At 44.7% G+C, this 144,179-nt stretch overlaps 3 protein-coding genes across 7 annotated transcripts in view; 1 reads left to right on the plus strand and 2 right to left on the minus strand.

Annotated features, from left to right (window-relative positions):
• Positions 1-14,072, minus strand: part of LOC121293375 (DENN domain-containing protein 5B) — a 297,453-nt gene extending 283,381 nt beyond the window's left edge. For all 4 annotated transcript variants that reach the window (XM_041216395.1, XM_041216394.1, XM_041216397.1 and 1 more), the window contains exon 1: positions 13,712-14,072. In XM_041216395.1, coding sequence (XP_041072329.1) covers positions 13,712-13,808 — 97 coding nt within the window. In that variant the 5' untranslated portion in view covers positions 13,809-14,072. The remainder of the gene's footprint in view (positions 1-13,711) is intronic.
• Positions 14,073-23,875: 9,803 nt separating this feature from the next.
• On the plus strand, positions 23,876-53,328 carry etfbkmt (electron transfer flavoprotein subunit beta lysine methyltransferase). The gene is made up of 3 exons (XM_041216114.1): positions 23,876-24,265; positions 39,473-39,603; positions 52,779-53,328. The coding sequence occupies exons 1-3, from the start codon at positions 23,991-23,993 to the stop codon at positions 53,120-53,122; spliced, it is 750 nt and encodes a 249-aa protein (XP_041072048.1). The 5' UTR covers positions 23,876-23,990; the 3' UTR covers positions 53,123-53,328.
• An 86-nt stretch (positions 53,329-53,414) lies between these two features.
• On the minus strand, positions 53,415-70,897 carry amn1 (antagonist of mitotic exit network 1 homolog (S. cerevisiae)). 2 transcript variants are annotated; one of them, XM_041216112.1, is made up of 7 exons: positions 70,808-70,897; positions 68,455-68,587; positions 67,510-67,651; positions 63,918-64,135; positions 55,540-55,596; positions 54,465-54,576; positions 53,415-53,759 (listed from the first exon to the last, which is right to left on the minus strand). In XM_041216112.1, the coding sequence occupies exons 1-7, from the start codon at positions 70,840-70,842 to the stop codon at positions 53,686-53,688; spliced, it is 771 nt and encodes a 256-aa protein (XP_041072046.1). In that variant the 5' UTR covers positions 70,843-70,897; the 3' UTR covers positions 53,415-53,685. The 2 variants fall into 2 exon arrangements, with proteins under 2 accessions (XP_041072046.1, XP_041072047.1); XM_041216113.1 differs by lacking the exon at positions 55,540-55,596.
• Positions 70,898-144,179: the final 73,282 nt, after the last annotated feature.

The following is a 144,179-nucleotide window of genomic DNA, read 5'->3' on the forward strand; positions in this document are numbered from 1 at the left end:
GAGCTGGCATTAGTCAGTGGCACCTGGTTAAGAAAAGCTATAGAATGAAGCACCATGTCTAAATACCTCTATTGTTATAAAAAAAATCCAAGCCAACAATTAGGGTATGTTACTAACCAGCATGAAGGACAATATGCTCCATGAAAGGATCAAAAGGCCTTTTTTTCATTCTTTCATGGGATGTCATCATCAATGACTGGTGAAACATTTATTGCCCATCCTTAATTGCCCTTGAGAAGATGGTGGTGAGCTGCCTTCTTGAACCGCTGGAGTCCCTATGGTGTTAGGGACAGTGCTGTTAAGAAGGGAGTTCCAGGATTTTGATCCAGATACAGTGAAGGAATGGTGATATATCTCCAAGTCAGGATGGTGTGGGGCTTGGAGGGGAACTTCCGGGTGGTGGTGTTCCCATGCATCTGCCACCCTTGTCCTTCTAGGTGGTAGAGATCGTGATTTTGGAAGGTGCTGTTGAAGGAGCCTTGGTTAGTCGCTACAGTGCATCTTGTAGATGGTACACACTGCTGCTACTGTGTGTCGGTGGTGGAGAGAGTGAATGTTTGTGGATGGGGTGCCAGTCAAGTGGGCTACTTTGCCCGGATGGTGTCGAGCTTCTTGAGTGTTGTTGGAGCTGCACTCATCCAGGCAAGTGGAGAGTATTCCATCAAAGCCGACTTGTGCCATGTACATGGTATATATGAGAACAGCAACATGCATTTATATAGTGCCGTTATCACAGTAAAGCATTCCAAGGTGTTTCACAGGAATGCTATTAGAAACAACTTGCCTCTAGGCCAAAGATAATGATATTAGGAGAGGGGACCAAAAATTTGATAGCAGAGGTAGGTTTTAGCATGTTAAACGGAGGACAATAATGGAGAGTCAGAGAGGTTAAGAGAGGGAATAGCAAAGTTGAGGGTCCAATGGCTGAAAGGAAGAGAGATGGGGACATAACCCATACCAAAAACTTTGGGGGTGAGGGGTGTGACAGTCCATTCACAGACCGCACCCCGCCCAACATGGTTACACCATCTGTCCTTCTGAATTAAAAGAGTAGAATACAGGCATAAATAGGAGACTGCCACTGAATGACCAGTGTCAGCCACTCTGTAGCAGTTGCTCTTGGCTATCTGGCAATAAAACCAAGATCATTCATGCACTTACTGACTTCAGGGGATAAGCTCTCTCCCTGTGACAGCATCATAGATAAAGAATCTTGCTTCAAAATAAAAATAACAAAACACATATCTGTGAACAAAGCTGCTCTACCTAAGCTCTACGAAGGGGTAGATAGCGGGTATTGAGTAGACATATCACAGCCTATACTGTGATAAGCCAATGCCACTAGGCAAATGCTTCAAAGCTGCATCCAACTTTCAAAAGGTTTCAGGTGAGACTGAGATTTATGGATTACAGAGCCTGATAGAATCAAGGCAATCCTAGTTTTTTTCCTCTGTTCTGCTTCCGAAATCCCAACAGATATGGAATATTCAAGAAAATCAAAACACGCCCCTTTTTTCTTAAGGGCCTTTTACAACATTAAAGGGGTAATATAAAAGCAAGTTGTTTTTTTCCCCTGTAGGAATTATTTATGGCTCACCATTCCAAAGTTAGGGATCCTGCAGCCATGAGACTGGTGGTCTCAACAGTCAGATTGATATGACTGAGACACTCCAGACATTCCGTCCAGCTCATGGACCATACATATGCTTTTCAAATAACAAACTAGACCTGTCTAAACTAACCCAAGTGTGAATGTCCAGCAGCTCCATAACAAGAGCTGGAAAATCACAGAGGGTCCTATGAAAACCACTGAACAAGCATCAAAATGGAGGCATATTGGAGACATAGTAGAAATACCGTGCATTTATATAGTGCCTTTCAGGACCTCAGAATGTCCCAAAGTGCTTTGCAGCCGACGAAGTATTTTAGAAGTGTTGACACTGTTGTAGTATAGGAAATGTCAATTTGCACACAGCAAGTTCCACAAGCAGCAGTGTGATAATAATCAAATAATATGTTTTAATGATGTTAGTTTAGGGATAAATATTGGCCAGGGTACCTGCAGAACCTCTCTGCTTGCCTTGGAAATAATGCCACAGAATCTTTTATATCCACCCGAGAGAACGTACGGGGGATCAGTTTAACATTTCATCTGAAGGACGGGACCTCAAACTGTGCAGCACACCCTTAGTACTACACTGGAGCCCAATGTTAGTTTCCATTGAACCTATTAGTCAACAAAAAGCAGATCCTTCATAGTGAAGTTGCTGTAAGCCTTTGCTTTATGGCAAGCTCTGTCACTTTCCCTCTTACATAAATAAAAGGGGGGAGGAGGGCAAACAGGGAACCCTGATTTAGCCATTACACTGATAAGGCCGAGTCAGCCATGATATATTACAGCCCCAAGTTGATAAAACACTAGTATGTCTGGGCAAAACTCACTTGCGCTACTTCAGCAAGCCCCCAGTAAGGATTTACTACCTAACAACCCTAGTTCACTGCTGAAGACTGACCTTTGAGCTCAGGTGGTGGTTTGAATACCATTTGGTCAGTGCAGGCAAACACACACACAGATGTTAGTTTGTGCAATGCGTCCATGTGTGTTACAGACATGACAGTTTTGAATGATCAGAAGCCCCAGTCTTAGCTTGAATGCCAGTGTTTGATAGATTGCTGGAGAGCCCTAGATTTCCACAGAGCTGCTGTCAAGCTCCATTCTTTAGTGAAACAACAGGAGGTGAAAGCTTATTGAGCAGCACTAAGCTATTCTCTGTTCTCTTGCCCTGCAGATGGACTGAAGTGTTTTGATACAAGCATTAATATTCAGTCAAACTCCCATGTATAAAATAGCATAAGTTAATTCTACATCCTAAAACAGTTTACAGGAACAGCTCCATGCATATAAAGCACAACAAATCACAACACACAGACCACATCCCATTCACCCCACTACATAGAATTACTGACTTGCATAAAAATACAATCCCTACAACAAAGTCACAAAGTTTATTTAGTGTATTGCTACTCACATGGTCTGGGAGGAAGAAAGATCAGGCTTAAATCTGCAAAGCACTTAATTTATCACTTCAGGTTAGCTCCAGCACCAATTGCTGACCTCTACATACCAGTGTTTCACCCAAGTTTTATACCGCTCAAACACCAGCCTGCATTAAATAAAATCGAACTCGTTATCTTTTCAAAACTCCCACTGTAAAGGAAATTGGACACTTAAGAGTTGAGGAATTCCTTTGCTATCTGGCATCCTTCTATGCTGTCTGGGTCTTTGATTGGGATGTGTTCCTTCCCATTGCAACCGACATTGAGAAAGACGTAATCTAGAAGTATACAGCTCCACATTTTAGTGCTCCGCACTTTAAGTGCAAAAAGAATTCTTTGATCTATATTTACATTTTACTGGGAGCTTAGTAACAAAGCTATAATCTCCTGTTCTCAGGTTTTTTAGTGCAGAGCAGAGTGCAGCCAACTTACTAATGAAACTTGGCATCACTGAATTGCGACACACTCATTCGACCTATCACCTCCAGCGATCATTAGCAAATACTGTGCATGTTTCTGTTTTTGCTCCTCATGCCTGTGCCAGCTCTTTGAAAGAGCTATCCAATTCGTCTCACCCCCTGCCCCTGCCCTTTCCCTATAACCCTGCAAACATTCCCCCTTCAAATATTTGTCTAGTTCCCTTTTGGAAATTGTTACTGAGTCTGCTTCTCCCACCCTTTCAGACAGTGCGTTCCAAGTCACAACAGCTCACCGCATAATTCCACATCCCCCCACCTCCACATGGAGCCTTTATTCCTATTACCAATTATTTAAATTTGCATCCATAATTAATGGCCCTTCTGCCACTGGAAATTGTTTAATTATTTTGTCAAAACCCTTCATGATTTGAAAATCTTTCCGTTGCCTTCCCTGCTTTAAGTAGAGAAACCCTAGCTTCACTAACTAGACTCTCCATATAAGTGAAGTCCCTCACCCTGGTACCATTCTAGGAAACCTCTTCTGCAACCTCCCTAAGGCCTTGCCCAGAATTAAACACAAAACTCCATCCGGGGCCTAACCAGTGTTGTATAAAGGGTTAGCATAACTTCTTTGCTTTTGTACTCTATGTCTCTATTTATAAAACCAAGGGTTCATATGCCTTTTTAATAGCTATCTAAACATGTCCTACCACATTCAAATATTTTTGTGCATTCATACCGCTGCACCACCCCCACCCCATTCTACCTCCCTCCCGCCAGGACATTCTGTTCCTGTACTCCTTTTTATGACACAAAGGTAGGTAGGAAAGTAAACTGTGAAGAGAACACAAGGACATAGACAAAGTGACATGGATAGGTTAAGTGAGTGGGCAAAGATTTGGCAAACAGAGTGTAACAGGGGCAAATGTGAAATTGTCCATTTTGGCAGGAAGAATAAAAAAGGGGCTTATTGCCTAAATGGTGAGAAATTGTAGAGCTCTGAGATTCAGAGGGATCTGGGTGTCCTAGTCTGTGAATCACAAAAGGTTAGTATGCAGGTACAGCAAGTAATTAGGAAAGCTAATTGAGTGTTATTGTTTATTGTGAAGGCAATTGAATACAAAAATAGGGCAGATATGCTCCAGTTGTACAGGACACTGGTGAGACCACATCTGGAATACTGTATACAGTACTGGTCTCCTTATTTAAGGAAGGATGTAAATGCGTTAGAGGCAGTTCAGAGAAGGTTTACTAAACTAATACCAGGAAGGGGAGGGTTGTTTTATGAGGAAAGATTGGACAGACTAAGCTTGTATCCACTGGAGTTTAGAAGAGTAAGAGGCAACTTGATTGAAACATATAAGATCCTGAGGAGACTTGACAGGGTGGATGTGGAGAATCTAGAACTAGTGGTCACTGTTTAAGACAGAGATGAGAAAAAATGTATTCTCTCAGAGGGTCACGAGTCTTCGGAACTCTCTTCCTCAATAGGCAGTGGAAGTAGAGTCTTTGAATGTTTTCAAGGCAGAACTAGATAGATTCTTAATAAATAGGAGGTTACAGTCAAATCTTATTGAATGGCGAAGCAGGCTTGAAGGGCCAAATGGCCTACTTCTGCTCCTAGCTTGTATGCTCATATTGTAATAGGTACTATTTAGTTTATATTGTCTCGCCTCAGCCTTCCTACCAAAATAAATCACAGTACGCTTCTCTGTGTTAATTTCAATGAGAGTGTGTCTTCCCGTTTCACCAGAAACAATGTTTCCCTGGAGTCTGTTACTATCCTCCTCACCATGTACCACATTTTCCAGCTCCATGTCTTTCTGCAAACTTTGAAACTATGCCCTGTGTACCCAGTCCAGGTTATTATCTCTTAGGGCTGAGATGAGGAGGAATTTCTTCACTCAGAGGGTGCTAAATCTTTGGAATATCTACCCCAGAGGACTGGAGAAGCTCAGTCATCGAGTATGTTTGTGTCAGAAATCAATAGTTTTCTAGATAGTAAAGACATCATCGGATATGGGAATAGTGTGGGAAAATGGCATTGAAGCAGATCGACTGTGATCTAGCCGATTGGAAGAGGGGCCAAATTGCCTACTCTTGCTCTTATTTCCTATGTTCCTATTCTATATCAAAAATGGCAGTAGTCCCAACACTAACCTCCTGTGAAACACCACTGTATACTTCCCTCTAGTCTGATAAAGAACTGTTCACCACTACTCTGCTCTCTGTCGCTTCGTCAGTTAGCTTCCGTGCAATCACTGGCCCTTTAATCCCTGCTGGATACCATCAACAGCCTCCCTCAGCTAATGAATCAGTGCTCCTCCATGTTGAACACCACTTAGAAGAGGATAGCAAGGGCACAGAACATACTCTGGGAGTAATGGACACGGAGTCCCCAACCAAGAGTGGCACAGTAGCACCTCAGAGAGTTAACACAAGGGATAAACTCATTCCATCTCATCTTCACCAATTTACCTATTGCATGTGCATCTGTCCATGACAGTATTGGTAGGAATGACCACTGTATAAGCCCTGTGGAGACAAGTCCCAACTTCCCACCAAGGGCATCATCCATCATGTTGTGTGATGCTAGCACTGAGGTGCTGTGGTCATTACCAGTAGCGGAATCTTATTCCACCACAATCTATAACTTCACAGTTCAGTATATTCCTCACTCTACCATTACCATCAAGCCAAGGGATTACCCTTGGTTCAGTGAAGAGCGGAGGACAGCATGCCAGGAGTTAGCACCTGGCATACCTGAACATTAGATGCCAAACTACAACACAGGACTATTTGCATGCTAAACAGTGAAAGCAGCATGCAATAAACAGAGCAATACAATCCCACAACCAAACAGACCAAGCAAAGCTCTGGCACATCCAATCATGAATCATGGTGGGCAATTAAAACAACTAACTGGAGGAGAAGGCTCCATGAAGGAGAAGGCTCCATGAGAATCCCCATTTCAATGATCAAGAAGCCCAGCACATCAGTGTAAAAGATAAGACTGAAGCATTTAAAACTGTCTCCAGCCAGGAGTACTGTGTGAATGATCCAGCTCAGCCTCGCCCTGAGGTCTCCATCCTCACAGATGCCAGTCTTTGACCTATTCGATTCACTCCACCTGATAAAGAAACACTGGAGCACACTGGACACCACAAAGGCAATGGGCCCCAACACTATCAATGGTTGAAGACACATACTCCAGAACTAGCCATGTCTCTAGCCGAGTTGTTCTGGTACGGCTTCCACACTGGCATCTACCCAATAATGTGAAAGATTGCCCAGCTATATCCTGTTGACAGAAAGGAGGACAAATCCTATCTGGCCAATTACCCACCTCCCCAACTTCAGTCTACTCTCAATCGTTAATAAACTAACAAAAGTTGCCATCAACAATGCTATCAAGCGGCACTTACACATCGATAACCTAATCACTGATGTTCGGTTTGGGATCCCCAAGCAGCTCAACACCATTTTCTCAAGGGCAATTAGAGATGGACAGTAATGCCAGCTGCAAGCATATACCTAAGGATTAATTTTTAAAAATCCAATTGTGGACTGCTAGAACCTGAGATTGTTTGACTGTCGAAAGTTCATGTGAATGTAATGCACAAGTTTGATAAAGCCGCCATTTAGCTTTACTGAAATTTCAGTGATAATTCAGTCACACAGGAGTTAAGTTCACCAGTGTGCATGAAATGTCTTGGGTCGCTGCTCCAGGACAGGGGCTGGAGACTCAAAGAATGATTCTGACATTCACTTTCCTAATATATAAAAAAATAAAGTTGCATTTATATAGCACCATGACTTCATAATGTTCCAAAGAGTTTTACAGTCAATTAATTGTTTTTGAAGTGTAGTCACTATTGTAATGTAGGAAACACAGCAGCCAATTTATGCACAGCAAGCTCCCACAAACAGGAGTGAGATAAACAACCAGATCACCTCTTTTAGGTGTTGGCTGAGGGATAAATTATTAGCCAGGACACTGAGAATAACACTGTTGAACTTCAACTAGTGCCATGGGATCTTTTATGTCAAACCTTTTTTTTTACTCTTCCACAGGATGTGGGTGTCACTGGCATTTGTTGCCCATCCCTAATTCCCTTGAACTGAGTGGATTACTAGGCCATTTCAGAGCCCAGTTAGGAGTCAACCACATTGCTGTGGATCTGGAGTCACATGTAGGCCAGACCAGGTAAGGATGGCAGATTTCCTTCCCTAAAGGACATTAGTAAGCCAGGTGGGTTTTTAACAATTGATGATGATAGTTTCATGGTCACCGTTATGGACACTAGCTTTATGTTCCAGATTTATTAATTGAATTTAAATTCCAGCAACTGTCGTGACGTGATTTGAACCCGTGTCCCCAGAACATGAGCCTGGATCTCCGGGTCACCAGTCCAGTGACATTACCACTATGCCACCATCTTCCCCTTGAGGGCCGACTCAACTGGCAGACAGGAGCCCCGGTTTAACATCTCATCCAAAGAAGCTGTACCTCCAACAGTGCAGCCCTCCCTTCGGGCTGCACTGTCGCACATGCCTAGATTTTGTGCTCAGGTCTCTGGAGTGGAAACTGAACCCCAACTTTCTGACTCAGGGACAGAAGTGCTACCAGCTGACATCCTGCCAGAATATTCAACAGTGAGCACAGTTCTGACAATACAACAGTAGAAACAATCTGTGCCCGAGTTAGAGGAAATCTGCAGCTGGCAGCATGCCAACCTTTTGTGATAGCCAGCAACTGATGGAATGGGGAAATAATAAATGCAGTCAACTGGGCAGGCTCAAGTCCCACATTCCCTGCTGACAATTATAAACTGCCTTTGATAGTGACTGTGGAGAAATCTCTGCCCCAGTCTGTATGACCAAAAAGGCCAAAGAAAGCATTGGCGGGAAAAGGAAATATAGAGAATGTGTTCGAAATGTTTTGAGTAATAAACATCATTTCACCACCAGTTGTGTTTTATTTAAACCCCTTCTTAACACAGGAGTAATGTACTGGAGCCGCAACACAATGTTGAGAGCAGAGACATTTCATTGCATCTCACCTAGTTCTGAATGGGAGGAGGGTGTGCTCATTCAGCCTCCTTTACCTGTTCTGCCATTCAATCAGCCAATCGAAGCTGAAGTGCATTTTAGCTCCACCTGCCCACTTTGGTTCTGCAACCCTCAATGCCCTCGCCTAACAAAAATCTCGGTTCTGAAATTTTCAATCGGTTCCCAGCCTCCACATCTTGTTAGGGAGGGGGATGAGAGCTGCAGCTTTCTCCTAGCATTTGAGTGGAAAAAGTGCTTCCTGAGTTGCTGCATCTGAACACCATTATCACAAAATTATTATTAAGTGGCCTGGCTTTAATTTGAAGATTATGACCCCTTGCTTTAGATTTCAGAGGAAACAATTTATTTTCCCTATTAAATCCATTTAATATTTTAAACACCTTGATTAGATCACCCCCTCAACTTTCTATCTAAACTCAAGGAAATACAAACCAAATTAATGTAACAATTCCTCATAATATAACCCTTAAAGCCTTTTAAGTTCACTTTGCTGGGAAAGTGCTCAGCGGGGGACTTAGTACTGCCCAATAAGGGATAGGCAACATACGTGGCATGAGGGCAAATGAGTCACACCCCCACCCAGAGTCACACACCCCAACCCCCACCCATCCACCCAACAACCAGCTTTGGTGAGAAATCTGTCCCAAACCTCTCAACCGCCTTCTCACTGTGGCAGTGGTGGAAGACTAGGACAAGGTTCACTGTTTGAGTTGTAGATGCAGTTGGCGCTGGGTTCACAACATTGGGAAATAAGAGCAAGCCCAGTCAAAAAAGACCAAAGCAGAAAGGTTATCAGGCAATGATGAATAAGACTCAGTGAAAACATGAAAGATAATCAGTTATGGAGTGTTTCAAGTTCCAGCGCAATTTGGAAGGATTCACAACGTCAATATTTGAAAGACAATACAACTGGGAGATTCCCACAAGCATGATTCCAGGTGTTGAGTGGCATACTCAGAATTTGTAAGCTTATTAATCCACCCCCTACATAGCTAACAGAAAAGATCAGTTAGACTCAGTATGAAACTGGAGAACAATTTAAAGATTTGTGATATGGTTGTTGTTTCTTTGAAAGGGGGGAGGTGGTGGGAGTATAAAAAGATCTGTTCCCTGGAGAATTGAGGTTATAAGCAAATCAAGTACCACCGTGCAAGTGTTTTGTATAGAAAAATGCAACAAATTTGCTTGTAAAAGGCGCCAAGTTTCACGTTACAAAAATAGCCCTGTCCAACACAAATCATATCCAGCCCCACCCCCAGTGCTAACCTACAAGAACCCCTTTGAAATCTAGCTCCTCTTCCTGGTGCACTCAGTAACAGCCCCTGCACATATTGCACACTAATCTAGCCCAAGGGTTATTGTGACAGTGAGACTGTGTGACATGACCAAAATACATTAGTCCCTAAAAGCAGCAGACAAGCAACATATACCAGTACCAATATATAATGTCTCTCATGACCTCAGCATATCCCAAAGTTCTTGACGGCCAATGAAATTTTTTTTCTGAACTTTAATGTAGGGAAAATGTTTGTGCACAACAGGATTGTCCAAACAGTAATGGGATAAGGACTAGCTAATCTGTTTTAGTGATGGTGTTTGAAAGAGAAATGTTTGCCAGGACCCTGAGGAGAATAACTGCTTCTGCTGAACGCATGTTAATACGCCTGAAACAAAAAATAGTTTCAATGAGTGAAAACTAAAAAGTCCTCACTCATCATTCACCAACTTGGACTTCAAACTAAGAGTAGACCTTAGTGGTTCTATTTAAGGCAATAAGCTATTTTCTGTTAATAAACAATTCCAACCTCCATTCTTTAAAACCCTGAAGGCTGCAACATCAACCCAACATCAGCATTCCCATTATTCATCACAGTCAACCGGCATTTAAATAACTAATTGTCCTACAAGCTGCACAATTCAGAGTTGTTGAATCTGAATACCATCAATCCAATAATCAGGACATAACAAAATTATTATTCAGCTCCAGAATGGGAGGAAATGGCATGCATTAGGCCAGAGGGTTGCAATGAAATTCCTCAGTTGCTTAACTTAACCACCTAGTGTTAATGATTTGAGCTATAAAATGCAAATACTTAATAGCCCTGGCAAGGCAGGCACTGCACGCCATCCATCACCAGAGGGATCCTTTATTAATTCAGATAATGTGCATCATTTTTGCACTGCAGGAGTGGTCTGCACCTCTAAGTAAACCCACTGTCATTTTGAACCATTATTGTGTAATTCTGCAGATTGCAGGTTGTTTCATCCAAGTGGTTGAGTTTGAGCTGAGACAGAGAAGAAGATATTCAGCTTGACATTCCAAGTTGGTTAGTTCAGCATCAATATCACATGGTTCAATGCAGCAACATTAAGGGAAAAGAGCATCCTGATATCACTGAAAATACAATGAACACTTATAACACAATCTCTGTATTTGTCAGGGTTTGAGGTAAAACTAAACAATCTAATTAGTTATAACCTGTAGTACACCAGATGATATAACTTAGGAGTTTGTTATTTGTACATCGCAGCTTATTTGCAACTGCTTAATACTGTTTTGTGAGAGTCAGAGCACTGAGAGCATTTTGAGACAATTTTCTCTCTTCCCCTTGGCATCGATGCTTGCTGCACTACAGCTCCACAGACTGATACCTCCTCTCCGATATCTTATCTTAGTACCTCAATCTTTTTGGCTAACACATGACTGCTGGCAATCCATTCAGTCATGAGGGACATTGCAACTTCACCCAATTCTATGCTCATCCTACATCCTTTAATCAGGCACTTTCCAGTAAGAATTGCCCAATAGCCATCAAGAGTGAAGCCCTGGCCAGTTACAATGCCACTCACTGCCACCTAGCCAACTTCTGCCAACTCTGCACAGGCCAGTCTAGGAGGTTGAAACAGAAATAGAAAAAGCTGGCTTGTTTTACAAAAAACTTTTTTTTTCTCTCTCCACAGATGCTGTCAGACCTGCTGAGTTATACCAGCATTTTCTATTTTTGTTTCAGATTTCCAGCATCCGCAATATTTTTGCTTTTATCTCAGGCTAGAAGGTTCCTAGTAACAGAGCTCACTCACTCACTGAATTGTTGGGGATCTGAGGTAATGTCATGTTTAAGTTTGGAGATGTGGGGCCAATCATTGCAACAGTGATTTAGTGTGACACAATGCAACGGGTATCCATTTCAATAACTCCAACCTTTCCGAAGCTTATTAGGAAATGACGAACAGGAGTAGGCCACTTAGCTCGAGTGTGTTGTGTGTTATAAATAAGTTAACTGTTACTGTATAATCCTTTCATTAACTGTGTCCTGTATAATCAAATTTAGAAGGGCTTGGTGAACATAGTAAAAAGAAAAAGACTTGCTTTGTGTGTACACTGCTTTGGGATCACAGGACGTTCCAAAGTGTTTTAAAGCCAACTTTTGAAGAGTAGTCAATGTTGTCATGTGGAAATGCAGCAGCCAATTTGCACACAGTAAGTTCCAACAAACAACAGTGAGATATTGGACCTGATGATCTAATTTAAGTGATGTTCATTAAGGAATAACTACCAGGCAAAACACTGGGGATAATTCCACTGCTATCTTTGAACTGTGCTATGCAATCTTGTACAATCACCCGAGACAGCAAATGAAGTCTCAGCTTAACACCTTGTCTAAAAGCTAGCACTTCCAATAGTGCAGCACTTCCCCAAGACTGCATTGTAGCGTACTCAGAGTCTCTGGAGTGAGATTTGGACCCACAACCTTCTGATGCAGAGGAGACATTGTCTCCAACTAAGCCAGGGTTTCATGATATTTTATTTTCAATATTTTCATTACCACATCTACCTGAACATTACACAAATCTGTTTTTTTAAAACGTTGAACCAAGACAAAACTACAGAGACAACATCATTTATTAAAGGCTTGAAATCCACTTGACCAAGGACACTCCCTCTCCCACCAAACCGTTCTAAACCCATCTCCCAACATAAACTATACAACATAAACCATAAACAAGTTTACTCAGCAAAGCATTTTACTTGTCAGAAAGTGCAGTTAAGTCCAACAGATGCCCCTGCTCCTTTCAATGGAAATGCAGTGCATTTCTGGACTGTTCAATCCGAGGGACCTTTCAGGATTTCTGCTTGTTTGAGCCTCACAGCAGATTTGGATTTATCTTAGGACGGAAAAGTAACTTGGCAGAAGCAGCCAGCCTGTTCCTATACTGCAGCTAATGCTGCAGGAACTACTGTTTTTATCCAATTAGGGCAATTCCTTAGTCATACATCAGCAAGGCTATCAACTTGTGCCTCTCAAGAAAAAAAAAATAGCTGAACTGAAGAATTCAATCCCTAAAACACGGGTGAAAATTCCATGCAATAAAACGAGAGTTGTTCAGTCACTGCTAACCAGTGGGCTTGAGAATGCATTCCCTGTGGAACCAACAACCAGTAAGAATGTCCTCTGCTCCCCGTGCATCCCTCACTCAATACCCTGACCTCAGCCAGAGCAAGACATACACACACATAGGTAACGGAGGGGGGGGTCATAAATCAGAGTCAAGAGGGGTTTGGATTCCTGATGGGAAATAATTCCACCCCCACCCCTCCCTCCCTCTATTGGTGGAAATCACACCACTGCAGTCAGTGAGGCAGGATGAGATTAGGACTCTATCACGATGCCCTCCTTGGTTAAACAGCCCAATGACCAACACCACCTCAAGCTCATGTATTCAGAGCAGCCACTTTGGAAAGGCTACCTAAAAGGAAGGTTGGCAATATATGTGAAACTGTACCCTAATGAAAGGTAACTGGGAAAGGAGAGAGAAGGGAGTGTTGGAGAAGATGGGAGAGCAGGGGGGTGGGGGGAAGGGGTTAAATGAATTGGGCCAACTGCAAGTAACCCAAATTAGACAGAAGCATAACACATATTTATCCAAGGGTGAATCATTCTGCCTGAATTCTACAACAGAAGGGTCAACACTGACACAAACAAACAGCTCTAAATTTAACCCCAACTCTACTTCAATTTACCATCACCCCTGTGAATGTTTACAATCATTGCAAGACCTCTCCCCCGGGCACATTACAGTCTAGCCCCCATTGGCACCGCTTGTGGAAGGCTAATCGCTCGCTTCCCTCCCCAGTCACAGCCACAGCCCCGCTCACTTACCCGAGAGCTCGTCAGGTTCCAGCCCGCTGTCCGTGTCGATACCGGCCAGCACGAAGTAGTCGGCGAAGCGGCAGGATCCCGAGCTGGAGCTGGTCATCTTGGCGGCGTTTCTGCTGCTGCTGCTGCTGGGCGCTGGGGGTGAGCTTCGCTCCGCTCATTCTCTCTCCGCCTTGCCCATGGCAGAAGCTCCCTCCTGGGGAAGGGGAAGCGAGCTCCAGTGCTTTTCTCTGCCCCTGGGCTGACTGTATCCTGACGGAGCTGCTCCGCCCGGTCCCTGTGTGCTCCTATCTGTTGCTGTAATGCTGCCTGAGCTCCACTCTCACTCTCCCGGCTTAGTCTGACTCTACACTGTATCCTCTCTCCCTCCCTCTCTGCTCGATAACCCCACACTGACGCACTGCGGGCGCCACTTTCAAACCAGCCTCTCTGCCTTTGTTTTTTTTTCCAAATTCACTGCGTATTAAAATATATTAGGTTTCAGCCGTGGCTCACCCTCACTTTGGGTTGCCAACTTTCCAGGATTGCCCTGGAGTCTACAGGAATTGAAGATGTGCTTCAGGGCACCCTGACCCCTGGAGAAAAATCATAGGGGATCTTAATTTTTCCAACATTTGTTTTGAACACATGTGTTTATTAGGGTATAATAATATTGGACTTGAGAATAAAACATGGTCGAGAAATTTCCAGTTGCATGGGCTGGTGAGGATAGACTGGGATGAAGACTGTCGTGTAATGAAAACCTTCAGGAATTCACCCAAGCGCAGAGCTGGCAATACTGTGTTCACCCCTGACTCAGATGGTCATGGGTTCGAGCCCCACTTCAGAGACTTAAGGCCAAAATCCAGACTGACATTCCAGGCATAATACTGTGACGGACTGCTGCATTGTCAGGGGCCAATATTTAACCCTCAACCAACATCAGAAAAGACATGGAACCATCTTATTATTGATTTGCTGTTTCTGAGGCCTTTCTGTGTGTAAATTGCCTTTTGCGATTTCAGATTTCCACTTCTTGCATTTTTTAATCTTTTACTTTGGGACTCATAGCTAATAGTATTCTCACTGCAATGGAAACTTGCGTTTATTTATTACCTTTAACAGAGAAAACCTCCTCAAAGAGAAATAAACAGGGGAATCTGAGGCAGATGGCAAAGGGTCAAAGAGGTTGGGGTTAGGGAGGAGGTGAAGTGGTGGAGGAGTTTAGGGAGGAAATTTCAGAGGATGGGGCCTAGGCAACTTGTGTCAAAGTCACCAATGGTGGGGCAAAGGGAAGGGAAGAGGGTGAAGTTGCTCATTGGAGGAATGGCAAACTCATGGGGGTATAGCTAATGAGAGCACAGAGATAGAGAGGGACAAGAAAGGATTTAAACACAAGGGTATAAAGGTTAACATTGGTGTGAAGTATTTTCACCTTTGCCTGGGCATTAAATCTGTTTAGAGTAAATTAAATTAAGTGTGAAGACCCATACTGACTTGAATGTGATGGAAAGCGAGACTCCCTTTTTTATGAGTCAGTTGCAGTCTGCTTTAAACTATTGTCATGGGTCAGATCATATTCTAACTCTGGACTGTGTATCAGCTGTGGATCAGTGGTAGCATTCTCACCTCAGAACCAGAGGTTGTGGGTTTGAATCTCACTACAAAGACAACCACATGTTCTAGGCTAACACTCCATTACTGTTTTGAGGAGGTCCTGCCTACCACCTCAGGTAGATTTAACAGACCCCATGATACTAGTTTTGGAGAACAGTAGTGGAGTTTCCCCAGTGTCCTAACAAATATTTATCCCTCAGCCAAACAGGTTATCTGGCCATTATCTCTGTTGTTTGTGGGAGCTTGCTGTCCACAAATTGGCTGCCACATTTCCAACAGTACAAGTGGCTATATTTCAAAAAGTGTTGGCTGCAAAGTGTTTTGGGACATACTGAGATTGTGGAAGATGCATTTTAAATGCAAGCTTTTCTTTCTTTATGATTCAACATCACTTTTTCAGTCCGTTTAATGTGTTATTCTCTTTAAAGCACATTGGACTAAGAGTGGATGGGTCTGTGACATTTATAGCTTCAAAAACGATGAACTGCCCGACCTGAATGTTCAGTGTGCCCTTGAGTACACTGAGCAAAACTTGTCCGGGCGTTTGGTATTTGTGAACCCTGTCCAGTGCTATTCTGTTTCTTCTTTTGTCTTTAACGAGTGTGACTAACTTATTCTTGTGACTCAGGTTCTTGCCTCGTGTATCACTCTGCTGAAAGATATTTGACTTGAGTTCATGTGTACCATTATGAGTGTCAAGTTTTGTAATCAGGCCTGCAACATGCAGTAAAAGAAAGAGCGAGATTAGCTTTTCAAAGGAATATTCCGATTGCAAATGGTTGCTGAAGTGTCAAAAACAGTGGGTCCCTTTGGCATGTAGAAGATTCAGATAACCACTAGATAGGAAACAGACATGTTTCAGCAACATTAAGCATAGACTAGATATTGGAGATATAACATGTTCAAGCACCAGCATATAATAAGAGGATCTTGCATTTGTATAGCACCTTTCACATTCTCAGGACATTCCAAATGATTCACAGTCAATGAAGTACTTGTGAAGTGTAGTCGCTGTGCTAATGTAGGCAGATACAGCACCGATTAATCAGCTAAATGACTGATTAATCTGTTTTTGGTGGTGTTAGTTAGGGGTCAATGTTGGACTAGCTATTCAGCCCCACTTCTCCAGTTGTGCCACAGGATTTTTTTTACCTCCCACTGAAAGCTAACAATAATATCAGCTATGGGGAATTGATTCTGGCCTTTTCCTACTCTCCCAAACTCCCAATATTGATTGCAAACATCCATTGTTGGGAAATGTCAAGCACTCCCCTGTTGAGAAGAAGGGAAAAATCACAGCAATAGACATCTGCAGAAGACTGTCCCTTTAAGAGGCAGGCCCTAATCCATCAATTATCTCACCGAGGCTGGTGAGTTGGATAGTTTAAGGAAAAGGAATTGGTGAAATATAAAATAATGTAGAATTATAAAGGAAATCTTATTCATATGTAATTAGTGTCTGAGAATGATATGGGCCATATCGTGGTGACAGGGGATTGAAGACATTACATTCCTCACACTCAGTTCTCAATACCCACAGCAGAGTATGTGCTGAGTTAGCTGGATGCACTCCTGGGTTGCGCAGGGTGGAGAAGAGTGGGAGTGGAGGGTGAATCAGAGAGGGTTCCATTCCAAATCACTGCCCAGTGACCAATGCTGGAAAGTATACATGTGGGATCCTTGGGAATCATCCTAAACTGTGGTGCCCCCTCTGGTTGATTAGCCTACTGATACTCACTTTGTTGAGCTCATAACTGAAGAATGGTTACTGGGGCAAGATATACAAGACCTGCCCTGTGGAATCATAGCCCTGCAAGTGCCAACATCTTTGAGAGAGAAGGAGTGGTCGAGCCGGTTTTAGGCACGCATGCCATGTCACTCCATGCAAAGGGTTTCCCAGCCTGCCAATAAGCATTGCATCTATAGACTTGACACTATTGGATGCTGCTGTTACTGAGAACAGATTGGTTTCTGCACAGTCTCAAAGCAAGAGATTTGTGGGATAAGTGAAACCTTAAACAACATGCATGCCAGCCATGGATCAGTTGGTATCTCGCTTCTGAGCTTGAAGGTCATGGGTTCATCACCGTGAAGCATAAAATCAAGCACAAAATCTGGGTTGACACTCCAGTGTAGTATGGAGAGAGTGCTGCGTTATTGGAGGTGCCATTTTTCGGATGAAACATTAAACCAAGACCATGTCTGCCCTGATTGGAAGAACAACCAATCTTTCAACCAAAATCATTAAAAACAGATTATCTAGCCATTGTCACATTGCTTTTGTGGGAGCTTGCTGGGCGCAAATTGGCTGTCATGTTTCCTACATCACAATGGTAACTACACTTCAAAAGTACAAAAGTCTCATTCAAATATGCAAAATTTGTACAGGGCTCGACAGGGTAGATGAAGGAAGCATGTTTCCCCCGATTGTGGGGTCTAGAACCAGGGGATACAGTTTCAGAATAAGGGGTGGGCCATTTAGGACTGAGATGAGGAGGAATTTCTTCACTCAGAGGGTGGTGAATCTTGGGAATTCTCTGCCCCAGAGGGTTGTGGAGGCTCAGTCACTGAGTATGTGCAAGACTGGGATCGATAGATTTCTACACAGTAAAAACATCAAAGGATAAGGGATAGTGCAGGAAAGTGGTGTTGAAATAGATCAGCCATGATTCCATTGAATGGTGGAGTGGGCTCACCATTCATTGGAGATGTTCCGAGATCAAGTGTTTGCAAGAAAGTACGGATGAGCTGGATTGCACATTTGCTTCGAAGCTCATGGCTTCTGTTGTACTGATTACCTCTGTATGTTGGGTCTCATAGTAAATCAATAAATTATAGAAACTTAAAAAATAGCACTATGTAAGTGCTAGTCTTATTTATAGCAGACTTAGGTACGGAAACAAGAGCAATTTTTTCATGCTTTTCTTGAGTTTGTGGGTATCCAACTCTTGAAATCTGTGCAAGCAAAACAGAAAATGCTGGAAATACACTGCAGTTTAGGCAGCATCCATGGAGACAGAAACAGGGTTAACATTTTTGATCACTGTCTCAAAACTCTGTTTCTCTCTCCACAGATGCTTCTGAGTATTGCCAGCATTTTCTGTTTTTATTTCAAATGTCCAGAATCCACAGTACTTGGTTTCTGTCTTAGTAACTGCAGCTTCAATACAGACTTGAGTGGATACCAGAAGGGCTGACACATTGCAAACACAGATCAGCAGGAGCCCATTCATATGTGTGTGTCAGCAGAGTGGCTTGGGCTAGCTGTGAGAGTGCGTGATATCAGATGTCACACAGGCACGAGTGTGACAGAGCGAAGCAAAAGGGCAAGGACTAGGTACCTGTGTGTAAGAGATCTAGGATCAGCAGCAGATGTGCGAGAGAGAACACCATCTCATACAAAAGAAAACTATTGTGGAGGGTGGCCTAAAAGTATTGATCTCACAAATTAAAGTGCAGTTGCATTGTTGATAGTTCTCTGAGGAAGGAAGGATGGGGAAGGATGGTTACACATACCCTGCAGCCCTAACAAACTGGCTGCTACACCCACCTAGCTGCACCATCAATGGATGACGCCATCACTCACCAGATGACCCAGATGTTCTTCCATCTGTTAAGTCATTGCGGATGGCTGGCAGATGAGGGACAGCAAAGCTGCGAGGCCAAGGAACAATATAAAAGCAACTTAAAATAGAGATTAAAAGGGCCCAGGATCAGATGTGAGAGAAACAGAGCCCAGAAGGGAAAGGGCCAGCTGTATGAGGGAGCAGAACATGGATCAGATGGCAGACAGAAAGGAAACATACATATGGACGAGAAAGGATATTTAGCCTATCTCAGCTCATTGAATCAAAAAGACACAACAGAGACGCCTCTCCAGCCAATTGATTATCAAATGATTCCCAAGCTTTCTCCTCTAATTCTCTATCTTGGAAGTCTTTTCTTTGTATTCATCGCTCTTTGGTACTCATGTCTCAGTTGGTAGCTCTCTCACCTCTGCATTCACACCCCACTCCAGAAACTTGAGTCATCCAGGCTACCATTGCAGGACATTATTGAGGGAGGAGCTCTCTTCCAAATGAGAAGTTAAACTGAGGCCCAATCTGCTCCCTCAGGTGAATGCAGAGGATACCATGGCACTATTTGAAGAAGAGCAGGGGAGTTCTCCGCAGTGTCTTGGCTAATATTTATATCTCAACCAACTTTTTAAAAAGAGATTATCTGGCCAATCTCATATTGCTCTTTGTGAGATCTTGCTTGTGTAATCATTTGCTACAACAATGACTGCAGGTCCAAAGTACTTCATTGGCTATAAAGATGCTTCAGGATGTCCTGAAATTGTGAAAAGCCTAGAGAAATGCAAATTCCTTCTCTTCTGGGAAGAGCCTGCTGACATCAGTCCTAAAATGTGCTTCTAGAGCACTAATTTGAACTTTGGTCCACTTCTCCTACTCATGAAATCTAATTTAAAGATTTGCCTTCTCATTTCCCCTGACTATCTTCCATATAGTCCTGTACCTCCACAAGATCAGCTCCCAGATTCCTTTATTCCAGGCTGAGTCCTGGTTTCTTCAGTTCTTCAATGTAATTCAGACCCTTGATTCACTCTCCTCCTGTGCAAGATAAAAACAATTCTCTCTCCCAACATCCCAGAGAGATATTCATTGTCCCTATGTTTAGTCACCCTTTTGGTCACAGTGAACAATGTCAATCTGCAATTGTAGATTTTGGAAAGGATGTAGTTTATCTCGCTCTTAGGTTCCAGCCCTCTCCTTTACATTTGCCCTCAGCAGCCTGCTCCTCATAAAGCCAAAACTTGACCTTTCTGTCCTTGCAAACTATCACCTCATCTCCAACCTCCCTCTCCTCTCCAAATCCTTGAATATGTTCTCACCTCTAAATCCATGCCCATCTTTTCCAGAACTTCACATTCGAAACCTTCCAATCAGGTTTCTGCCTCTGCCACAGTTTCGAAACAGCTCTTATTAAAGTCACAGATAACTTCCTATGTGACTTTGACAAAGGTAAAACATTTCTCCTTGTCCTTCACAACCTGTCTTCAGCTTTTGACACAGTTGAGCACACCATTCTCCTCCAACATCACTCTACTGTTGTCAATCTGGGACCGCACTTGCTTGTTAACCATTCTTATCTATCTAATCATAGCCAGAGAATCACAATGGCTTCTCTTCCCTACTCCCACACTGTTACCTCTGGTATCCCCCAATATCCTCAGACCCTTCCATTTCTCATTTATATACAGCCCTTTTCAACATTATCTGAAAACACATGTATGTTAACCACACCCAGATCCACTTCACCACAACCGATCTTGGGCCTGGAATTGAGGAATTCGAGAGCTGATCTTCTGAATATACAGGGTTATATGTAAGAAATCAAGTGAAATGAGATGATAAATCTTTAAATTGTCAGGCTGCTTGTTCAACATTCAGTACTGGAAGAGCAGAAATTTCCCCCAATTAAATATTGGGAAGACTGAAGCCATTACTTGTCTTCAGTCCCTGCTCTAAACTCCATTCCTTGGACACTGACAGCATCCTTCTGCCTGGCAACTGCCTAAGGTTGAACCAGGCTACGCACAACCTTGGTGTCATATTTTACAGGAGATGAGCTTCTGTCCAGATATCCCCACCATCATAAAGACTGCCTATCACTACCTCTGTAACATTGCCTGGCTCAGCTACTGAAACCCCTTTTGTTACTTCTTTCATGGGATCTGGGCATTGCTGGCAAGGCCAACATTGGTTGCCCACCCCTAATTGCCCTTGAACTAAGTGGCTTGCCAGGCTATTTCAGAAGGCAGTTAAGTTAAGGGTCAGCCACATTGCTGTGGGTCTGGAGTCACACATAGGCCAGACCAGGTAAGGACTGCAGATTTCCTTCCCTAAAGGATATTAGTGAACCAGGTGGGTTTTTACAACAATCAATGATAATTTCATGGTCACCATTATTGAGACTGGCTTTCAATACCAGATTTCTTCATTTATTTTAAATGCCAGCTGCCATAACAGAATTCAAACCCATTCCCCCCGAGCATTAGCCGGGGCTTTTGGATTACTAGTCCAGTGACATTACCACTCTGCCACCATCTCCTACCTCAGCCATAGCTTTATTTTCCCTAGATATGATTATTCCAGTGAACACATGGCTAGCCACAAACATCCTACCCTCCATAAACTTGAGATCATCTGCTGCCGATGTCCTATCTCATACCAGGTTCTGTTTATCCATCACTCCTCTGCTCGCTGACCTATGCTGGCTCCTGGTTAAGTAATGCCTCCATTTTAAAATTCTCATCCTTACTTCCAAATCCCTCCATAGCCTCACCCCTCTCTACCTCTGTAACCCTCACTGTCGCTGGGCCAAAATCCTGGAACCCCCTCCCTAACAGCACTGTGGGTGTACCTACACCACATGCACTGCAGCGGTTCAAGAAGGCAGCTCACCACCACCTTCTCAAGGGAAATTAAGGATGAGCAATAAATGCTGGCCCAGCCAGCGACACCCACATCCCAGGAATGAATAGATTAAAAAAGTGCCAGTGTATATCCCTCTGAGATACGTACTCCTCTACTCTGGCCTCTTGAGCACCCTCAATTTTCTCTGCCCTTCATAGCCGTGCCTTCAGCTGCCTAAGGCTGAAGCTCTGGAATTCCCTCCCTACAACCTCTCTGTCTCTATGCCTCTCTTTCATCCTTTTAGATGCCCCTACCCCCCCTTAATACAAACTATTTTCCCCAAGCTTTTGGTCACGTGCCTAATATCTCCATATGTAGTTCAGTGTCAAATTTTGTTCTACTGCATTCCTGTGGCATGCCTTTGGAGAATTTTATTACGCTGAGGGCGCTATACAAATATAACTTTGTGTTTTTGAGAAAACAGTTTGAGAGCGAGAAACATAAATCAGCACATCATTACACACTGTTCAAAACAGCTTGTGACCAAAGATCTGGAGGGGAGCGACCAATGGATTGGTTTTCACCCTGTCAGAAGTGCAGGACTCCCACATATGTTGGAACTACAGCTGCGATCAAGGTCGAGGATTGCTGTACACGTTGACATCAGGGGTGAGGGTTCAAGAAATGACTCCATTAAACTCTTGTAACTGATAACAGAGATTAACGTTGATTAAGTACAACCATTCCATTGGACCATTGGTATTTGAAAAGCAAGTTGCATCAGTCGTGTGTACCTCTGAGTACAAACCAGTCAAACCAAAATCATTTGCATGTAGCACAATTTATAAAAACAGCTGCACTAAAAAATCTACCAGGTAGTGTAAATGTTATTGAAAGGACAGTGCAGTGCACATTTTAACAGGAAACAAAACTACACCCTATTCATTGCCCATTACTTCTGCTGGTTATTTTTTTAATGTGCAAGTTGCAGGTGCAAGTTTCAGTTTACTTGTTGACCAGCTGTTCACTGAATGTGCTCCTTATTAATGTCAGATGTCCAGATATTCTTTGCCACGGCTTTTAATCCACCCTCCCACCTTCATCCTTTGCGCCCATTACCTATTAAGGCAATGGCTTCTTGCTAGAATCCAGTTTCTATAGCTGGTACTCTTCTGGTGACTTGACCAAGTGACCATTCTTCATGTTTGAGCGTGAGGGGATAGAAAGATTTGCATTTATACACAGGATGCCCCAAAGTGCTTTGCAGCCAAATCAGTACTTTTTGAACTGTAGTCGCTGGTGATATGTAAGAAAACATGGCCACCAATTTGTGCACAGCTAGATTGCACAAACAGTGATGTGATAATGGCCGTGTCACCTGTTTAGTGACAGTTGAATGATAGTCATTGGATTGTGCAGCTCCCCTTCTTCGTATAGTGTTGGGGGACCATTTACATCTACCTGAGAGGGCAGGAAGGGGCCCTGATCAGTTTAATGGTCTGTTCATCTGAAAGATTACACCCCCAGTAGCGCAGGACTCCTTCAATACTGCACTAGAGTGTTAACCTCAGACATGTGTTCAAAATCTCCATGGTGGCTTATGAACCCACAATCGCTGCCACAAGAGGTGAGAGCATTACCCACTGAGCCAGGGCTGACATCTATTTCACTAGTCTATTGCAGAATATCCTTGCTTCCCTCCCTTCCAGGACAAGGGTTAGGGTCTGGAATGCACTGCCTGAGAGTGTGGTGGAGGCAGGTTTAAACGAGACATTCAACAGGGAATGAGACTGTTACCTGGAAAGGAAAAATGTGCAAGGTTACAGGGAGAAGGCTGGAGAATGGCAGGAAGTGAATTGCTTTTCCGGAGTGCCACCACAGACAGTGATGGGCCAAATGACCTCCTCCTGTGCTGTAACAACCCTGTGATGTATGATACCTGAGTGCTGTCACTGGCAGATCAGTCTGAGGTGAGCAACAAGGTGCAAATTCTGGCGTATGAGCCCTGACAAAGTGTGTGCCAATTTAGAGGCAGAACCATTGTGTAGAGCACTGGCAGGCAGTGGGGAGAATAAATGTAGTTGGACATAGAAGTTGTGTACACATGGTTTATAGCTGCTCCATGCTCACAGGGAGGAACCAGTGTTTGTTGCTGAAGGGGGTTTCTCTGAAGTGTACAGGCTAAGGGAGGGAGGGAGAGAGAGGGGTATGTGCGGCCGGGCTCTGCCGTCTGTCTGAGTGGGGACACACAGCCTCCTGCAGCAGTTATGCTCCTTGCTAGGCTGGCCAGCCCTGCCGTGCGGAGCTGGCTCCCTCTCATTAACCTGCGCTTTTCCCAGCAGCTCACTGGAGGACCTTCGGCGCTCGACCTGAGGACGTTCGTCGCCTGCAACACGGAGCCGGTGAGAGAGCACCTAACCCCGGAGATCAGCCTGTGGCTCCTCACCCCGCGGTGCCGCTTCTGGAGCCAGCCAGCCGAACTGTGGCCCTTCAGCGATCCCTACTGGGCGATCTACTGGCCGGGAGGACAGGCACTGTCCAGGTACTGTTACCTCCACACTGCATGATCTGCTTGCATCTGTGTCGATATAACAATCATTACACTTCAGGTATAATTAATTCGCACCTTGGGACGTCCTGAGGATTCAAAATATGGAACATTTGAAGCCAAAATTCTCATAAGGTTCTGATCTTTCAATTGAAACTTTGGTCCAAGCCCTTACGAACTCATTTACCCAAATGCCCTCCCTTCCTCTCCTGAGTACAGTTACTTGGCAATTTTACTTTGCATGACAGCCCAGTGTTGAACAAGCTGTTCCTGCCCAACACAGCCCCACCCCACCCCAAATTACTTTATTTATAAAAAGCTGTAAAAGTATATTACATTACATAACAGTTCAGAACGTTGCATGAAGTGCAATACAGATCAGTTTCTATCAATATAGAACACACACTTGCTTACAGGTTATATTTAAATTGTGCTTTTATATTTCATTCTGCATGTCATTCTTTAGAGCATATATCCCGAGGGAGTTTACACAGGTTCCAGCCACTTCTGATGCCCAACACACATTCTTATCCCCAAAATATACTTTGTTATTATTCATCAAATTTGTGCAAGTACATTACAAGATATTTTGATTTGAAAATTACAGGAAGTGCAATAATATTCAACTTTTCTCCATACAGCATGTTCTACACTGCAGGCACCTCAATACAATTGTAATGTTCTCGATATTTACATTCATGTCAGGCTTACAGCCCCCAGGGCAAAACATTTCAAACTGAATATTACAAAAAGTGCAATATAATTCAACTTCAACTTTTCTCCATGCTGCACGTTCCACCGTGAGGTGCTTCAACACAATTTCAATAGTCTCCATATTCACAATATTAACACACATGGCACTTTCACAAATGGACCACTGGCTAACAGTCTTGAAGCTCCATCAATTTTCTCTCCTCTTAGGAAACAAGACAACTTTTAATTTCACCCTGACTCAGGTTAGGTAACTCAGCACCACCTTAGGATTGAATCCGAGTCACATTCTGTTTTACAATGCTAAGTGTGAAGCACCTAGGCACATTTTATTACCTTAAAGGCGCAGCATCAGTACAAGTGGCTGTTGGTGAAACTCTCCCATTCCTATGGTTCAGCAGGTTTATCAGCTGTTTTGAGCACCTACTTTTGACATCTTAAAGAACCAATAACATGGTGGAATCATGATAGACACCATTTTGATACAGTTACTGGTTGCCTGTGCATATAGGCTGCATCCAAAATATGAGTTCCCCTCAAGAAAAAAAATATTGTTAACTTATGTAGGTTCTGCACTCACAATTCAAACTGATTTTCCTGCTTTTAAGAAATGTGGCCCTCTACAGGTCAGTTTAATAAAAGGTTGCAAATGCCAGTAAAATTCATCACTTCCCCATTCCTTTCATGATAAAAATGAGGATTACTCCCTTTTTCCAGAAACCAAAATAAAATGAAATAATGCCGCTTTAAAATGTGGACAGCTATACATGTATTACTAATACTGAAACATCTGATGCTGAAATATTTAAGCTGTAGAACAATTTGCAGCTGTTATATTTGTATCTCGCCATTTTTCCAAGCCATTGTTTTGCAACTGTAAATCCAATTGGGCAAATGGTAGTGAAGGTGTCCACAGATTTGCTTGAGAAAGTGTAGTTGTGATCACGTGGGGTGGAGAGGTATTTTGAAAATGGGAATACCGGCAAAGTTGGAATGGTTTCCCAAAAACAGCCAAAGGTTCCTGATCTGAGGTGTGATCTTATGGTGGGCATAATATATTGTTGTATTATCTGTTAATACCTGTGACGAGCTAGGAACTAACTAGCTATGTGTAGGTGTTCCAGGGGCCCACATTCCATGGCTGCACTAGAGATTGATATGATGTGTAACAGAACCAGTTTAAACCAGTCCTTGTGTACGAGGCTGCATGGCAAGTTAAAGAGTTCTGATCGTTCCAAGCTTAAAGTTTCATTATTACCAACATCAGGGACCCAAAAGGCAACAAGAATATATGACAGTGGGATTGCTACAGCTGGATCCACACAGGGCAAGACTGGGTACTAAATATTGCTGGATAAGGAGTGTTCAGACGTAATTAGGAAGGAAAGAAAGAGGAGGGGTGGCTGTATTGATTAAGGAGAATATTACAGAGCTGGAGAGAGGGGATGCCCTAGAGAGTATATGCACCACACAAGTGCTAGGCAGTCACCATCTCCAACGAGAGAAAATCTAACCATCGTCCCTTGATATTCAATGGCATTACCATCACTGAACATCAACATCTTTGCAGTTACCATTGACCAGAAACTGCACTGGACTAGCCATATAAATACTGTGGCTACAAGAGCAGGTCAGAGGCTGAGAATTCTGAGGCAAGTAACTCACCTCCTGACTCTCCAAAGCCTGTCCACCATCTACAAGGCACAAGTCAGGAGTGTGATGGAATACTCCCCACTTGCCTGGATGAGTGCAGCTTTAACAATGCTCAAGAAGCTCAACACCATCCAGCCAAAGCAGCCCACTTGATTGGTACCTTATCCACCAACTTAAATGTTCAGTCCCTCTGCCACCAATGCATGCAGCAGTGTGTACCATCTATAAGATGAGCTGCAGCAACTCACCAAGGCTCTTTCAACAGCATCTTCAAAACCCGCGACCTCTATCACCTAGAAGGACAAGGGCAGCAGATGCATGGGAACACCACCTCCTTCAAATTCCATTCCAAGATGCTCACCATCCTGACTTGGAACTATATTACCATTCCTTCATTGTCACTGGGTCAACATCCTGGAATTTGTTTCCCCTATGGCTGTACTTGCACCACCTTCTCAAGTGCAATTAGGGATGGGCAACAACTGCTGGACCAGCCAGCAACACCCACATCCCATCAAAGAATAAAAAAAAAAGAGGGATCAAGGACAGAATCTATTTGGTTAGAGTTAAGAAACAGTATAGGTACCATTGCACTATTGGATCTATTCTATAGGCCACCAACTAGTAGCAAAGATATAGAGGAGCAAATTTTCAGTGAAATTACAGAAAGTTGCAATAACAATAGAATAGTGATAATGGGGAGTTTTAATTGTCCTAATATAAATTGGGATAGTAATAGTGTGAAGAGCAGCAAAGCCAGGACTCCCTAGATGACAGAGGAGACAGAGAGTAAGATGAAGCAGAAAATGGGGCCAGTATGACAGATGTCAGGTTGATAAAACAAATGAGAACCTGGTTGAATATAGAAAGTTCAGAGGGGAAGTGAGAAAGGAAATAAAATGGGCAAAGACAGAATATGAGAAGGAACTGGCAACTAGCCTGGAAGGAATTCCAGAAGTTTTCAAGAGGCTTTTAAATCGTAAAAAGGTTGTAAGAGGAGGGGTGGAGATGATTAGGGACCAAAAAGGGGATCCATGCATTGAGGCGGAAGACATGTCTGAGGTATCAAATAAGTACTTTGCAAATGTCTTTACCAAGGAAGAAGATGCTACCAACATCATAGTGAAAGAAGAGGTCGTTTTTTAAAAATTCATTTATGGGATGTGGGCATTGATGGCTAGGCTAGCATTTATTGCACATCCCTAATTGCTTTTGGGACGATGGTGGTGAGCTGCCTTCTTGAACTGCAGCAGTCCTTTTGGTGTAGGTACACCCACAGTGCTGTTAGGAAGGGAGTTCCAGGATTTTGACCCAGTGACAGTGAAGGAACGGCGATATATTTCCAAGTCAGGATAGTGAGTGGCTTGGAGGGGAACTTCCAGGTGGTGGTGTTCTCATGTGACTGCTGCCATTGTCCTTCTAGATGGTAGTGGTCATGGATTTGGTATGTGCTGTCAAAGGAGCCTTGGTGAATTCCTACAGTGCATCTTGTAGATGGTACAAACTGCTGCTACTGTGTGTCAGTGGTGGAGGGAGTGAATGTTTGTGGATGGGGTGCCAGTCAAGCGGGCTGCTTTGTCCTAGATGGTGTCCAGCTTCTTGAGTGTTGTGGGAGCTGCACTCATCCAGGCAAGTGGGGAGTGTTCCATCACACTCCTGACCTGTGCCTTGTAGATGGTGAACAGGCTTTGGGGACTCAGGAGGTGAGTCACTTGCCACAGGATTCCTAGCCTCTGACCTCCTCTTGTGGCCATAGTATTTAGAAGGCTCGCCCAGTTCAGTTTCTAGTCAATGGTAACCTCCAGGATGTTGATAGTGGGGGATTCAGTGATGGTAATGACATTCAATGTCAAGGGGTGATGGTTAGACTCTCTCTTGTTGGAGATGGTCATTGCCTGGCACTAATATGGCATGAATGATACTTGTCTCTTGTCAGCCCAAGCCTGGATATTGTCTAGGTCTTGCTGCATTTGGACATAGACTGCTTCAGTATCTGAGGAATCGCGAATGGTGCTGAACATTGTGCAATCATCAGCGAACATTCCCTCTTCTGAGCTTATGATGGAAGGAAGGTCATTGATGAAGCAGCTGAAGATGGTTGGGCCTAGGGCACTACCCTGAGGAACTCCTGCAGTGATGTCCTGGGATTGAGATGATTGGCCCCCATCAACCACAACCATCTTCCTTTGTGCTAGGTATGACTCCAACCTGCAGAGAATTGTCCCCCTGATTCCCATTGACTCCAGTTTTGCTAAGGCTCCTTGATGCCATACTTGGTCAAATGCTGCCTTGATGTCGAGGACAGTCACTCTCACCTCACCTCAGGAGTTCAGCTCTTTTGCCCATGTTTGGACCAAGTCTGTAATGAGGTCAGGAGTTCAATGGCCCTGGCGGAACCCAAACTAAGTGCCAGTGAGCAGGTTATTGCTAAGCAAGTGCCGCTTGATAGCACTGTTGATGATCCCTTCCATCACTTTATTGATGATTGAGAGTAGACTGATGGGGCAGGAATTGGCTGGGTTGGATTTGTCCTGCTTTTTGTGTACAGGGCGTACCTGGTCAATTTCCCATGGTACCGGGTAGATGCCAGTGTTGTAGCAGTATTGGAATAGCTTGGCTAGGAGCATGGCAAGTTCTGGAGCACAAGTCTTCAGTACTATTGCTGAAATATTGTCAGGATCCATAGCCTTTTAGTATCTAGTGCCTTCAGCCGTTTCTTCATATCACGTGGAGTGAATCGAATTAGCTGAAGACTGGCACCTGTGCTGGGGACATCCGCAGGAAGCCAAGATATATCATCCACTTGGCACTTCTAGCTGAAGATTGTTGCAAATGTTTCAGCCATGTCTTTTGCACTAATGTGCTGGGCTCCCTCATCATTGAGAATGAGGATATTTGTAGAGCCCACAGCGCCTCATGGATGCCCAGTCTTGAGTTGCTGGATCTGTTCAAAATCTGTGGCATGGTGGTAGTGCTACACAACACGATGGAGGGTATCCTCAATGTGAAGATGGGACTTTGCCTCCGCAAGGACTGTGTGGTGGTCACTCCTACTGACGCTGTCATGGACAGATGCATCTGCAGCAGGCAGGTTGCTGAGGATGAGGTCAAGTAAATTTTTCCCTCTTGCCGGTTCCCTCACCACCTGCCACAGACCCAGTTTAACAGCTATGTCATTTAGGACTCAGACAGCTTTGTCTGTAGTGGTGCTATCATGGTGATGGACATTGAAGACCCCACTGAGAGTACATTCTGCGCCCTTGTTCAACATGGAGGAGCACTGATTCATCAGCTGAGGGGGATGGGAGGGTGGGTACGTGGTAATCAGCAGGAGGTTTCCTGATGCCATAAGAGTTCATGTGGTCCAGCGTCGATGTTGAGGACTCCCAGGGCAACCCAGTCCTGACTGTATGCCACTGTGCCAGGTCTGTCCTGCCAGTGAGACAGGACATATGCAGGGTTGGTGATAGTGGTGCCTGGGACATTGTCTGTAAGATATGATTCTATGAGTATGACAATGTCAGGTTGTTGCTTGACTAGTCTGTGAGACAGCTCTCCCAATTTTGGACTTTGCAGGTTTGACAGGGCTGAGTTTGTCATCGTTGTTTCCAGTGGCTAGGTGAATGCCAGGTGGTCTGTCGGGTTTCATTCCTTATTGACTTTCTAGTGGTCTGATACAGCTGAGTGGCTTGCAAGGCTATTTCAGAGGGCAGTTAAGAGTTAACCACATTGCTGTGGGCCTGGAGTCACATGTAGACCAGGTAAGGACAGCAGATTTCCTTTTCTAAAGGACATTAGTGAACCAGATGGGTTTTTACGATAATTGACAATGGTTTTATGGTCATCATTAGACTTCTAATTCCAGATTTTCATTGTATTCAAATTTGGTGGGATTCGAACCCCTGGATTACTAGTCTAGTGACAATATCACTACACCACCGTTTCCCCCCTAGAGACACTGGATGAGCTACAAAATTGATAAAAGGGAGATATTAGAAAAGCTAGGTGTACTCAGAAGTTGATAAGTCACCAGGACCACATGGAATGCATCAAGCTTGCTGACAATGGAAAATTGCGGAGACGTTGGTCATAATCTTCCAGTCCGCCTTAGATACACGGGTATGTCAGAGGACTGGAGAATTGCAAATATTAAACCCTTGTTCAAAAAAGGGTGTAAGGATAAACCTAACAACTTCAGGCCTGTCAATTTAACTTCGGTGGTCAGAAAGCTTTTAGAAATGATAATCCGAGATAAAATTAACAGTCACCCGGGCAAATGCAGATTAATTAGGAGAACCAACATGGATCTGTCAAGGCAAATCCTCTCTAATTAAATTGATTGAGTTTTTTTGAAGGGGTAGTACGGAGGGTTGATGAAGGTAATGTGGTTATTGTGAGGTACCTGGACCTTGACAGGGCATTTGTTAAAAGTGTATAGAGTATAGGTATACAGTGGGGTCCCCCAGGGGTCAATACTACAACCACTGCTTTTCCTGATGTATATTAATGTCTTGACTTGGACATACAGAGCTCAGTTTCAAAATTTAAAATAACACAAAACTTGCAAGTATTGTGAACTGTGAGGAGGATAGTGATAGATTTCAAGGGAACATAGACAGGCTGGTGGAAGGGGCAGACACATGGCAGATGAAACTTAATGCAGAGAAGTATGAATTAATACATTTTGGTAGGAAGAATTAGAATAGACAATATAAAATCAAGGGTGCAGAACAGAGAGACCTGGGGGTATATGTGCATAAATCAGGTAATGTAGCAGGGCAGGTTGAGAAAGTGGTGACAAAGGCATACGTGATCTGGGCTTTATAAATAAAGCCATAGAGTACAAAAGCAAAGAAGTTATAATGAACCTTTATAAAACAGTGGTTTGGTCTCAATTGGAGCATTGTCTTCAATTCTGGGCCCTGCACTTTAGGAAGAATGCAAAGGCTTTAGAGAGGGTACAGGCAAAGTTTACAAGAATGGTTCAAGGGATTAATTATGTGGATAGATTGAAGAAGCTGGGGTTCTCCTTCTTAAAAAGTAGGTTGAAAGGAGATTTGATACAGGCATTTAAAACCATGAGGGGTCTGGACAGAGTAGACATAGAGAAACTACTCCCATTGGTAGAAGGGTCGAGGTGAATGGCTAAAGGACCAATGGCGAGATGAGGAAAACTATTTTTAGTTAGAATCTGGACTGTACTATCTGAGAGTGCAGTGGAGGCACTTTCAATTGGAACTTTGGAAAGAGAATTGGATAAGTACCTGAAGAGAACTAATTTGCAGAGCTGCGGAGAAAAGGCAGGGGACCAGCTGTGTTGCTCTTGAGAGGTTGTCATAGGCACAATGGGCTGAATGGCCTCCTCCCATGCTGTAAAATGATTATACCCTCAGGTCTATTTTCTTAACACAAGAAGCTCACAAGAATTCATGGTATCTGCACAATTTAATTCATTAATAATAGTGTCAAAAGACTGAAGCTGATAACACCACCGAGGTTTACTTTTCTCCCTCTGCTGTGGGACTGAGTTTGTTTAAATGTCAACTTTGGAAGCCACTTTTATTAAGCAGCTGAAACAAGTTCAACAATTACACCCTGAACATTGGAATTAGTATGTACTTTATATTACTTTAAATTAATTCCTTTGTCGCTTGACTTACCGTGTTTGATGTACTTATACAAAATAGATAAAAGTTACACTTAAGTCAACATCCTTTAAAGTCGCTAAATACTTTCTCATCAACACCTCACAAGCCTAAAAGGACAATGGCAGCTGGAGCATGGGGATACCATCATGTCGAGATTCCCTTCGAACACACATCATCCTAACTTGGACATATATGTGTTGTGTCATCTTGGCTGGGTCAAGATCCTGGCATTCCCTATCTAACACTGTATTTGGAGCATCTTCATCACAAAGACAGCAGCAGTTGAAGAAAAAGGTTCACATTCACCTTCTGAACATAAGAAGGGCTGGCCAATAAATGCTAGCCTTGTCAGCATATCCCTTAACCATATGTGTCACACTTTCTTTCTGTAGTATTAACCCTGTCAGACTTTATTGATAATATCCCATGATATTGGAAGACAGCATTTCTGAGCAATGCCATGGGACATCTGCTAGTACAAAGATAAATTCTAAGTATGCAGCATTCTGCTTTATTGAAATGCTAGTGACCATACTAGACAAACAACATTTAACTCAGTAGTAGAATTGTTATATTGGGCAATAGATTGCAAAGTAAACATGCCTGAAACACACTGCAACTTCTGAACAACATTGTTTTATTTAATCACTTAGCATTGATATCTCGCTACCTATTTTCAAAACTTACTCTTAGATTGTGCCTTTATTGCTCTCTTGAAACCCATCCATTTCCTGCTTGACCTGTCCTTGTAAAGCTTTGTGAGTGGTTATGTTTATGTCAAGAACACTTCATAACAGTAAAAATTGCAATGAGAAAATTAAGGAAGAATTGGATTTATATACCTTTCATGACCTCAGGATGTCCCAAAGCAGTACTTTTAAGGTGGAATCACTTTGAAGTTCCCACACAAAAATAAATAAATGGTCATCTGTTTTGAATTGATTGAGGAAAAAGGACTTGTAAAAGCTGCCATAAAAATACAACCCTGGATGTCCGAAAGCACTTTTACAACCAATGAAACATCTTTGAAGTGCAGTCGCTGTTGTCATGTAGGTAACAGAGCAGTCAATTTGCACAAAGCAAGGCCCCACAAACAAGGTTATGCTAATGACCAGAAAACCTGTTTTTGTGATGTTGATCGAGGGATAAGTGTTGGTCCAGGCACTGGAGATAACTCTCTACACGTCTTTGAAATAGTACCATGGGGTCTTTTACTTCCATCTGGGAGGGCAGAATGGACTTCGGTTTAACAATTCATGTGAAAAACAGCATCTCCACCAGTGCAGCACTCCCTCCGCACTGCACTGGAATGTCAGCCTTGACTTTATGCTCAGGTTCTGGACTAGGACTTGAACCTTCTGACTCAGATAAGAGTTCTACCAGCTGAGCTACAGCTGATACACAGAATAAATATTGACTTGGACACTGGAAGAACGCCTCTGGTCTTCTTAAGGATCTTTTAAAGTTCACCTGAGAGTTCTGACAGGGCTTAAGTTTAATGTGTGCTCCAAGTGCAGGACTCCATCAGTACCAGATAGCCCCGAGAGTGTCAGCATAGATTTAATGTTCAATTCTCAAAAACCAGCTTGAACCCACAACTTTCTCATTCAGAGGCAAGAATGCTACCACTTAGCCAAGGCCACAAGCGATCATACCATATGAACTGTCAAGAAAACAAGTAATTGTAATATTTTCTTCTGTTAATAACCCTGTCATATTTCTTATGTACTGCTGTTGGGGGGTGTAAATATGGTAATCGGAATAAGAGTCAGAGTGAATGCAAGAGTCTAAAACCAGCAGTAAGAAGTGGTTTTGATATGTTAATGATGAAGAGGAACTTCAATCAGAGTTTTACATAAAGCAATAACAGTAGTAGTTTTGAATTTAAGTTGTTTAGTTCATGGGGGTGTATGTAGGTTATAAAAAGGTGTAAGGAAATAAGGTAAAGATAGGCTAAGCTTATTTTTTTAAAAAACCTAGGAGCTAAAGTAAAGAAGATTCTACTCAAGTCTGGGAAGAAAGCATTTCTAAAGAGACTGGCTGACACAATGTTTAGATCTCCCAGAAGACAGTGTGAACAAGGCCAAACCTGAAGACCCAGTTGCTGTCAGCATCAGAGGACACTCCAAGGAAAGAAAGGCACTGTGTGAACATATGAACAAGGAGCAGGTGTAGGCCATTCAGCCCTCGAGCCTGCTCCATCATGTAATAAGGTCATGGCTGATCTGATAGTAACCTGAAATCTGCATTTCACCTACCCTCGATAACCTATCACCCCTTGCTTACCAAGAATCTAACCACCTCTGCCTTAAAAATATTCAAAGACTCTGCTTCCACCACCTTTTCAGGAAGAGAGTTCCAAAGACTCACGATTCTCTGTGCGAAAAAATTTCCACCTCATCTCTGTTTTTAACTGGGCGACCCCTTATTTTTAAACAGTGACACCTAGTTCTAGGCTCTACTACAAGAGAAAACATCCTCGCCACATCCACCCTGTCAAGACCCCTCAGGATCTTACATATTTCAATCAAATTGCCTCTTACTCCTCTAAACTCCAGCAGATACAAGGCTAGTCTGTCTAACCTTTCACCATAAGACAACCCACCCATTCCAGGTATTATTCTGGTAAACCTTCTCTGAATTGCTTCCAACACATTTACATCTTTCCTTAAATAAGGTGACCAATACTGTGCACAGTACTCCAGATGTGATCTCACTAGTGCCCTGTACAACTGAAGCATAACCTCCCTACTTTTGTATTCAATTCCCCTTGCAATAAATGATAACATTCTATTAGCTTTCCTAATTACTTGCATACAAGGCTTTTGTTATTCAAGCACTAGGACATCCAGATCCCTCTGCACCTCAGAGCTCTGCAATCTTACTGTTTAGATGACAAGCTTCCTTTTTATTCTTCCTGCCTATTTGGACAATTTCACATTTTCCCACATTGTACTCTGTCTGCCAAACTTGCGGAAGACACAAAAATGGGTGGGAAGGCAAGTGGTGAGGATGACACAAAGAGTCTACAGAGGGATATAGACAGGTTAAGTGAGTGGACAAAAACTTTTCAGATGGAATATAATGTGGGGAAATGTGAGGTTCTGCACTTTGGCAGGAAGAATAAAAGAGTTGAATATTATTTAAATGCAGAAAGCTGCAGCACAGAGGGATTTGGGATCCTCGTGCATGAATCTCAAAAAGCTAATATACAAATTCAGCAGGTAATAGGGAAAGCAAATGGAATGTTGGCCTTTATTTCAAAGGGAGTGGAATATAACAGTCGGGAAGTCTTGCTAAAACTATACAAGGCACTAGTTAGACCACACCTGGAATACTGTGAACAGTTTTGGTCCCCTTATCTAAGGAAAGATGTACTGCCATTGGAGGCAGTCCAGCAGATCACTAGGTTGATCCCAGGTATGGAAGGATTTTCTCATAAGGAGAGGTTGAGTAGGTTGGGCTAGTACTCATTGCAGTTTAGAAGAATGGGAGGCGACCTTATTCTTAGGGGGCTTGACAGGGTAGATGCTGAGAGGTTGTTTCCCCTTGTGGGGGAGTCTAGGACCAGAGGGCATAATCTCAGAGTAAAGGGTCGCCCATTTAAGACAGAGATGAGGAGGAATTTCTTCTCTCTCAGAGTAGTTAATCTGTGGAATTCTTTATCACAGAGGGCTGTAGAGGCTGGGTCGTTAAGTATATTCAAGGCTGAGATTGACAGATTTTTAATTAATGAGGGAATCAAAGGTTATGGGGAAAAGACAGGAAAGTGAAGTTGAGGATTATCAGATCTTCCATGATCTCATTGAACGGCAGAGCAGACTTGATGGCCGAATGGTCTACTTCCTGCTATGTCTTATGGTCTTATGGCCCACTCACTATATGTTTGTAGCCTCCTTATGTTCTCTTCACAATTTGCTTTCCTACCTATCTTTGTGTCATTAGCAAATTTGGCAACCATCCCATCAATCCCTTCGTCCAACCCATTTATATAAATTGTAAACAGTTGAGGTCCCAGCACTGATCCCTGTGACATGCCAATCAGTAATCTTGCCAACCTGAAAAAGGACCATTTATGCCTACTCTCTGCTTCCTGTTAGCCAGCCAACCTTCTATCCATGCCAATATGTTACCCCCTGTACCATGAGCTTTTATTTTCCACAAAACCTTTAATGTTGCACTTTATCAAATGCCTTCTGGAATTCTAAGTACAGTACATCCACTGGTTCCCTTTTATCCACAGCACATGTTACTTCCTCAAAGAACTCCAATAAGTTGGTTAAACATGATTTCCCTTTTACAAAACCATGTTGACTCTGCATGATGACCTTGAGCTTATCCAAGTAATAATAGCTTCTAACGTTTCCCTGTGACAGATGTTAAGCTCAGGCCTATAGTTTCCCACTTTCTTTCTCCCTGCCTTTTTGAATAATGGAGTTACATTTACTATCTTCCAATCTAATGGGACCTTCCCTGAATCTAAGGAGTTTTGGAAAATTAAAACCAATGCATCAACTATCTCACTAGACACTTCTTTTAAGACCCTAGGATGAAGTCCATCAGGACCCCGGCTCTTGTCAGCCCGCAGCTCCAACAGTTTACTTAGTACCACTTCTCTGATGACTGTAATTTTCCTGTCCTTCCCCATTTCCATTCCTGGTTTACAGCTGCTTCTGAGATGTTTTTTGTAACTTCTATAATGAAAACTGATTCAGAATACCTGTTCAATTCATTTGCCATCTCCTTGTTTTCTGTTATCAGTTCTCCAGACTCACTTTCTATAGGACCAAAGCTCACTTTGTTAACTCTTTTCTTTTTAAAATATTTATAAAAGCTCTTACTGTCTTTTTATATTTCTGGCTAGTTTTCTCCCTCCTTATTAGTCTTTTAATCATTCTTTGCTGTTCCATATATCCTGTCCAATCTTCTGGCCACCGATCTTTGAACAATTATATGCTTTTTCTTTAAATTTGATACTATCTTTAACCTTTCTAGTTAAACACGGATGGTGTGTCCGCCCTTGGACTTTTTCTTACTCATTGGAATGTATCTATTCTGCGCATTCTAAAATATTCCCTTATATATTAGCCACTGCATTTCTATTAGTCTATCCCTTAACCTAATTTGCCAATTCACTTTAAGCAGTTCAGCATTCATGCCCTCATAACTGCCCTTATTTAAGTTTAAAAACTTAGTCTCAGACCCACTCCCCTCTCCCTCAAACTGAATGTAAAATTCCATCATATTATGGTCGCTGCTACCTAGGGTCTCCTTCGCCATGAGATTATTAATTACTCCCATCTCATTGCACAATACGAGGTCTAGTATAGCTTGCTCTCTGATTGGCTCCAGAACATGCTGTTCTAAGAAACTATCCCAAAAACATTCAATGTACTCCTCATTAAGGCTATCTTTGCCCATCTGATTTTTCCAGTCTATATGTAAATTAAAATCTCCCATGAATATCGCCGTGCCTTTCTGACAAGCTCAAATGATTTTTTCCTTTATGCTCAAGCCTACCATGTGGTTACTGTTAGAGGGCCTGTATACAACTCCCATAAGTGACTTCTTGCCTTTATCATTTCTCATCTGTACCCAAACCATTTTCACATCCTGGTTTCCTGAACTTGATTTGTCCCTCTCTATTGTGCTAATACCATCATTAACGATCAGAGCCAGCCCTCCAGCTTTTCCTCTCATCCTGTCCTTCCTAATTATTCTGCACCCTTCAATATTCAGGTCCCAATCCATGTCCTCCTGCAGCCATGTCTCCAGAATGGCTATCAGATTGTATTATTTATTTCTATGTGCACCCTCAGGTCATCTGTCTTGTTTCAAATGCCACGTGCATTCAGACAGAGCTTTTAGTTTTATCCTTTTATTCTTTTTTATAATCTCTAGCCTGTTCTGTTGATTTACTGTTAGATTTGTACTCTCTATCCCTCCCTGTCATGGTCTGTTTCTCATTTCCCTTAATAATACCTTTTTCTTTTGTCTTGTCTTTGCTCTTTGGTTTACCACATCTTCCCAAATTTGATCCCTTGCCCCCAAAATTTAGTTTAAAACCCTGTCTACTTCCCTAGTTATGTGGCTCACAAGAACACTGGTCCCACCACAGTTTGAGTGTTGACCATCCCAATGGTACAGATCCCACTTTCCCCAGTACTGTTGCCAGTGCCCCATTATTCGGAACCCACTTCTCCATACCAGTCTTTGAGCCACACATTCATCTCCCTAATCTGATTTGTTCTATGTCAATTTGCACGATTCTGCTTCTTAATTTGGTGCCTAGGACCTCATACTGACTATGAAGATCCTCCTTCTTTGTCCTGCCTATGTCGTTGGTACCAACATGGACCACAATGACTGGATCCCCCCCCCCCCCCCCCACTCCCGTAAGTTCCTCTGCAGCCTCGAGCATATGTCCCACACCCTGGCACCAGGCAGGCAACATAGCCGCCTGGTCTCTTGCTCTTTGCTGCAGAAAATGGTGTCAGTTCCGCTGACTGTACTATCCCCTACTATCACTACATTTTTTTTGCCCCTCCCCCCCACTTGAATAGCTTCCTGTACCATGATACCAGGGCCAGCTAGCTCATCCAATCTCATCCAAACAAGCTGAAAAATCCTCAAACTTGTTGTAAAATTGCAGAGGCTCACACTCCTGCGGTCCTGCACTCTGAGTCCCCTTACCTGCCTCACCTCCAGTCACACTCTTCTGTCCCTGACCACTGACCAAATCAGAAGAAACCTGTTCTAAGAGGTGCGACTGCCTCCTGGTACAAAGCATCCAGGTAACTTTCTCCCTCCCTGATGCGTCACATGTCTGTAGTGCAGCCTCCAGCTCATAAACTCTGAGCCGAAGCTGCTGCAACTTCAAACACTTACTGCAGACATATTTTCCCTCGATCAAACGGGCATCCAGGAGTTCCCAGTAGACAGTGTTGACGTTGGATGAGGAAAGAGTCAAGCTCAATTGAATAACTTATCATTGCTCAAAGACATTAAGGATAGTAGGGAAAGGTCTCTTAGAGCCAGTGGCAGCTGTGGAAGACATGCCCTAAGAATGAATACGCCATTGGAAAAGGAGAGAAGGCAATGGGAGAAAATTGTCATGTGATGACATGGTCATGCAGAGATACTAGGAGCCCAAGCGTCCTAACTCTTTTGTTCTAAACATTGTTCTTAGATACCTCCTGGATAATCCTGCAGTCACAAAGGCAAAGAAGGTGTTGGACTTAGGAAGTGGCTGCGGTGCCTCTGCCATTGCAGCTTCTATGAGTGGAGCCACACACGTTCTTGCCAATGACATTGACCCAAGTAAGCAGAAATGAATGAATTGAAAAGAAACCAACTTGCAATTGTGTCTGTAGTCATAACTAAATCAGAAATGCAGTGTAAAGAAAGCCTTGGGTTCAATTCCAATGCTGGGTCAATTGAAAGTTTCAAAATTGAGATCGATAGATTTTTGTTCATTAAGGATATCAAGGGATTTGGAGAAAACGTGGGTAAATTGAATTGAGCTATAAATCAGCTATGAATGAAATGAAAGGCGGAGCAAGCTTGAGGAGCTGAACTCCTGTTCCTATATTCTGATGTTTTGTTAGGCATGGCTTTACAAATGCCAACTGCTCTCTACCTCACTATGATTCAGTCAAATCTTTACATGTGTACCCGGTCAGTGAGTGTTGGCAGATAATTTCACCATGATAGGCAGTACCTTCAAGCCTGATTCTACCCAGTGGTCAGTGGTCTGGTAATAAGGACCAGGAAGGGATCTTGGATGATATTTTTTACTCCCTTTCCCACGTTCAAGAGTGAAGTGGATAATTGCAGCACTTGAGCTGCTGTCACACCTGAAACTAGCTAATTTAGTAAGGATTGGAAACTGAACCCAAAATCTACTGGTCCCTATGGCTTAGTGCCACATGAAAGGACAAATTTAATCAGTGCTGAAGGCTTTCAAAATGACAGTGTTCAAACAAACTTATAGACTGCACTCACTCTCTTAACCTTGAGAAACAAAGTAAATGTGGGCGTAACACAGTAGGGAGTCGTTAGGAATAAAACAATTTCCTATTAATAGTAACAAGAGCAATACGAAAGCACAGTAGGAGCCTGAATTCTATAAGGCATGAAGCATTTAGATATGTGGAGTATGAGGCCATTTGGGAGCTGTAGGAATTTGAAACAGAAAAAAAAGACAATTACATTCTTGGCAGGAATCCAGGGACAATTTTCGCATAACTTAGATTCTTAACTCAGAAACAAAATAAGTCCCTGCTGTTTCATTCATTGGCTGACTGCAAGGCTCCTGTAATGTTTGGTACAGTAACTGTTTTGTGTTTTTGAAATGTCTGGACCAGTTATACAGGAATCTTAATATTGTCCAGTATTTGCCACAATGCTCTTACCCTACTCCCTATCATCAATAGTTGATAATTCCCCTCTGAAATAACACTAGTTTCTCTAAACCTTAAATTAATGGAGGGAGTTTTTCAGAAGCAGTATGGTGGGTGATTTATTTTTTGCTGGGATCACATACACATACACATCATCTCCTCCCATGCTATCTTATTTTGCAGGTCCACCCCATACCAGATTCTACAGCTGAAAAAATGGGTGAACAGCTCAATTCCTGATTACCACCCCATATTGCTCTGATCCGCTCTGAGACTCCACACACATTGCCAATGAACACTTACTGTCTGGGATTACAACAGTGTCCACTTAGGTGATGTACTGGAGGTGAAAAGGCCCTTTTTATATCTCACCAAATCAAACTTTGGTCAGTGTTGTCCTACATAACTGAGGAATTTATTGATGATCCTGTTGAGCTAAATTGAGCATGACCTTACTGCAAGTAAGGGAAACATTAATTACAGAGCAAGATGTTAAGTCCAAGGAGGTTAGATTATGCTTTCAGAATTAGATCCATAAGACATAGGAGCAGAAATTAGGGCATTCGGCCCATCGAGTCTGCTCCACCATTCAATCACGGCTGATAAGTTTCTCAACCCCATTCTCCAGCCTTCTCCCCGTAACCTTTGATGCCCTTACCAATCAAGAACCTATCTCGCTCTTAAATACACTCAATGACCGGGCCTCCACAGCCTTCTGTGGCAATGAATTCCATAGATTCACCACTCTCTGGCTAAAGAAGTTTCTCCTCATCTCTGTTTTAAAAGGTCTTCCCTTTACTCTGAGGCTGTGTCCTTGAGTCCTAGTCTCTCCTACTAATGGAAACATCTTCCCCACGTCCACTCTATCCAGGCCTTTTAGTATTCTGTAAGTTTCAATCAGATCCCCCCTCATCCTTCTAAACTCCATTGAGTATAGACCCAGAGTCCTCAAACGTTCCTCATATGTTAAGCCTTTCATTCCTGGGATCATTCCCGTGAACCTCCTCTGGACCCTCTCCAGGACCAGCACATCCTTCCTAAGATACGGGGCCCAAATTGCTCACAATATTCTAAATGTGGTCTGACCAGAGCCTTATAAAGCCTCAGCAGCACATCCCTGCTTTTATATTCTAGTCCTCTTGAAATAAATGCCAACATTGCATTTGTCTTCCTAACTACCGACTCAACCTGCAACTTAACCTTAAGAGAATCCTGGACTAGGACTCCCAAGTCCCTTTGCACTCCAGATTTCTGAATTCTCTCCCCATTTAGAAAATAGTCTATGCCTCTATTCTTCCTACCAAAGTGCATGACCTCACACTTCCCCACGTTGTATTCCATCTGCCACTTCTTTGCCCATTCTCCTAACCTGTCTAAATCCTTCTGCAGCCTCCCCGCCTCCTCAATACTACCTGTCCCTCCACCTATCTCTGTATCATCTGCAAACTTAGCCAGGATGCCCCCAGTTCCTTCATCTAGATCATTAATGTATAAAGTGAAAAGTTGTGGTCCCAACACTGACCCCTGCGGAACTCCACTAGTCACCAGCCGCCATCCTGAGAAGGACCCCCTTATCCCCACTCTCTGCCTCCTGCCAGACAGCCAATCTTCTATCCATGCTAGTACCTTGCCTCTAACACCATGGGCTCTTATCTTACTGAGCAGCCTCCTGTGAGGCACCTTGTCAAAGGCCTTCTGGAAGACAAAGTAGATAATATCCATTGGCTCTCCTTTGTCTAACCTACTTGTTACCTCCTCAAAGAATTCTAACAGATTTGTCAGGCATGACCTCCCCTTGATGAAACCGTGCTGACTTTGCCCTATTTTACCATGCACTTCCAAGTATTCTGAAATCTCATCCTTAATAATGGACTCTAAAATCTTACCAACGACCGAGGTCAGGCTAATCGGCCTGTAATTTCCCGTCTTTTGCCTCACTCCCTTCTTAAACAGGGGGGTTACATTAGCGATTTTCCAGTCCTCTGGGACCCTCCCTGGCTCCAGTGATTCCTGAAAGATCACCACTAACGCCTCCACTAACTCCAGCTATCTCCTTCAGAACTCTTGGGGTTTAATCCATCTGGTCCAGGTGATTTATCCACCTTCAGTTTTCCTAGCACCTTCTCCTTGGTAATGGCCACCATACTCACCTTTGTCCCCCCAACTCTCTTGAACTTTGGGGATGTCACTCGTGTCTTCTACTGTGAAGACTGACGCAAAGTACCTATTCAGTTCCTCCGCCATTTCTTTGTTCCCCACTACTACTTCTCCAGCGTCATTTTCCAGCGGCCCAATGTCCACTTTTGCCTCTCTCTTACCCTTTATATATCTAAAAAATCTCTTGCAATCTTCTTTTATATTACTAGTTAGTTTACCCTCATATTTAATCTTCTCCCTCCTTATTTCTTTTTTAGTTGTCCTCTGTTGGTCTTTGTAGGCTTCCCAATCCCCTGGTTTCCCACTGCTCTTTGCTGCATTGTATGCTTTCTCCTTAGCTTTTATGCTGTCCCTGAGTTTCCTTGTCAGCCATGGTTGCCTTGTCCTCCCTTTAGTATGCTTCTTCTTCCTAGGGATGAATTTTTGCTGTGTCTCCCAAATTACTCCTAGAAACTCCTGCCATTGCTGTTCCACTGTCTTTCCTGCTAGGCTCATCTCCCAGTCAATTCTGGCCAGCTCCTCCCTCATGCTTCTTGTAGTTGCCTTTATTCAACTGTAATACCGTTACATCTGATTCCAGTTTTTTCCTCTCAAATTGCAGGGTAAATTCTATCATATTATGGTCACTTCCTCCTAAGCTCCCTTATCAAATGTGCCTCATTACACATCACTAAATCTAGAATTGCCAGTTCCCTAGCGGGCTCCACCACAAGCTGCTCCAAAAAGCCATCTCGTAGACATTCCACAAATTCCTTTCCTTGGGATCCACTACCAACCTGATTTTCCCAGTCTACCTGCATATTGAAATCCCCCATGATCACTGTGACCTTGCCTTTCTTACACACCTTTTCTATCTCCTGGTGTATCTTGTGCCCCACATCCTGACTACTGTTCGGAGGCCTGTACATAACTCCCATTATGGTTTTTTTACCTTTGTCGTTCCTCAACTCTACCCACACAGATTCTACAACATCTGACCCTACACTATTTCTTGCTATCGATTTAATTTCATTTCTTACTAACAAAACAACCCCACCCCCTCTGCCAATCTATCTTTTCGATAGGATGTATATCCTTGGATATTTAGCTCCCAGTCCTGATCCCTTGCAGCCATGTCTCCGTGATGCCCACCACATCATACCTGCCAATTTCAATCTGCGCCACAAGCTCATTTACCTTATTTCATATACTGCGTGCATTCAGATACAACATCTTCAGTCCTGTATTTCCCGTCCCCTTTCTCATTGTCGTCCCTTTATCTGATGTGCTTGAAGTTGGATTCCTAGCCCTTTCCAAACACTCTGTCCTATTTTGTGTTTTGGAGACTTTAATAGCCTCTCCTGAGCTCTCCTTTCTTTTCAGTTTTTCCATAATTTTCCATGAAGTTGAATCCACCCCCCGACATGCTAACCTGCTGCTTTGTTTCCCAATAGTCATACTTCTTGGAGTTTTACCCTCCCGACCGTCCCCCCCCCCCCCCCCCCCCTCCCCCCCACTTTCTAGTTTAAAGTCCTGTTGACCATCCTATTTACCCTTTTCACTAGAACATTGGTCCCACATCAGTTCAGGTGGAGACTGTCCCAACGGTACAGATCCCTCCTGTTCTAATACTGATGACAATGCCCCACAAAATGGAACTCCTCTTTCCCTCACCACTCCTTTAGCCACGTGTTTACTTCCATTATTCTCGCGTCCCTATGCCAATTTGCATGTGGCTATGGTAGTAATTCGGAGATTATAACCCTTGAGGACTTGTTCTTTAATTTAGTTCCTAGTTCCTGATAATCCCCAAACAGGTCCTCTTTCCTAGTCTTACCTATGTTATTTGTCCCGACGTGGACCACAACAACTGGATCCTCCCCCTCCCTTTCCAATATTCTTTCAAGCCGGTCAGAGATGTCCCTCACCCTGGCACCGGGCAGGCAACATATCATGCGGGACTCTCGATCCTGCTTACAAAGGAAGCTATCAATTCCCCTAATTATAGAATCCCCTACAACTACCACTTGTCTTTTTGCTGCCCCCTCTTGAATGGCCTCCTGTGCCACGATGCCGTGGTCAGCTGGCTCATCCTCCCTACAGCCCTGTTCCTCATCCACACAGGGAGCAAGTACCTCGTACCCGTTGGACAAGGTCAAGAGCTGAGGCTCCTCTGTTCCTGAACACAGGATCCCTCTACCTGCCTCACTTGCAGTCACACCCTGCTGACCCTGACCACTGACCAGACTTGAGGTACTTAATCCACTGTGAGTGACCCGCCTCCTGAAACAAAGCATCCAGGTAACTCTCCCCCTCCCGGGTGTGCTGCAGCGTCCGGAGCTCGGACACCAGCTCATCAATTCTGAGCCAGAATTCCTCCAGCAGCCAACACTTGCTGCAGATGTGGTCACTGCAGCTCGCAATGGGATCTGCCAGCTCCCACATCATACAGCTACAGCACATCACCTGCCCAGCCATCTTGACTTAGTTAATTCATTTATTAATTTGCTTTGTAGTGGTTTTTTTTTTTCAAATTTGGTGCAGATTTCCTACCAACCAATCAGGTCACAGCTGTCCTGTGACGTCACTTTTTCAGTTCCACTCGGTCCTCCCATCACAGTTGCAAAACAGCAGTGGTCATCCAGAGTGTGGGTGTGCCATGCCTTGGAAGATCATTTACTCAAGGACTGAGGGCAAGAGTTGCAATCTTTGCCCACAATCTTCTTCCAGTATCTTCAGTATATCTGGTCTGACTGACTCCAGTTTTCGCACCGTGTTTGAGTTGCCCTTTTTCTTCAGCTGAGATTTTTTTTTCCAGTGTGGTTGACAGGGCCTTGACCATATCTATCCCATATCTTATGCTTCTGCTGTCAACCTCACGCTCTACTGACATGGACAGGTCACCCTTCCATCAGATGAGCTTCTGCATTTACCAATTTACCTTCCAAAGTTTCACCCACTACAATACAATCATACTGCCAAATATGCCTTTACCACGCCCTCCACCACCTTTTCTGCATCCCAGAGGTATCATCTCCTCTTGGATATCCTTATTATAAAACACATGAAAGACCTACACATAAGGAAGCATTTAAGCCATCTTAGCCTCTTGAACTCCACCTTTGCATCCACCAGCTTCTTAAATAATTCCAGGGTTTTCACTTCTATTATTGTGCCCAGAAGTCCAGTGTGTGTTCTTACTCTTGTTCTTCTGCCCCCTCTATTTCCAGCTACCCTTCTGTTGGCATTTTCCCATACAACTGTAGCAAATGTGACACCTGTTGATTTACCTCTTCCCACACTATTGTTCAGAGCCTCAAACAGTCCTCCTGTGAGAGACTAGAGTCTATTGTAATCACTGCTCACTGTGTAATGTTCTTTATATACGAAGTGAAGATTGGGTAATATTTTTCTAGTCCCCTCCAATGTGCCCACAGGAATGATTCTGACCTCCCTGTGGCCACCTGTTTAACTCTACTTCCCATTTTCTGCATTTGGTCTCCCACAAACTCACTGCAGCTTTCAGAAACAGGCTCTCATTTTTTTCTCCTGGGCACTCTGTAGCCTTCTGATCTTTAAATTGATTTTAGCAAACTTCGACTTTAGCTACCTCTCTCTTTTCTTAGAAACAAAGGTGTTGGGGATGTATTTGGCAGTCCTGCCAGTTTCTGGAAGGTGGAAGGGAGGCAGAGTGGCGTTTTAAGAGTATGGACCATATTGCAGAGGAGTTTCCTTTATGTGTGTTAGCGGACCAACCGTGTGTTTCCAACGCCCCTTTTCTTTTTAATTCAGAATTCTACCATCAAATGTTATTTTCTCTTTATTTCTATTTTGTCCTTGCCCTGATGAATGGCAATGCCTATCAGTCACAGGTTTCACTTCCTCCCAACTTTTCAGGATACTTGTTGACTGGCCATTTAGCCTATTAACTCTGTGACAGAAGTTAGCTCCCTTAGGTCATGAGCAGAATGTTGCCCTTGGCAGGTGGGCTCGGTGGGGAGCGGTTGGGAAACCGACCGCTGCCTGTGATCAGCACCGCACTACGATTTCACGCTGGCGGGCCAATTAAGGCCTGCCCAGCCTGAAACGTAAGCGGGCCGAGTGTGAACTTTGCACTCGTGCACGTGAGTGAACACTGCATAATCTCCCCCTGAGGCACGGAGCTGCCTCAGGGAGATGAAGAGATATAAAAAAATAAAGGAAATAAAAATGTCATAATGAGCAGGGACACGTTATTAATGAAAAATTGAAGTTTTTGTTTTATTTTTATTTGCTTTTGGAAACCTTGTCCCGCCCGTGGATGAGGTTTCCAAAATAATGCAAAGGCCGCTTGGCCTTTGCGCCTGCCCGCCAACTGTTAGGTTGGACAGGCAGTGAAAAATTTACGTTAATTGACTACTTAATGGCCTAAACAGGCCTTTTATTTGTCAGCAGGTGCGCTGCCAGCTGTGGTGTGCACCTGCCAACCAAACTATCGTGCGACTGCGCAGTGACGTCAGCACGCTCGGCCGACATCAACACGCATCATTTCACACCCGCCGAGCGAAAATTTCTGCCCACGTTCTTCTCTCACCCTCATCATCATATTTTGATTCGCTGAATCTTATTAAATTTACCAGTTTCCATTCTGACAGTGGATCTTGAACCTAAACATTGCTTGCGATTTTTTTTCTCTTTAGCTGTTGTTGGACCTTGTTGTCTGCTTTGAGCATTTTCTATTTTAACTTACAGTTTTCTTTTGTTTTACCATTGTGTGTCCACCTGTATAGTTACCCTATTATCAACAGGCAATTCATTAATCAAGTGCTGTCTCTTGTTCATCCTTAGACTCACTTTATTCACAATTCTGCTCATTCTTTCGGTGCATTGCAATACAAAAATGCTAAATTGAACAACTTACATTTTCTCTGAGCATTTCATTGGGAAATATCACAAAGTGAAAAATAATTCAGTGTCAACATTTCTCAGTACCCAACAGCTCAGAAGTAATTGTGACAGTTTTAGTTTATCTTACTGCAAACCATTTTGAAATAGTTGAAGTGGAAAATGGAAGCTGCTTTTTCTTACCAAACACAGAAACGTTTTATCTGCAGGAGTAGCCCAGGCTGCCTAATTAAGAACTTGGTCAAGGAGCTAATTGATTTGTACATGGTAAAGACGTTAGCAGACATTCGGAAACCAGAAGCTGGGAGCACAATGTTCATCAGCGTTCTATATTACAATTCTTATTACTGTGTCTTTACTTATGGATGACTGATTTCTGATTTATGAGCCATGTACTGGAAAATTCTCTCATAGTCCATGGATAATCTAATCTCTGTGATGTATTAAGATTCACTACATCCATATATAAATTTGCATGTGATAGGTCTACAAGGACACAACCCAATGGTATCCAGAAGTTGGTAATAACCAGGCTTTAAAAAAAATCTTTTACCCCTTGATTCCTTTTCTTGTTTTTATTTAGTGTTGATTCCCTATTTTGTATCATTCTGTGTATTAAGTAAATTGGACATAAATCTGACTAATAGTTTTAGCCTGTACCCATCGGTCTGATGAGACATTCCACATGATCCACAATAAACTGCAAAGTTTAGTCATGGTGTACTTCTTAGCTCTGGGCATGCAAACTAATTAATATACCCATATACGTACCATATAAAAATCAGTGTCTCTGTTTATAGAAACTTCATTTTCATGGCGAGAAAACATCCAAACTGTAATACTGATAACTAACTTTAATTAATCAAAGTGACTGCATGCAGCTGGCTTCAAGCAAACTGTTAAGTAACTGATGAATGCCAGCGTTCAGTGGTTGTGGGCACAAGTCAGGTCATGGATGACAGGTGCCAACTGGCCCATCACAATGAAAAGGCTTTTTAGCCAATGGAAATCAGCCATTTAATCTGCAGCAGAGGTTAAGCCAATCACTCTCAGAAATAATAGTTTAGGGTGACAGTAAATAAAAATGTCACTCCACATTCAGGCATAACAACCCGATGAAAAGCAGATTAAACAGGTTTGACTTTAAATTATGAACATTACAAAATGTAACAGAAAAGTGGGCAACCTGCCATACATCAATTAAACAAAATCTGCAATTTTTACCCAGCACAGAAACAGCTAGCATTCTTCTGGCAGAACGTTTTACCTTCTGAAGGATAAATAAACTTTTGCAGAACAGGAGATCAACCGAGGAAACAATTATTTGATGACCAAAGAATCTAGAAAAGTAGTTATTTGAACAGCCCAGTGAACAAGCTTAGTGACAAAGATGACACAAGAACAAAAAAAATAGGAGCAGGATTAGACTACATGGCCTGTCGAACCTGCTCCGCCATTTAATATGATGATGGCTGATCTTGTGCTTCAACTTCACTTCTCTGCCTGTTCCCCATATCCCTCGATTCCCTGAGACACCAAAAATCTGTCTATCCCAGCCTTAAGTGTATTCAATGATGGCGCATCCACAACCCTCTGGGATGGAGAATTCCAAAGGTTCACAACCCTTTGAGTGAATTATTTCCCCTCATTTCAGCCCTAAATGATTGACTCTTGTGATCACTCTAGGTAAGGGGCCAATGAAGGATGATCAGGAGTGTGTGTGACTGGTCCCTCTTGCTATATTTTGAGCTGCTGTTAAATACTGAGCACAGAATGAAGCCTAGCTCAAGGAATGAAACAAAGGACTTGCATTTATACAGTACCTTTCATGAGTCAGGACATGCTAAAGTGCTCTACAGCCAGAAGTACTATGTTAAAGTGTAGTCACTGGTGTTTTCTTTTAATTCATTCATGGGATGTGGGCGTCTAGGGACTTCCAGGATTTTGACCCAGTGGCAGTGAAGGAACAGAGATATATTTCCAAGTCAGGATAGTGAGTGTTCCCATGTGTCTGCTGCCCTTATCCTTCCAGATGCTAGTGGCCATGGGTTTGGAAGGTGCTGTCAAAGGCGGCTTGAGAGTTCTTGCAGTGCATCTTCTAGCTGGTACACACTGTTGCCACTGTGTGACAGTGGTGGAAGGAGTGAACGTTTGTGGATGGGGTGACAATCAAGCGGGCTGCTTTGTCCTGGATGGCGTTGGGTGTTGTTGGAGCTGTACTCATCCAGGCAAGTGTAATATGGTATAATATAGGAAAACACTGGAGCCAATTCACAGACAGCAGGCTCCCAAAACAGCAATGAGATAATGACCAGATAATCTGTTTTAGTGCTGTTGCTTGCAGGAGAAAATTTTGATCAGGACTCTGGGCAAAACTCCCCTGCTCTTCTTCAAATCTTTTATGTCCACTTGAGAGGGCAGACAGGACCTCAGTTTAACATCTGATCAAAGGCTCAACAGGAAGATCCATGTAAAACTGATTAAAGATAATGAGTAAATAAAAAGTGGTGAGGGTGGACAGCTGGGTTGGAGTGTGAAAACTAGAGCTCCCTTCCACCACCACCTTTACAGTGAAATGCAATTTCCATAGGTACCTCCTACAATGAGAAGTTACACTATTATACAGGCTGTGAACACAAGTGGTTTGATACAGGATTAAAAATTACCCCACCACATTATTTCACACCAAACTTTGCACAAGGTGCCCACAATGTCTTTGTCTTAATATTAGGCTGATGAGTGTAGTCTCGTTGAGCAGCATTTATGAGGACCCTTCCACAGAAGGCATAGCCCATCGACAGTCCCAGGTTGTTACAAAGAAGAAAACAATTTCAGCGGAAATATCAGCAGAATATCAACAGGCTGATTCGAGAACTTATTTCAAGCTTTTGAATAACAAAGTGAGGGATTGACAGCCAACTCTAATGAACAGTAGTGAATCATCATTCGACCCTGCACCACATAACATCTGATTACTCATCTCCCTGTTTAAAATGAAAATCAAATGACTAAGCATTGGAATGCTCTCAGTATTTTAAAAGCAGAGCCATGAACTGAATTGCAAAGAAGTTGGATTAAAATATCCCTTTGAGCAGGCGGTAACCTGCTATTTTAGTTTTAGTATTATTTTTGTAATTTCCTCCCCCCTCAGCCATTCTCGAAATGCTTTCAGTTGGTTATTTACCAGTGAAAATGTTCTGGCTTTTTTTTTACAAAAAACACAGCCAACGTTTTTATTCTTAACTTTGGCAAAGGACCCATACTGCAAGATTCATGGAGCATTTCTCCAAAAGTTAACAAAAATCTAGAACTCCTTCCCCCAAAAAGGCTGCAAATGCTGGGGCAGTTGAAATTTTCAAAACTGAGACTGATTTTTCTGGTTGGATAAGAGTATCATGGGACAGAGAATAAAGACAAGTAACAGCAAATGGAGTTAAGGCGTAGATCATCCATGATCTGACTGAATGGTGGAACAAGTTTGAAGGACTGAATGACCTTACTCACACTGTTGGAATCAGAGACAAGCGGCAAAGGAGGCTGGCATTCAGCCCATCATATTGTGCTGGCTCTTTAAATGAGCATTCATGCAGAGTCCCACATCCCCGCTTTTTGTCTGTAAACCTGTGATTCCTCATCAAGTACCTGTCTAACTCCCTTTTAAAATTATTTACTGATTCAACTTCCACCAACTTTTCAGGGAGAGTTCTAGATTTAGATAACTATGGAAAAAAATTCTTACCTCCCCCAGGCCTTTTTCAAATGATTTTGAATCCATGACCTCTAGTTATTGACTCAATCACCAAAGGGAATTGTTTTCCCCACTTTATCAAAACCTCATCATCTTAAGGGCCTCTATTAGGTCACTTCTTAACCTGCTCTGTTCCAAAGAGAACATCCCCTACCTTTCTAGCCTCTCCTATAACTGAAGTCCCTCATCCCGGGAACATCCTGGTTAACATCCCAAGTATCCTTCTAAGGTCTTCATATCTTTCATGAAGTGTGGTGCTCAGAATTGTCCACAGAACTCCAGCCGAGGCCTAACTAGTGATTTATAAAGTTCTGGCCTGATCTTTGCTTTTATATTCTATTTCTTTATTCATAAACCCAAGTAACCAATGTGCTTTTTTTAACCACCTAGAATGTGTACAGGTACCAAGATCTCTCTGCTCACTTATACTTTTCAGAATTGGCCATTTCTAGTATACTGCCATTCCATAGTAGTTCTCCCAAATTGCATCACTTAACACTTCTCCAATTTGGACCCCATCTGCTATGCTTCTGAATGTTTCACCATCCTATGGCATCCTGAAGCATATAACAATCCTCAACACTATCTACAACTTTGCCAAGTTTCATCCCATCTGCTTACTTTACAACGCTTCTTCCTGTATCCAGGTCTAGGTCGTTTATAAAAACTGCCAAGAATAATGGACTCAAAACTGGCCCTTTGAGAACACCACTGCAATCCACCTCCCAGTCTGAAAAGCATCCATCCAACACCAACCTTTGCTTCTGGCCACTGAGCTAATTTTTATCCATACTGCCTATAATTCCATGATTTTGCAATCTTCTCGATAAGCTGATGTGGCATTATATCAAATGCTTTCCAGAAGTCCATATACGCATCTACTTCACTATCTAGATCAACCTTCCCAAAGAATTCAATCAAGTTAATCAGACATGATTTACCTTTTAACGAATCCATCCTCCTTAATTAACCCAGGCCTTTCTAAATGAAAATTTATTCCAATAGTGAAACCGTAAAAGTGGAAGGTTTTAAAAGGCTCAAGAAGAGGAAAGGTAGAGCAAGGTTATGTTAAAGACAAGGAAAGTTTAGGAATAGCACATAAACCAAGATTAAAACAAGAAAGGCTGCAAATGGAACAATGAGCTTAGAAGTTGGTGAGGAATGATGAGATGATGGCTTTTTTTTGTATTCCATACAGAAGTGAGAGAAAATATTCAAAGAGCTGTCACAGATGTGGGAGCACATTCAAAACTGGGATAGAATTGGGCTTCATAGGAACATATTTTGATGGTTTGATTAACTGGTTTTATTTTGCTCTCCTACAGTTGCAGCAGTCTCCATAGGAATGAACTGCAAACTTAACAAAATACCCCCACTGCCAGTGGCAACGGAAAGTTTAATTGGAAAAATGGAAGAAAAATGGGATGTGATTCTTTTAGGTGACATGTTTTATGATGAAGAACTTGCTGCTGATCTTCACAATTGGCTGACAGAATACAAGAGGTTTCATGGATCAGAAATTCTGATTGGGGATCCTGGAAGAGCACAGTTCACAAGTTACAGAGCACAGAACTGGCTGCAGAAGATCATAGAGTATGAGCTTCCCGAAACTACCAAAAAGGAGAATTATGGACTGACTTCTACCACCGTATGGAGATTTTTGCCATAGGACACAACCGGCATATTACTGGACAGGAGTGGGAATTCTGGATGCCTTTAATCCACCAAAGACCTGGAATTGAAACTAGGACCTACAAGTCTAACATTTTGACATAGCTGTGGCTTACTCACATTGTATGTAGGACAGACCAGGTATGGTCTATCTTTCTTTCCTGATGTCAACCCACAAATTTACTGCAGTGGGATTTGAACTGCTTGTCCAGTACCATACCAACAACACTACAGTATCCTTCTAGCTCTTAAAAGAAAATTATCAGTTGAACCCAGCAGCAGACAAAAACTCATTTGTACCAATATTTATTTGTACATCACAGCAAAACATAATGGGGATGGCACTAATATATCATACATCACCATGTGCTACATTGCATATATACAAAACTTCTATAATGTACTCAATAATTAGATTGAATCAAAGTAAACATTTAATCGATAATTACCTGGTCACATATATTTCACTGCAGAATTCTCAGAACAGCTGTTGCTAATGTATGGAAATTACAGAACACTGGTTGTTAATTAACAAATATTAAATGGTGGAAAAAAGTAAATTCAGTAAACGGTCCACGTTACTTGTTTCATTTGGTTGGGGCAGGCTAACTGTTGCAGAGCTTCTCTTGAACGATCTAGAAGCAGAAATAAAACAGGACAAAACTGAAGAGAACATGTACCAGAGCTTTAATCCTTCTCTGAATTTTTTTCCTCCCTTGAAGACGCTAGGTCTTGACGATTCAACAGCTGCCAGTAAGCCCTTCAGTATCTCACATAGGGAACCATTATTCCCCGAGTCTTTGCTACAAGTGCTAACAGGTTCATTGGTCCTGGGAGGCATCAGTCGCACTCGATTATGTTCTTGCTTCAGGTGCAGAAAAATCAGTGAGGCCTTCCATTCTCTACTTCCACCTGATAACAATAGCTATAAAGCACGCTTATGTTTGAACATCATTAGAGAACAGGCAATGATTTCCCCATGGTAGATTATCCCTTCAGCATTTGCTAACACACGAGCAATCACTTGGGCAAGAGGGTGGGGGAGAATGGGGGGGCATTACTGCAGAGTCTGGTCCTGTGCTTACTCTGACCCCCATATATGTAATTTCTAGCAGAAATGCTGGATAGCAAATCAGGAGGAGGCACCCGAGATGCTCTGGCCTGCCAGCTCAGCACAGAACAGGGCCAAGCTGGAACCTTACTGCAAAGAACCTTACATGCAGCATAAGGCATGTCCCCACCAAGGCTTTCACCTCTTATTTCTTATTCGAGTTTGACTTTACAACAGCAGCAAAATTAAATGCACGAGAAAAGGATTGATCCTGCACACACTGACTCACCTGTGATAAGTGGGCAGCCATGAAAAAGTAGAATGAAGACGTGGGGGCAGAAAATGAGCACACTTTCCACTGCTTCATCAGTTAAGTTCACACAGCGATCCATATGAATCTCCTGAAGAAAAGGCATCTGTATGTTAAACTACTTTGTAAAGTTGAAGTCCTAATACAAAAAAAATGACCTGCATTCATCTAACACCTAGTCATTCCCTCAGCAACATCTCAAAGCACTTCACATAAATTTTGATGAGGTGCAATGGTTATTGTTATATTGACAAATGTAGCAGCTATTTTAGCACACAGCAAGATTTAGCAAACTGCAATGGGATATCAGATTGTGCTTTCTTTCTGCTGTAGTTGGGAGGAATGTTGCTGAGGAAAATGTCCTGTTTTACAAAGAGCGCCATGGGTATCCATGGTCCCCTCATCTGTCCAATTCAGGTGGCATAAACTGGAGAGAAGATCCAAAGGATGCTGTAATTGAGATTTGAAATATTGGAAGGTGTGTCGGATATGAATAAAGCTCCTACTCTCATCCCGAACTGGAAAATTTCATCAACTTTGCTACTAATTTCCACCTTTCCCTCCCCTTCATGCTCCATCTCTAACTCTTCCTTTCTCGACTTGTCTCCATTTTTGAGATAAGCTATTGACCAATATCCACTGAGTCCTCTGACTACCACAACCTAGACAGCACCTCCTCAACCTCTACCCAGGCTTCCTGTAAGGACTCTGCTCCATTCACCCGGCTTCTCTGGCTCTTTTGCATCTGTCCTAATGACACCACCTTCCATACCAGTCCTTGTGATACATTCTCCTTTTCTCAACCTCAGGATTGCCTGCTATCACGGTTGATGGCCCTCAACCATGTCTGCTCCATCTCCCTCACTTCTGCTCTCATTCCCTTCCTCCCAAAACCAACCTTACACCCCACCAGACACAACACAAGAATGTTGTACACATACTCTGTACAGTTTTTGAATCCATAGATGTCAATTATAGGAGAGAGATAGAGAATTCAGAATTCAACAAGGTTCAAACAAGGACTGGAGCTCATCAGTAGTCATGCAGAACTTACTTTTAATTTATGGGAACACACTCCGTTCACCAATCCAATAACGCCAGCATCAGAAACCTGACAAGGTTAAGAACAGCAACACTCATCAAAATGAGAAACATAGTTGAAAACTAACTGCTGCTAAAAACTGTTTATTCTCCCTCAAATTCCTTTAGGTGGACTATTTTTGATACACATTCCTGCATGGGCTACTATATATAGTTTATCAGACAGGTTCTAGGTGCTCTTACTCTCGATGTCCCTTTGTGGTGCGTGGAAATTACTGCATAAACCAACCTTTGATGTGGTTCTTAGTGACATCAAATGTGCATGGCCACTTTTTCTCTCCTCCCTGAATGTACAGAATCCTTATTGGGTACAGTTCCAGAGAGAGCAGTCACCATTCAGGACCTTAACTCAGTTTCCATTATTTATGAGTGAGCTTTGACATCTTAGAATTAGTAGAATTTTTGACCACAGTGTGACTGCAGCCATGTCCAATACTGATCTCACCTGATGTCCATCCACACAGGCCTTTACAGCAGGAATCTGTATACTTGATAACACGAAGTAAATTTGAAAAACAGGTACAGGATGTATGTTTGTTTTACAGCAGGAATCAATGGGTATGAATCAGGAGTGTATTTGTCTGATTTTTTTACTCCAAGGACCCTAGGGCCAATTGTAGTACCCATACCACTGCTCAACTCCTATCTGCTAATTCTGCACAGATTGAACCTGGGACCTCTGCTGGTTTAAAAACAGAAAATGGTAGGAATACTCAGCAGGTCAGACAGCATCTGTGGAGTTGATGACATTTCATCAGAACTCTGCTGGCTTATTTGGGTCAGCAGTTCCATTAATAAATTTGATGATACTGGCAGAGCCTGTGCCCCAATTTCAAACCCACACATCTACTGATATCAGACATCATGCATCCAGCACACAACATCCTGTTTGTCAAATTTACTTCAAATGGTATGATTTTGGCATGTACAAATAGTACTTAGGGCTGCCAACGCTGGCTTCACCATATCACTTCCTGCCCCCCAGTGGCTGGGGCTCCACACATCTGCCACTGATCACCCGAAAGGTTCATTCTCATAGGCAACTGGAAAGTGAACTGAATCTTTGCTGCCTGATCCTTGACTTCTTCCTTCCTCTGACAAAGAGTCTTATCAGACTTGAAACGTTAATTGTTTCTCACTCCACAGATTCTGTCAAACCTGCTGAGCTTTTCCAGCATTTTCTGTAATTTCATCTTTCTTCCTCCATCTCTGATATTTTTCCAACTAATAAACTAGAGTGTTTAAAAAAAAAGGGAAACAATTTTATTTCACTGCCCTATATTTCTCTTCTGGGTTTTTCCTTGTAGCAGTGTGCATGGGAGATTAATCTTTATGTCCTGGAGACTCCAGAAATGCTGGCAACCCTAGTGATTTGCCTTGCAGGTCTGTCAATGAAACTGGATCTCTCTCTCTTCCTTTGAGATGTCAGATTAAAGATATCATCTTCTAGAATACTTAAAAAGTGGACAGGTGCCATCCTGGCTTAATAGATCTAGGATGAGGCAGTTGATTCACTTTCTCTATTTGAAGGTGACTATGCGAGCTGTGACATTCCACACACTTGCTAATCCACGCCAATATACATCTTCAATGCCTGCAGCTTGGTGACATTTTACAAGCTGAGAATTCATTTTGTTTTGAAGTACAACAATTAAACACAACTCATTCCCAAATTATTTCCATGCATGACAATGACTTTGCCATTAGATATGTCAATAGTAACTTCTCTGAATTTGGGTCCTTATACTAAATGTTGGGTTGGAGTGGGGAAAGAGAGTGGATCTCAGTCCATTTACAAGTTCTTGTTTATGAATATCAGGTCAGAACAGGATCAAGCTCAGCTGTGATACTATATCCATTGACACAAACCATCTAGCCTCATACATGGATAAGGGCCAAGTACCAGAGCCATGGAACCAACAGTCAGCAACATTGAGAGAGAAACACAAAACAATATTAAAAACACACTTTGAGCAATAAGTTGCGGTTAGTAATGTTATTTCTATCACTTACTGATACTCCTCCAAAACTGGATAAAATTAGCAAAGCTAAAAGCGAAGGTAGACTTGTGATAGATTGTCAGTCTCACAGACACAGTTCTCTTATATAAAACTTTTAAATTACTACTCTGTTTGAAGAAGATTTTGTAAGTTGATCAGATCTCTATTAAGGAGACCCATCGTGCCAATTACCACGTCAGTTCTAGAGTCATTGTCAGGTTGGTGAGCATCTGTCCAGAAATGTGGGCAAGGGGTTAATAGCAGATAGCTACAGTCCAAGCTGCCTGGCAGCCCTCTATTTCAACACTTCCAAAAAACTTAAGTAAAGCAGCTTCCCCATTGTTCCTAGATCATGAACTTGGCAATAAAATGGGTGTCAGAGCACATAGCAGAACAGCTAGGTGAAAACAGAAAAGATAAAGTAAAATAAAGGTTCAGAAATTAGTCTCAAAGTGCTACCACAGATTTAAACGTATCCCAAGTGAGACTAAACAACTCTGCTGAGAACTGTGAATCAAATTCCAGATATTCTAGTCTGTACGATTTGAGACTAACAATTTATTCCTTAAAATAGATTGCCAGGCTGACATACTCCCAAGAGAGGAAAGTGCTGGGTTTCCTGAGACATCCTAACTTGTTTGATTGACTTCTACAAAGTTATTGTTTTGACAGCAAATTTTCATCTGATAATTGTCTTTTTTTTTGCTGGATTTATTTATTTATCTTGAAGCACTTCAGATTACTATTATTTAAAATGAGGTATATGTGTTTACATTCTAACAGGACTGATCAATATGTGTATCTGAATGAAAGCATCATACTACATGAGATCTTCCAGTGAAAACTCTGATTCTGGAGAAATTAAGGAAAATCTGTAAACCTGTCTGTAACTTTTTGCTCCAACTCTTCCTCATCTAAAAGCAACGATGTCAGTTTGAAGGTAAAAATGAACATGTGTAAAAGACGAACAGCAGCTGTTTTTGAAGCATTAGAATTAAGTTACTTGACTGTCACAACAAGAAGCTACTTTTATACAGCACCTATAAAATAAATTAAATGTTTCAATGTGCTTTACAGATGGACGTATGAAAAATAGATGCTGAGCCTGGAAAGGTGAGATTAACAGAAATCGTACAAGATAGAGATGGAGAGGCAGTATGATAATTAATTTTGACCTCTTCCCCCTCCCCCTACAATTATCCTCCACTCCTGAAGGTGCTGACCCATGCTTTAGTAAAGTTCCATTGGCATCAATCACCTAATAACTTAGCCCAGGGTGACCACTGTGAACTAATCAGGATAGGAAGGAAAAACAGAGAGGCTAATGAGGAAATAAAACTTTCGAGTCATGCTTTGCTCTTCAGCAAACAAGAATCAACACTAAACTTTCACTGATTCATTCAGTAATGATCAACCTGGTGGGCTAAAAGAAACTGACTGCAAGGTTATTTATCCAGAACAGTGACTAAGTACAAGCAGTACATCTTATTCTTGCTAAATTACACTTTATGCATAAAAATAAATCCATTTAATTTATAGAAATGACCTTTAGTGTCATTTGGTGAGTGAACTCTCCTAAATTATCCATTCATCTTCTTTGTCTTTAATGGAGGGTCAGGTTATGATTTTTATCCTTCTAAGGTGTTTTGCTGTTATGGTTTTTGAGGAATATCAGTTAATTATGTTCTGCAAGTGAACTTTATTGACCACACTATCAAATTAAATGGCTGCAGACTAACAAATTATTGTCAAGGGTTCTCAGCCGCTTCACTGGGTTACCACAGTGAGTGGCTGAACTATAACAAGCAGGGTTAAAAACAAAAAACTGCGGATGCTGGAAATCCAAAACAAAAACAGAAATACCTGGAAAAACTCAGCAGGTCTGGCAGCATCGGCGGAGAAGAACAAAGTTGACGTTTCGAGTCCTCATGACCCTTCAAAAGAACTAAGTAAAAATAGAAGAGGGGTGAAATATAAGCTGGTTTAAGGTGGGGGGGAGAAGTGAGGGGGGGTGGTTGTAGGGACAAACAAGCAGTGATAGGAGCAGATAACCAAAAGATGTCACAGACAAAAGAACAAAGAGGTGTTGAAGGTGGTGATATTATCTAAAAGAATGTGCTAATTAAGAATGGAAAGCAGGACACGCAAGGATCAGATAGCTCTAGTGGGGGTGGGGTGAAATAAGACTAAAAGGGCATAAAAGGTATAGATTTTAAAATAATGGAAATAGGTCAGAAAAGAAAAATCTATGTAAATTATTGAAAAAAACAAAAGGGAGGGGGAAGAAACGGAAAGAGGGTGGGGATGGAGGAGGGAGTTCAAGATCTAAAGTTGTTGAACTCAATATTCAGTCTGGAAGGCTGTAAAGTGCCTAGTCGGAAGATGAGGTGCTGTTCCTCCAGTTTGCATTATACAGCCTTCCGGACTGAATATTGAGTTCAACAACTTTAGATCTTGAACTCCCCCCTCCATCCCCACCCTCTTTTCGTTTCTTCCCCCTTCCTTTTGTTTTTTCCAATAATTTACATAGATATTTCTTTTCCCACCTATTTCCATTATTTTTAAAACTATACCTTTTATGCCCTTTTAGTCTTATTTCACCCCACCCCCACTAGAGCTATCTGTACATTGCGTGTCCTGCTATCCATTCTCAATTCTTTTAGATAATATCACCACCTTCAACACCTCTTTGTTCTTTTGTCTGTGACATCTTTTGGTTATCTGCTCCTATCACTGCTTGCTTGTCCCTACAGCCACACCCCCCCCCAACCAACATCTCCCCCCACCCTAAAGCAGCTTATATTTCACCCCTCTCCTATTTTTACTTATGTCTGTTGAAGGGTCATGAGGACTCGAAACGTCAACTTTGTTCTTCTCCACCAATGCTGCCAGACCTGCTGAGTTTTTCCAGGTATTTTTGTTTTTGTTTTATAATAAGCAGGGTCCCTGGCTCTGTGCTGAGCGTGCGGATCTTAGCTTTAGTGCTAGAAAAGTGCGACAGTGTGTCCAAGTTAAGGAGGGGACCAACTGCCCAAGCATCTCCTATTGATTGCCATTCAGTGACCCTTGCTGGATATGTAGAGAATATTGGTTCATAGCAAGTTCAGGCTTTGCTCTGCTGTTCACCTGCCTTCCCTCATAGCTGATTAGCCAGCTGATACCCACTGTCAAGGATCACACATAAACATTGGTAATCAAGACAAAGTATTTGAGGCACCCAATATCCCAACAAGATGAGGGAAATCAGCAAACTGTTGTACATTTTAACTGTGGAACAAATAAGTAAACAAATTTAATAATTTAATTTTGGACAATTGCCCCCTGCAGCTTAGTGTATAACTGCATTACTAAGGAAACGTTGTAGACCCCATGTTCAGTTCTCGAGATAGCCGAGTCCAGATGAGACATGACAATATGCTTTGCTAGCCCTGGATTGGAGAACAGCCATGTTCCCTGATGGCCATCCCCTTATTCCTGTGTGTAAGGTCCTCATATGGGCAGAATCAGGCACAGTTGCAATGGCTGCACAGCTGAATTGCCTGCTGCCAAATGCTGTCCCAATGATACCTGTTCCAGCTGTTGACCATTTGCCTTCACCTCTGCTTTCCATTATTTCTTCCAATCTTCATAACTTGTCTTTTTTACATTAATTTTCATTCTGTAAGCTTTCATCACCTCATTCATTCTATTTATTAGTATCTGTAGACCATCTGCTGTGCTAGCCACTAGGGCCTGGTCATCTGTAAATGTCACTATCTTCACCAAGTTAGCTCCACCTTTCTGTACTTCATCTAGTGCTTCTTTTAAAATGGTTTCTCTATAGATGTTAAAGAGCAATGGTGATAGTAGACATCTTACCCTGCACCCGATTAAACCAGGTTCAGTTCCACCAAACGTTACCCTTTTGTAGCAGTCCGTCTGTGCCATGCACAGAGCTACAACCATTGAGGAGCACAGGACTGAGGAGCACAGGACTGAGGAGCACAGGACTGAGGAGCACAGGACTGAGGAGCACAGGACTGAGGAGCACAGGACTGAGGAGCACAGGACTGAGGAGCACAGGACTGAGGAGCACAGGACTGAGGAGCACAGGACTGAGGAGCACAGGACTGAGGAGCACAGGACTGAGGAGCACAGGACTGAGGAGCACAGGACTGAGGAGCACAGGACTGAGGAGCACAGGACTGAGGAGCACAGGACTGAGGAGCACAGGACTGAGGAGCACAGGACTGAGGAGCACAGGACTGAGGAGCACAGGACTGAGGAGCACAGGACTGAGGAGCACAGGACTGAGGAGCACAGGACTGAGGAGCACAGGACTGAGGAGCACAGGACTGAGGAGCACAGGACTGAGGAGCACAGGACTGAGGAGCACAGGACTGAGGAGCACAGGACTGAGGAGCACAGGACTGAGGAGCACAGGACTGAGGAGCACAGGACTGAGGCCATTCAGCCCTTCGAGCCTGCTTCGCCATTCAAGATCATGGCTATCTGGTTGTGGTCTCAACTTCATTTTGCCGTCTGCCCACCATAACCCTTGACTCTCTTGTCTATCAAAAATCTGTTTAACTCTTCCTTGAATAATTCAATGACCCAGCCTCTACTGTTTTCTGGGGAAGAGAATTTCGCATACTAAAGACCCTTTGAGAGAAAAGATTTCTCTTCAGCTCAGTCTTAAACGGTAGACCTCTTATTCTTAAATTGTGTCCCCCTGCTCCGGTCTCTCCCACAAGTGAAAGTATCCTTCCGATATCTACTCTATCAAATTCCCTCAGGATCTTATATGTTTCATGAAGATTACCTCTCATTTTTCTAAACTACAATGGGTATAAGCCCAATCTGTCCAACCTTTCTTCATAAACCCCTCATCCCAGGAATGAGATGAGGGGCTTGCCTTTGTTTATCTTTCCTGTCAACGCAGATCACCTGAAGCACTTTCAACAGCTTTTACCAGTTCATCAGGTCAAAAACCTTTTCATAATCCACAAAGCAGATAAGCATAAACTTCTTGCCGGTATTCTACACTTCTTTCATTTAATGGTCTCAGTACTGCCTCTCTAGGTCCGCCACCCTTTCTAAAGCTGAACTGATCACAGCCAATGTAATGCCTCACTTTGGCTTCCAATCTATTTGTTAGGATCTTTAATATTACCTTGGATGATTGTGTAATCCAAGTTAAAGTGCGATGATCTTCACATTTCATGGTATTTGCCTTGCTCTCCAATAGAACCATTTTTCTCCTCAAAAAAGTCTTCTGGCTGTTGTTCCTTAGTATACATCTCTTTACACTTAATCCATTTTCTTGTTGCCTTCTCTCCAAGTTTTTTAAAATCATTTCTGCAGGGAATCCATCACATCCTTCTGCTTTCCCTGGCTTTATATATGGCTCAAAACATTTCACACTCTAGAAGATCAGTGTTAAATCATCCTGGAAAACGTTTTCATCTTTCTCTAGTTGTAGTTCTGCTGGTTTGCCATCTTTATCATATAGGTCATCTATTCTGATTTAAGTACCTGGGAAGCATCTTGTCAGAAGATGGTTACTGCCACAAAGAAATCAGAGCTAGAATAGCAATGGCAAAGAATGCATTCTCCAAACATAAAGAATCGCTCAGCATAGGAACGAGTAAGAAAAGAGTCATCAAGACTGTGATTTGGAATGTCTTGCTGTCCAGGACTGAAACACGGACCCTGAGAAAAGCGGACATCCAAAGATTGGAAAGATGTGAATTTTGGTTCTGGGAAAGATTGGAGTGGGTCACTTGGAGAGAACACAAGAGCAAGCAAGAAGTTCTCAGGATAGTGGAGGAGGAAAGATCGCTCGTGAAGATCATGAGAAAAAGGCAACAAGGTTTAATTGGCTATATTCTAAGCCATGAGAACTTGCTGAAAGAGGTGACTGAAGGAAGATTAGAGGGATGTAGACTAAGAGAGAAAGAGAATGATAATGCTAGACCATTTGAAATGAAAATGGGAGGTTCCTGTGAGCAACTCAAGAGGGAAGTGCAAGACAGTGCGGCGTTGAGAAATGAGCAGACGACCTGCCCTTAGGCAGATCAATATATATACATATATATATATAATGTTATATATATATATTACATATATATTATATATATATCATATACACACACACACATATATTTTCGTTCAGATTCAAAGAATGATCATTTGGACCCAAACAATATGGAACTAAACCAAAGCATCTCATCCACCAGATGGAAGGGGGAACAAAACAGAAGGAAGGTGGACAGAAAATACATGCATTTTTTGTGAAGTAATAACATAAATGTTACAAAAAATATAAAAAAAGCTCATAAAATGACTGTACCTTGGTAGCTGAAAAATCGACACTATACAAAAACTTGCAGTTCTTCCCCAGTGCTTGTAAACTGGCATCTGTAACACCTAAGCAGCCACTAATGTTCACTACTTGTAGCAATCTACATTGTTGTGCAAGGGCTACAATTCCTTCATCCGAAACATTCCGGCATCTTCTGAGACACACTTCCGACAAGTAGGGACAAGATGAAGCAATAACCTTTAACCCTGTAGAATGCCATACAATCAGAGGTTTGGATGTCACAATGGCATGACAATAACTCAGTGACAAGTCATTCATCATAAATTAACTATAACCTCTAATACTTCATGAAATGTCAAACCATAACAGTCTTTACATAAAGTCTGCTTTATCATTCATATGAAGGCTTCATTTTTGTCTGGTTATGACTTGGGAGAGGGTGAGGGGAAAGCAGGATTCCAGATGGGGCAGAACACAAGAGATCGGAGAAGTAGCCCATATGGCCTATCGAGCCTGCTCTGCCATTCAATATGATCATGGTTGATCTTTGGCCTCAACTCCACTTTTCCGCCCGCTCCCCAGCCTTAAATATATTCAACAATGGAGCACCCACAACTCTCTGGGGTAGAGAATTCCAAAGATTCACAACCCACTGAATGAAGAAAGTTCACCTCATCTCAGTCCTAACTGATCATCCCCTTTATTCTGAGACTGTGCCCCCATGTTTTAGATTCTCTATCCAGTGGAAACAACCTGTCAGCGTCAACTCTGTCAAGCCCCTTCAGAATCTTCAATGAGATCACCTCTCATTCTTCTAAACTCCAGAGAATATAGGCTCAATTTACTCAGCCTCTCAGCATAAGGACAAAGGTCCCTGGGATGAGACCGATCTAGTGAGCCATTGCAGTACCATCCTCAATGCAAGTATATCCTTCCTTAAATATGGAGACCAAAAGTGCACACAGTATTCCAACTGTAGCGAAACTTCTTTATTCTTGTACTCCAATTCCCTCACATAATGGGCAACATGCCATTTGCCATCTCAATTGCTTGCTGTATTCTTGCACATTAACTTTCTGAGCTCCTTGTACAAGCACATCCAAGTCTCTCTGAACAACATTTACAAGTTTCACGACTTTTAAAATCTATTCTGTTTTTCTATTCTTATGACCAAAGTGAATAATCTCACATTTCCCCACATTATACTCCAACTACCATCTTGTTCCCAATCACTTAAGCCATCTGTATCTCTTTGCAGCCTCTCTGTGTCCTCCTCACAACTTACTTTTCCACTGAGCTTCATATCATCAGCAAACTGAGATACATTACTCTCTGTCTCTTTGAGTCATTATCTAAGAAATATACTTGCCATAGAAGGAGTGCAGTGAAGGTTCACCAGACTCATTCCTGGGACGGCAGGATTGTAGTTTGAGGAGAGTTTGGGTCAACTCGGCCTGTATTCACTGGAGTTTAGAAGAATGAGAAAGGATCTCATTGAAACGTATAAAATTCTGACAGGGCTGGACAGACTGGACGCAGGGATGATGTTTCCTCTGGCTGGGATGGGGGATGCAGCAGTAGTGGGCGGAGAGCTCTGGAAGAAGGGGTTACAGTCTCAGGATACAGGGTGGGCCATTTAGGACTAAGATCAGGAGAAACTTCTTCACCCAGAGGGTGGTGAAACTGTGGAATTCTCCAGCACAGCTCCACAAATGACCTCATGTTCTTGTGAATAATCTGTGCCTCACTATGGGCCCATGAAGAACATAGAGGGTGACGCATGTTTAGAGGTGCACTATCACGTGTCATCTTTATTTTCACAGTTTCTAGCATGGTGAATCACAAGTCACTGAATATATTTAAGAAGGAAATTGATTCTTATACTCTAAAGGCGTCAAGGGGCATGGGGAGACAGCGGGAGTATGGCGTTGAGTTAGAGGATCGGCCATGATCATATGAATGGCAGAGCAGGGTCAAGGGGCTGAATGCCTACTCCTGCTCCTATTTTCTATGTTTCTATTAATACAGATTGTAAATAACTGAGGTTCCATTACTGATAGCCTGCCAACACTGAAATATCCCCACTTATGCCTACTCTGCTTCCTGCCCATTAACTAATTCTCTATCCATGAGCACTGTTGTGGATGGCGAATGGAGTGAATCAGGAGCCCAGGGGAGAAGAGCACAGGGCTCTGGGGGCCGGGGCAGCAAGAGAACAACCTGAAGCCCAGACAAAAAGTTAGGACACTGTCAGTATTCACTTTGTATTGGGAACTCCACCCACACCCCACTTTCTACTCAATAAAATTGATATAACAATCCATGACCATACACATTGCCCCATCAAGTCACTCTATCCCAGTTTGATCGAGTGATTAGCAACAGTGGAGGTGCTCCCAGTTTTAGGTCAGCCCGTGATATCATCCCTCTGTACATGTGCTGAGCCACCCAATGTTGTCAGTATGCTCGAAGGCTACAGCTCCACAAATGACCTCATGTTCTTGTGAACAATCTGTGCCTCACTATGGGCCCATGAAGAACATAGAGGGTGACGCATGTTTAGAGGTGCACTATCACATGTCATCTTTATTTTCACAGTTTCTAGCATGGTGAATCACATAATTCTTCTCCAAGGCCAACTCCATTATCCAGCCAAGTAGGAAGGCTATTGCTTTGTTCCACTAATACCTATCCAGTTTCAGCCAAATAATCTATTGCAATGGCTTCTCTTCCCATCCCCGTACCATTAAGCTTGTGGATCTATCCTTGGCACCAGGCTATTTCTCTTGGCCCTTGGCAATATTATCCAAAGACATGATGCCAGGTTCCACACGTAGACTAACGACATCCAGCACTACCTCACCACCATTCTGTACCCCTGCACTGCAATTGAGAGCAGTTTGTGGCGGGGTGGAGGGGGCTGAAGACAATGGCTCCATACTATAGATCACTGAGCATTCTTAAGGATCCACTATCAGAAGTGCATGAATCTAGAAGTGTCAGTCTGGAGCACAGTATGTCGATGGGCTATTTGTTAAACACATCCTCATTAGCTTTATCCTTGAATATTTTGATACATATGAGGGAAACTTAAAAGGAAGACAAGTATCTTGGCAATACTTTTTATTCAAATTGCTCCAAGTATTCTATATTCAAAAATACTTAAAATTATCATTGTGTACACCAGCTGGCATCATATTAGCTCAAGGTTGCTCTGAAACCATATTGTTCTTTGAATTTAATAGTCAGGTTTAAATTACTTCCTAGCGCTAACAGCAAGGAGCTGTCTACCAGTGAGGAACAGGCAACACACTTGAACATTACCAGAGTGCTGGGAGCCTTTTACAATTTATAACATTCACGCCACCAGATGATCTGTTCACAGGCTACTGTAAGCATTGGGGCATATGCAATCAGTCCATATATATAAATGTGATGATTTCATTTCCACGATAGGAAGTTACACGTGCACTATTTTGTTTTTCTTTCAGCTAACTTAATTGCTCCTTGAAAAAATTCTGGTCTTTCCAGAAGATGCTGAATGATCGAAACAAAATTAATTGCCCTATTTCATCCTCAATGGCCACTGCATTCAAGATGAGCTCAAGATCTAAAATACCTTCAGAGGTAATAGAAAGCTTGTAGTCGCTGGAATTCAAGTTGATTTCCCTGAGTTGGGTGCAAATCTGAAGCATGATTAACCCATGATCTGTAATGTCACAGGCGCTGAGATCCAATTTCTGGAGTCCTGGATGCAACACCTGCACATAAAGCACCTACTGTCAGTATACAAGTTAACACTACATTGGAATAGAAATGTCTATCTGGCAACTGAAACTATCCAACAAAAGATGTGCTCGAAGCTGCTCGAGGTTGGACTGCAGAATTCTTGTGGGTGATGCAGCGTAAGACGTTATTTAGGCAGAATTTCGGTGGTGCGAGATAATGTTCCCTCTAATGCTACAACCTGGAAGGTATCGCACAGATCTCTCACAAATTTGCTTGTTACAGATAGCAAGCGTGCACAGCTGCTAGAAGTAGCACACATTGAAACAAACAAGCCTCGCACAAAATAAAGATGTGAAGGAATACTAGTGCCAAACTTAGTTTGGACACTTGGAGTGGCGGCTGGTAGAGGATGAAATTGATTTCCCAAGGGAGGACAAAAATGATTGCTTCCCTCCTCATCGCTACAGATTGCTGGTGGGAAGTGTGCACACATGGATTTTGGGTGTGCACAAGATCAGGTTTTATTGTGATGCCACATTCACCAAACACTTGTACAGCTGTCAGCACCCATTGTCGCGGTTCATAACCAGTGAATGGCACCCAGGGAAACTATTTCCCTGAAAGGGTTTTGGTGACTCTAACAGACATGATGCTGGCATTAGCTTATTCATACTGGCTGGTTCTATTTAGTAATATGAAATCCTCCAATAGCAAAACTGTTATTAGAGGAAACTCTGTGCTAAAGCATGCATGGCAAGGGCAGTGGTAGCTGCTGCTGAGAATCGAATTCACTAAAAACTGCTCCCACATGATGTCAAGCATCTTTTCTGCTCACCTGATGCATGTTCTCGTCTGTAATAGTCCCATGAGCACTCATGATTTTGATTAATTTGTCTTTCAGGTTTGGTGGTAACGATTGTAGATCAGCAGCATACCGAGAAAGTGACTTTACTAGGGAGTAAATGCATCTAGAAAGGAAGGGAAACATCACCAGGCAAGATTATATCCAAAGAAAGCGGCATGACAAGGTGGGGGAAGGGGCATGGGGTGGACAAGGGGAGCCAACAGAGGAGAGGGGGGTGAAGGGGGAGCCTGGGGGTGGGGGGAGGAGGAGAGTTGGGGAGGAGGAGGGGTACTTGGGGGGGATGGGGAGTTAGATAAGAGTGGGGAGTTGGTGGAGGGGAGGGGGGTGTTGGGGGAAAAGGGGAGCTGGCAGAGAAGGGATATCTGGGGTGGGGGGGAGGAGGGAGTGGGGATATCTGAGGGGGATCTGAGGGTGGGGGAAGGAGGGGAGTGGGAGCACCTGGGGGAGGGAGAAGGAGGGGAGTGGGGGTATCTGGGATGGGGGAGGAGGGGAGTGGGTGTATCTGGGGGTGGAGAAGGGGAGTGGGGGTATCTGGGGGTGGGGGGTAACGGGGGGTGGGGGAGGGGAGTGGGGGGTAACTGGGGGTGGGGGTAACTGGGGGTGGGGGTAACTGGGGGTGGGGGTATCTGGGGGTGGGGGTATCTGGGGGTGGGGGGGAGGGGAGTGGGTGCATCTGGGGGGTGGGGAGTGGGTGTATCTGGGGGTAGGGGGGAGGAGAGTGGGTGTATCTGGGGGTGGGGAGTGGTGTATCTGGGGGTGGGGGGGAGGAGAGTGGGTGTAGCTGGGGGTGGGTGGGTGGGTGGGGAGTGGGGGTATCTGGGGGGGAGGGGAGTGGGTGTATCTGGGTGTGGGGAGTGGGTGTATCTGGGGGTGGGGGGAGGAGAGTGGGTGTATCTGGGGGTGGGGAGTGGGTGTATCTGGGGGGTGGGTGGGAGGGGAGTGGGTGTATCTGGGTGTGGGGAGTGGGTGTATCTGGGGGTGAGGGGGAGGGGAGTGGGTGTATCTGGGGGTGAGGGGGAGGGGAGTGGGTGTATCTGGGGGTGGGGGGAGGGGAGTGGGTGTATCTTGGGGTGGGGGGGAGGAGAGTGGGTGTATCTGGGGGTGGGGGGGGAGGAGAGTGGGTGTATCTGGGGGTGGGTGGGTGGGGAGTGGGTGTATCTGGGTGTGGGGAGTGGGTGTATCTGGGGGTGAGGGGGAGGGGAGTGGGTGTATCTGGGGGTGGGGGGAGGGGAGTGGGTGTATCTTGGGGTGGGGGGGAGGAGAGTGGGTGTATCTGGGGGTGGGGGGGGAGGAGAGTGGGTGTATCTGGGGGTGGGTGGGTGGGGAGTGGGTGTATCTGGGGGGGGAGGGGAGTGGGTGTATCTGGGGGTGGGGAGTGGTGTATCTGGGGGTGGGGGGGGAGGAGAGTGGGTGTATCTGGGGGTGGGTGGGTGGGGAGTGGGTGTATCTGGGGGGGAGGGGAGTGGGTGTATCTGGGGATGGGGAGTGGTGTATCTGGGGGTGGGGGGGAGGAGAGTGGGTGTATCTGGGGGTGGGGGGGGAGGAGAGTGGGTGTATCTGGGGGTGGGGGGGGAGGAGAGTGGGTGTATCTGGGGGTGGGGGGGGAGGAGAGTGGGTGTATCTGGGGGTGGGGGGGGAGGAGAGTGGGTGTATCTGGGGGTGGGGGGGGAGGAGAGTGGGTGTATCTGGGGGTGGGTGGGTGGGGAGTGGGTGTATCTGGGGATGGGGAGTGGTGTATCTGGGGGTGAGGGGGAGGGGAGTGGGTGTATCTGGGGGTGGGGGGGGAGGAGAGTGGGTGTATCTGGGGGTGGGTGGGTGGGGAGTGGGTGTATCTGGGGGTGGGGAGTGGTGTATCTGGGGGTGGGGGGGGAGGAGAGTGGGTGTATCTGGGGGTGGGGGGGGAGGAGAGTGGGTGTATCTGGGGGTGGGTGGGTGGGGAGAGTGGGTGTATCTGGGGGTGGGTGGGTGGGGAGTGGGTGTATCTGGGGGGGAGGGGAGTGGGTGTATCTGGGGGTGGGGAGTGGTGTATCTGGGGGTGGGGGGGGGAGGAGAGTGGGTGTATCTGGGGGTGGGGGGGGGAGGAGAGTGGGTGTATCTGGGGGTGGGGGGGGAGGAGAGTGGGTGTATCTGGGGGTGGGTGGGTGGGGAGTGGGTGTATCTGGGGGTGGGGGGGGAGGGGAGGTATCTGGGGGTGGGGGGGGTCAGTGGATGATGGAAAGGTTGCGGCTGTGCCTGGAGGGGTAGCGGACGGTGAATGGAGGAGAAGCGGGGCTAAGTGCTCGGGGACGGTGTGTACCGGGGCCGCGGGCTCTCGGTCACTTACAGATCGAGCAGCGAAAAGCGGAAAGCCGCATCCATCCCGCACCGACCGGTGGCTCAGTCACAATAACAAGTGGCACTGGGGCAGCATGGGAAATGTAGTCTGAGGGAGCATGGGGAATGTAGTCCGAGGGAGTATGGGAAATGTAGTCTAGGGAGGTTATGAGAAATGTAGTGCTAGGGATCATGGGAGCTGTATTACGGGTTATCATGGGAAATGTAGTTTGGGAATTATAGGAAATGTAGTGCCAGGGATCAAGGGAAATGTAAAACAAAACAGAATTACCTGGAAAAACTCAGCAGGTCTGGCAGCATCGGCGGAGAAGAACAAAGTTGACGTTTCGAGTCCTCATGACCCTTCAACAGAACTGAGTAAAATTAGGAGAGGGGTGAAATATAAGCTGGTTTAAGGTCGGCGGGGGGGGCGGGGGGCGGTGTTGGGGGAGAGAAGTGGGGAGGGGGGTGGTTGTAAGGACAAGCAAGCAGTGATAGGAGCAGATAATCAAAAGATGTCACAGACAGAAGAACAAAGGTGTTGAAGGTGGTGATATTAGCTAAACGAATGTACTAATTAAGAATGGATGGCAGGACGCACAAGGTACAGCTCTAGTGGGGGTGGGGTAAAATAAGACTAAAAGGGCATAAAAGGTATAGATTTAAAAATAATGGAAATAGGTGGGAAAAGAAAAATCTATATAAATTATTGGAAAAAACAAAAGGAAGGGGAAGAAACGGAAAACTCAGATGGCACCTCTGATAGTGCAGTACCTCCTCAGTACCGCACTGGAGTGTCAGCCCAATTTTGTGCTCAGGTCTCCAGAGCTCTGAAGAAGAGTCTTTCTGACTCGAAACATCAACTCTGTTTCTCTCTCCACAGATACTGTCAGACCTGCATTTTACCTTTTTGTTTCAGATTTCCAGCATCTGCAGTATTTTGCTTTTATTTTACGTCGTCTGGGGAAGTTATGGGCAATGTAGTCCCGAGCATCATGGACAATGTTTTTGAATCTTGGGATTTCTCTCCTTTGCTTGCTGCGACATGGCTTCTCTGTTAGTGGCCAAAACCTGCAGCCTGCAAAGTCAAAGGACCATTCCTTTAAATAGGCAAACTGTCTGGAGCATATGCTTCCTATCAACTCAACTCAGCCCTTGGGAATGTGCAGAGGATGCCTGTAGAGAAATGGATACCAGGGCTGTGTGAGTGCCACACCTTTCCATGCCACAGTTAAGGAAATGGGTTGGGTAGACAGATTTTCTGTCTTACCCAGGTCTTTTCCAGTGGGCACGGGCCGATTGTGAACCTCAAACCCAGTGCCCAATAGTCAGGGAGACCACATTTCAAGCCCCTCGCCGTTATAAAGTGACTTTCACATTTCAGGACTAGGTCCCACAAACAGCAATGTAAAACCGATCAGTTAACCTATTATAATGATGTTGGTTGAGAGATAAATATTGTCCAGAGTAACGAGAAAACTCTTCAGCTCTGAAGAAGTCATATGGCCTTGAAACATTAGCTGTTTCTCTCTCCACAGATGCTGCCAGACCAGCTGAGCTTTCTAGCATTTTCTGTTTTTAATTTCAGATTTCCAGCATCTGCAGTATTTTGCTTCCATATTACTGAGAGAATTCACTTACTTGTCTGCATTGTACAATAGGATCTTTACCTGAGAGGACAGGAACAGCTGTGGCATCCCCGACAGTGCAGCACCTCCTCAGTACCGCACTGAATTGTCAGCCTGGATTCTGTGCTCAAGCCTCCAGAGGTGAGGCTTGAGCCCACAGCCTTCTGAGTGAGACAGGAGTGGGACTGACTGAGCTGGGAGGCAGTTTCAAAAGATGACAGCTGAGGAGAGATTAAGGGATAGGGTGATTTGGCACTCAAATAGCCATAGCTTATTGTGGGGCTCGTAAATTATTCTGTGTCTGCCCATTCAGCTGCATGTCAAAGGCCCAGTGATCCTGTTGAAGGAAGAGCTGGGAGTTTTCTTAATGCCTAGCCAATACTCCTTCAAAACAATTTAATGGGTGATCCAACTGGTTGCATGAGTTTGTGTGCATATTGGCTGCCATTTTTGCCTCTGAAGTGACAGTGACTGCACTTGCTGGAATGAAAGTAATGTATAGCAACCATGAGGTCAATCTTAACAGGTCCATCAAGTACCCCATCCCCATCAAGTGTTCAATGCATGAAGTTACACCATTTAAAGGAGGAGGGGGAGCACACGCGTGGTGAGCATTGCTGGAATAAACACAGTTCTTTTCATATCTCATTTGAGGCTGCATTGTAATTGCAATTCTTTCTTCACTTCCCAGAAACTGAGCAACTTTTATTCCTCAAAAAAGTAAACACCTACTAAAGCAACTGTTAAGATTCCCAAGCTGACATTAATGTTCTGAGATAAAAGCAAAAAACTGTGGATGCTGGAAATCGAAAACAAAAAACAAAATACCTGGAAAAACTCAGCAGGTCTGACAGCATCTGCGGAGAGGAACACAGTTAAAGTGTTGAGTCCGTATGACTCTTCATCAGAACTAAGGAAAAATAGTAAAGGGGGAAATATAAGCTGGTTCAAGAGTGGGGGGTGGTGTTGGGACAAGAGAGCTGGATAGAGGGCCAGTGATAGGTGGAGATAACCAAAAGGTGTCACAGACAATAGGACAAAGAGATGTTGAAGGTGGTGATATTATCTAAGGAATGTGCTAATTAAGGGTAAAAAGCAGGATGAGCAAGGTACAGATAGCCCTAGTGGGAGATGGGGTGGGGTGAAGGAATCGAAATAGGCTAAAAGGTAGAGATAAAACAATGGATGGAAATACATTTAAAAATAATGGAAATCGGTGGGAAAAGAAAAATCTATGTAAATTATTGGAAAAAACAAAAAGGAGGGGGAAAATCAGAAAGTGGGTGGGGTTGGAGGAGAGAGTTCATGATCTAAAATTGTAGAACTCAATATTCAGTCCAGAAGGCTGTAAAGTGCCTAGTCAGAAGATGAGGTGTTGTTCCTCCAGTTTGCGTTGAGCTTCACTGGAACAATGCAGCAGGCCAAGGATGGACATGTGGGCATGAGAGCAGGGTGGTGTGTTGAAATGGCAAGCGACAGTGAGGTCTGGGTCATGCTTGCAGACAGACCGAAGGTGTTCTACAAAGCGGTCACCCAGTCTGCATCTGCTCTCTCCAATGTAGAGGAGACCGCATTGGGAGCAGCGGATGCAGTAGACTAAATTGAGGGAAGTGCAAGTGAAATGCTGCTTCACTTTAAAGGAGTTTTTGGGCCCTTGGATGGTGAGGAGAGGGGAAGTAAAGGGGCAGGTGTTGCACCTTCTGCGGTTGCATGGGAAGGTGCGGTGGGAGGGGGTTGAGGTGTTGGGGGTGATGGAGGAGTGGACCAGGGTGTCACAGAGGGAACAATCCCTGCAGAATGCCGCCAGGGTGGGGGTGAAGGGAAGATGTGTTTGGTGGTGGCATTTTTGCGGTGTTGGCAAGTTGGAAGTTTCTTGCTGGGGATGATGTCAATCTCCTCGCAGACCTTTTTGTTGGTGTGGAAGTCATTGCCAAGGCGGGTGTAGTATTTCTCAATGATCACCCGGGTGGCTTTCTTGACCATCTTAGTCCTGACACGACCCATCTTGGATTCCAGCCAAGAGAAGAGAGCAGTGGCTGCTGGGAGCGGCTCTATGCTGGAGTTGGCGGAAATGGCGGAGGATGATCCTTTGAATGCGGAGGCTGGTGGGGTGATAATTGAGGACAAGGGGGATCCTATCATGTTTCAGGGAGGGAGAGGAAGGCGTGAGGGCGGATGCACGGGAGATGGGCCGGACACGGTTGAGGGCCTTGTCAACCACCGTGGGTGGAAAACCTCGGTTAAGGAAGAAGGAAGACATGTCAGAGGAACTGTTTTTGAAAGTGGCATTATCAGAACAGATGCGACGGAGGCGAAGGAACTGAGAGAATGGGATGGAGTCCTTACAGGAAGCGGGGTGTGAGGAGCTGTAGTCGAGGTAGCTATGGGAGTCGGGAGGCTTGTAATGGATATTGGTGGACAGTCTGTCACCAGAAATTGAGACAGAGAGATCAAGGAAGGGAAGGGAAGTGTCAGTGATGGACCATGTGAAAAAGATGGAGGGGTGGAAAGAACATTTTCCAGGTCCAGACGAGAGCATGAAGCAGCACCGAAGCAATCATCTATGTATCGGACAAAGAGTTGTGGGAGGGGGCCGGAGTAGGACTGGAACAAGGATTGTTCCCCATAAAGAGACAGGCATAACTGGGGCCCATGCAGGTACCCATAGCCACACTTTTTATTTGGAGGAAGTGAGAGGAGTTTAAGGAGAAATTGTTCAGAGTGAGAACAAGTTCAGCCAGACGGAGGAGAGTGGTGGTGGATGGGGATTGTTCGGGCCTCTGTTCGAGGAAGAAGCAGAGAGCCCTCAGACCATCCTGGTGTGGGATGGAGGTGTAGAGGGATTGGACGTCCATAGTGAAGAGGAGGCGGTTGGGGCCAGGGAACTGGAAATTGTTGATGTGATGTAAGGTGTCAGAGGAATCACAGATGTGGCTGCGAAGGGACTGGACAAGGGGAGAGAGAATGGAGTCAAGATAGCAAGAAATGAGTTCCGTGGGGCAGGAACAGGCTGACATGATCGGTCTGCCGGGACAGTCCTGTTTGTGGATTTTGGGTAGGAGGTAGAAGTGGGCCGTCCGATGTTGGGAGCCTATCAGGTTGGAAGCTGTGGAAGGAAGATCTCCAAAGGAGGTGAGCTCAGTTACTGGAAACAATGGCTTGATGTTCAATAGTGGGGTCATGGTTCAGGTAGAGGTAAGAGGAAGTATCCACTTTCTGATTTTTCCCCCTCCTTTTTGTTTATTCCAATAATTTATATAGATTTTTCTTTTCTCACCTATTTCCATTATTTTTAAATGTATTTCCATCCATTGTTTTATCTCTGCCTTTTAGCCCTTTTCGATTCCTTCACCCCACCCCACCCCCACTAGGGCTATCTATACCTTGCTTGTCCAGCTTTCTACCCTTAATTAGCACATTCCTTAGATAATATCACCACCTTCAACACCTCTTTGTCCTTTTGTCTGTGACATCTTTTGATTATCTCCACCTGTCACTGGCCCTCTATCCAGCTCTTCTTGTCCCACACACCCCCCCTTAAATCAGCTTATATTTCACCTCTTTTCTACTTTTCCTTAGTTCCTTTGAAGAGTCATACGGACTCGAAACGTTAACTGTGTTCCTCTCCGCAGATGCTGCCAGACCTGCTGAGTTTTTGTATTTTTGTATTTTTGTTGTTAATCATGTTCTGATAGCTACAGTTTGTTTTTGTTCCAGTATGTCAGTATTAGTCCGTGCCATATGAATTTGCACTTAAAACATGAACAGAAAATGCTGGAAGTACTCAGCCAGCCTGGCCGCGTCTATGGAGATTTTCTGGACCTGCCGTGAGGGATGTGACAGCCCAGCCAATAATCCGTTGTCTTTTGGCGGGACCAGGCGATCCCGATAGCCGGCGGGGCTGGAAAATCCCGCCCAACGTTTCAGCTCAAGTGACCTGTTCTCAGAACTGGAAGTTAAAAGAGGAAAAACGTATTTTTAATACAAATATTTAAAACCTTGACTTTTCTTTAAATGACTGGAAAATTTGGGTGGAAGAGGACAAGAGATGGCAGTATTGTGCTGGTTTTGGGATTTGTTCCCCTACTCTCTCCAGTAGTAGAGTTTGAAGAGGTCGCTGCCCTTGATAAATAATGAAAGATAAACAGTGATCTTGGCCTCTAAAAAGTTTTTAATACTAACTGTGAAAACATGCACTTTCATTGTATTGAGGCTTTCAGAGTATCCCTGTTCTTAGTGAAATCCCAATCAAATAAATAAAAGTTACACCAATAACCTAGTGAGATCTAGAATATTTTCACATTGTCATAATGCTTCCTGATTTGAGGTGAAAACCTATTTCCCCCATGCTCTGCATCACCCCAATTTAACCTTATTTTCTGCTCTGCTAGAACAGAATGAAGGGACTGCAAGGTAGCGACTTCAATTTCCATGGGTAGCAAGAAGACAGAATCTGGTCCTGAGTGATTGCTTTTTACATGCATGCCAAGTTTCAGATGCATGGGAACACCACCATCTGCAAGTTCCCCTCCAAGCCACTCACCATCCTGACTTGGAAATATATCGCCGTTCCTTCACTGTTGCTGGGTCAAAATCCTGGAACTCCCTCCCTAACAGCACTGTGGGTGTACCTACACCACATGGACTGCAGTGGTTCAAGAAGGCAGCTCACCACCACCTTCTCAAGGGGGATTAGGGATGGGCAATAAATGCTGGCCTAACCAGCGACGCCCACATCCAATGAGCAAGCAAGTGCTACTGGGCTACTTAAGAATGGAGAGTGTCACATCCCAGAGCCAATCCTGATACCAGTGAATGTAGACTTTGGCTTTTTCCTGACAGCTTTCACCAGATAGCAGTCGGGAATTTTTCCAGCTTTCTTGGCCCAATATAATGTGTTCAATTTTAGTGACTCCAATTGCAGCCTCAAACGAGATATGAAAAGAACGGTGTTTATTCCGTCAATGCTCACCGTGTGCATTAAATGGTGCGACTTCATGCATTGCACACTTGATGGGGGTGGAGTACTTGATGGACCTGTTAAGATTGACCTTATCGTTGCAATGAACTTCATATTACAGTGAACAGAGTACAAACCTGATTTAAAATAGAGGGGTTTCTTTCAGAACGACACATGTCAAAACAGGTCTGAATTGCCAGGCCTAACCAACGACATTTTCAGGTAACTTTTGCATTTTATGCTGGATTTTCTGTTGAATTCAGTGTTACAAGCCATCCCACAAGTGAACCTTGTGCACCCTGCAATCTGGAGTGCATTGTATTATATACATAGGTAATACAGCACAGCAACAGACTATTGAGCCCCAGTCCATGCTAGTTGTTTATGCTCCACTTGAGTCTCCTTCTGTCTTTCCTCATCTAAATCTATCATTGTAACAATCTATTTCCTTCTCTCATATGTCAGTCTAGCCTCCTTTACACACATCTATACTATTCACTTTAACTAGCGACTTACACATTTTCACCAATCTTTGGGTAATAAAGTTTCTTCTGAATTCCCTATTGGATTTCTTGGTGACGATCTTAGATTGACAGCCTCTAGTTTTGCTCCTCCTCACAAGAGGAAACATTCTCTCTCTATCCACTCTATCAAAACCTTTCACAAATTTGAAGCCCTTTATTATGTCACCCCTCAGCCATTTTCATGAGGAAAAGAGACCCAGCCTGCCAACCCTTTCTGGTATCATTTTTGTATTTCTGTTATCATCTTTGTAAATCTTCTCTGCACCCTCTCTGGTGTCTATATCCTCTTTATAATATGGCGACCAGAACTGCACACAGTACTCTTAAGTGTGGTGTGACCAGGTTTTGATACTGGTTGAATATAGCTTTCCTAATTTTCAACAACAACCAAGGTTACAGGGATAAGGCAGGGAGTGGGACTACGTGGGATGTTCTTTCAGAGAGCCAGTGCAGACTCAATGGGCCGAATGGCCTCCTTCTGCACTGTAAAGGTTCTGGTAATCCTGTGAACCAATAGAATAGAATCGTTACAGCACAGAAGGACATTCAGCCCATTGTGTCTCTGCTGGCTCTCCCTCGCCCTCTCTCCCCTATCCCTGCACACTCCTTTACTGATATTTAGAAAATTTACAGCACAGAAGGAGGCCACTCTGCCCATTGTGGCTGAAAGAATGAACCACCCAGCCTAATCCACTTGCATTTCTACAGCTCCTTTAACATAATAAAACATTCTAAGGCACCTCACAGTAGCATTATTGGACAGGTGACTAATTGCTTGGTTCCCAATATCTAGTTCAATGGTAGCCTGACTCTTATCAGACATGCCACTACATGAATGCTCCTCTCAATATAATTAAGGCAGACTGAAGGAACAGTTTACTGTAAGGAGTCACAGCTTTTGCTTACTTCAAAAGGGAGAAAAATCAATGTCTACACACTAATACAAAACCAAAAGTACGCAGGGGCTGGAATCTGAACTTTAAAACAAGGGGAAATGTTGGAAATACTCAACAGATCAGGCAATATCTGTAGAGAGAGAAATAGTTAACATCTTTCATCAGAAATGGCAAAGGTTCGAGACACAATAAATTTTAAGCAAGTACAGAGGCCCGATTAAGTGGAAGGAGGTGGGAGTTGGCGTGAATACAAAGGAAGGGAAATAAACAAAAGGGAAGGAAGGTCTGTGATAGGGTGAAAAAAAAAAGGTGAGATTAAATGGCAAAAGGGATGATGGTGCAAACCAACCAGGAAAGGTAATAATGAGACAGGGAAAGAAACAAAAGAATGAGTCCAGAGAGGTGTAAATGGGATCAACAGACAGCTTTTCGCTGCTTTTGTGAATTCATACACCACGATTTACTGGAGAGAGGAGGAAAATGAACCATTCTGTGAATTGTCTCCCTTAAGGCTCTGTGCACACAATATACCTTCCAGATTTAATTACCCTAGAGGGGTCAGTTCACCAATTTGCGTGGAGACCTTGGCCATCTATGTTGACAGTCTAAGATGCTTATCGATGGTGTGACCATCGAGCAGATACTGACCTCCTGGGGCCTTCCCATTTTTCAATGTTTAAATCGCAGAAGTATGACCACCCTGGGATACCTTTAATGGCACAGGTTTAACCCTTTATAAGAAGAAAGCTGCATTCCTATAGAACCTTTCATTACCTCTGGTCTCAAAACTCTTTACAGCCAATGAGGTATTTTGGAAACAAAAACAAAAATACCTGGAAAAACTCAGCAGGTCTGACAACATCTGCGGAGAGGGATACAGTTGACATTTCGAGTCCGTATGACTCTTCATCAGAACTAAAAAATATAGAAATGAAATGAAATATAAGCTGGTAGAAGGGGGTGGGACAGGTAGAGCTCAATAGGGGGCCAGTGATAGGTGGAGGCCAAGAAGAGATTGCCAAAGATGTCATAGACAAAAGGACAAAGGGGTGTTGACGATGGTGATATTATCTAAAGGATGTGCTAATATAGTTAATGTTGTAATGTAGGAAATCTGGCAGCCAATTTGCTTCCACAAATAACATTGAAAAAAATGATCAGCTAATCTTTTTTTAAAGGAGTTCAGGGATAACTGTTCTCAAGAACACAAAAAATGGGAGCAAGAGTAGACCCTACGGCCCAATGAGCCTGCTCCACTATTCAATACGATCATGGGTGTCAGCTCCATGTTCCCACCCACTCCCCAAATCCCTTAATTCACTGAGAGACCAAAAATCTCTCTATCCTAGCCTTAAATGCATTCAACGATGGAGCATCCACAACCCTCTTGGGTAGATAATCCCAAAGATTCACAACCCTTTGAGTGAAGTAATTTCTCCTCATCTCAGTCCTAAATGATCAGCCCCTTATCCTGAGATGGTGCCCCCGTGTTTCAGATTCCCCAGCCAGGAAAACAATCTTTCAGTGTCCACCCGATCAAGCCCCATCAGAGTTTTGAATGTTTCAATGAGATCACCTCTCATTCTACTAAACGTCAGAGAATATAACCCCAATTTACCCAACCTCTCATCATAGGACATAGCCCCTCACCCTAGGGACCAATTTTGTGATTGTTGGGCAGGATTTCAGGGGAACTCTCCTGCTTGTCTTCAAATAACACTGAGGGATCTTTTACATCCACTCCGAGAGGACAGACTGGGCCTCAGTTTTAACGTCTTATATGAGAAATGGCACCTCCAACAGTGCAGCACTCCCTCAGTACTGCATCGGGGTGTCAGCCTGGATTGTGTGTTCAGTTCCCTGGAGTGGGGCTTGAACCCACATTTTTCTGACTCGGGGGAAGTATAGTACTGCTGAGGCAAGGCTGACATCTCCTAGCAGTACAGAATTATTATAAACCTTTTTTAAAAAAATTCAACAGAGGCAAAAATTCAATTTGCTAGTCTCTAATTGCCATTTTGTGTCTTTAACAAGAAGGCTTTTGACTTTCAGATCTCAGGCTACTGACACCAATCAATTTGGGATAATGACAACATCCATACAATCCCGCAGCACTGTTGGTTGAGTGAAAGATTTGTCTGGTGGCTGAGGGACCAATGCTGTCAATGTTGTATCGCCATTGGATGTTGCACATCAGTGGAGGTCTGGAAGGCAAACCTAGGTCTGCCTCAAGAAGTACAAACCCAAAAAGTGGAGATGAGATGGAGGTTGAGATCTGCAAGCCATCCAGAGAGATGTGCAAGATAATTAAGATAATAATATCCAGTGATTTCAATTATCCCAACATAGAGTGGGACAATTATCAAATGGTGGAGCAGGCTTGAGGGGCCAAATGGTTATTCCTGCTCCTCATTCATATGTATGTAATTCATTAAGTTCATATGGAATAAAGATAATACAGGTGGTTAAACACAAAAAGGAAACACAAAGTGGGAATCTAGAACTAGGCGGCAGTTTCAAAATAAGGGGTCTCCCATTTAAGACAGAAATGAGGAGAAATTTCTTCTCTCAGAGGGTCATTAGTCTTTGGAGTTCCCTTCCAAAGAGAACATTGAATGTATTCAAGGCTGAGTTTGATGGATTTTTGATCTACAAGGGAGTCATAAGTTATGGCGGCGGATGGGGGGTAGGGGGTGGGACGGGTAGGTAGGAAAAGCTAAGGCCACAATCAGATCGGCCATGATTTTATCGAATGGCAGACCAGGCTCGAGGGGCTGAATGGCCTACTCCTGCCTCCTATATCTTACGATCAACCAGACAGTGTCAGTTGAGTGGGCTATCTAAACATTTCTAAAATGTAAACCAAATGTCTTTAAAGCAACTTGGTTCTCATTCTCCTTCTCATGGTTTAGCAGGAAAAGATTCAGTTTCTTAAATCCTGATTCATTTCCATTTTCAGTGAAGTGACCTTCAGAATTTAAGCCATGACCACAACCCTACCACACAAGTGTCTTGCCTCCTTTTTGGATTTGACAATAATAACCTGTGGAAGCTCCTATTCCTCCTGACTACAGGCCTTTAAAACTGAAGCTTGACATCGGCTAATCCTGTCTGTCTGATTGTCTTTTTTTTTAACTTTCACTCTTTCCACCTCTGTAGTGTCCCACACTTGGGCCTTGGCCCACCAGCTGGGTCCCCCAGCAAAACAGCTGCTGGGATGCTGAGCACAAAGGACCATTAAAGTGAATGTAGCCACATTTGTAATTACGATTTGAACCTGCAGAGTTTTGAGGTCCTGGGTGTGGGGATGAGGGTGGGGGTGAGATGAGAGTTCAGCGTCTTGATTTCAGCATAGTGAGAACGCAGGAGGAGAGCACAGACAATGATGTAATTGGAGCCTCGGAGGAACAAGAGGATAGTGCAAAGAAGCAGTGACCTTAGTCCTATTAATAAACAAACAAGAAACATTGTACAGAGAGAGGAGCTGCATCTATTAAAAAGACTTTGCTTAGTGCTCGGATCTGCATTACATATTGTCAAATCAAGATATATGTGAATATGTTTTAGAATTTTTTTCTTCCTCATACTTCCCCTCCCCCTCCTAAACGTGCTGACTTCTTGTCAGGTTTAGTTTGCCGGCAAAGGGGGGAGATGGTGGTGTATGTCACTGGATGAGTAATCCAGAGGCCCAGGCTGGTTCTTGGGGGGACATGGGTTCAAATCCCACCATGGCAGCTGGTGGAATTTAAATTCAATTAATAAACCCTGAAATTAAAACTGTGAAGCTCATAGATTGCCATTAAAAACCCAACTGGCTTTTAATACTCTTTAGAGAAGGGAATCTGCTGTCCTTACTTGGTCTGGCCTACATGTGACTCCAGACTCACAGCAATGTGGTTGACTCTTAACTGCCCTCTGAAATGGCCAAGCAAGCCACTTGGTTCAAGGGCAATTAAGGAAGGGTAACAGATGCTGGCCTTGCCAGCAGTGCCCACATCCCATGAAAGAATGTGGGTGTCACTGAAAGAATAAACAAAACAGGAGTAGGCCCCTTAAACGTGCTCTGCCATTCAATTAGGTTACAACTGATCTGTCCCACTTTGGTTGATACCTTAACCTAAGAAAACCTATGAATCTCAGTTTTAAAATTTGCAATTTTTGTTCTATAAATACTGATGGCCGTCCAAAACATAGTCAAGTAACTGTTCTTCACATGTGACCCTCAAACTGGTGAGGGTCTTCTGGCCTTTCTCTTAACTATTTGAGATGGACAATTTTCATCATAGAGGCTTCTTAAGTGCTTCCGTTCACCTGGACGGTAGTGGGCATTGCAAGCCTGCCTTTCAGCCCACGAATCTCAGCGCAAACCCAAACCAGTTTCAGGTTCAAGTCTCATTTGAGTAGAAGCTGCCCAGGCTAACTGAGAGCTGATATCCTTTTGCAGGGTGTGGATGGCACTGACAAGGTCCATATTTGTTGCCCATTCCTAATTGCCCTAATTGAACCAAGCGGTTTGCTCAGCTATTTCAGAGGGCAGTTAAGAGTGAACCACATTGCTGTGGGTCTGGAGTCACATGTAGGCCAGACCAGGTAAGGATGATAGATTTCCTTCCCTAAGGGGACATTAGTGAACCAGATGGATTTTTACAACAATCAGTCATAGTTGTCGTGGTCACCATTACTGAGACTAGCTTTATATTCCAGATTTATTAATTGGATTTATATTCCACCAGCTGCCATGGTGGGATTTGAACCCCTATCCCCAGAGCATTAGCCTAGGCCTCTGGATTACTTGTCACCATGGAGCGTCGGAGTTGGGGGCTTGGGGGTTGTGGGGGGGAGGGCTGTGTGAAGTCTATGGAGCTGATGTGGCAGTTCACTTGGAGAAAGGGTCGATCATCAAGGGGCTGGTGGATGATGAGGCAAAGGGAGGTAGGATTTCTGTGGAAGCACAGGAAAAGTATTCATACAGTGAATTTTATGGATATATACTTTTATATGTGAGGGTATTAGAAGGGCTGTACACATTACTCACTCACTATTCCAGAACTGTTTTATCCAATTCAGGGTTGCCAGGAGGCAATGGGTGTGAGGCGAGATACACCCAGGACAGGACCCCAGTCCATCACAGGGCACACGCTCACACACAAACACATTGACACATGCACTAAGGGGCAATTTTAACCATCGCCTATCCACCTCACCAGCACATCTTTGGATGGTGAGAGAAAACCAGAGCACCCAGCAGAAACCCACGCCGACACAGGGAGAACATGCAAACTCCACGCAGACACAGGGGGAACATGCAAACTCCACACAGACACACGGAGAACATGTAAACTCCACACAGACATGGGGAGAACATGTAAATTCCACACAGACACGCGGAGAACATGTAAACTCCACACAGACATGGGGAGAACATGTAAACTCCGCACAGACATGCGGAGAACATGTAAACTCCACACAGACATGGGGAGAACATGTAAACTCCACACAGACACGGGGAGAACATGTAAACTCCACACAGACATGGAGAGAACATGTAAACTCCACACAGACATGGGGAGAACATGCAAACTCCACACAGAAACGGGGAGAACATGTAAACTCCACACAGACACGAGGAGAACATGTAAACTCCACACAGACAGACACCCGAGGTCAGGGTCAATCCCGGGTTCCTGGAGCCATGAGGCAGCAGCGCTAACCACTGCCCCGCTCTGTACACCATTACTGATAATTTTATTAGAAACGTTTAATGCACAATGTCGTTATCAGCCATCCAAGCAGAGAAGACATTCCTTTTCCTCCTTTATATTGCCTGTTTATCTATGAAGAAAGTTTCAGAGCAGCGGAGTCTCATACTCATCAATGTTGGCTGAAGAAAGTTGAAAGACTTAGGGCTGAATTTTCTGGTTGGTGGGGGTGCGGAGCGAGAGCCGCCCGCAATCAGGTCTGCGCCGCCATTTTACACGGCCAGGCCAATTAAGACCCGCCCAGTGTAATGTGCGATTCCCGAGGATAGCGGGAGTGGGCGGGCGGCAGTGGGAGTGCAGGGTCCAATGGTGACCCGGCGGCCTGTTTATATGAAGCGCCAGCAGCCTTTACAAGGGTGGGGGGGCAATGTGCCCCTCATTTTTCTGATAAGTGCCTTGCTGCCCTCCTCGAGGAGGTGGCAGCACAGCGGGAAGTGTTGGTTCCCCAGGAAGGAAGGAGGAGGGCCCCCCCCAACATGATGAAATGTGCCTGGGAGGAGGTGGCAGAGTTGGTGCTCCCATGGTGCGGTGCACCTGGATCCAGTGTCGCCAGCGCTTCAATGACCTGTTGTGCCCTGGCAGGGTGAGTACCATGTTGGCATTGATCACTTAACCCAGCAGGTCAGATTTCCCCCTACTGCACCATCCCCACCCCACCCGACCTCCACCCTCCCAAGTCTGGGTGTAGTGACTGCGTTGAATCATTGACCGTCTGTGTCCTTCACTGGGTGGGCCAGCAGATATTACCCATGCTGAGGTCACCCTGAGAGGGTGGTGAAGGGATGGGTTCTGCCCCCGCAGTATGTGGTACACTGAGACCCACATGACTGTTTTTGGGGGCAACCTGGAGGAGCTGCACGTAGACACAGAGCTGGAACTGCAAAACATGTCAAAGTCAGGGTGATGAGATGCTGGGAGGGGAGCTTCAATGTGGCATTGGCACCAATCGATCTGCTGTCCTCTGTGCTCCATGTGCTTGCGCCTCCTTGCTATGGAAGGTTAGACCGTGTGGTGCCAAATGTGATGTAGGTGGCATTTGGCCAAGGGGGTGGGGAGGTGGGGGACAGGCCTAGCAGCTTTGTGTGAGAGCTCGGCAGCAGCGGGGTGAAGAGGCACTGGAGCCCTGATATGTCCCACTCTGGTTGGGGTGGGCCGTCCGTGAAGTGAGTCCAGGTACAATTTGCACTAGTCAACGCTCTTCTCTGCTTTTCAGTAGAAGAATGCTCATATTGCCCCAGAGCGTGCGAGGACAGGTGGCGGCCAGGCGCAGATCACCATTCTTGGCCAGTTCGAGCAGGAGGTCCTGGATCTGGAGAGGTGCCATGTGCCCAGGTCCACCGGTGTCAGTGAGGCTGGGGTATCATGGCCAGGTATGTTTGCCCAGCACTGAGGTCAGCATTGTTCTCCCAACAGCCACAGAACTGCTAAATGTTAATTGATTTAATTTTGCAACATGGCTTGACCATTGCTTAAGGAAGGATGAGCACATAGTGATCCGGAGTACAGGGATACACATTGACCTTGTCTCCATATTAATTGATCCAATTTCCTTGTTCTTCCTTTCAGCATCATTGGAGCAGGGCTGGGAGGAGGAGCAGCAGAGACCCCCTCTCACACCTGAGGGGCCTGAAGTCTCACCAGTGTCACACCACTCTGCCAGGCAGGCACCAGGTGCAGATACTAGCCCCTCGGTGGGAATTAGAACATTGGCTAGTGTCCCGTGGCACAGCGGTGAGGGCACTTCACGGTCGTTGGAGGAGCTGGCAGAGACAGAGTGTGCCCATGGTGCCAGCAGTCAGAGGACTGCAGGGGACCAGGCAATGCTCAGTCGGTGCCTGATGATGTGCCTCTGGAGTCGTCTGTGATGCAGCAAACGCAGGAAATGTGGCCGGGTGTGCGGGAGCATCTGGGGGAGATACATGAGGCTATGCTTGGCTTGGTGTCCATGGTGGAGGAGTCTATACATCGCCGAAGCAATGAGCCACGTGTCCGAGCGCCATGCATCCTCCATGGAGAGAGTGGCGACTCTCGTGGAGAGGCTCCTCCAGGAGACCCATCAGGGCTTCCTGGGGATGCACTCTGACCAGCAAAACCTCACATCGGCATTGACCTCAGCTGGTCAGTGCCAGTGTGGGAGATGGTCTGGGTACCAAGTTTCCCAGCTCGGTGTCCATCCATCCACGGTGAGTAGGGAGGTCTGAAGCGACCTCACGTCGGCGCAGCAGCTGCCTGGCGTCTCTGTGGGCACCTCTCAGGGCGCTCCGGATGAGGGCGGCAGCTCCTCTGCACCTCTCCCAATGACCGTTGCACCCGGTGAGGCTGTGATGACTGGGCAGGTGCCAGCTGTGGAACGGGCAGTTCCCTCCCAGGCGGGGCCAGCACAGGCTCCACAGGCCAGAGGACGACTGCCAAGGTCATCGAGGCCAACAGGACAGCAGAGTCAGCAGCTGGCTCAGATACCACTCCCAGCGAGGGGGCAGCACCAAGACATAGCACCCGGAAATGTAAACATAAGCACCTTAGGCACACCACGGGTTTCTCACTGGTGTTGGCCCAAGATAAGGTCTTTATGATTTGTTTTGATTTGTAACTCTATTGTCTTTTTTTTAAAATAAGTTGGTTTGCTTGACATATTAAATTCAAACATGTCACCATGGCTGAGGGTGCCTCTTTTCTTCTGCATGTGTATGGTTTCCAAAACTGTAGTGAGTGCTTTGTGGGACATTCAGCTTTATTAACAAGTTCCTAACCTGGCAGATTTTGCACTTAGGTGTGGAGTACGGAGCCTGCAGCCCTGGCGTGTGTTGAAGGTCCATGTGTGATGTGCTAGCTGAAGGTTCCTTGGATTAGAGCGTCCCGGGTGTCCCTGCCTCCCTGGAGTATGCCCAGGTCAGCATCTACCCCCTCAGCATTTCCCTGTGCCTGCTCATCCTCGGACTCACTGCTGGACTCATCGTGTGAAGCCACAGCCACTGCGTCACCGAAAACGGAGTGAACACTCGGACCCAGGAGGTTTGTCTTGGAAGTCTTTATTAAATCGTGATATCACGGAGACCCCAGTCGCATACAATGGAGCGATCCGGCACTCTGAGAAGCATTAGAGTACACACATATTTATAGCAAAAATGTACGTGACAGAGATTCGGCATTTTCAATGGTTAGAGATTAGGTATTTTCAATGGTTAGAGATTAGGCAGTTTCAATGGTTAGAGATTAGGCAGTTTCAATGGTTGCTTAACCCTCACTAATTATTAACATGGTATGGTGACATATCTTGCGCATGCACACAATAGTTCTTTCTTAGTTTACAACCATATCTGACATAATGGAGCCCATTAGTTTGGGAAGGTAACTCATAGCGTGACTAGTTTATTAGTTTATGCGCTGGTTGTGTGACTGCTCAAGGACACTCTGTAGTAATTTAATTATACATGGATTTTATTCTTCCACACACTGCATCAACGTCTTCATCATCCACTGCATCCCCCTTTTCCAGCACAAGACTGTGGAGAGCGCAGCATGTAACCACTATCACTGAGACATGATCTGGGGTGTACTGGAGTGCGCCAGTCATCGAAAGCGCATCTTGACAAGACCGATGGCTCTCTCCACCACAGCCCTTGTGGAGCCATGGCTCCTATTGTACCGCTGCTCAGCTTCTGTTCTTGGATGGCGAAGAGGCATCATGAGCCACCTTCTGAGGGGATAGCCCTTGTCACCCAGCAGCCATCCATCCAGCCGGGCTGGAGCACTGAAGAGATCCGGCACCTGGGAGTGTCTGAGGATGTAGGTGTCGTGGGAGCTGCCTGGGTACCTTGCACAGACTTGTAGAATCAGCATCCTGTGATCACACACTATCTGCACGTTCATGGAGTGGAAGCCCTTCCTGTTGATGAAGGCACCGGGCTCACCTGCTGGCGCCTTGATGGCCACATGTGTACAGTCTATAGCACCCTGGACACGGGGGAAGCCAGCAATGGCCACGAAGCCTCTGGCTCGCTGTGTCTGGCTTGCCTGGTCCCAATGGAAGTGGATGAAGGTCAATGTATGCCTGAACAGAGCATCTGTGATCTGCTGGACACAAGTGTGAACAGCTGATTGGGAGACACCACAAAGATCACCCACCGAGCCCTGGAAGGAGCCAGAGGCATAGAAGTTGAGAGCAGCTGTGACCTTCAGGGCAACTGGAATGGGGTGTTCGCCCACACAGTTGGAGCGAATCTCAGACCCAATCATCTGACAGATATAATTGACCATCTCCCTTGAGAGGCGGAGCCTCCTTCGGCACTGCAACTCAGACATATTAAGGTAGCTGCTTCGCTGCCTGTAAACCCTGGCAGCAGGATAGTGGTGTCTTCTGTGGCCCCTTCCACCTTGGACAACCTCTTGGTGGAAAGACAAAATGGTGTTCTGAAAAATAAATTACCTAAATTATGTGAGGAAACCAATTTGAAATGGCCTGAAGCTCTACCCCCGGCGCTCACGACTAGGCACTCTCACCCTAACCATAGCCCCCTCTCTCTCCTTATGAAGTTGTAATGGGATGTCCTATGTGCCTCCCGGTGGCCCCACCTTTGTCTGCTAGGGATATGGACATCTATGCTGTGGATGAGGGAATGATTACCTACTGCAGAGCACTTACTAATTCTCTCAAAAGCTTGCAGACACAAGTAGTAGAAGCTCAAAAAAAGCCCACCATTGAAGACTGCCATCAAGATGACTAACCCCTAGGTTGGGTCACCAGTGTTAGGACCTTGCAGTTCAAGGACTCCTCAGTCCGCGGCAGCCCAGTTTGGGCTTCTGGGGTTCGTTGACCTGCGATCTGCCTTTGCCTGCCTGTGGCTGACTCTTAGGGTAAGTCATCTATTTAAGTGTTTAGGAGATTAGTTGTTGCAGTCCATGACCGCGTTAGCCAGAATATACTTAGGGTTGGAGCCACTGGAGTTTAGTTTTGGTGTGTACTCGGGGTTGGAGCCCCTGGAGTTTAGATTTAGTTTTGGTGTATACTCGGGGTTGGAGCCCCTGGAGTTTAGGTTGTTTTGGTGTATACTCGGGGTTGGAGCCCCTGGAGTTTAGATTTAGTTTTGGTGTATACTCGGGGTTGGTGCCCCTGGAGTTTAGATTTAGTTTTGGTGTATACTCGGGGTTGGAGCCCCTGGAGTTTAGATTTAGTTTTGGTGTATACTCGGGGTTGAAGCCCCTGGAGTTTAGATTTAGTTTTAGTGTATACTCGGGGTTGGTGCCCCTGGAGTTTAGATTTAGTTTTAGTGTATACTCGGGGTTGGAGCCGTTGGAGTTTAGATTTAGTTTTGGTGTGTACTCAGGGTTGAAGTCCCTGGAGTTTAGATTTAGTTTTAGTGTGTACTCGGGGTTGAAGCCCCTGGAGTTTAGATTTAGTTTTGGTGTGTACTCGGGGTTGAAGCCCCTGGAGTTTAGATTTAGTTATAGTGTATACTCGGGGTTGAAGCCCCTGGAGTTTAGATTTAGTTTTGGTGTATACTCGGGGTTGGAGCCCCTGGAGTTTAGATTTAGTTTTGGTGTGTACTCGGGGTTGAAGCCCCTGGAGTTTAGATTTAGTTATAGTGTATACTCGGGGTTGAAGCCCCTGGAGTTTAGATTTAGTTATAGTGTATACTTGGGGTTGAAGCCCCTGGAGTTTAGATTTAGTTTTGGTGTGTACTCGGGGTTGAAGCCCCTGGAGTTTAGATTTAGTTTTAGTGTATACTCGGGGTTGAAGCCCCTGGAGTTTAGATTTAGTTTTAGTGTGTACTCGGGGTTGAAGCCCCTGGAGTTTAGATTTAGTTTTGGTGTGTACTCGGGGTTGAAGCCCCTGGAGTTTAGATTTAGTTTTGGTGTGTACTCGGGGTTGAAGCCCCCGGAGTTTAGATTTAGTTTTGGTGTATACTCGGGGTTGAAACCCCTGGAGTTTAGATTTAGTTTTGGTGTATACTCGGGGTTGAAGCCCCTGGAATTTAGATTTAGTTATAGTGTATATTCAGAGTTGAAGCCCCTGGAGTTTAGATTTAGTTTTGGTGTATACTCGGGGTTGGAGCCGTTGGAGTTTAGATTTAGTTTTAGTGTGTACTCGGGGTTGAAGCCCCTGGAGTTTAGATTTAGTTTTGGTGTGTACTCGGGGTTGAAGTCCCTGGAGTTTAGATTTAGTTATAGTGTATACTCGGGGTTGAAGCCCCTGGAGTTTAGATTTAGTTATAGTGTATACTCAGGGTTGAAGCCCCTGGAGTTTAGATTTAGTTTTGGTGTGTACTCGGGGTTGAAGCCCCTGGAGTTTAGATTTAGTTTTGGTGTATACTCGGGGTTGGAGCCCCTGGAGTTTAGATTTAGTTTTGGTGTATACTCGGGGTTGGAGCCCCTGGAGTTTAGATTTAGTTTTGGTGTATACTCGGGGTTGGAGCCCCTGGAATTTAGATTTAGTTATAGTGTATATTCAGAGTTGAAGCCCCTGGAGTTTAGATTTAGTTTTGGTGTGTACTCGGGGTTGAAGCCCCTGGAGTTTAGATTTAGTTTTGGTGTGTACTCGGGGTTGGAGCCCCTGGAGTTTAGATTTAGTTTTGGTGTATACTCGGGGTTGAAGCCCCTGGAATTTAGATTTAGTTATAGTGTATATTCAGAGTTGAAGCCCCTGGAGTTTAGATTTAGTTTTGGTGTATACTCGGGGTTGGAGCCGTTGGAGTTTAGATTTAGTTTTAGTGTGTACTCGGGGTTGAAGCCCCTGGAGTTTAGATTTAGTTTTGGTGTGTACTCGGGGTTGAAGTCCCTGGAGTTTAGATTTAGTTATAGTGTATACTCGGGGTTGAAGCCCCTGGAGTTTAGATTTAGTTATAGTGTATACTCAGGGTTGAAGCCCCTGGAGTTTAGATTTAGTTTTGGTGTGTACTCGGGGTTGAAGCCCCTGGAGTTTAGATTTAGTTTTGGTGTATACTCGGGGTTGGAGCCCCTGGAGTTTAGATTTAGTTTTGGTGTATACTCGGGGTTGGAGCCCCTGGAGTTTAGATTTAGTTTTGGTGTGTACTCGGGGTTGGAGCCCCTGGAGTTTAGATTTAGTTATAGTGTATACTCGGGGTTGAAGCCCCTGGAGTTTAGATTTAGTTTTAGTGTGTACTCGGGGTTGAAGCCCCTGGAGTTTAGATTTAGTTTTGGTGTGTACTCGGGGTTGAAGCCCCTGGAGTTTAGATTTAGTTTTGGTGTGTACTCGGGGTTGAAGCCCCTGGAGTTTAGATTTAGTTTTGGTGTATACTCGGGGTTGAAGCCCCTGGAGTTTAGATTTAGTTTTGGTGTATACTCGGGGTTGAAGCCCCTGGAATTTAGATTTAGTTATAGTGTATATTCAGGGTTGAAGCCCCTGGAGTTTAGATTTAGTTTTGGTGTATACTTGGGGTTGGAGCCGTTGGAGTTTAGATTTAGTTTTAGTGTGTACTCGGGGTTGAAGCCCCTAGAGTTTAGATTTAGTTTTGGTGTGTACTCGGTGTTGAAGCCCCTGGAGTTTAGATTTAGTTTTGGTGTGTACTCGGGGTTGAAGCCCCTGGAGTTTAGATTTAGTTTTGGTGTATACTCAGGGTTGAAGCCCCTGGAGTTTAGACTTAGTTATAGTGTATACTCGGGGTTGAAGCCCCTGGAGTTTAGATTTAGTTATAGTGTATACTCAGGGTTGAAGCCCCTGGAGTTTAGATTTAGTTATAGTGTATACTCGGGGTTGAAGCCCCTGGAGTTTAGATTTAGTTTTGGTGTGTACTCGGGGTTGAAGCCACTGGAGTTTAGATTTAGTTTTGGTGTGTACTCGGGGTTGAAGCCCCTGGAGTTTAGATTTAGTTATAGTGTATACTCGGGGTTGAAGCCCCTGGAGTTTAGATTTAGTTTTGGTGTATACTCAGGGTTGAAGCCCCTGGAGTTTAGACTTAGTTATAGTGTATACTCGGGGTTGAAGCCCCTGGAGTTTAGATTTAGTTATAGTGTATACTCAGGGTTGAAGCCCCTGGAGTTTAGATTTAGTTATAGTGTATACTCAGGGTTGAAGCCCCTGGAGTTTAGATTTAGTTATAGTGTATACTCGGGGTTGAAGCCCCTGGAGTTTAGATTTAGTTTTGGTGTGTACTCGGGGTTGAAGCCCCTGGAGTTTAGATTTAGTTTTGGTGTGTACTCGGGGTTGAAGCCCCTGGAGTTTAGATTTAGTTTTGGTGTATACTCGGGGTTGAAGCCCCTGGAGTTTAGATTTAGTTTTGGTGTATACTCGGGGTTGAAGCCCCTGGAGTTTAGATTTAGTTTTGGTGTATACTCGGGGTTCAAGCCCCTGGAATTTAGATTTAGTTATAGTGTATATTCAGGGTTGAAGCCCCTGGAGTTTAGATTTAGTTTTGGTGTATACTCGGGGTTGGAGCCGTTGGAGTTTAGATTTAGTGTGTACTCGGGGTTGAAGCCCCTGGAGTTTAGATTTAGTTTTGGTGTATACTCGGGGTTGAAGCCCCTGGAGTTTAGATTTAGTTTTGGTGTATACTCGGGGTTGAAGCCCCTAGAGTTTAGATTTAGTTTTAGTGTGTACTCGGGGTTGAAGCCCCTGGAGTTTAGATTTAGTTTTGGTGTATACTCGGGGTTGAAGCCCCTGGAGTTTAGATTTAGTTTTGGTGTGTACTCGGGGTTGAAGCCCCTGGAGTTTAGATTTAGTTTTGGTGTATACTCGGGGTTGGAGCCGTTGGAGTTTAGATTTAGTTTTAGTGTGTACTCGGGGTTGAAGCCCCTGGAGTTTAGATTTAGTTTTGGTGTATACTCGGGGTTGAAGCCCCTGGAGTTTAGATTTAGTTTTGGTGTGTACTCAGGGTTCGAGCCCCTGGAGCTTAGATTTAGTTTTGGTGTATACTCGGGGTTGGAGCCCCTGGAGTTTAGATTTAGTTTTAGTGTATACTCGGGGTTGGAGCCCCTGGAGTTTAGATTTAGTTTTGGTGTATATTCAGGGTTGAAGCCCCTGGAGTTTAGATTTAGTTTTGGTGTATACTCGGGGTTGGAGCCCCTGGAGTTTAGATTTAGTTTTAGTGTGTACTCGGGGTTGGAGCTCCTGGAGTTTAGCTTTCGTTTTGGTGCGTACTCGGGGTTGAAGCCCCTGGAGTTGGTACTGAGTGTGGGGGAACGTGTTTGCGGCTCGGCGACCGGGTCCCCATGAGCATATGAGTGGATTGATTGGCGCAAGTACCTTAGTAGTAAATTGGGGGTCGAGGACCCGCCAAGGACTGGGCTTTTGTTTTTTTTAAACATATTAGATAGAAAATGGGTAATATGGCATCAAAGAAACCCCAGGTTCCCTCTTCAAGGGGAACCCCAAATGCTTATATGTATGTCCATGATGGACCTGAAAGTGTCCAATATGTTTCTGAATGGGTTAAGTGGACCCAAGGTAAGGGAGAGAGCTTCCCACCAGATGGAACTTTTAATCGGGATAGAATTGAGCGCTTAGCATCTGTTTTAAAGGAGGTTGAGAAGTCAGGTAAGAAGAACGCGGGTCAGCCTGCGTATGTCCAGTGGAAGGACGAAACGCAGAGGCCGGCTGATGAGTCAAGAAAAAGGAGCCAGGAATGTGAGAAAAAGTGCAAGTAAATTGATCGGAAAGAGAAATCCAGGATCCTGGTTGTGCAGCGAACCACGCAGCCCCCAGCGCTCTTGCCGTCCGATGATGAGCTCAGCGAACAGGACTGGCCTGTCTACCGGTCCCCTCCTCCTTATGATGATCCTGAACAAGCTCCACCCCCGGCTGCAGCTGCCCCGCCGGCTCCACCGCCACACGGGGGTGCGCCAGAACCTAATAGTACTACCGGTGTACGAACCTGCTCCCACTCCCAACGGAGACGCAACTCGGACCCTTCACCCTCAGGCGCCGTGACGCAGATGCCAATGAGAGCATACCCTAACCCTGCGGGAGGTCAGATGCAAGTTTACCGTCCATGGACACCTTCTGAGTTACGAGCAATTGTTGCATCCACCCCCAACCCTAAAGAGGGAGTTGAAAAGTTTAGACAGAAACTTGAGATTCTCTGTAAATGCCATAACCTTAATTGTAATGATATAGATATGGTTCTTGATACTTGTCTGGGTACCCAGCGTTGGCGACCAATTCGGGAAAATTGTGAGTGGCCACCACCTGGCCCTGACCCTCTTACTGCGGATCAGGAGACACAATTTTGGTAGCGCATTTGTGTGGCCGTGTGGAAGGCTTTACCTGATGTAGTTGATTGGCACAAAATCCATAATACAGTGCAAAAACCTGACGAGGATGTTTGTGATTATGTTGAACGATTCCGTACTGTGTTTTTAAAATGTTCTGGTGCTAATCCTCAGGATTCTGTTCCAGCTCTTGTTAATGCTCTTGCACAGGGATTGCAGCCTGATCTTAAGAAAGCCTTTATCATTACTTGCATTGGGTGAGAAGGTAAGGAAAATCTTCAAGAAATTATTAGCACCCTCCAACGTTGTGAGCGCCAATTGAACCGATGCCAGAAACCCCATAAGAAAGGGATAATGGTACCGGTGGTAGACGAAACAGCAGCACCAATAGCAGCGCCTCCAGTGGCGACGCCTCCACCCATCGCCACCTCCCCCTGCAGCTCCACTCACTGCGCCCACGCTGGCACCGGCCCCTGTATTTTACGCTGCCCCTCAATTAACTTCTCAGCCGCCCAACTTTTATAATTGCCAACCCCAACCTGTTATGTAGTCTTGGAATATGTGGCAGCCTAATTGGCACCAGAGTGCCCAGGGGAATCGACGGCCAGGGAGAGGGAGAGGCTGCCAGGTGGGACTAACAGGGGCCAGCCGCTTGACCTGTTTTAACTGTGGCCAGGAGGGTCATTGGGCCCGTACCTGCCCTCGGCCACCTGCAGTTCCACCACAGGCGGCACCTCAGCAGGTGCTGGCCCTGGCCCCTCAAACGATCCCCTACTCGGTAGCTAAGCCATTTGGGGATTTAACTCAAGAGAGTTGCCACACCCTTTTACCTCTCATTACTGTTGAGGAACCTATTATCCTTTTGTCTGTTAATGGCCGTCTCTTGAATTTCCTTATTGATACTGGAGTGACTTATTCTACCCTTCGGCCTGTCGAGGCTCCTGATGTCACTCCCTCTAGGGATTCCATTTCCGTTATTGGGGTCTCGGGACAACCGCTTTCACTGCCAATTTCCGAAGAAGTGCCCTTTGACCTGAACGGAAGAAAAGGATCCCATTGATTCCTCCTTGGGGCTGACGTCTCGGTCGATCTTTTGGGTCGTGATCTCCTCTGCAAACGTGGTTGCACTTTAGACTGTTCTAACAATTCTATCACTCTTCAAGTTCCCGAGTCTACTTATTCCACAGTCATCGGCCTTCTACAGGAAGAAACTTGGTATCATCCATACGTTTGGTGGTGGAATTTCGGACATTGTGATTTATCCGATGAACTCAAGACTGTGCTAAACAAAAACAGAATTACCTGGAAAAACTCAGCAGGTCTGGCAGCATCGGCGGAGAAGAGTTGACGTTTCGAGTCCTCATGACCCTTCGACAGAACTACTCCGGCTTCTGGCTGACCACTATGTTCCAGCCGTGATCACCATCCACCCGCCCCTACAACACTGGCTTTGGGATCTTCACTGCACGGCGCACTACTCTGCCTGCTCGGATCACCATGATGCCCATGAAGTAACAGGCCACCTGCGTGAGAAAGAGCTATGTTCTTTCTTTATCTTCCCTTTGTGTTGGACCTGAAGGAGTTGCTGGTTCTGTGTCCCTCTCTCCAGCTGCCCAACCGCTTTTTCATGTCTGGGATGTTGCGCCTCATGTTACCCTCTGTGTCTCCGTTGAATATCAGGCCAGGGACCTTGGTCCTATGGTGTACCACCTTCGGTGCACCGATCCCCAATCATCTGTGGAATTGATGGACAGTTCCCTGAATATCTATGATCAGGCTATCCAATGTTTTCCCTCTATGCCCCTTGAGTATCCTGCCTATTTTCAGCACCGTGCTCTAGGCAGTGTAACCACTGATTCCCCTGATGCCCTGATAACTATCCCCAATACCTTGTGGGCAAAGGGTTCTAATGATGTTGGTCGGGTATTATCAGTAGAACCTTTTCAGGTGCGTTTGGATCCCTCTACACCCCTCCCTCGGAAAGCTCAATACCCTCTCAATCCCGAAGCGACAGAAGGCATAAAGCCTGTCCTTCAAGACCTTTTAAACTCAGGTGTTGTTATTCCCACTGTTAGCCCCTGCAACACTCCTATACTCCCTGTGCGGAACCCAGGCAAGAATATCTGGCGCAAAACAAAAACAGAATTACCTGGAAAAACTCAGGTCTGGCAGCATCGGCGGAGAAGAAAAGAGTTCACGTTTCGAGTCCTCATGACCCTTCAACAGAACTGAGTGAATCTTAGAAAAGGGGTGAAATATAAGCTGGTTTAAGGTGTGGTGGAGGGGGGGTGGGTTGGGGGAGAGAAGTGGAGCGGGGGAGTGTGGTTGTAGGGACAAGCAAGCAGTGATAGGAGCAGATAATCAAAAGATGTCACAGACAAAAGAACACAGGTGTTGAAGGTGGTGATATTATCTAAACGAATGTGCTAATTCAGAATGGATGGCAAGACACTGAAGGTACAGCTCTAGTGGGGGTGGGGTGGAAAGGCTAGCAGGGTATAAAAGATTTAAAAATAATGGAAATAGGTGGGAAAAGAAAAATCTATATAAATTATTGGAAAAAACAAAAGGAAGGGGGAAGAAACAGAAAGGGGGTGGGGATGGAGGAGGGAGTTCAAGATCTAAAGTTGTTGAATTCAATATTCAGTCCGGAAGGCTGTAAAGTGACTAGTCGGAAGATGAGGTGCTGTTCCTCCAGTTTGCGTTGGGCTTCACTGGAACAATGCAGCAAGCCAAGGACAGACATGTGGGCAAGAGAGCAGGGTGGAGTGTTAAAATGGCAAGCGACAGGGAGGTTTGGGTCATTCTTGCGGACAGACCGCAGGTGTTCTGCAAAGCGGTTGCCCAGTTTACGTTTGGTCTCTCCAATGTAGAGGGACCACACGAATGCAGTAGACTAAGTTGGGGGAAATGCAAGTGAAATGCTGCTTCACTTGAAATGAGTGTTTGGGCCCTTGGATGGTGAGGAGAGAGGAAGTGAAGGGGCAGGTGTTGCATCTTTTGCGTGGGCATGGGAAGGTGCCATAGGTGGGGGTTGAGGAGTAGGGGATGATGGAGGAGTGGACCAGGATGTCCTGGAGGGAATGATCCCTACAGAATGCCGCTGGGGGGGGGGGGTGAAGGGAAGATGTGTTTGGTGGTGGCATCATGCTGGAGTTGGCGGAAATGGCGGAGGATGATCCTTTAGAATATCTGGCGGTTTGTCCAGGACTTGCAGGCAGTAAACGCTTGTGTGATTCTGGCCTATCCAGTAGTGGCCAACCCGGCTACCATACTTACCTGTGTTCCCCCAACTCCACTTATACTGTTGTTGACCTCTGTAGAGCCTTTTTCTTCATATCCATACACCCTGACTCTCAGTTTCTCTTCACCTTCACCTTTTATGGTACTCAGTATACATGGACTCGTTGCCCCAGGGGTATACAGAAAGCCCGACCATTTTCTCCCGTGCCCTGCAGGCTGATCTCACCAATGTCTCCTTCCCCAGGGACTCTACTCTCCTCCAGTACGTCGATGACTTGCTTCTCTGCTCTCTGTCTGAGCAGACTTGTCTCGACAACTCCCTCACTCTTTTGAAAGCCTTAGCCCGTAAAGGCCATAAGGCCTCTTGTGAGAAGTTACAGTTTTGCTGATCCCATGTTGAGTATTTGGACCATGTTCTTGACGGCCCCACTCGACTCCTATCCAAACTCCGTTTCGACAGTATAATCTCCCTTCCCTTCCCCTTTGCTAAAAAGGATCTGACTCATTTTCTCGGCATGACGGGGTATTGTAGGCAGTGGATCCCTAATTATACAGAACTCACTAGGCCCCTGCAGGATCTCGCCCTCCCTTCAGCTCCTGAAAACCTCGCTTGGGAATTGGCCTCCCAAGCTGCTTTCACCGCCCCCAAGACAGCTTTTATTTCTGCCCCTGCCCTGGGCCTTCCAGAATTTACTAAACCTTTCCATCTTTATGTTCACGAGCATTGCGGCTTTTCACAGTGGGGTACTTACCTAGTCCCATGGGGATGCCCAATGACCAGTTGCTTATTACAGTACTCACTTAGATCCTGTTGCACGCGGTTATCCCTCCTGTATTCGATCCATTGCGGCAACCTACCTTGTTGTAATCACCGCCCAGTCCCTTACCCTTGGGTACCCTGTTGTTCTACGTTCCCCATGTAGTCGTGGCTCTCCTTAACCGTTTGGCTGCCTAACACCTTACCGCTCTTCATGTCACCCGCTATGAGATAGCCCTTTTAGGGGATCCCTCTTTGACTGTTGTACGATGCACCACCCTCCCCACTACCCTGTTACCCATGGAGGAAGATAGCGAGTCTCATGATTGCTCCACTATTGTACAGCACTCCACTCTACCTCACCCAGATCTACAGGATCATCCTCTGTTAAATCCCAACTCATTCTTTTTGTCGACGGCTCCTCTACTTTATCATCAAGTGGCGATTTACTTACCTGCTACACTATTTGTGACTCTTACTCTGTTATTGAAGCATCACACCTCCCGCTGTCCTGCTCTGCCCAGGCTACTGAACTATTTGCCCTTTTACGAGCCTGCATATTTGCTGCCAAACAATCGGCTAATATCTATACTGACTCTCAATATGCTTTCGGTGTGATTTTGGACAGCTTTGGAAACTGCGAGGATTCCTCACATCAGCAGGAACTCCCATCCGCCATGGGCAGCTCATCGCTAATCTTTTAACGGCTATCCAGCTCCCCTCCTCCCTTGCTGTTATTAAATGCTCTGCCCATACACAGGGCAATGATTTTATTTCTCACAGTAATGATAGGGCTGACTGTGGGGCCGCAATCTCACTGGGTCTATGGTTCCTCTTTGTTATCAGGCTGCAACCCCCTTCTCTTGTAGCTAATCTGACTGATCTTGTTCAATTGCAGTCACAGGCATTTACCCGTGAACAAAACAATTGGACTCAAACATCATGCGCACAACGCTCTGACTGCCTTTGGATTTCTTCTGATGTCCGTGCAGTTGCCCCTGCTTCGTTCCTACCCTGGATTGCCCACATTACATTCATTTACCCTTGCGGACAAAGGGAGGATGAACAGGATGGCACAACAAATGTGGTTTGCGCCTGGGTTTGTCGCCATGGCAGCAAAAATAGCTTCACAACGTCCCAGGCAAGACACCCACAGTGACTGCTGGTACGGGACCCCAGCCATGGGGCCCGTTTGTACATCTACAAATGGACTTTATACAAATGCCCAAATGTATGGGATATAATTATGTTTTGGTTATAGTATGTTTGTTCTCGTGATGGGTGGGGGTGTATCCACCCGACAAAATGTTATTGTTGCAAAATTGTTGTTACATGAATACATACCCAGGTTTGGGATACCAGAGATTTTATCAAGTGATATTGGACCTCATTTTATGCTAAAGTGATAAAGGAACTGTCGAAGGCCTTACAATGCAACCATCACCCTTCCTGCCCATACCACCCTCAGTCGACTGGGGTGGTGGAAAGACAAAACGGTATTCTGAAATATTAACTAGCTAAGTTATGTGAAGAAACTGGTTTGAAATGGCCTGAAGCTCTACCCCTGGTGCTTATCACTATGCGCTCTCACCCTAACCGTACCACCTCCCTCTCTCCTTATGAAGTTGTAATGGGACGTCCTATGCGCTTCCCAGTGGCCCCACCTTTGTCTGCTAGAGAAATGGACATCCATGCTGTGGATGAGGGAATGATTACCTACTGTATAACACTTACTAATTCTCTCAAGAGCTTGCATACACAGGTGGTAGGAGCTCAGAAAAAGCCCACCATTGAAGACTGTCATCAATTCCAGCCCAGGGATCTGGTCCTGGTAAAGACCTTCAGGAGAAAGAACTGTTTGGAACCTCGATGGGAGAGACCTTTCCTAGTCCTGCTCACCACCCATGCGGCTGTGAAGGTTGAAGGACGACCTTTGTGGATCCACGCCTCGCACGTCAAGAGGACACTGACCTCAAACGGAAGTGCTTGTGCAGGAACTTTAACTGAGCCGTCAGATTGCTGACTCTGATTTCGATCCTGTCCTGCGTGGTCCTTGCGGGGTCATGGACTACCAATTCTGCGGTTCAACGAATGCAGGCCGTAGCCTCGCAAGTTAATCGGACTAAACGTTGGATTTGTACTCATTTGCCTGCTAACCCCTCCTCCTCCGAGATGCATTTTCTGGCTTTCCCCTCAGATTCCGCATGGTCCTTAGGTAATACATGGGCCCTCATCCATCAAGCGCCCATTTGGAGACGGGAGCCCAGCTTTGTGGTTGGTAAGGGGCTGGCCTGGCTATGCGTCAGGAGAAATTATACCAAGGGTAGTACTCAGGTGGGCGAGCTGCCATTGGGTTCCTGTGCCTACCTTGCTGATTATAATTACCGGGAGGGCCGATTCCGGTTCCACAACCAATCAGGCCCTATGACTACCTTTTGGGAGTGCAAGGCCAATGAGGTGATGTGCCTTTCGCAGGTCCCAAAATCTGAGGATAGACTCATATACTTTAATGGGGCTGGGTGTGGATTGCCAACAATCATACAATTTCACCTTGAACAATTCCACCTCCACTTGGACCTCTAATGGCTACTATACTGAAGAGTCCAGGCCTTGCAATTACAAAAATCAGTCCGGTTGCCCTGCCTTGCTGGCCCTGGGGGCACTGCAGCTCAGTCAGACCTGCCGCGTCCGCTGATATAACCAGACAAATTCTTCTTTCGTCTGGAAGTGGCTCAGCTTTTACCAAAATTCCACTCATTGGTACCCTACCCTTGTCCGCAATGGCTCATTCTGGCTTAGTGGAAACAGCATACAAAACCCTCCGTCAATTGGATGGGCACCTGCACCATTGACTATATTGGCCCTGAGGCCTTCGGGGGTCAAGAACCTTATTATTCACTCTCTCCACAACCATCTAGGGCCTGTGAAGCATCATAAACAATCAACCTGGAACCCACTTGTCACCCGCAACACCAGATTCTACCAATTTGTCCAGGTCCTCATCCCAGGTCTAGGGGTCTCAGAGCTGGAAAAGGCCATTATTAATATTTCCACTACAATGGAACTTATTGAGAATAAGACTGTTGATGCCATTCAGAGTCTGCAGTTGGAAACTAAGTCCCTTTCCAAGGCTGTCCTCCAGAACCGTATGGCCCTGGACTTCCTGCTAGCAGCGCAAGGCGGGGTCTGTGCAGCTATTAATGAGACATGTTGTTTCTATGTTAACATGGACCAGAGGATTGAGACTGATGTACATTTCATTCAGGACCAAGTGCGCCTCCTCCATGCAGTTGCCCAGGAAAAATCCTTTGACTGATGGGGGTGGCTCCCTAATATCGGTGGATGGTTTGGGGGCCTTTTCAAAACCCTGCTCAAATACCTTGTTATAGGTCTTGCCCTACTCATTGTTCTGTATGTTGTTATCTAGCTCGTCCTCTGTTGCATCCACTCTGTCTGCCGACTACAGAACCTCCAGAGTTCTGGTGGCAAGCCAGCTATCTATTCCCTCCCTCCCCTCAGGAATCAGGACCCCACTGAGGATGAAGCCCGATGGCTAGGATATATAGAATTTGGCTAAGGGTGGTGGGTTGTCCTTGTAGGACAAAATGGGTGAAGTGTGGTGGCCTATGCAACTGCAGGGAGCCCGTTTAGTGCTAAAAGGGTTAATGGAGAAGTTGAATTATATGCGTCGGCCTGAGAGAAAAATACTGCAGAATACTTGAGAACAATACCATCTTGTCTGACCACAGTTGTAGGATGAGCCCTGAGACATTCCATTTTGTTTTTTCTCAGGCCGAATGTAATCAAGATTGTGATAAGCAACTGCGTAAGTGCAACATCTGTAGTGCTGGGGATGAAAATTTGCTGAAATATGGATTGGTCAGTTAACTCATGCAAATAAGCGGATAGGTTTGTGCAAAATTTACTTATTGGCTGTAAAAAATGCTTTTAACAGGTCTGCGTGTATTCTACGAGACGGTACAGTAGCTCTCGTGTTGTCTCCCTTATGCACAAGTAATAAATGGGTTTCTAAGAACTAAGTGATGCCTTGGTGTGATTAATCCCTGACATGACCTTCAGGGCAACTGGAATGGGGTGTCCACCCACACAGTTAGCAGAGATCTCAGGGCCAATCATCTGACAGACGGAAGTGACTGTCTCCTTTGAGAAGCGGAGCCTCCTTCGGCACTGCACCTCAGTCATATTGAGGCAGCTGCTTCGCTGCCTGTAAACCCTGGCAACAGGATAGTGGTGTCTTCTGCCGCCCCTTCCGCCTTGGACTACCTCTTGGCCCTGTGCCCCTTGTGCCTGCACCTGGAGGCTGAATGTGCACTCCTGGCCTCCTCCTCCTTCTAGCGCTCCCTTCTGCCTCATAGGAGCTGCCACCAGTGGACAGTTCAGCTCCCCTTCCCAGGCTAAGGGAAGGCTTTCTGAAACGTGCAGGCCCAGAAAAGGTTCCTCAGTGCAGAGTGCTGACCTGAAGGTTAAGAGAAAAGGCAGCTGGAATGAGCTCTGAAGTGCTGCGGATCACACAGGCAAGTTTCAAAAACTTCCAAAAATAAATACTTCAGAGTGCACACTCGCGAGCCCGCTGAGTCCTCTTATCCTGCCCGTGGGTGAGGTTTATACAACAGCCTCCTACCCGCCTGCCTGTTGTGCCCGGGCGCTGACCTGAAGATCACAGGGACCCCGAAAAATCAGCGTCGATTGGTGGGTCGCGGGCCTTAAGTGGCCCGTTAATTACTGGCGGGAGCTGGAACATCATCGCGTGGCCACCCAGCCAAATATCGCACATGACATCAGGACGCTTGCCCAATGTCACCACATGTCATGTTACACGCGGGGTCCACCCCCGCACGCCAGAGGGAAAATTCTGCCCTTAACTTCATATCTCACTGTAAACACACCTCCGAGAAACTTGAACTGAATTTGGATGACCTGTCATTGACCACACTGCCCCCCTCAGCAACCCCTCTCCACTTGTATAGTCTTCTCTTCTGCCCAAGGTGCAAACTCTTATTGGGATTGTAAATCCGTGGGGACTGGTCACACCTGAATGTCTCACCCACTGACCGCTCTTCACTGACAGTGTCCAGCACAAATGTTCCCCTTAAAAAATAAGTTGTTGCGTGTACATGGCCAGTTTCTTTCAGTGTGCGGCCATGATAAATTTTTTTGCACAGCTTTGCCTGTGTGGTCGTTGTTTATCACAGACTGCTCAAGGCGGTAGCTCACCACCACCTTCTCAAGGGCAATTAGGGATGGGCAAGAAATCCTGGCCAAGCCAGTGATGCCCACATCCCATAAATGAAAAGAGGGACTTCCCAAAACCTTTCGACCTGTTGCATGGAGGTACTGACCGCACCCACCGACTGCACCCAGCTCCTCCCCACCCCAACCGACTGCGCCCAGCTCCTCCCCCCCCACAACCGACCGCGCCCAGCTCCTAACCCCACCCCCAACCGACCGCGCCCAGCTCCTCGCCCCCGACAGCGCCCAGCTCCCCCCCGACCATGCCCAGCTCCTCAATCCCCCCCCCACCGACCGCGCCCAGCTTCTTGCGTCCCCACCGCCACCGACAGCGCCCAGCTCCTCGCACCCCCACCGACAGTGCCCAGCTCCTCGCACCCCCACCGACAGCGCCCAGCTCCGTGCCCACTGAGTATATTCTCACATAGTGCTTACCCTTGCCCATGACCGGAGGGTGAGGAGAACATGGGAGGGTTGGTATCAATTCCAGTGACCAAATTTACAGTAATGAGTGTTTCTGGGCAACATATTACCAGATATTGGCTTCACGATTAGGTAGAGATAATGGTCTACGTTCATGGGGTGGTCATTGGACTTGACATGATCAATCAGCCAACGTTTGATTCTACTCTTACCCATCGAGTTACGGTCAGGACATCTCCAGTAATGACTTCTTTTCTCAACCCTGCACATTTACTTCTGGAGCCCCCAGAGCCTCTATCCTTGACCTCGCCTCATTCTCAGCTACATCATCTGGAGAGTGGGATTAGCTTTCATATGCAAGCTGACAACACCCGATTTCACCGTTCTGTCATCTCTTTGCATCCCTGTGTGCCCTCAGCCTGCTTAATAATCACTCTTGAATGAGCCACTAGTTAAGCATTGGAAAACCAAAGCCATTGTCTTCAGTCCTTATCACATACTCTACATCAACGCCAATGATTCCATCCCCTCCCCAGCCACTGTCTCAGGTTGAACCAGGCTACAGCAGCCTTTTCAAACCCAAGATGAGTTTATGCCCAAGGTAAAGAGTCTCAGTCTGAGCCATTCTCACAGCTTTCTGTGGTAAGACACCTCTACAAACTTCACACTTTAATACTCCTATGAAAAGGAGGGATAGACCATCATGAGTTAGGAAATGGGATGGCACTATCATCTGAACATAAAGCTATCCAGTTCCCACTGTATTAATGTGGAGCTGATGGAAAAGACTTTGAGGATTGGTTGTTCTGATATGAATGGAGGGAGTTACAAGGCTGTGTACAGGATGAATACAGGCTCTTTCAATCAGAGCCTGACAGGGTTGTGTAGACACGGTGCCTGTGATGCTCATTGGGCTGCAATAGAGGCTGTCGTTAGCAGAAGTCATGTGCGTGGCCACCATCTTAAAAGCTGGACCTTACAGTGTGCGTCAGGATCTGTTCCTGCAGTCAGACACACTCTCACCTTGCCGAATCCAGCAAGAAGCTTCAGCTTGTTTCACATGGTTTCCAGCAGTTAATGAAGTGGTGGCTAAGTTGAAACCTATTGGTTCATACCCTCTGCTTTGAATTCCTGTTGATGGAAGCTCTCCAAAGCAGTTATACAGTGTTTACCCACAAAAACAACAACTTGAGGTACCTGTGGACTTTAAGCCACACGACTCTGTCAAATGCTGCCTGCATGTTAAGGTGCAGCTAGCTACTCACCTCTCCTCTGGCATTCAGCTCATGTCCATATCAGATCAATATTATGGTGAGGTTTTGGGCCAAGTGGTTGTGACAGCACCGGAAATAAGTCTCGGTAAGCGGCGTATTGATTATAATATTGCCATCAACACATCATTGAGTAGTTACAGCGGAGGAGGAAGCAGTTTGGCCCATTAAGTCTCTGCTGGCTCTCTACAAGAGCTATCCAGTTAGTCCTGGCCCCTCATCCTTTCCCCATAGCCCTGCAAATGTTTGCCCTTAAAGTACTTATCCAATTCCCTTTTGAAGGCCACAGTTGAACCTGCTTCCAAAGTGGTTTCTGACCTAAACCCCTTCTAGGCCTATTTCAGATTGGGAGCATTTCTATAATAATTACTCTCACTCAAGTTTAAGCTAGCCAAATCTCAGAGACACTTGTTTGGGTCTGAAGAACTGATCTATCTCTTCCTTAAAGAAAGGAATCAGCAAAGAATATTAGGCCTTGGCTTCTGATGGAGTGGTGATTAAGTTGGATTGCCACTCCACTCAAAAGTTCTTACCTGAAAATCCAGCCAATTCCATATCGCCCGACCTTTCAACTCAGGCCAGGTGAGGTCTGGGCAGTGCAGCGTGTCCCTGAGACTGAGCCTCGAGGGCAGCTCAGTCAGATGTAAGGAGGCCGCGCCCTGTTTTTTTATGGCACTAGCTGCCGTAAACCAGGTAAGCTCGAAGGTCCAGCTAGGTTTAAAGGTCTTTGACAAGCTAAGTGTTTTAGTGGATAGGATTTGGTGATGGAGTGGGGGGGCGGGTGGTGTGGTCTGGTGGGGGTAGTCACGGGCTGGGGGAAGTCCCATTGGAGGAGCAGGGAAAAGTATAGCAGGGAGTTGTTGGTGGGGAGTCCCTTTGGGGTTGTGAGTGGAGTCCCATTGAGGGGAGGGGGAGGATGGGGGGTTTTGGTGTAGGTTTGTACAATAGCTACCCAGAAGCTAGAAGTGGTCTTAATTCGTCCAGCTTTTTTGAGTAACACAGTCAGAACCATCTGAAGATATTGACTTAAATCATGCTTTTTGGATGGTTCCCAGTGAAGGGTAATTGTCCAGGATAAGTTTGCACTTCCCAGGCGTTTGCTTTGCAATTCTTACCTGGGAGATTCCAGGAGTGGAGCAGGAGGGGTGGTTCCCCAGCGCATCTTTAGGGTACCCCCAGATACGACACCCTGGAGCTCAGAAGTTACACCCCAATATTTTCCTCCAGATAGCTGCCTCTAATAAGCATCAGCTCGATTATAAATGTCAAAATTACAAGGGTCCGGAGATCTCTCTTCAATAATATATCTCCCCACCTAAAAATGTGCAGAGAGGGTTCTTGGGAGCTGTTTACAGACTACTGCATGAGACGGTATATTTACTAACTTATTTAAAAATTTATTAAAGAACCAAATACGCAATATACTTTGTGGCTAAGTATATCGCAACATTAAAGATTATTAAAAAATTGAAAAACATAATCTTATTTCTAATATGGAATCCAAAAGTTCAACCTTTACAATGTTACAGCAAAACATCTTAGAAAATCCATCGAAATCTAGTGTTACCTGAAGTTCCTGAAGTAGCATGGTGTCTGACCAGCAAGATATCTCCACAATTGAGAATAAAAGTATCTGACTGTGCATTCGGCACCTTTACCATGAGAAACATTGGTGAGGATTTGGAAGTTTTCCAAGACTACACAATTTGCACACTGCAGGCAAAACTCATTCCTCTTAACATCTTGAATAAGCAACGTCAAGAGTGTTGTGTGAAAGTAAGCAGCATATTGACGTTTAGGAGTGTTATGCAACGATTGGAGGAGCAGGGGATGGTGAACATATTCAAAATTTCCGAGGCAGCTCCTTCTTCCGATGGCTTCTGCTGGAGATATTGCAGGCGCGTGCTGCACCATAGAGAATGGAATTTGTTGTTTTAGAGACTGCACTTTCTAGCCGTTTCCTCAGTGACCTGTAACCATCAACAGCAAATAGAATAAGATCTTATATGCAACAGTAGGATGCATCCACATTTTGCGAAGCTAGATCCCTCTACGTAACCAAGCATGACATGTACTATCCTCCCTTTCTCTGTAACCAGTAGTCCTACAACTCCTAATTAATTATTTATTATTCATTCATGGGATGTGGGCTTTGCTACCTAGGCCGGCATTTATTGCCTAGTTGCCCTTGAGAAGGTGGTGGTGAGCTGCCTTCTTGAACTGCTGCAGTCCATATGGTGTAGGTATACCCACAGTGCTGTTAGGGAGGGAGTTCCAGGGTTTTGACCCAGCAACAGTGAGGGAATGGCGATATATTTCCAAGTCAGGAAGTTGAGGGGAACTTCAAGGTGGTGGTGTTCCCATCTATCTGCTGCCCTTGTCCTTCTAGATGGTAGTGACCGTGGGTTTGGAAGGTGCTGCCGAAGGAGCCTTGGTGAGTTCCTGCAGTGCATCTTATAGATGGTACATACTGCTGCAACTGTGTCGGTGTTGGAGGGAGTGAATGTTTGTGGATGGGGTGCCAATCAACAGGCTGCTTTGTCCTGGATGGTGTGGCGCTTCTCGAGTGTTGTTGGAGCTGTACTCATCCAGGCAAGTGGGGAGTATTCCATCACACTCCTGGCTTCTGCCTTGTAGATGGTGGGCAGGCTTTGGGGAGTCAGGGGGTGAGTCACTCACCACAGGATTCCTAGCCTCTGACCTGCTCTTGTAGCCACGGTATTTATAGGGCTAGTCCAGTTCAGTTTCTGGTCAATGGCAACCCACAGGATGTTGATATTGGGGGATTCAGTGATGATAATTCAATTGAACGTCAAGGGATGATGGTTGGATTCTCTCTTGTTGGAGATGGTCATTGCCTGACACTTGTGGGGCGTGAATGTTACTTGCCACTTGTCAGCCCAAGCCTGGATATCGTCCAGGTCTTGCTGCATTTGGTCACTGACTGCTTAAGTATCTGAGGAGTCACGAATGGTGAACATTGCACAATCACCAGTGAACATCCCCACTTCTGACCTTATGATGGAAGGAAGGTCATCGATGAAGCAACTGAAGATGGTTGGGCAGAGGACAATACCCTAAGGAACGCCTGCAGTGATGGCCTGGAGCTGAGATGACTGATCTCCTACAACCATCTTCCTTTGTGCTAGGTATGACTCCAACCAGAGTTTTACCCATGATTCCCTTTGACTCTAGTTTTGCTAGGGCTCCTTGATGCCACACTCTTGTCAAATGTGGCCTTGTGTCAAAGGCAGTCACTCTCACCTCACCTTGGGAGTTCAGCTCTTTTGTCCATGTTTGAACCAGGGCTGTAATGAGGTCAGGAGCTGAGTGGCCCTGGCGCAACCCAAACTGGGCATCAGTGAGCAGGTTATTGCTAAGCAAGTGCCACTTGATAGCACTGTTGATGACCCCTTCCATTACTTTACTGAAGATGGAGAGTAGGCTGATGGGGCAGTAATTGGCTAGGTTGGATTTGTCCTGCTCTTTGTATATAGGACATACCTGGGTAATTTTCCACATAGCCGGGTAGATGCCAGTGTTGCAACTGTACTGAACAGTTTGGCTAGGGGTGCAGTAAATTCTGGAGCACAAGTCTTCAGTACTATTGCTGGATTTATTGTCAAGGCCTGTAGCCTTTGCAGTATCCAGTGCCTTCAGCCATTTCTTGATATCGTGGAGTTAATTGAATTGGCTAAAGGCTGGCACCTGTGATGCTGGGGGAACTCCAGAGGAGGCCAAGATGGATCATCAACTTGGCACTTGTGGCTCAAGATTGTAGCAAATGCTTCAGCCTTATCGTTTGCACTGATGTGCTGGGCTCCTCCATCACTGAGGATGGGAATATTTGTGGAGCCTCCTCATGACAGAATGTGGGAGGGCTGCAGAGCTGAGGTCTGATCTGTTGGTGTGAGATCGCTGAGCTCCATCTATCACTTGCTGCTTATGCTGTTTGACACGCAAGTAATCCTGTGCTGTAGCTTCACCAGCTTGATACCTCATTTTTAGGTATGCCTGGTGCTGCTCCTAGCATGCCCTCCTGCACTCTTCATTGAACTAGGGTTGATCTCCTGGCTTGATAGTAATGGTAGAGTGGGGTATATACTGGGCCATGAGGCTACAGATTGTGTGAGAGTACAATTCTGCTGCTGCTGATGGCCCACAGTGCCTCATGGATGCCCAGTCTTGAGTTGCTAGATCTGTTCAAAATCTAACCCATTTAGCACGTGGTAGTGCCACCCAACACAATGGAGGGTATCCTCAATGTGAAGGTGGGACTTTGTCTCCACAGTGACTGCGGTGGTCACTCCTACTGATCCTGACCATCATGGACAGATGTATCCGCAGCAGGCAGGCTAATGCGCTCCTCGAACACTGGCCTCTTGCACATTCCTGATTTCAATCACTTCATCAATGGCAGATATGCCTGCATCTGTCTAGGCCCAAGCTCTGGAATTCCCTCCCCAAACACTTCTACCTTTCTATACTCAATATGGTTTTATGTTCTACAGTGCAGAAAAGTATGAAGTGGTACATTTTGGCCAGAAGAATATGGAGGTCACACACTTCTTGGAAAATAGGTGTTCGAATGGGGTATAGCAACAGAGGGATCCCAGGGTACAGATACACAAATCGCAAAGTACTGGTGAAGTTTATAAACAAAGTGCTCAGATTCATTGCTTTTCTATTCAACCCCTTCAGAAGAGATGTGAAGATTAAATTTGGATAGAACCTTAGTTAAATCACACTTGGAATACTGCATACAGTTCTGCTTTCCATATTATAAAAAGGACATAGAGGCAAGAAAGAAGGTGCAAAAGGAAAAAAGGGCACAGAACAATACTAGATTTACCAGAGAGATTATAGCTAGCAGGAAAAATTGAATAACTTGGGGTTCTTTCCTCCAGAAGTCTTTAAGATTATTAAAAGATCTGATAGGTTAGTTGCAGATAAAGGTAGGTGGAAGACCAGAACTAACACTCAAATAAAAAAGTGACTAATGATTCTAATAAAGAATTCAGGATAAAATTGTTCATGCAAAAAATGGTTAGAATCTGGCACTCATTAGCACATAGGGCAGAATTCGCCCCCCCCCCGACCCCCCGAGTGGGCGCACAGAGGCACATCTCCAAATCGGCGCCTCCAACTGGGGGCGCACCACCATTTTATGTCGGTGGGCCAATTAAGGCCCGCCCAGCGTGACGTCTGCACAGAAGCTCTATGTACTCCCTGTGCAGGCGGGGGTTAGTCCCTAAACCTGAGAGTGCGTTCTTTCATGCATGCGCACAAAACAGCACACTCCCCGAGGCTAAGTGCTGCCTCAGGGAGATTGGCTCTACTGTAAAAAGTATTTTTTAAAAATTTCCCTGACATCCCCTCATGTGACACTGTCACATGAGTTAGGACATGTCCATAACTTTTAAAAACACTTTTATTACATTTTTTAAAACCTACATGAAACCTCGCTCCGCCCATGGATGAGGTTTGATGCTTTTTCTAATGTCCACCAGGGACCTGGCCTGCTTGCCGACCTTAAGGTCGAACAGGCGGGTCCATTAATTGCTTCAATGACTCTGTCAATGGCCAACTGAGGCCATTGACAGGTCGGCAGGCGCACAGCTGATTCTGCTCAGCCCTCGCCTACCTGAAAATTTAAATAGGGCGCGGTGACCTCGGGAGTTCTGTCTGACTTCATTCCGCGTCATTTTACGTGTCGGCAAGCAGCCCCCCCCCCCACCGCCAATGGGAAAATCCTAGCCATAGAGTAGTTGAGGTGAATAGCATTGGTACATTTAAGGGGAAGCTAGTGAGAAAGGAACAGAAGGATATGTTGATGGGGTTAGATAAAGGGTGGGAGGAAGCTAGCATGGAGCCTAAACACTGATATGAACCTGATGGGCAAAATGACCTTTTTCTATACAGTAACTATTACATAATCCTATGTCGACCTTTTAAGTTACATCTTAAGACCTATTCTTTTTGACCAATGCCCGATGTTGCTTGACCTGCTGATATTTCCAGCACTGTTTTTATTTCAGATTTCTAGCACCCAATATACTTTACTTGTCCTTGACCAAGCTTTCAGTTGCCTGTCCTATCTTTCTGGTTCAATGTCAAATTTAGTAAAACATTAACAGGAGTGTAATCAGACTATGTTAAAGGTGCAGGTTGCTGACTGTACTGCTCACTCTGATGCAGTGCTGAAGTCAAAACAAATACTTTAACTGGACATCTTAAAGATGTTATATAAATGCAAGTTGTTGCTCTTGCTAAGCCTGAGACATTGCTGAAGACAAAACAGACACTCAGCTGAAATGCTGGCTACAGCAGGCTCCATTTCACAAGGGGTTGGCATTAGAATCTCCATAGGTGAGCGTGGTGGTAATATTTTCAATGGCACTGTCCCAGTTTAGTTATTAAAACCAAAGGCAGTAAATGCCTCAAGGCCATACCAGGACTGCCCAGAGAAAACTGAGACCAGTAATGCCCCTGGTTCAATTCTTGGTGCAGATGTTTCCTAATTGACACACAAGACCAGAAAGATTGGCGCTCTTATGCTCCAAGCCAGCTGTGACAAAACTATTCAGCTGAAAATATTTGCTATCTGTAAAGGCTTACCAGCAAAGTTAAAGCCTATGGAATAAATGGGACAGTGGCAGCAAGGATACGAAGTTGGCTGAAGGACAGGAAACAGAATAGTGAATGAATGCTTTTTTGGACCGGAGGAAGGTTTGCAGTGGGGTCCCCCAGGGCTCGGTACTAGGACCACGGCTTTCCAACTCAGAGTTGGGTGTACAGGGCACAATTTCAACATCTGCAGATGACACAAAATGTGAAAGTATTGTGAACTGTGAGGAGGACAGGGATAGACTTCAAGAGGACATGGGCTGGTGCAATAGGTGGGCACACGGCAGATGAAATTTAATGCAGAGAAGAGCACAGTGATACATTTTGGAAGAATGAGGGCATTAGCAAAAATAAAGGGCACAGCTCTAAAAGGGATGCAGGAAGTGCAGAAATTGTTGAAGGTGGCAGGGCAGCTTGAGAAATTGGTTGAAAAAGCATAAGGGACTCTAGCTTTTATGAATAGCAGCATAGGGTACAAAAGCAAAGCAGTTATGTTGAACTTTTATAAAAGTCTGGTTTAGCCTCAACTGGAGTATTGGGTCCAATTTTGGGCCCTGCATTTTAGGAAGGGTGTGAAGACTTTATAGAGGGTGAAGAAAAGCTTTACAAGAATGTTTCCAGGGTATAGAGCCTTCAGTTATGTGGGTAGATTAGATAATCTGAGGTTCCTTTGAGCAAGAGTTTGTTGAGAGATTTGACAGAGGTATTCAAAATCATGAGGGGTCCAGACAGAGTGGATAGGGAGAAACTGTTCCCATTGGTGGAAGGGTTGACAACTAAGGGACACAGACTTAAAGCGATTGGCAAAAGAATCAAAGGCAACGTGAGGAAAAGGTTTTCTTCAAAAAAGAATGCAGCCAGTGGTAGGATCAGGAATGCAGAGGCAGATTTTCAAAAAGGAATTGGATAAGCAACTTTAAGGGAAAATTCACAGGGCTACGGGAAAAGGGAGGAGGAGAACATGGCACAAGAACGTAAGAAATGAGAGAGTGAGAACAGGAGTAGGCCACTCACCCCTATCGGACATTCATTAAGATTATGGCTGATCTGATCGTGGCCTCAATTCCACTTTCCTGCTTGCCCCTCCAAAACTCCCAACTCCCTTGTAGATCAAATGAATATATTCAACAGCCCAGTCTCCTCTCTGGAGTAGGGAATTTCAAAGATCCGTAACCCTCAGAGCATATTCCTCCTCATCTCGCCTTAAATGGGAGATCCCTTATTCTTAAAACTGTGCCCCCCCCCCGATTCTAGATTCCCCCTCACGGGGAAACATCCTCTCAGCATCTATTCTTTCAAGCCCCTTCAGAAACTTATATGTTTCAATAAGATTACCTCTCATTCTCCTAAACTCCAACGAGTATAGGCCCAACCTATTCAACCTTTTCAGGACAAATCCTCATCCCAGAAATCAGTCCAGTGAACCTGCTCTGAACTGCTTCCAATGCAAGTATATCCTTCCTTAGATAAGGCGACCCCAAACTACACAGTTCTCCTGGTGCAATCTCAATGTCCTGTATATTTGTAGCAAGACTTCCCTCCACCCCATTGCAATAAAAGCCAATATTCCATTTAGCTTTCTAATTACTTGCTGTGCATGCTTACTAACTTTGTTTTTTTTTAATGTATGAGGATATCCTGCTTCTCTATTCTTCCCGCCAAAGTGGACATCCTTTCATTTTCACATCTGCCAAGTTTTTTCCCACACCCTTGACCTATCTATATCCTTTTGCATGCTCTTTGTATCCTCCTCGCAGCTTTTTTTAAATTCATTCATGGGATGTGGGATATTACCCATCCCTCATTGCCCTTGCTTAGAGCACATGGGGGAGGGGTGGGGGTCTGGAGTCACATGTAGGCCAGACTAGCAGAATTCCTTCCCTAAAGGATGGGTTTTTGCAACAAACAACAATGGTTTCATGGTCATCATTATTCTAGATTTCTATTTAAGTCAAATTCCTCAGGATTTGAACCCAGGTCCTCAGAGCATTACTCTGGGTCCAGCGACAATGTTACTACACCATCACCTTCCCCCAAGTGCTTGCTTTCCTAACTACCTTCATATCATCAGCAGATTTGGCTACAATACACTGGGTCCCTTCATTCAAGTCATTAATATGGATTGTAAATAATTCAGGCCACAGCAATGATCCCTATAGCACTCCATTAATTACAGTTTGCCAATCCAACAATGACCCATTTATCCCAACTCCCTGTTAGTTGGCCAATCCTATGTGGGACTAGCTAAGTTGGTCTTGCAGAGTCAGCATGGCTTTGATGGGCTGAATGGCACCCTTCTGTGCGCTAACATTTTATGATTATACTTTTACTAATCTGGTCACTGACTGACACTGTCTTACATGCAGCAGTACAATTTTACCACTAGATGGAGCTTCCAGAGCTCAAAGGCTGTGGTGCTCAAACTGGGGTCAATGAAGGCCTTTCTTAGATCTGCAATGAAGAGCCAACCATGAGTGAGTGAGGTACGTGAGTGACTGTCCAGGGTGCTGCGGTCAAGAATAAGTGAGTGAGCGAGCCATGGCCGGATGTGTGCTCTGTTCCCCTCCTTGTGCATGCTCTCTCTATCCATTTAGTGTTCTCTCCATGCTCCTGCTCTCCCCCTGGTGTGTTCTCTGTGCTTTTCCAAGCTCTGCTTTCACTGTGCCCCTGTGCTGTTCTTTCCCACATCTCCCACCTTTCCATTGCTCCCCTAGTGCTTTCCCTGTGCTCTGCCCACTTCAGGCTCCTGCTACCCTTTGGGTTTCTACTCTTCCTGGGTTCCTGCCCTCTCTAGGCTGGTGCTTGCTTTGGGCTCCTTCCAAGGATAGACAGACTGCAATGAAATGCAGTCCTTCTCATCTAATTGATATCTGTAGCTAAATATCGGTTGGCTTAAAAGCATTAAAGAACTGTTAATATTCATCATATCAAAGTGCAACAATATTTGGTATAGTTTAGATGGGAAGTCCATGATCACTACCCATTTTGTAAAGGTGTGCTTCAACCAAATAAGATCGAGAATCACTTCTCTTCAAGGTCTCAATCCAATCTTCTATCTACAGCAATTTCAGTGTCCGAGGGAAAGTTGCTTTATCCTGACTTCCCACAGGCAAAGCCACAGAAGATCCACTTCTAACCTTCAAATTCTGCTGGAATTATAAAGAGGTCTCTTTCTCAGTATTGGGATTTGTGTGGCAACCTTCGGGTAAAAAAAATCTACTTGAAAATGCCTTTTCCTTTGCATACCTTCATAATAAAACTGCTAAAACTGCACAGTTAAACAATGCAGCCGGCTTATATATTTACACCGATCGCTGTATAATGAGGTCTGAGGCAATTTTAAACCAAGTTTGCTAAAGTCAATGAAAGAAGAGTCGTCAAGTGATCCACTTCACTTTCTACTTCTAGTTAATTCCTGTTTTTACAATTTGCAGGTCTGGTTAGAGAGTCTCAACATTCATCCCTTTTGACACTCTCCACTGTCTAAGACACCCTTGATCGAAGTGAACATCAGGCCCACAAACTACCAATCTCTTGACGCAAAGACACCATCTAAAGTTAACCAACATTCCCACTGTCTACTGCAAGAGTCGGTGATGCGGAAATGGTAGATGGTTGGCTAAGAAACACCCCGCAATGTTTACAGTTTGGACTTACCTTTTTGCCTAGCCTGTATAACGACAGAGACCTGTATCACTGTGGCAGGCTGTTTCCAACTCTGTCGAGAGAGAGAGATGTAAAGTTCGATGTGTCTGAACAACATTCTGTGGCTGTGGTTTCCATTTGTTCTTGTGCAACATCCAGATGACTATGGTCCCAGTTCCTAGAGATTTTCCAGTGGGCTCCTGGGTTTTCTAATTCAGAAGTTTCAGCCAATTTAGATTCTGGACTGAGGATTAAAGCCTTTGGTATTATATTAGACAACTCCAAAAGAACATTTTTGAGTTCCTGGTGCTCCAGCACTTTAATTTTTATTTCACTACTGACATCCATGTTAGGCTCACATTCGTTCCAAATTTCTTGACCACTGGAAGGTTGTGTTAAGGCTTCAGGATATCGTTGGTCTTGACTTAGGAGTTGACGCTCATCATTGCTGTTAACTGATTTGTTCCCCCTGCTATTCATTCTCATAACTGTATCAGCTATCTCTGCTTTGTCAGCTTCAAACTGCTCGTCCCCATATACTTGGGTTATTTGGCTACTGCTATTTTGGAGGCAAGGTTTTGGTTCGTTGGTGTCCAGCAACACATTACTTAAAGCAGTATCAGCCCAATTATCCATTCTGCCTTCATCAGTCAGCAGGTGGGAACTTGAGGTACTCTCCACCAGCTCAGGTTTATAATCTTCAAACACAATGACCTCTGTTCCACTGCCCCCGTTACACAATTCTTTTGTATGAGATTTTTCTCCATGAAATTGCCTCCTGTCGACAGTTGCAGTGAACCCAAAATGGAGACAATGCATTGTGTTCAACTTGTGCATGTTACTATTCAATTCTGCTGCACTTGCTACAGTGCACAGTCCAAGTCCGCTGTGTAGCCATTCTATGCATTGGTCAAAAGCTAATCCTTTTTCCATCTCATGATTTGGATGGTGAGATTCTGTAGCTTTTCCAAAAGGAGACCAGAAACGCAAAATGGACTCGGTAGTCATTTCCAAATCGCTGGCACTTCGGAGTTTGTTTTTGCTAAATAAGTTCAGAGTCATCATCTCTTTGGAACTCAAGCAGAGAGCTGATGCTTCCCTTTGTACCTTTGTGTTATCAGCTTCAGATGGGATTTTAATACATTGTCCATTTCCAGGCAGCAACTTGCAGACATTGGTAGCAACTAATGCATTTGTTTCACCTGCATGATCAACACTCGCGTGATTTTTATGCGAACCTACCTCTGGATGGGAAACACTCTCAGGATGATCAGCCACAGCACTGAAAATACTTGCATCAGGCAGTTGTGTGAAAGAATCACTTGTGAAAGGCACAATACTCTGGCTGGGAGGAAAGTCAGTGAGGTGTCTCTGTGTACTCCCTTCCGAATTTGAAACAGCTCCCATTACAGCAATGAATGGTCCATTCACCTCATTTGGGTGTCGTTCCACTTGTTTGGTGGAGAAACTTTTCACTTTTTCAGAGGATCGCGGAAGCTCTTGACCAGCGGATATGAAAGAATTTGAAATGAAGTTCATGCTATTTATGAATTTCCAGTGTTCTGAAAGTGAGAATACAAAGGTAATCCTGATTTGTGACAGCAAATCCTTGTCAGCCTGATCAGAGACCGCCACTGCTGTGCAGCCATCCAGTGTTTCATTTTGTACCAGTGATGCCTGCCCGACAGTCAAACTACCAGCTTTTACTTCCCCATTGCTACTCTGAGGGAAAGAATGAATTCCCAAAGCTGCTCTTGCACATTTTAGTCTAACTCTCGAGAACAGAACGTCCCGCACCACACGCAGAGAGTCGCAGGTGTTAGCGCTGCTTGATGTGCCAGTGGCTGATGAGTTTTCAATTCCTGCTAAGCTACGCACATTAGCTGCCTGGGTCGTGTCAATTGGCTTTTCAAAGCTTTCTTCACTGCTCAGCATTAGACTTTCTTGGCTGCCGTGGGTCATTGAAAGAGGAATTCCCATGGTCTCAAAAGTCCTGTTCTTAATGTCTTCTTGTAGAACTGTGTTCAGCTGTTTCCTTAATGCTGGGTGTGAATCATAAATTCCATCAGCTACAGGCTGCTTATACCTAACTAAACTTAGATTGGACACATTGATACCTGAGCAAACAGTTACTTCTGGCTCGTCAGTAGGGGATGAAGTACCTGAATAATTCCTCAACTGGTATCTGTGTTCATTTCCACTCATTCCCACAGAAGATGGATTGGTGGCTGTATTGATTAACCTTGTCGGTTGTGCCAATTGCACACAGGATGAGCTGCTAAGTGAAGAAAACAGACTGTTCTGTTGATGACCACCGTATGCAGAAGAAGGAGGCAGAGTTTTCTGTACAATCAGCGAAGGTTCAACCAACAGAGCTGAAGCTGTATGGGAAACAGAAGAGACAAGCTGACTTAATTTTGATGGGATGATGGGACTAATCGAAGGATCGATCTCTTTGCAACTTGCAATCCTGTTCAACTTTTCATCTTCTAATTGAATACTATTGGTCACAGTGTGTTGTCGTGTTATTGGGGCACAAGCTAGGTTATTGGGTAATTTTTCTTCCAGCTGTTGACTACCTCCTACGCTCACTGGAACTGAACCTCCGACTGAGGAGACTACCACGTTTGGCAGTTCAGTTTCCCGCGAGGGAAAGTTGTCCTCTGCGCCATTCCGTGCTGAAGTGACCACTGGATTTTGACCACTTTTCACGTGACAATTAGGTTGATAACCAGAGATCCAATGGTTTACTCCATCAGGTTTCAGTTTACTAACAGCAGAGGTTGTTTTGTCATCCTCCACAGGATTAACTGCTGTGCTGACCTTCCCAATATCTCCAGGACTAAAAGCAACATCTGACCAGCCTCTGGTTACCATGGATCCTGTAGAATGAGGATTGAGCGAAGCAGCCACTTGCTGCTCTCCACTTGATATTACCGTATTAAATGATGGTAGAGTTAAGTTCTGCTTCACATCTGTACAGGATGGGTCAACTGGCAAACTGACAGTTCTGCTTTGTTCTGGACTGGTTGCACCAGAAGAAGACAAGGAAGTTAGAATTGCTGCATTGTCTCCTTCATCGTCTTCTGGAACAATACCTAAAGAACGCAAAATAAATTCTAAGGTATCCGATTCCTTTGCTAAAAGTTCCTCAGAGTTTGGTATTGAGCTTAGCTCCTCAACAACCTTTTCTGTGGATACATTATTTATTTCGCTATCATTTATGGGGTAAACGTCAGAGGGTAGAGATTTATTTTCTATATGGATTCCTGCAGAAACCCCACTGCTGGTTTTGCAATGCAATCTTGCCTGACATTGGTTATGAACTGAAGGATCAACTAGGTTTGATGGAGCACCAGACAGATTAGAAGCTGCAGCAGGGAAGGCGATGTATTGTTCTGGAAAACCCGCAGAGAGTGCAACTGGAACAGCACTCTCTTGATCATTTGATTCTGCATTTGACAAGTGAGCACCCACATTAGCAGCAGCCTTTTGCATTCTACTTATTTCTTCGGATCTTAATACTTGAGTCAAGTTTCTCTGGAAGCCTCCTGAAGTTGCACAGCATTTACTGATGAGGCAGCCCTCTGTGATTTGCTCCACTGGTACACTTTGGAGAGGGGATAAATTGTCCATTTTGTCTGGTGGTTGCAGGTTCCTTGATCCCTCATTCGAACAACTCAATGGCTTCAGTATTTCAGCTGATTTTGTGGTGAGTGACCTGATGGCACTTGTAAGAGCTGCACGGTTGACTTGATCCATTGAGTCTGCAGGCAGAGGGTGTATCAGTGACCCTTCAGTCCTATCTTCTGATTGTGGTAAGGGCACTGCGTCTTTCACATTGCCGAAAATCTCAAACGAAGGAGAAACGTCTGCATTCTGGTTCTCTTGAGCTCTTGAATGAGATGGAATTAAAGAGCTTGACACATTCGATTCAATAAGTGGCAAATAGTCACGATGCACAAATTCTGCAACTTGTTGCCCTATTGTGGCGTTCTGTGAACTTGACAAAAAACCAGCATTCGGACACCAAACGTCCTGGCAGCCAATCATCTGGGAAGCATGGGTGCCATGAGGTGATTGTATGGCACTGATAGATGTGATGTTCATTTGGCCCAGTTCAGACGAAACCGGTTGAACACTGGTGGAACAGCCTTCCAGCTTCTGACGTTTTGAATAATCATTCATTTTATTTCCATAGGAAGTTCGCAACATATCATATAACGCCTTGATTTCTTTTAGACTTTGTTCATCATGTTGAGGAGCACTTGTCTTTGGGTCAGGAGTATTGGTTTGATTAGTGTCTGGTACATTTATGGCAGCCAGTGACTGCACTGAATGGTTATATCCATTTTGTTGGCTTGATCTTAGATAATTGGGATTAACAGGCACAGAGGCTAAAGTGCTCAGGCTCGTTGAGCTGGAATTAAAACAGTTAAAGGAATAATCTTGTATGTTGCACTCAGCACCTAAAGCCCTGCAGTGGGCTTGGGAATAAGAAGTCCCGACACCAATGTGACAAGCGGAAGTTCTCTCTTCATGAGCTTGGAGAGGTGGGCTGGTTTGTTCGGTCAATGAATGGTAATGTTGGTGATTTACCACATGGGGTTCTAAAGCTTGTTGCATAGCTGGTCTTGGAAAAACAGAATTGTCGCCCACATTTCTGTGTTGTGTACAGCGATCGCTCACTGATGTGGTGTTGCTCAGATTCTTAAAGTTCGAATAATTGGTTGGGCTGGAGTTCAGAGACATATGGTTAACACAAGAAATCTGTGATCTGTGTCCTTTCCATTCAGCCCCTTTATCCTTCTGCAGCCTCGGGAGTACAGGAGGGGGACAGGAATCGAGGGTTTCTACATGTCCATTCCCCAAATCGGCTGATGTTTCTGATATTATACTGGCATCCTGAGACAATGCATTGTGTGCTGTAAATTGATGAGATTGCATGATCGCAGGGTTTTGCTGTGGTACATTCACTTCACCTGACAGCAAGTTCACCTGTGCTGCTTTTCTTTTCCTTCTCTCCGTAACCTCAAATGCAAAAATTAACGCTTTCAACTCTCCACTTGTAAGCTCTGCGAGGAACCTCAGTACTTCTGAACTCTTTCTCTTCCGTGAAGGCTGAGAATTCTTTGGAGGGTACATATTGGAAACGCTTTGTTTTCTATAAGTGGATTCACAATTTAGTCGCTGATTTTGAGAAGCTGTGCTGCTAAAGCTTTGAGCTCCTGTTGGCAGAACAGAAGTAGACATTGAACAGTCCTCACCGGGGATTAGAGTACAAAGTGCATCTCCACTTGGCACTGTTCCATCCATGTAGTCAAGTGTTTCTTCATGGCAAAGGTTCATAAAGTGGTTTCCAGTTGGTGCCTGTGGAGCGGAGATGCTGTCCCTTTGCACCACCTGCATTCCCTCTCCCTGTTGGCCAGTCTCAAACACGTGATGGTCAATGGACTCTTTGTAAACTCTAGTATTTATGTTTTGAGATGGATCCAAATTGCAATAGCCTACATTGGAAGACTGCTGGCTAACAGTGTGGCTAATAGATCCATGAACCTGTTGATAATTGGTCTGGGCACAGTTATTCCAATAACGTGCAGGGGGTCTAGCAGCAAAAGCCATTTTACCATCAGGCCACCTGGGACATTGCTCTGAAGTGGGCCACATCTTGCGGTTTAGCAGAGGTGATCCAACCCAAGCAGCAAGAGAGCTCTGAGCTCCAGTTTGCACCCCAGTAGAAGTGGGGCTTTGATACGATGGGAAATTCCTAATGGCTGGATGGGCCTTTCGGTTCCACCACATTGAACTGCTCTGAGAAGGCACAATCTCAGGGGGTGTCCTAATGGACAATGGGTCTGTTGACACTGATCTATTTTGAAAACAGGTAGGTTGGCTTTCAGTTGTCAGAGAGCTCAAATAGGCAGGATGGAATCTAATTTTAGCTTGGGAACCTCCAGTTAGTGTAGACAATAGATAAGAATGATAAGTGGTGTCACTGCAAGACGATAATTCACCCGAAGGATAGGCAAGTTGATTGGCAACTTCATGCGGGTAGCTTGGTGCTGATTCATTTGCAAAACAGTTAGATTCACAACTGACCTTCCAAGACTGGTGATTTGATGAAGGTGACCCATTATAAGCATAGTCAGATCTCCAAAGAGTCTGCTGGGGCAGTGGGTATGATGCCATCAGCCCATGTTGACTGCCAAAAGCCTGGTGAGCAGAATTATTTGGAACACGGCGTTGCATCTTATGCTGTTTTTAAACTTGGTTCACCTGATCAGCTTCGTTCTTTTTGTTCTATTGTAAATGATTCCTGTGAACAAGAAGTCAGAACTTTAAATTAGGAAAAATAACATTATCTGTGCATTAAAAACAGATCCTGTCCACAATAGGCACTGTTGTCACAGTTTTTAGTCACACTTTTATGTCAACTTTTCCTATTGTAATTTGTATGTCAACACTACCCGTTCATCTTTGTTATAAACTGTCACATCATTCTTCTTGGCGGAAAAGGCCCCAAAACCAACTCTTTTGTCCCTCATGCCAACCCAGAGCAGCAATAATTCGTCCCTGTGCCGTTTGTGATTCGTTTTCACTTAGTCCTCGTAGTACAGGCTCTACCGCAAGATTTTCACATAAGACCCAGTGATAATTTCCAATTCAGTGGAATTGTATCCCAGCAAGCAGCCAGGGAGGAGAAGAAAGAAAGAGAGAGAAAGAGAGAGAGAGAGAGAGGGGGAAAAGTTGCTATTCAGGTGTTATAAAGTACAATCGGCACCTTATTTCTCTGCACATGGAAGCTACAGTCTTCTGCTATCGGGAAGATTAGTGAATTATGTTTTTCTGTCAAACGTTTCATTGCTTGAGGTTTCTGCATGATCTTGGGATTTATAAGTAGCCATTGTAGACTTAGAATAGACCGCAGCAAAGCAAGGGAAATTTCACTACAGGATGTTGACACCCAAGCCCACGGTACTGCTTGCCCCAATCACTGACCCTATACGGTTACTGATGAGCAAGGAATTTATACAACCAAAACTCCTCCTCTGTACAGGGTTTGATGATAATGGATGCAAAACAGGAATGCCAGGTCTTGGGGCTTAATCACATCTACGATTGCACCTTCAGATTGACAGCCCAGCCTAACAGCATGGCAAAATTTCAAAAATAGCAAATCGCTGTCGTGTGCAACATAGGATACCTTTTTTATTCTCCCTGAAGTGAGAAGCAATAAGATACCATGAAATGCTGCTTCCAATGATGCTGTGGAGTTTTGAAGATTAAACAATCTGGAAGGATGCAAATTTCAATTTCATCCAATGATTGGCGAGCTTAATTGGCACACTCTTTGATCTTCAGATATTTATAAACAGATAGCTTAAAAACAATACTTCAGAAGTTTGCAGAAAGAAATGGTCTTCGAGGTGGAAATTTGACAAGTAGAAAATGTTTCAAAATATATTCAATGTGATCCAATAACAAACTCATGCTGTATATTCTGGAAGTTATTTGAAAATAGCAGAATTTAGGTCTGTGTAAGGTATTTGTCCAAAGTCTGCTGATGAAGCAGGGCAAAAGATTTAGAGATCCCCAAAGAGATAGAACTGACATCCTACAGAGCAGGCGTGTCAAAGTCACTTTCCAAGATGGACTTGTTGATACTTACCTCCATTTAGATATTATTTCCTACATTTCAACAGTGACTACACTTTTGAAGTACTTCATTGCTGTAATGTGCCTTGGGACATCCTGATGTCATGGAAGATGCTGTGTATATACACATGTGCTAGCGAGATCAGGAATAGGAGAATTGACCAGATGAATGCGTGGCTGGAGAGATGGTGTAGGGAGGGAGGGATTTAGATTCCTGAGGAACTGGGATAGATTCTGGGGAAGACGAGACCGTACAAACTGGACAGGTTGCACCCCAGCAGGACCGGGACCAATATCCTCGCAAGAGTGTTCGCTAGTACTGTGGGGGAGGGTTTAAACTAGATTGGCAGGGGGATGGGAACCTGAGCGGGGAGACATAAGAGAGGGAAACAAAGATAGGAATGAAAGACAGAAAAGTAGAAAGCAAAAAAGTGGAAGGCAGAAGAAACAAGGGCTAGCAGCAAATAGGACCGTAGTACAAAAAGTATAAAAATGTTAAAAAGGCAAGTCTAAAAACTTACTGTATCCGAATGCATGGAGCATTCGCAATTAAGGTGGATGAATTAACAGTGCAAATAGATGTTAAACGTGTAGGATATGACCGTGATTACGGAGACATAGCTGCAGGGTGACCAAGGCTGGGAACTGAATATCTAAGGGTATGTGAATGGACAGGACAAAATAAAGTGTTGTGGCGTCACTAGTTAAGGATGAAATCAGTGCGATAGTGAGAGGGGATATTGGCTCACTAAGTCTAGATGGAGCTAAGAAGCAACTATAGTGGGAGTTGTCTATGGGCCTTCAAACAGTAGTGACAAGGTAGGGGACAGCAGTAAACAGGAAATTAGAGATGCATGTAACAAGGGTGCTACAGTGATCATGGGTAACTTTAATTTACATATAAGACTGGGCAAACTAAATTAGCAATAATGCTGTGGTGGATGAATTCCTGGAGTGTGCACGAGATGGATTTTTAGACTATATGTCAAGGAACCAACTAGGGAACAGGCTATCCTGGATTTGGCATTGTGCAATGAGAAGGGTTTAATTGATAATCTTACTATGCGGGGTCCTTGAGGGAACAGTGACCATAACATGTTAGAATTCTTCATTAGGATAGAAAGTGAAATAGTCTGATCTGAAACTAGGATCCTAAATCTTAAAGGAAACTACAAAGTTAAGAGGCATGAGTTGGCTGAGATAGATTGGGGAACTTCATTAAAAGGCATGATGGTGGAAAGATGATGGCTCGTATTTAAGGAACAAATGGGTGCATTACAACAGTTATCTATTCCTTTCTGGCACAAAAACACAACAGGAAAGGCAGCCTAAACATGGCTAACAAAAGAAATTAAGGATAGTATTAGATCCAACAGAGTCATATAAGGTTGCTAGAAAAAGTAGCAAGCCTGAGGATTGGGAGCAGTTTAGAATGCAAAGGAAGACCAAGAGATTGATTAAGAGGGGAAAGAGAGTAGGAGAGTAAACTTGCAAAGAACAAATGGAAGCTTTAACAGTCCGCTTTTAAATATGTAAAAAGAAAAAGGATTAATGAAGACAAATGTAGGTCCCTTAAGGTCTGAAACAGGAGAATTTACAATAGAGAACAAGGAGATGGCAGAATAATTAAACAACTACTTTAGTTTTGATTTCACAGAGGAAACACAAATAACTTCCCAGAAATACTAGGGAACCAAGGGTCTAGTGAGAAGGAATTGAAGGAAATTAGTATCACTAAAACAATAGTGCTGGAGAAATTAATGGGACTGAAGCTGATAAATCCCCAGAGCCCAATAATCTACATCCCAGGGTACTAAAGGTGGTGGCCATGGAAATAGTGGATGTGTTGGTTGTCATCTTCCAAAATTCTGTAGATTCTGGAACAGGCTCAGAAGATTGAAGGGTGGCAAATGTAACCTTCCCTATTTAAAAAAGGAAGGGAAGAGGAGGGAGAAAACAGCAAATTACAGACTGGTTAGCCTAATATCAGTAGTAAGGAAAAATGCTAGAGTCTATTATAAAGGATGTGATAACAGGACACTTATAAAATATCAATGGGATTAGACAAAGTCAACATGGATTTATGAAAGGGAAATCAGGTTTGACAAACCTACTGGAGTTTTTGTGAGGGCGCAACTAGCAGAATAGATAAGGGAGAGCCAGTGGATGTGGAGCATTTGGATTTTCAGAAAGCTTTTGATGAAGTGCCATATAAGAGATTATGGTGTAAAACTAAAGCATATGGGACTGGGGGTAATATATTGGCATGGATTCATAATTGGTTAGCGGACAAGAAACGGAGTAGGGATAAATGGGTCTTTTTTGGAGTGGCAAGCAGTTACTGGTGGGGTACCGCAGGGATCAGTGCTTGGGCCCCAGCTATTCACAATATGTGTTAATGATTTGGATGAGGGAACCAAATGTAATATTTCCAAGTTTGTTGATGTGGGAATGTGAACGATGAGGATTAAGAGGCTTCAAAGCGATTTAGACAAGTTGAGTGAGTGGGCAAATACATGGCAGATGCAGTAAAACATGGATAAGTGTGAAGTTACCCACTTCAGTTGGAAAAACAGAATGGCAGAGTATTATTTAAATGGTGATAGATTGGGAAATGTTGATGTACAAAGGGACCTGGGTGTTCTTGTACACCAATCACTGAAAGCAAGTATGCAGGTGCAGCAAGCCGTTAGGAAGACAAATGGTATATTGGCCATCATTGCAAGAGTACTTGAGTACAGGAGCAAGGATGTCTTACTGCAGCTGTACAGGGCCATGGTTGAGGTCACAGCTGGAGCAGTGTGCACAGTTTTGGTCTCCTTACTCATGAAAGGATATACTTGCCATGGTGGGAGTGCAGCAAAGGTTCCTTGGATGACAGTATTGTTGCTGGAAGAGAGATGGGTCAACTAGGCCTGTATTCACTAGAGTTTAAAAGAATGAGAGATCATCTCATTGAAGCATAAAAATTCTGACAGGGATGGACAGACTGGATGCAGGAATGATATTTCCTCTGGCTCGGGGGGAGGGGGGGGGCGGTCTAGAATAAGCGGTCACAATCTGAGGATACTGGGTAGATCATTCAGGACTAAGATGAGAATGGTGAACCTGTGGCATTCTCTACCACAGAAGGCTGTGGAGGCCAAGTCACAATATATTTAAAAAGGAGAAAAGAGAGAGATTTATAGATTCTAAAGGCATCAAGGGGTATGGGGAGAGAGCAGCGGTATGGCTTTGGGATAGGGGATCAGCCATGATCATATTGAAAAGGGGAACAGACTCGAAGGGCCAGATGACCTATTCCTGCTATTATTTTCTATGTTTCTAAATGGAACTTCTATTTACTGTTGCACAACAACCAGTGACTTAATGCCACACGTGAATGAGGACCTTTAACACCCCTGCTACAGAAGACTGAACCGTTTCTGCATGGCTGAGAAAAGAACATGGGCTTTAGCATAAAACCATCCCATATCTAAATAGACCTAAGCATGAATATTTCAATTGCTGTTACAGAGCTACTAAAAGCAAAACTGACTAACTTCACACCAAGTTAAACCTGCTGTAGGTTGTGACACCATACCCATGGATAACCCCTTCAGTTGACAGGTCTGATGGGTTGAAAGTAGCTACCTATGCAGTTCTCCCTCTTTCATGCTTAGGTCTTTATAGGGCCCGTTAACATTTAATGAGAAATCCGAGCACCTCGTTTAACCAATAGAACCATGCCACAAGATTTCACTTATTTTAAGAAACAAAAATCAAATCAAATACTTAATATGGTTTATAACTACATATATGTTATTCAGGTTTATTTCTTACTGCCCCCGAGAATTCTCATACTTTATGGGGAAAATTCTCCCCATGTCGGGAGGGCTGAGCAGGAGCGGGCGTGGGTGGGCATAGACCTGATCGCCACCCGTGATCGGGTCTGTGCCACCAATTTACGCAGGCAGCCCAATTAAGGCTCGTTCAGTGCATTTCTTGACTCCTGAGGATAGTGGGAGTAGGTGGGGAGCGGTGGGAGTGCACCGACTGCTGGGGCCTGGCTGCTTCCCCCCCCCCAAACAACTCGAGTGCAGTTACAGCATTGAATCCTTCACAGCATGTGCCCCTCGCTGGGTGGGCCAGCAGAGATTGCCCATGCCTAGTTCACACAGAGGGTTGAGCTAAGATGGGTTCTGCACCTACAGCACGTGTGACACTGACACCCAGAGTATAGATTCGGGGGAAAACTCAAGGATCTGCACCTAGGCAGAGTGCTAGAACTGGGAAGCATGTCAAAGTCATGGGCTTTGGAATGAGCTTCCAGTTGGCAGGGCACCAATCCATCTGCTGGTCTTTGCATTCCACGTGCTTGTGCCTCTTTGCTTAGCAAGGTTACACCTTGTGCTGCCAAATGTGATGGAGGCAGCATTTGCACGAGGGGTGGGTCAGCCCTGGCTTCTCTGTGAGAGTGTGCAGCAGCTGCAGGGTGACAAAGAACTGGAGCCCTGCAATGTCCCACTCTGGCTGGGTTGGCAGGGATGTGATGGGAATCCAGGTACAGGCTGGACTAATCAATGCTCCTCTCTCCTTTTCAGGGGAAGACAGTGCACAATTCCGCAGAGCGGGTGTGGACTGGCGGAGGACAGGCCTAGTTGGCCATCTTGACTCCACTCAAACAGCAGGCCATGGATCTGGAGAGACGCCATGCGCCCAGGTTCACCGGTGGCAGTGAGGATCGGGTGCCACAGGGAGGTATGTTTGCCAAGCACTGAGGTTACCATGTGTGTACCAGAAGCCATGGCACTGCTGAGTGCTCAGTGATTGAAGTTAGTAACATTTGGTTGACCATTGGTTATGGAAGGATGAGCGCATAACGATCTGGGGGAGCAGCATGCAAAAAGTGACATCGTCTCCACTTGAACTAATCAAATGTCCTTGTTCTTCCTTTCAGCATCACCGGAGCAGAGCCGAGAGGAGGCAGAGGGGCTACCTCTCACACCTGAGGGCCCAGAGCAAATCCACTCACCAACATCACACCATCTCTGCCAGGCAGGCACCAGCGCAGATACTAGCACCTCGGTGGGAATTAGATCTTCGGCTAGTGACCCGGGGCATAGCAGTGAGGGCATTTCATACTCGCTTGGAGGAGCTGGCAGAGACAGAGAATGCCCAGGGTGCCGGCAGTCGGAGGACTGCTGGGGACCAGGCAATGCTCGGTCCGGTGGCTGATGAGCCTCTGGAGTCGTCCATGAGGCAGTAAACACTGGAAGTGCAGCCGGGTGTGCGGGAGGATCAGGTGGGGATACATGAGGCTATGCGTGACATGGTGCCTGTGCTGGAGGAGTCCATGTAGAGCATCACCGATGCAATGAACCTCATGTCTGATCACCATGCGTCCTCTATGGAGAGAACGGCGACTCTCATGGAGACACTCCTCCAAGAGAACAATCAGGGCTTCCTGGGGATGTGCTCTGACCAGCAAGCCCTCACATTGGCATTGACCTCAGATGTTCAGTGCCAGTGTGGGAGATGGTTTGGGTACCAAGTATCCCAGCTCGGTACCCATTCGTCTACGGTGAGCAGGGAGGTCCGAAGTGACCTCACGTCGGCGTAGCAGCTGCCTGTCATCTCTGCGGGCACCTCTCAGGGCGCTCTGGATGAGGGCGGCAGCTCCTCCACCCCTCTCCCAGTGACTGTAGCACCCGGTGAGGCTGTGACGACTGGGGAGGTGCCAGCTGTGGAACTGGCAGCTCCCTCCCAGGCGGGGCCAGCACAGGCTCCACGGGCCAGAGGACACCCACCAAGGTCATCGAGGCCAACAGGACAGCAGAGTCAGCTGATCATCGAGGCCAACAGGACAGCACAGTGAGCAGGCTGTCTCAGATGCCAGTGCCAGCGAGGGGGCAGCACCTAGACATAGCACCCATAAACGTAAATTTAAGGCACCTTGGGCACATCATGGGTTTCTCACTGGTGCTTTTATGTTGCCTCACTATGAGTTCATTAACACTTTATGTTATGTGCAACACGTTTTATTTTGGTTTCTGAACTTCATTTTGTTATATCATTAAATGTTGACATGTTGCCACGCCTCAGGGTGATTCCTTACTCCTGCAGGTGGACGGGAACTCGTGGTGCTCTGAGTGAGTTGTTTGACACTAACTAAGGCCCTTGTCAATAAAGCTCAATGTTCCTATCCAGGCAGATTTTGCACTCAGGTACAAGCCCTGCAGCCCTGGTGTGTGTTGAAGGTCCAGCTGTGCTGTGCTAGCTGAAGGTTCATTGGATTAAAAACTCCCTGGAGTATGCCCGGGTCAGCATCTACCCCCCTCAGCATTTCCCTGTGCCTGCTCATCCTCGGACTCACTGCTGGACTCATCGTGTGCAGCTGCAGCCACTGCATCTACATCTTCATCATCCACTGTGTCCCCCCTTTCCAGCACAGGATTGTGGAGAGTGCATGTAACCACTATCACTGAGACACGATCTGGGGGGTACTGGAGTGCGCCCCCTGTGCGGTCCAGGCATCAGAAGCGCATCTTGAGAAGACCGATGGTTCTCTCCACCACAGCCCTTGTGGAGCTGTGGCTCCTATTGTACCGCTGCTCAGCTTCTGTTCTTGGATGGTGGAGAGGCATCATGAGCCACCTTCTGAGGGGATAGCCCTTGTCACCCAGCAGCCATCCATCCAGCCGGGCCGGAGCACTGAAGAGCCCCGGCACCTGCGAGTGTCTGAGGATGTAGGCGTCGTGGGAGCTGCCTGGGTACCTTGCACAGACTTGTAGAATCAGCATCCTGTGGTCACACACTATCTGCACGTTCATGGAGTGGAAGCCCTTCCTGTTGATGAAGGCACCAGGCTCACCTGCTGGCACCTTGATGGCCACATGTGTACAGTCTATAACACCCTGGACACGGGGGAAGCCAGCAATGGCCGTGAAGCCTCTGGCTCGCTGTGTCTAGCCTGCCTGGTCCCAACGGTAGTGGATGAAGGTCAATGCCCATCTGAACAGAGCGTCTGTAACCTGCTTGACAAGTGTGGACAGCTGATTGGGAGACACCGCAAAGGATCACCCACCGAGCCCTGGAAAGAGCCGGAGGCATAGAAGTTGAGGGCAGCTGTGATCTCTACTGGCATGGGGTGTACACCCACACAGTTAAGGGAGATCTTAGGCCCAATCATCTGACAGATATAGTGGACTGTCTCCCTTGAGAGACAGAGCCTCCTTCTGCACCTCAGACATATTGAGGTAGCTGCTTTGCTGCCTGTATACCCTGGCAGTGGGATAGTGGTGTCTTCTGCGGCCCCATCCACCTTGGACCTCCTGTTGTGCCTTTGCCTCACCTCCCAAAGGTGGCTCCCTTAGAGGCTGAATGTACACTCCTGGCCTCCTCCCCCTTCTGGCCCTCCCTCCTCAGAGGAGGTGCCTGCAGTGGAGAGCACAACTCCCATTCCCAGAGTAAGGGAAGGCTTCCCGAAACCTGTAGGCCCCAAAAATGATCTTTACTGTAGAGTCCTGACCTGAAGGCTTTTACTCCCGTCAAGCAGCTGGTAAGAGGTTTGAAGTATTCCTGCTCACACAGGCAGGTATCAAGAACTTTCACAATTAAATATCTGACGGATAACATTCGTGACCCCACTCACCCCTTCTTATCCTGCCTGTGGATAAGGTTTATACAAATGTCTCCTACCCGCCTGCCCATTGTGCCTGCGCAACATCCTGAAGATCACACGGGCCCCTGAAAAATCATAGTCAATTGCTGCCTCAAGGGCTTAACCACGATTAATTAATGCGGACACGCATCTGAGAACATCAGGCGGCCACCCACCTAAATATCACGATGGTGCACGGTGATGTCGGGAAGCTCGCCCAATGTCACCGTGTGTCATTTTACGCATCAGTGTGTGGGGCCCACCCCAATAAAGAAAAATCTGGCCTATGATTTCTTAGGGTTATTTACTTCTGGTCAGGACCACTGACAAGTATGCCACAGTCCTCTGGAAAATTCTCCTCAGCTCCAGCTATTCTGATAAGTAAAATTTTCATTTACCATCTCTGGATGTCTCAGTTCCTTGTTTTCATTACTTTTCCAATACTTCCAAGATAATCTTTATCACAAGACTGTGTGGGAACCACTGTAGATTCTTCCACTATTTCCAAGCTAGGCAATCTTCAAGCTTCTGTTCCCTCACATCAAACTGAAACTAATCCTTGCCCACATTCTACATGGTGAATAATGAATTTAACTTTTTACTCTGCTTACAGTGCAGGTCTGTCATTTGCAAACAGCACACACCAGTTCCAAGCTGCACTTAAAAAAAGAGTTCTCCCAGCAACACCCAGCTAAAATGAAACTGGAAAGACTTTCTAACCTCTACCCATCTCCATAATGATGTAGTCTGCTCTGGGTTGTCCTCAAACTGATCTTTTGTTTAGTTATCCCTCATTTACAATTGCTTCTTTGATCTGGTGAAGTAAATGGGTTTTACAACCTTTCAGGGTTTACTGAATGCTTTTAACACTAATTTAGTTCCAACTTCCAAAACAAAACATTTCTGCAGACCTTTCTTTGGAGGATTACAGACTTCACATCTCCAACACCCCAGTAAGTAAGCAAGCAAGCTCACTGCTTTATAGCTCTCTCTTTTCTACTGTGACTTTATTAAACAAACTTGGGTCAGCTTTTGAACTGCCATTTCACAGGTTGGCTTGGCAATCTCTAAATCCCAGCATTTTAATTACCTTTCCTTTACAACTTTAATCTACCCAGAACTAAAAATTGCCTCTAAAATATTAACATGAACCAGGCATTCACAACAATAGGTATACCTGTAGGCTAACTGACTCCAGAACTACATACACATTCACTCAATCACCAAAATTTTATACCCTTATTGTGGATCCAAAATATCAAACACACTAAACCAATCACTGGCTGACAACCAAAATCCAATTATAAAATGGTGTCAATCATCCAAAGTCTTAATTTGCTTAGATTCCAATCCTACAACCCATTTAACTTAGCTCCGCCATCATCATATTTCCCCTTTACTTCCAACTAGTTACATCCATGACCAATTAAATTTCTGAACCAGAATGAATCCCTTTCCTCCAGTCCTTAAAGAAACTTTCTAATCACCGAGATAGGGAATCCCTAAGCTTCCTGGGGATCTTTACTGTTATACCACCTTACCCAAGTAACATTCATACGCTTGCACCTTAGTTGTAACCCAAATCCCTGTTCCACCTCCACGCGCCTCTTTATTTTGTTCTCGTTATAAATTTCACACACACACCATCATCCCAGGAGTGCTGCAAGGATCAGTGCTGTGGCCTCAACTATTTACAATTTTTATTAATGACTTGGATGAAGTAATATATCTAAATTTGCCGATGATACAAAGCTAGGTGGGAATGTATGGTATACATAAAGAGGCTGCAAAGAAATGTAAACAGATTTATTTTTATTCATTCACAGGATGTGAGCTTCACAGGCTGGGCCAGCATTTATTGCCCATCCCTAATGGTGGTGGTGAGCTGCCTTCTTGAACCACTACAGTCCATATGGTGTAGGTACACCCACAGTGAGTGCTGTTAGGCAGGGACTTCCAGGATTTTGACCCTTCAACAGTGAAGGAACGGTGATATATTTCCAAGTTAGGATGGTGAGTGACTTGGAGGGGAACTTCCAGGCAGTTCCATCTATCTGCTGTCCTTGTCCTTCTGGATGGTAGTGGTTGTGGGTTTGGAAGGTGCTGTCGAAGGAAGCTTGTTGAATTCCTGCAGTGCACCTTGTAGATGGTACACACTGCTGCTACTGTGCGTCGGTGGAGAAGAGTGTGAATGTTTGTGATGTGGTGTCAATCAAGCGGGCTGCTTTATTCTGGATGGTGTCAAGCTTCGAGTGTTGTGGGAGCTGCACTCATCCAGGCGAGTGGGGAATATTCCGTCACACTCCTGACTTGTGCCTTGTAGATGGTGAGCAGGTTTTGGTGAGTCAGGAGGAGAGTTACTCGTCGCGGGATTCCTAGCCTCTGACCTGCTCTTGTAGCCACAGTGTTTATATGGCTAGTCCAGTTTAGTTTCTGGTCAATGGTAACCCCTGGGATATTGAAAATGGGAGATTCAGTGATGGTAATACTGTTGAACATCAAGGGGCAATGGTTGGATTCTCTCTTGTTGGAGATGGTTATTTATGCCACACAAAAGTGTCAGGCAATGTTACTTGCCACTTGTTAGGTCTTGCTGCATTTGGATATGGACTGCTTCAGTATCTGAGGAGTTGCGAATGATGAACATCAGCGAACATCCCCACTTCAAACCTTACGATGGAAGGAAGATCATTGATGAAGCAGCTGAAGATGGTTGGGCCGAGGACACTACCCTGAGGAACTCCTGCAGTGATGTCCTGGAATGGAGATGACTGACCAACAACCACAACAGTCTTCCTTGGTTCTAGGTATGAATCCAACCAGTGGAGATTTCCCCCTGATTCCAGTTTTGTTAAGGCTCCTTGATGCCATACTCTGTCAAATGTGGCCTTGATGTCAAGGGTAGTCACCCTCACCTCACCTTGGGAGTTCAGCTCTTTTGTCCATGTTTGAACCAAGGCTGCAATGAGGGCAGGAGCCAAGTGGCCCTGGCGGAACTCAAACTAGGCGTCAGTGAGCAGGTTATTGCTAAGCAAGTACCGCTTGAGTGCACTGTTGGTGACCCCTTCTTAAGTGAAGTGAAAAAGCTAAGCGAATAGGCAACAAGGTGGCAAATGGAGTATATGTGCAGAAGTGAGAAATAATTCACTGTCTTGTAAAAACAGAAAAGCAGAATATTTTTCTAAAAAGGGTGCGAAACTTCTAAATGCTTATTTTCAGAGGGACTTGGTTGTGCTCGTACAAGTAGTACAGAAAGTTAGCGAACAGGTACAACAAGCAATTAGGAAGGCAAATGGCACATTGGCCTTTATTGCAAGAGGATTGGAGTACAGGAGTAAAGAAATCTTGAGACAATTGTACAGGGTTTTGGTGAGACCACACCCGGAATACTGTGTGCAGTTTTGGTCTCCATACTTAAAAAAAGGATATACATTCAATTGAGGTGGTAGAGCGAATGTTCATTGGATTGGTTCCTGGGATGAGAGGGTTGTCCTACAATGGGAGAGGCTAAATAAATTGGGCCTATACTTTGAGTTTAAAAGAATGAAAGTGATCTAATTGAAACATACAAGATTCAGAAGGTACTTGGAGGGTGGGCATAGAGGTTATTTCCCCTGGCTGCAGAATCTAGAACATGGGGACACACTCTTGAGGATTAGGAGGTGATCATTTAGAAAGGAGATGAGGAGGAACCTCTTCACTCAGGAGGGCTGTGAATCTTTGGAATTCTCTGGCCCAGAGAGTTGTGGGTGCTCCATCATTGGATATATTTAAGGCAAAGATCGATAGATTTTTGATCTCTCAGGGAAATCAAGAGATATAGGGAGCGGATGGGAAAGTAGAGTTCCAGCAGATGATCAGCCACGATTGTACCGATTGATGGAGCTGGCTCTAGATGTCACTTGGTCTATTCCCGTTTGTATTTTTAATGTTCCTATGTAGCTGTATGCTCCTCCTCCCCTGAGCAGCTAATGAAAGGGCCGGCACTCTGAATTTTAATTGTTTAATCTGACCCTTTTCATTCTAACATTCCCCTCAACAAGTGTGTTTTGTTGCTACACTGTCTCCCAACCTAGATTTTAACAACTCTTACGTGAGACTAAGTGTCCTGGAGTTATGACTAGGTCTGAGAAATTGTTCTGTCATTGCCTGTAGGCCCTGTTGCAGTTTTGCAATTTCCTGTTTCTAACTGCTGGGCAGTGGTTAATTTCCAATGTGTGTGTGCTGGACCCCCAAGGCCAACTCTAGGGCTGAGTTTGCACCAGGGCATACGTGATCTGTCGATTATGTGTTTGCCCCTCTTCCTCCTGCTGTTTCTGCAATTTAGAACACCATTCTCTTCACAAAGGCTAACCATCATTTCAGTTATAGCCATGGCATAGCTTATCTAACACTGTACCGTTTCTTTAATCACATTTCTGAGCAGTTCCCCTTGGAGTCTTCAATATTTCCATCCACAAAAGGGCCCTCCATCTTTCTTACTTATTACTGTTCTCTATCCGCATCCCCCAGGAAAGAACTTCATTATCAGCAGCAGTCATCTTCTGATGACTTCTCGCAAGAAAAAAGGTGAGCATTGCTGGCAAGGCCAGCACTTAATGCCCATCCCTAATTGCCCTCAGGGAAGTTGAACTGCTGCAGTCCATGTGGTGTAAGTACACCCACATCGCTGTAAGTAGGGCGTTCCAGGATTCTGACCTTGTGACATTGAAGGAACAGGGATATAATTCCAGTCAGGATGGTGTGTGGCGTCCAGGGGAACTTCCAGATGTTGGTGTTCCCATGCATCTGCTGCCGTTGTCCTTCTAGATGGTAGTGGTTGCAGTGCTGTTGAAGGAGCCCTGATGAGTTGCTGATGGTACACACTACTGCCATTGTGCATTGGTGGGGATGGAGTGAATGCTTAAGGTGGTAGATGGGGTGCAATCAAGCTGCCTGGACAGTGTTGAGCTTCGTGTGTTATTGGAGCTGCACTCATCCAGTCAAGTGCAGAGTATCCCAGCACACTCCTGGCTTGTGCCTTGTTAATGGCAGACAGGCTTTGGGAAGTCAGGAAGTGAGTTACTCGCCACAGAATTCTCAGCCTGCTCTTGTAGCCTTGGTATTTACAGTTAATCCAGTTCAGTTTCTGGTCAATAGTAACCCCCAGCATGTTGATAGTGGGGAATTTAAATACAATATATCCACTAGTCCCTCCTCATCTATCCTGCTAATTACAACCTCAAAAATTCTAACAAATTTGTTAAACACAATTTGCCTTCCATAGATCTGTGCTGACTCTGTCCAATCATGTCCTGATTTTCTAAGTGCCCCTTTACCACATTCCTAATAATACATTCTAGCATTTTACCTAGTAGTAATAATAATAAAAATAATAATGAGTATTGCTAAAAAAGACATGTTGAAGCTTTTTATCTTGCACTCATCAGGACACTTCGCAAGATTACCAATATAAAAGGGGAAAACAATTTATACTGTATGTGAAGAGAGTGCTGATTGGTTGGCAAGTGGACTCTGATTGGCAGAGGCATTGCCATGGAGAATGCACCAGTGATGGTGACTGCCAGTTAACTTAAAGCAAAGCATTGTTTGAAATTTAAACCAGGCAGCTTGACCCTGATTGGTCAAGGCATTGCCCTGAGGAATGAGTCAGGGAATAGCTGTCACTTATTTTGTTTAGCTGAAACAGACGCAATGTGTGTACATGTTCTTTCTGTCTGCAATGAACAACGCCCCGTGTATTAATATATGTAGCTTCTGGTACAATCCAGTAACACAATAATAATATCAGGCTTTCTGGTTTAAAGTTCCCTGTATTTTCCTTCTCTCCTTTCTTGAATAGTGGTGATAAATTTGCTACCTTTCAATCCCTGGGTTCCATCCTAAAATCTAGCAAATTCTGGAAGATCAAAGCCAATGCACCCATTATCTACAAAGTGTTGCGAGTATCTAGTTCATGGCTCTTATGTTTTAGGTATGGCTTAAGTTTTGGGAATTAAAGTTGGGCCTCTGGTTGAGAAGCTGATAAGAACCCTGAGGTAGATGCAATTAAAACAAGCTTGGGGTTTATTATACTTAAAAGATTGGGGCCATGTTGACTTACAAGGTTAAGATCAAAAAAAAGCAGATGGACTTACTTAGCTAAAGAACTGGAGATAGGATGTCTTCAATCCCCGCAGTATGGGCAGTCCTAAGAGATGTGTTTGTTTTGGGAGTTACAGCTAACTTAGTTTAAAAGCAGTGAATCCTGAAACATTGTAAAAATCCATTTTTTCTTCAGATCAAAGAAGGAATTATAACTTAGGGATACTTAACATAATGACCTGTTTGCAGACATCCCAGAGCATGCCATGTTGTCATGGAGACAAATTCACCCTCCACACTATTACTGCAAAGAGATCACACTACCAGAGTACCTTGATATCCTGGCCTGTCTTGTTAGACCATAGAATGAAGAGTTAAAGCAGCTTTCTGATGAACATGAATATATGGCATTAGCTGGCCCATGGTAATGATATCTCAGAAGGTGCTGATGGAATGTGGAAAGTTCACTCAGCTATGCTTATGATGGTCCGGAATGTTAATTTAGTCATTTGAGGTTATAGTAATGAAGAAATATAACATTTTCAGAGGGCAATATAACCATGACAACCACCACCACGATTAGAAAACTTTCAGCAGGAATAAGTGCATTTTTGTTGCTTTCTTGTTACTATTCTGATGTCACTTGTATCTTTGACGTACTATGATTTACAGGTGGTATGCATGGAATGATTTCTGTACAAGAAACATGAGTGAGATACTGTATATTGCACTTGTACTGAATGGTGAAGTATGATTTCTCAACGAAGCCTACCCTGTATTGTTACAACTGCACGTGTGTGAAATCAAACAATGAGATGAATTAGAAAAAGCAAGCAGTACAACACATACTATTACTGAAAGTATTACTATTACTGAAAATATGTTGTCTAGTCTATAAGAAGATTTAAGTCCCCTATGATTAGTGTATTAGTCTTGTTACGTGTACCTCTAATTTCCCGATTTATACTCTGCCCTACAACTGCTGTTGGGAGGCCTATAAAATACTTCCACTGGAGTTTTCTGCCCCATAATAGATTCTTAGCTCCACCCAAATTGATTCTATATCTTGATTTTCTGAGCTAAGATCCTTTCTCTCTTCTGTCGTTATCCCATCCTTTATTATCAAGGCTACCCCCTCCTTTTCCATTTTGCTTGTTGCTTCTGAAGGTCAAGCATCCTGGAATATTTAATTCCCAACTTTGGTCACTTTGTAACCACATCTCTGTAGTGGTTACTAGATCAAATCCATTTATTTCTGTGCTATTCATTCATCTACTTTACTGTAAATGCTTCATGCATTCAGATATAGTTCCTTTAGCTTTAACTTTTTTCTATTTTACCTTGATGTCAACAACTTCGAGCCGAAGTTCCTCGGGATGCAGATAGACTGTAGATGTGGTTTTCTGGAATCGCAATGCTGTAGTTCTGGCACACCACCTACCCTGCCATCCCTATCTAATTATTAAATTCATTAATGTTTATCTATTTAATCACCCTTGATAATACTTTCAGTTCTTGTAAAAAAACTCATTACCGATCTAGCTCAAGTTACAGGTAGATTAAATTCAGTATTTACTTGTTATTTACTCCTCCATGTGCTCTAACATGACTGTGATTTTTCTCACAGCTTGCCCTACCGATAGGGTAGAGAGAACTGAGAATTGGTTAGAGTGTCTAGCAATAGGGGACCTTAAAGAGAAATCTTGCAGGAGTTAAGTTGGGAAATACTTCTACATGCAATGGGTGATAGAAGTTTAGCAATTGATGCTAGATCAATTGTTAATTTTAAATCTGAGATTACTAAGGGTAATGGTGGGTATATGGAGTTAGGTCACAGATCAGCCATATAGCTGACACTTACCACTTAACCTGACAGCAGGCCCAGATTTCTACAAGGGCTCAACAGATACAAATAACTTGCTACAATGGAGGAAAAGGTGACGATATAGTTGCCACTTGCCCGAATCTTCGGCTCGGTGGTGAGCGGAGGCGGGGCCCGCTCGCTGAGGTGTTAAACGACGTGCGATGGTCAGGCACGTGTCCCGACGTCACCGTGCTTCATTTAGATTTTCAGTTCAGTGGGCGCACAGCCAATCTGGCTGCATGCCTGAACTGTCAAAGGCCTATTAAAGCTATTTCAATATCAATTAAAACTAATAAACTGAGCTGCCCGTCCAACCTTAAGGTTGGCGGCTGGGGGGGGGGGGGCAGGCGAAGAGCCTTTGCATTTTTCATGGAACCTCATCCACGGGCGGGATGAGGTTTCATGAAGGGTTTATTAATTAAATAAACCTTTCATTAATGTTCACTAACATGTCCCAGCTCATGTGACATTGCCACATGAGGGGACGTGTCTTAAAAAGGTTTTCTTTTCTTTATTAAAATTTTGGGAACTTAAAGCTAATCTCCCTGAGGTACCTCTGTGGCTCAGGGAGATTTCTGCGCTCTTTCACACACATGCGCGAACGAGTGCAGACCCTGACTCAGGTGACCACTCTCCCCATGCCGCACAGGGAGGTCTCAGTGCTTCCGTGTGTGTCACGCTGGGCGGGCCCTAATTGGCCCGCCCACATAAAACGGCAACAAGGACCCGATCGGGTCTGTGCCCGCCCCTGCAAAACCCACCCCCCCTCCCCCGCCGGCAGGGGGAGAATTCTCCCCACTCATTTCCACTGACCTAGGTCTTGCAGTATTGGAAATCACTGCATATCTGATTTTTAAAAAAAACAGGCATCATTGGGTTTACCAAGTGTTTTTGTCTTTGGACATTGTCAGCCAAGAATAAAGCACTTTGTAAACACAGCACTACATCCTGTTTATAATACTGGGCATCGTCATACAAAATTCACTGCAAACATAAAGACATTTGCCATGGGCAGTAATGCCATTACTACCTTACAAATGTCTCACCTGGTGTTATCCTCCAATTTACAGAAGTTATATGATAATGTTAGTGGTTCACTAATAGAACAAGCTTCAACCAACTCCCAGCATTACAGCCTACTTAGCCCTAACATTGCAGTTTACAACTGGGGCTAACTTATATTTAATCGACACTGAAGTATCATCTGACAGGAGAGAAGAATTTCTCTGAATCCCACTAAATTAGGTGTAAATAAACCATTTCTTTCCACATTCTTGAAAACCTCTCCCAGTTTGCTATACCTTCAATCTTCCCTTTGATAGCAGTATGAAATAACGGAAGGAATCACAGGATGATGAACAGGCTACAATACAAGTGCTCCTTTCATGACCTTAACTGTCTTTAAGGAGCTGATAGTAGGTGAGTCCTCTAGGCGGGAGAGTTTTGTAGACTTCTACAAGCTATTTGATGAGGGGTAGGTGGCAACCACACCCACCAGACATTAACACCCCCCTGCATCTCAGCCCAGAAATCAGGGCAAACCCAGCAATAGGCTTTACTTCTTGAGAAAGAAAAATCACCTAAAAAGGGTTAAAATATAAAAGGGAAGCAAGAACAGAAAAATAAGAACAAGCCTTGATACGTGAAATGACCAGAGATCAAAGGTTAGGCAAAGAGTAGATAAAAAGGATATAGGACACAATCAGCACAAACAGATGATGTTGTTTCATGGAATGAATAGTACATTGTTAGAAGAGATAAAGGATGATCAAGAAACTGTATGGGTAAGCAAAATCAAATACTTAAGCTAGATATAATTATAAAGAGAATAAAGAAGGGCAAGTTAATAAGATCACTGTGTAAATATGCTGGAGTCTTGTAATTGTATTGGGTAAATATTGCTTGTTAAACACTAACATTGAACAGATCTAGATGATCTCTCCCAATGGCCATTGTACGGTTTAGCACTTGAATAAAAGTACTCTTTCTCAACATTGGTATTTTTCCTTGACATTCTAGAGGGGTAGTTGAAATGCAGAAGTTGTGCTAAACCTGAGAAAGTACTGAGAACAGTTCTGGTCATATTATACAAAGGATACAGAGGCACTGGAGAGGGTGCACAGAAGATTTACAAGGATGATACCAGAAACGTGTGGGTATACATATCAGGAAGGAATTTGCGGCTGGGTCCCTTTTCTTATTGAAGGCCGAGGGATGACCTAAACGAAGTTTTTCAAATGATGGAAGATTTCTGCGGTCTGTCCGCAAGAATGACCCAAATCTCCCTGTCGCTTGCCATTTTAACACTCCACCCTGCTCTCTTGCCCACACGTCTGTCCTTGGCTTGCTGCATTGTTCCAGCGAAGCCCGATGTAAACTGGAGGAACAACACCTCATCTTCCAACTAGGCACTTTACAGCCGGACTGAATATTGAATTTGAATTCAACAACTTTAGATCTTGAACTCCCTCCCCCATCCCCACCTCCTTTCCGTTTCTTCCCCCTTTTTTTTCCAATAATTTATATAGATTTTTCTTTTCCCATCTATTTCCATTATTTTTAAATCTATATCTCTTATGCCCTGTTAGCCTTTCCACCCCATCCCCACTAGAGCTGTACCTTGAGGTGTCTTGCCATCCATTCTTAATTAGCACATTTGTTTAGATATCACCACCTTCAACACCTCTTTGTTCTTTTGTCTGTGACATCTTTTGATTATCTGCTCCTATCACTGCTTGCTTGTCCTTACAACCACACACCCACCCCCCCCCAACTTCTCTCCCCCTACCCCCACCTTAAACCAGCTTTTATTTCACCCCTCTCCTAATATTCACTCAGTTCTGTGGAAGGGTCACGAGGACTCGAAACGTCAACTCTTTTCTTCTCCGCCAATGCTGCCAGACCTGCTGAGTTTTTCCAGGTAATTCTGTTTTTGTTAAAGATTTTTGATATGGATACAGACAGAATATTTCCTCTTGTGGGGAAGAGCATAACTACAAGCCATCAAAAGATAGTCAGCGAGAAAACCAATAGGGAATTCAGAAGAAAAAACAATTTTTAAAAAAAATGCAGAATGGTGAGAATGCGCAACTCGCTCTCACGGGGATTGGTTGAAGTAAATAGTATAGACATATTTAAAGGGGAAGCTAGACAGGCATGAGGGAGAAGGGAATTTCAAATTAGCAATTGATCTAGTGTCAATTGCCATTTGCAGAAGAGTTCCAAATTTTCATCACCCTTTGCATGCAGAAGGGTGCCTAATTTCACTCCTGAAAGGGTCTAACTTTAAGAACATGCCTCCTATTCCTGGACTCCCCAAACAGCAGAAATAGTTTCTCTCTATCCTATCAATTCCCCTCAATATCTTCAAAATTTCGATCAAATCACCCCTTAACCTTAATTCTAAGGGATACAATTAGTTTGGTGCAATTTCTCCATGTAATGCGAATTTGTCTAGAATTTGCTGGTTCCCCTCTCTCACCTTTTTGAACTTCAAGTACAAGTAGACTACAGTGGTTATTGGTCTATGACATCTTTTGGCAATCTCCACCTATCAATGGCCCTCTATCCAGCTCTACCTGTCCCACCCCCCTCCCCCCCTTAAACCAGCCTATATTTCACCTTAGTTCTGTTGAAGAGTCATATGGACTTGAAACATTAACTGTATTGCCCTCCGCAGATGCTGTCAGACCTGCTGAGTTTTTCCAGGTATTTTTATTTTTGTTTTTGTGTTACATTCGTTATTGTATTATTGATGGTTATGGAGGAGACTCAGTGTTACTATTAGTTATTGGTCCAGTTTCAGTGAAGTAATATTTTTGTTACTGGTGGAAGTTTCCTCCTACCTTCAGTTTCTCCTTTACTGCCCTCTATAAAAGGGGACAGATGTTTTTACATTTGTTTTAAATACAAAGCAAAGACACAACAGCTCCTATCTTTGATCACAATGACATTCCTGAATAAATTAGCTCTGAAGTTCAAAGATAAGAAGCAAAAGGTTTTAGAGATAACATTGGAATATAGAGATCACATTAAAATTCAGTGAGAGTTAGATAAAGGCCAATCAATAATCTCCGTTTACTAAACCAGTAAAGACAAAGGCTATAAAGCAAAACTCAGTTAGGAACTTCACATTCAAGGGGAGGTACCAGGAGCAGCCTGGACAGGGAGGGAAGCAGTCAAATACCCAAGCAGCTCTTTACATTTCAGTTTTGGACACAAGACTGGGGTATAAGCTCTGTATGAAGCCTTAAGATCAATCTTTTGAAACAATAATCTAGACAATGGTCAGAATTACCACCATCTCTTATGTCTACAAATCTGTAATTAAAAGGTTTAAGGATTGTTTAACACTCCTTTTCCCCTTCTCCCTGCCATTGTTTTATCCTCCACACAGCCTCACTCCTCTCACTTCCAACAAATACTCATTCTGCATTTTTTTTTAATATATATGTCCAAACTTAACCATCATTCCCTGATAAGATATAACAGCAATCCTCACCAATATCTGATGACCAGTTACTGCAGGGGGTCACTCGATACTGGTCAAGAGCAGGAACTCTGCCTGATGTTCCCTCTTTCTATTCTAGGATAACTGATTAATATTCAGCACTCATGAAGCTCAACAACATCCAGGACAATGCAGCCACTACAAAAACAAAAATACCTGGAAAAACTCAGCAGGTCTGGCAGCATCTGCGGAAAGGAGCACAGTTAACGTTGAGTCCAAATGACCCAACGAAGCCACTGTTTGATTGGCATTTCATCCAAACACCTTAAACATTCACCCTCCAACACTGGCACCTTCACACTAATTATGCTCTATCGGCCACTTTGGTTCAGTGGCTGCAGTGTGCACCATCTGGAAGGTGCTATGCAGTCTTGGTCTGGGAGTGATGTGTTCAGGCATCTTGGCCTGGTACTGTTGGAGATTAATCACACTGAGGCATCATTTTGTACGCAGAAACCCCATTTATTATTTGTGCACAA

Source organism: Carcharodon carcharias, chromosome 21, assembly GCF_017639515.1.
Source record: "Carcharodon carcharias isolate sCarCar2 chromosome 21, sCarCar2.pri, whole genome shotgun sequence".
In the NCBI taxonomy this organism is placed as follows: Eukaryota; Metazoa; Chordata; class Chondrichthyes; order Lamniformes; family Lamnidae; genus Carcharodon; species Carcharodon carcharias.

Coding starts and splice junctions, on each gene's coding strand:
- amn1 (XM_041216112.1), bottom strand. CDS start 70,842: ATGGATGCGGCTTTCCGCTTTTCGCTGCTCGATCT. Junction 68,588..70,807: donor CGCTTTTCGCTGCTCGATCT/GTAAGTGACCGA, acceptor CTTCCTTTCTAG/ATGCATTTACTCCCTAGTAA. Junction 54,577..55,539: donor TGTGTTCCCATAAATTAAAA/GTAAGTTCTGCA, acceptor CCTTTTCTTCAG/GAGATTCATATGGATCGCTG.
- etfbkmt (XM_041216114.1), top strand. CDS start 23,991: ATGCTCCTTGCTAGGCTGGCCAGCCCTGCCGTGCGGAGCTGGCTCCCT. Junction 24,266..39,472: donor GGAGGACAGGCACTGTCCAG/GTACTGTTACCT, acceptor CATTGTTCTTAG/ATACCTCCTGGATAATCCTG. Junction 39,604..52,778: donor TGCCAATGACATTGACCCAA/GTAAGCAGAAAT, acceptor GCTCTCCTACAG/TTGCAGCAGTCTCCATAGGA.